This window comes from Arachis hypogaea, chromosome 12 (genome assembly GCF_003086295.3).
Source record: "Arachis hypogaea cultivar Tifrunner chromosome 12, arahy.Tifrunner.gnm2.J5K5, whole genome shotgun sequence".
Classification (NCBI taxonomy): Eukaryota; Viridiplantae; Streptophyta; class Magnoliopsida; order Fabales; family Fabaceae; genus Arachis; species Arachis hypogaea.
Genome location: NC_092047.1, coordinates 7225029 through 7369207, shown reverse-complemented (window position 1 = coordinate 7369207; position 144179 = coordinate 7225029). Strand labels below are relative to the sequence as shown.

Genomic DNA, 144179 nt, shown 5'->3' with positions numbered 1-144179 from the left:
TGAGGCAATAATCCTAAATGGGCATCCAAGGGGGAGTGTTGTGATAAGAACGAACAACGTGGATGTCCATTCCCATGCAAAACTCACTTTTTCAAAGAAGGAATGTCATTAAATGCATGTTGAAATTAAGCTCCCAATATGTGTATAAATAGAGGCCTTTGCCTCCGAGAGAAAAGTAAGCAAATAATAATAAAATCACTTCTCTCTTTATGTTACAATCAAATACTCTTTTCTTTATATTTCTTCTACAATTCTTTCTCTTCTTTTATTTTATAAGTATTTTAAATTCTATTTTCTATTACTCTTTACATATAATATTAATAGCAATATTAATCATCTTTATTATATTGAGATTGTAACAATAAACAAATGCGATTCTCTCTCTCTTTATTTTTAATACTTCTTTCTATCTTTGTATATATATATACATTACAACATATAATATTATTATATATATATATAAATTATTATTGAGCTAATTATTTTAATACTAGAGTCTTCTATTTATACATCTCTATTATATATATCTTTTATTTCACAACAATTGTTTCGTATCATAACCTTGTTATTCACTCATTTCTATAATCAACGGTGGTTAAACTTGAATTAGCTGTAAATTCTTGTGGAAAATTTTTTTTATAAGAAATTAGTTAAATGGGAAGGGGACGGAATGCCGTGTGAGCTATGGCTCATTGGCCACACACACACACACACATATATATATATATATATATATATATATATATATATATATATATATATATATATTTCAAAAAACTATAATAAATATTTCTCTTTAAATGTTTTTCACACACACACACATATTTGTTCATACCCTTATCCAAATTATAAAGTCAGGCTCAATAAAAACAAAAGGTCCACCCTAAAGATGACTTCTATCGGATATCCGATCTTTTTGAGAGGTCGGACACAACGAAAGAGATCGGCTGGTAGTTATCTAAATAAGTAACTGTTATCCCAAATCTCTCATACTATTTCTATCTCATTTAGAAGATAATCCCAATAACTTTCTAAGATAAAGGAAACGATTATCTACTAATAAAGGTGGAACTACTCCAAAAGGTGATTATCCATTTTACTATAAATACATTGACTTTCTTCAGGTATATTCACGTTCTAATTTACTAAGAACCTGATTAAAGCCCTTGCTAACTTAAGCATCTCATACCAAGGAATCTGAACCTCACGTTCAGACCCAAATCAACGTTTCAAGTAACTCTAAGAACAATTTCCCTTAGTGCCATTTTTATTTTTATATTGAATTTAACATTTGAATATGAACTATTTATTTAGCTCTAAGTTTTTTTTACTCATTTTTTTATTTATCTTTAATTCTATACAATTAAAGCATGGCCAAAACCACCCAACCCCAAAATTTCTTTGTTCAATAATATAGTTTTTGGAGTAAGTAATAATTTATTATTTATTTTATATAAATTTAACAACAACAAAAAACTTAGGGAGATCGACTAATCAAACAACACCTTTGCATTTTATTTTAAATTTATTGATTAAAACATAATTTAAATGCAATATTAAAATATTTTATTATATCAGAATTAATTATTTATTATATATTTAACTATTTTATTAAGACAAATTTAATGACTTTAATAATTAATTATTTAATTAAAAATATATAAATTTTTTCATCAATAACATCTTTTTGTGCTTGTTTAGGGTTTTAGACATCATTATTTTAATAAAAAAATCTGATAAGAAAAATAAATTGGGATTTAAGGGTTTAATACATTCAAAGTAATAAAACCCTAATGAAAGGAGGACAAGAAAAGAATGACGTCAAAAAGAGGAATTTATTGGCATAAGTAGACACAGCGAAAACATAAAAGATAAATAAAAGTTTTTCCTACTAGACCTCTAAGATACCTGTTCTTAGCAACCTAGGTCACCGGAAAGGATTCCCTATTAGACCTTCAAAGAACTTGTCCTTGACAATCTAGATCAGAGGGACGAAAACTGAAAGAAACCACCAGGCAGATCACCTTAGTGTTGGATCCTTCAATCTTCCTCATGGAACAAGCAAAGCAAATCACTCACCTCACTTCTCACACAATAAACATGCTTAAAAGCAACCGACATTTATTCATTAAAGTTGTGTAAATTGTCAATAGACTCCTAACAAACTAGCTAAAAGATAAGATAAGATAAGATAATTAACTTAAATCAAATTTGATCTTATTGAATTAGATAAGATTTGATTTAAATTTTAAAATCCTAAAGATATGATAACTAATTCAAATCAGATTTGATCTTATTATATTAGATATTTAGATCAGATTTGATTTAAATTTAAAATATCTAAAAATACTACTAAACAAATTAAAAGTAAATCAAATCTTCCAACAAACTCTAACAACAAAACAAACTTAAAATAAATGCCTAAAAATTCGAAAATAAATAATAAAATAGGCCTCTCATTGAATTTGAAAAGCTTTATTGGGCTTCTTGTTATCTTGTCTTAGCCCAATGGGCTTTATGAATTGTTGCACTTTCAACACCATTGTTTTTGAGACAGACTCTTGGTCTTCTAGATGTCCAAGACTGGCATGGCACCATTCTTCTAGAATTCAGATCCTTGAAAAGGATAAGATTATCATTCCGTCCCTTAGCTCTAAGATGACGAAAATGCCCTCCTGACTAGGGCTGACAATTCATACCCTACCCGGGGTACCAAACCCGTTCGGGTAGGGTAGGGTATGCCTGCGGGTAGGGTAGGGTACGGGTTTAGGGTGTACCCTACCCTACCCTACCCACACCTCAAATATAATACATATTTTTTAAAAATTAGGTATATAGTGAAGGAAGTGAGAGTTAAACCCATAACCTCTCTTATGTAATGACTTACAATAAGTGAACAAACACTAAACTAGTTAGTTAATTTAGTAATTTAGAGCATTAATTTGTTATTTTTTATGTTATTAATATGTATAAAATTTGAAATGATTGAATTTTATTATTACTTTAAAAAAATTTGATATTTCTGCGGGTAGGGTAGGGTAGGGTTTAGAACTTTAGGGTGTGGGTAGGGTTAGGGTTGAGACATTCTCAACCCGCGGGTAGGATAGGTAGAGTTTTAATAGAATTTTCAACCCGCGGGTAGGGTTAGGGTATGGTTCAAACCTTACCTTACCCTACCCATTGCCAGCCCTACTCCTAACCATGTATCAAGGTCTTTTTTCAATAATTTTTTTTAGCGTGTTTGACAAATTTTTAGTAATAAAAATAAAAATACTAAAAAAATAAAAAAAACATCTTTTCTTTAAAAACTGTAATTTATATTTTTTTTAAAAGATCTTTTTTAAATAAAATATTTTTTATATAATAAATAAATAAAAAATATTTTTATATTGTTATACTTAAATATAATTAATAAATAAAAAATTTTTTTTATAAATATTTAAATATAAAATTATTTTTATTTTTTTATAATATTTTTTAAAAAAATAACTCAATTTTTTTTTTTAAGTTCACCCAAACAACTCTTTTATATAGAATTGCACGCAGAAGTAGTGTGTAGAAGCAGTTTGTTTATAAGGCATAAATAAAAAGCCCAGCTGGTTCAGTCACAACTTCAATTCCAAATCCCTTCTTAGGTTTCGCTTCTCTCTCAAGCAAGTTCCCAACTTTACCCTCTTCATCACAGTCCGAAGAAGAAGAAGAAGAAGAAGAAGAAGAAGAGCTTCCTCATACAGCGTCCAATCGAAATGGCAATTGAACACGAAGACGAACTCAAGGACGAGAAGAACCCTAGACCCCTTGACGAAGATGACATCGCCCTCCTCAAAACCTATGTATGTAACCTCCTTTTCCTTTTTCTTCCTCTCTCCAAAACCCTAATTCCCAATTATGCCCCTTTTCTATAGCAGATCTTAACATCTACATAACTTGTGTTTGACGTACTATATTAATCCCAATTTAATCGAGGTCTTACTTGTTTTCATTTCAGCTGCTACTCGTATTTAAACTATTAGTGGTTGTGGGGAAAAAATGAATATGTTTATCTGATTTCAATTGATTATGATTTTCGATGGTGGTGGTTAGTTAAAGTCTGTAACTTTGAACTCAGTGTATTTAGTTTTGAACTGTATAAAGTTGAGGACTTCCTATTACTGTCTCTATTTCTGATTATGAGCCTTTTGGATGCCAAGGGTTTTTAGGTTGCTGATTGGGATTTGTGTGATTGTTGTTTTTTTGGAATGGTTATGTAAATTTGAGATTTTAGTTGTATCTAGCTTGAGAAGATATTGAGGGTGCTCAATCAGAGAATATAGTTATCAATTAAGGTATATGGTAGCTCAATGGCTTAAGGAACCATGATAATTTATATCAAAATTGTTTTTTAAGAAAAAGGTCTAGATTTTTATGGTTTAACTATATATATGGTTTACAATAGGGTACTAGAGCATTTTCTGATTCATGCAGCTGAATCTTCCTATTGAGAAAAGCTTGAATGCTATTGTTTAAAAGAAGCATTGTTTGATTTGTCAATTTATGTGTAGGTTGTTGAATGTCTTTCTTCCATAGTTTAAAGGAAAATAAGTAATACTTAGATACATAGATGGTTTCCTCATTTGTTGAATCTTCACTTTCTCTTGGCTTCTCTATATTGTTGTTCACCAAAAATGCTTTCCCTTGGTCATTGGTTTTCTCATCGTTGGTGTGTTTCAAACAGACTTTCATAATATATTTATGTATGCAGGGTTTGGGACCATACTCCACAAGTATCAAAAAAGTTGAGAAGGAAATCAAAGATATGGCAAAGAAAGTGAATGACCTATGTGGTATGTGCAAAATATTTAGCTTGTTACTGCACATCTTAGTTTCCTGGTAGATCTTTCTGTTGTTAAATTAAAGTAAGTTGCATTTTGTCTGGTATCAAGATGTAGCTGTTGCTGATTACCTTTGTTTCCCGTTTTGATGACTATAAATGGTTGTTAATTTAGTATCCTTCTCCTATCCCGAAATTTATCACGTCTTCCACATAGGTGGTGTCATTAGTTTGTGGCCATTCATCAAAGTAAACTGGTCTCAAGAAATGAACATATGCTATTTTCATAGCCTTCATACTGTTTATTTTTTCACAGTGTCTTAGATGTTAGCTTCCTCTTGTGGTAATAGGTATCAAGGAATCTGATACTGGTTTAGCCGCACCAAGCCAGTGGGATCTTGTGTCTGATAAGCAGATGATGCAGGAGGAGCAGCCTCTTCAGGTCCATTTTTTTTGGCAGTTGGGGGGCGGGTGGGGTTGATTTTCTTCGTATATTTTAAATTTCATACAATTTTTAACTATTGCTATTTGTTTAACAGGTGGCAAGGTGCACAAAGATTATAAATCCAAACTCCGAAGATGCTAAATATGTTATCAATGTGAAACAGATTGCTAAGGTGCCTATACTGTTACCTATCTTCAGATAATTAATTTTTTTCAAGATGTTCAGCTTCACTTGATGAACATAACTTGCATCTCAATGATTTGCAAGCATTATGAAATCCAAATGCGATGCCAAAGTTCTTCATTTTGTTCATTTCTTGAAATTGGGTCTAATATTCCTTTTGCTTTATTGATGACAGTTTGTTGTTGGCCTTGGTGACAAAGTTTCCCCCACCGACATAGAGGAAGGGATGCGTGTTGGGTATGTTTTTTATCAGTAAATTTAATAAAATATAACCATGTAAAAAAGAGGAACTTTACTGTCATGTGTGCTTTTTGTTTGACCTTCATATTATAATTGCAGGGTTGATAGAAACAAATATCAGATTCAAATTCCTTTGCCACCAAAGATTGATCCAAGTGTTACCATGATGACGGTTGAAGAGAAGCCTGATGTGACATATAATGATGTTGGTGGTTGTAAAGAGCAGATTGAAAAGATGCGAGAAGTAAATACTACAAAATTCTCCATTTTCTAAATTATAATAAAGGAAATAAATTATATTACGTGGCACTAAATTATTAATTTCCCTTCTAGGTAGTTGAACTTCCTATGCTTCATCCGGAGAAATTTGTCAAGCTTGGAATTGACCCTCCAAAGGGAGTTCTTTGTTATGGTCCCCCGGGAACTGGCAAAACACTTCTAGCAAGGGCTGTGGCTAATAGGACTGATGCTTGTTTTATAAGGGTCATTGGAAGTGAACTGGTTCAGAAATACGTTGGTGAGGGAGCTCGGATGGTTCGGGAACTATTTCAGGTAAATATTTGCCTAGGACCTGTGTTTAGCTTTTGATCATTGTTTGATATATCATTCAACTAAAATTGTTATCTCCTGCAGATGGCTCGTTCAAAGAAGGCTTGCATTGTCTTTTTTGATGAAGTTGATGCAATTGGTGGTGCAAGGTTTGATGATGGTGTTGGTGGTGACAATGAGGTTCAGCGCACAATGCTTGAAATTGTGAATCAGCTCGATGGGTTTGATGCTCGTGGAAACATCAAAGTTCTCATGGCAACAAACAGGTTGGTTGATTTGCCCATCAAATTATTTCCCCCTTTATTTCAATGTTAATATAGATTTTTTGATGAGAATGATCAAGTATGCACTTAAATTTGTTATTTTCAAACCCTTTAAGGCGCTAGATGTCTGATCATTTATGGCTTTTTTGTTAGACCTGACACACTAGATCCGGCACTACTACGGCCTGGACGATTGGATCGTAAAGTGGAATTCGGTCTTCCTGATTTAGAGAGTAGGACGCAGATATTCAAGATTCACACAAGAACCATGAACTGCGAAAGGGACATCCGTTTTGAACTTCTAGCTCGGCTTTGCCCGAATTCCACTGGTGAGGATTCCTCTAAGACTTGGCAATTCTTAATTTAGTCCCATACTTTTTAACCACACTAACACTGTTAAGTATCTCAGCATTGTGGATAGTATTCTTAACTTTGGCCCATACTGTTAATGCATTCTATTTTGGCATTACCTATATTTCATGTTCCGGTTTCTGTTCTTTTTCAAGCCCTCCAGCCACACTGAGAAATACTTGCATGTCTGTTGAGCGAATTTGATAAATGTGTGGTTCCATTGTGCTCGATTCTTGGTTGCTTGTAGACATTAATTTTCTTGTTTATCTCCAGGAGCTGATATAAGGAGTGTGTGCACCGAAGCCGGTATGTACGCAATCCGGGCCAGAAGGAAGACTGTAACAGAGAAGGACTTCCTTGATGCAGTAAACAAAGTGATCAAGGGGTACCAGAAGTTCAGTGCAACCCCAAAGTATATGGTCTACAACTGAGAGTATTCTTTTGTTGCCTATTTCCTAGGAGAGACCATTTTAGCACAAAAATGTTCCAAGGGGCATATGCTTATTATTTTCATTAGTAGTTTGTGAAACTTGCATGTTGGAATGCATACTTTTAAGGTTTACTCTCTTAAATCCATGTACCAAACTTTTTTCCCTTGTTATAAAACGTTCAAATTGTTTTGAGTGTTGTTGCTAGTTCTTTGTTATATTTGTGCACAATAACAACACACTCTAAAGTATGCAAGTGATGGAAACTAGTTTGCGATGTTTATTATTATTATTATTATTATTGGAAAATTGGAACAACAGAGGTATCAAAGGAGTAATTGAATAATTTCTGTGTACAATAATTGCACATATTTACATGATGGCAGAGAGCATAGAAACTTGACATTCAAATTACAAAGTTATGACTGACTAATTTTAGTGCATCATTCATCCCGTCAATGTCACATTAATATTTTTCATCAGATTTTAATAACTAATTTATTTTAGAATTTAATTTTGATGCATTTTAGTATAAAATTATTTTACACATACATCTATCATGATTATATGATCATTTAAGAGAATAATTATGATTATATTACTGTATAAAATATTTTACATATTAATGTATTAAAATTAAACTTTTTATTTTAATGTATCATATACTAAGTTAGACTTCATATATTTAAATTATCCCCTTCAAATTATTTTCGTCAATTGATAATATTTATTAAAACTCGACATTTTTCTAAATTTTTGTATTTTAATATAAATTTAATTTTGATATATTATCAATGTAAAATAATTTTATACGTGTATCTAATTAGGTGATAACTCGTATTTAAATTTGAATAATTTGACTAAATTTTTATTAAGCAGCTTCACTTCACGTAAAATTAATAACCGAGAACTATTAAATAAAAATTTAATCAAATTATTTAAATCATTTAACGAAAACTATCAACTTTACATATGAGTTTTCACCTAAAATTAATCCCTTTAAATATTTGTATATTAAGGAATCAAAAAATGAGCATCAACGCTGTGGTGCAACACACAGAAGTCAAAAGTCAAAACCATAAACCCTTTCCATCGCGCTGTTACCGTTCTCACGATCCTCTTCATAAATGGCTTCAGCGTGCAGCAGAATCGCGCAAAGAGCTTCTTCATTTTCTTCCATAAAATCAACCATCAAATCCAGTCTTCGCTCTTCATCCTTCTCCAACACCGCCACCACTACTTCTCCTCTTCACCGATCCATTTTAACCAGGTTTTTTTTTCCACTGTGATGTTATTTCCAAGTTCCCAAGCTCGAAACTTTTATTCCTCAAGTGTTGTTCTCGTTGTGATTGTTGTTGTAGGGTTGCCCCGGAACTGAGATGCGCGCAGTCGATGCTGCCACTGCATAGTGCGGTTGCGACGGCGAGGATGACGTCATTCCTGAGAACAACATCTCGGAGCTACCGAGCGCTATCACAGGGTACTCTCTGCTGCACCTCTCCCGGCCTCTAATACTTACTTTTTCCTCCATAAAAATTCTTCAACTGTGAGTTGCTAGTTTCCTTGCTTCATAGATTGAAGTTTCTCTGTGAATTGTACTGAGTAACATGTTTAGATATTGGATTAGCTTTGATGGAAGATGCATTTTTTTTTGGATGAACCAACAGTAGTTACATCGAAAGGGTTAGATAGATTGCTCGGATGAAATCGAGATTTTGTACTCTGAGTTGATAGAAAGTTGCATTGGGTTTTTGGACTTTGTTGAACCACTGGATCCTCTTATTGGTTTGTAGCACAATCTTGACATGTAGTGTGTCTCTGCTCAATACTATCTAGAACATTTAAATGTTTTGGAAGGTGGAACAGCCTCGCGCATGGTCTATTTTGACTCTAATTTATAGTGGGGGCATTGTTAGCTGGGTAGGTTGGTTTTGTGTATAAAACAGTTTGAAGGCCAAAAAGTACAAAGTGAATGTGATGTTATCAACTAACTGTAAAATTTGGTTCCTGCAGGCACATAGTTAACTGGGAGCTTGCGGGACCAGTCACTTTTGACCTACTGCCTCATTACCAAGTATGAAAAGATTAAGTGTTCTTTTAACATTTAATAATAATCTCTTAGCAATCTTATAATACAGCCGTATCTGTTTCATAAAAATATTCTGATTTTTCACCAATGTATGTTAGGATAAGAATGGATTTCATGTGCAGTAATGCCCTCCTCTTTTCTTTTGTTTTGGAATTGAAAAGTGGAATTCAGATGTTTGACGAATGAAAATTGTGAAGTCGATTTTAGCATCATTTCTAGAGTAATTGACAACATTCATTCCTTTTTCTTCACTCAATGTTTTCTTGCTAAGGCCTTGAGGTTGAGTATCTTGCACTTGTAATCAATTGCTCTTTGAAAGAGGTCTGATGATTTCCTTTAGAAAACCCCAAATGACTAGTTCTTTGCTATTTTTCATGTGCTTAAATGTAGCAAATGTGATGAACAATTAAAACATTAGATGGGGGCATTTTTGGCAATCTATTTCAGTTTGATGTGTTAAGGAGGCCTATAGAAGTCCTTGTAAGGAGGAAGGAGAGTGGATAAGATGAATGTTAGTCTAATGGAGGAGGTGGAGGGAGACTTGGAAACCATGGAAGAAACTATTAAAGCAATTTAGAACTTAGTAATCTAAATATGAACAGGATTTCATGCGTCATCTAATCATTGTTTGTTGCCAATCTCACCAATTGGGTCAAGAGTCAAGACTTAGTAATTGTGGTAGTTGTTGTATTTTGGTTTGATGTTCCATTGGATTAGTCGCAATGTTTTTTCCATCCATTAATTAGTATGATGATTCTGGTGTGGTGGATACAATTAGATTCCAAAATTTTCATTGAGGTCAATTTATTACCATACTTCCACTGTTCCTTAACCTTAACAAATAACATATATGTAATTCTTCAAATTAATAAAAAAGTAATGCTAGGTAGATAAAAAAAACAGTCAGAACTTGCCTTATTTAGCATTAATTAATTGTCGCAACAATTAATGAATGCTAAATAAGGCAAATTATGGCTGTTTTTGACTGATTTTCTTTGGTTACCAAACATTTCTGTTAATAAAATAACCATGCTACGAGATGGTTTCCCCACATCTTTCTTGTGTTACTGATTTGTTGTATAAATCTCCTCCGTAATTAGGAGATGGTTACCCCGCATCTTCTTTGTGATTAGCTCACTAGTCTGTTTAAATAAGTGTTGGGGTTTAAAAAATAATACAATTTAATTGATTATATGTGTTAAATTTTAATTTTTAAAAAACATCTTTAAAAAAAGACGTTTTTGACATCTTTATCTAAGTGGTTTCCATTCATTAAGAGCCGAGTATAACTTCTTTTCTGAGAGAAGATGAATTAGGGACAAAAACAATACTAACATTAAATAATCTATTAAATAAAAAAATTCACAAAGTATTTATATTTAATAAAAAATGTCGTATGTAGTAAACAAATAACTTAATGTCTATAAGAAAAAATGAACTAAAATATTTTAAAGTAAATTTTATATGTATTTACTAAATATTGTCAAATTAATAATAATAATAATATTGATTTAAGTGTAAAAAATAATAATATATTATTAAAAGATATTAAAATATAATTCTATAACTATTTAGATAAATTTAATAGACAAAAATAAGAAATATATCTTATTCAAAATATTGTATAAAAAAATAATCAAGAATTATTTAAAAGATATATATAATATTCATAGAAATATAAAAAATTAATGTAATTATTAAAAATATATGATATAAAATATTATAATTATTGATAAATATCATCATAATTAATTATTAAATATTAACAAGTCTAATTATTTAATACATAATATTTTTTAAAAATAGCATTAACATATAGACTGGCACTGGAATGCGTCACTTAAGCGTATTTGGTTCTAAAGCTTACACTCATAAATAGTAAACTAAAACAAGTATAATAACTCGTGCAATACATGTGATAAGATTAAAATTATAATTTTAAACTGTTTTGTTAAGATTAATTTGAATTATAATAATTTAATTAATAAAAATGTAACATGTTATGTATTGTTTGTTTTTTCTTAATCTAGTATTAAGTGTATTAACTCTAAAATAGTTATTAATTAATTTTAGTAATTTAGTTTCTTCAATAAATCAGAAATATATACTTAATATGACCATAAATAACCTAGCAATACTTAGACCTACCAATAAATTTTTATGCGTTGTTTTACTGTCAAGTAAGACCATATCAAAATCAGTTCAAAATAAATAACAAAGTATTAGAGAATTCTAATCTACAAGAGAGTTAAATCTCAATTTGACCCCTAAAATTTGGCATGATGCTCAGAATGACCCCCACAATTTCGTTGGCCCCAATTAGAACCCTCAAATTTACAATTGTGGCTCCAGCTTGCCCCTGCGATCATCTCCGTCACCGAAATGCTGATCTAGCGCAATTGCATGACATGATGGACACTACTTAAACGACGGCGCATTGGTTTCGCGCGCAAACCCTTTGGAAACCACGTAGTGTAAAGGTTTTCTTGATGTTTGGCAACTTATGATCGTCGTAGTGGAAAGAAAGAGAGTTTTAACCCACAAAAAACTGAAATGACGTGGTTTCCAAAGGGTTTGGGCGCGAAACCAATTGCGCCGTCGTTTAAGTAGTGTCCACCGTGTCATGCAATTGCATCAAATCAGCATTCTGGTGATAGAGATGATTGCAGAGACAAGTTGGAGCCACAATTGCAAATTTGGGGGGTTCTAATTGAGGCCAACGAAATTGTGGGAGTCATTCTGAGCATCGGGCTAAATTTCAGGGGCCAAATTGAGATTTAACTCCACAAAGTTCTCTAATAAAAAATAAATAATTTAAACCCACTAAAAAATAACTCAACACTTTTCTTTGATGCCTGCAAAACATATACTTAAAACAATATTATATCAATGTTAGTATATAGTTTTACGATCATCGACCGTATTTTATTATACGTGACTTCTTCTTAAAAGTTATTCTATACACGTATGCAGTCGGAAGATAAATTCTGCTTGATTCCTCAATCAGAAAGATTGAGAAGACATAGACATTCCCTTCGATCAGTTCATTCTCAAACATCTTTGCCAAATAATTCTTAATTGAACAATGAATTTTATCACACTGTAAAACAAATTAAATATAAAAGCTATTACCACTTATAAAGCTATCAAATCGCCCTGTCTTTGATTCGTGCAAGGGTTTACTTATCAAATAAACTTAAAATACAAACAAAAAATATTTATAAACTGGACCTAGTATCACTTGAAAGAATAATAAAAATTAATCAACTAACATTATCATCCATGAGAACTATTTCTATGTAAGTCGTCTTGCTCTTGTCAAATTTAGATGGAACTTTCCATAACTTTATAATTCTTGCCTTTATTTTCCAAACATTTTCATCACATAATCTACCATAAGTAATACTATTGATAGAATCATAACTAATAGCCATTAGGTATGAAGAATAAAAAATAGAAAAAAAAACTATGTCTAAATTCTGAATTTTCTAAATGAATTTTAATGGTAATAATTAGCTAATATTTTTAAAGAAAATACTTGTTATAATTAAGTGAAAATTATGCTATTATATTTTATTAACCTTTTTGATTAATTAAAGAAAAATACTTGCTCAGTATATATATTATTTACATTAATTATATGTCAATATTTTTAAAAAAAAGCTAAAAAAAAGATATATAAATATATATAATATTATTGTTATATAAAAAATAAATATAAAAAATATGTTAATGTAATAAAATTATACTATAAGCAATTATATTTATAAACTAATTTTATTGATATACTATATCTATAGTATTATCATATGTTTTTGTAAAGAATAACTATTAATTAATACTCTTTATATATATATGTTTTCATAAAAATTACATAAAATTATTTTCTCAAATGTTAACACATAAAAGTGGAAATCGAGTTATTATTATTGTATACTACAAATATGTAATTTTACAAAAAAAAAAGACTCATTTAATAATTTTTTATTTTTTATTATTAATGTTATGTATGTGTAATCTTAATAAATTACAGTAATTTTTTTATTTAAATATATGTATACATTAATTTTATTAAATAATTCTAAATATTTTTTTATTTATGCTTACATATATTAGTTATAATTAAAAACATTTAAATCACATGTATTAATTATTTTTTTTTGTTATGATTATTTTCTTTTATATATATATATATTTGTATTCTACAATTGTATAATAATTTTTTATTTTTTATATCCATGTATATTTTTCAATCTCCGTTCACACGTATGATTAACAATTTTTTTTAAATAGTGATGTTTTAATTTTTCTTTTCTTTCACGTATCTTCATATGTTAGCAAGAAAAACAAAATCACGTATTGTGACTCTTTTTCTTTTATCATACCTTAATTTTAATTAATCAATCTTGTGTCCACACAATATAATTAAATTTTTAATTACTCTAATTTATTGAAGAATTACACTTCTCTTAATAATTATATTACTAATCTGAAATAAAAAAAATGGGATACATATATCCAAGAAAGAAAATAAACTTAAAAGTCGAAAAAAAAATTATATTAAAAAATTTAAAAATAACATATCCAAGAAAAATAGCCGTAATATATAAATTGAGGCAACAATTTAAATTTCTCTCAAACTAATTTAATCAAATACCAATAAAACTAAATTACTTAAACAATATTTAATATATTCTAGTCCTTAGACACATAGATTAGAGTCATTCTCGTAACAACAACCAATTGAAACAACATCATAAGTTCTAACATTTCAAATTTGTACAAATTCAGACTATCCCCTTATTAAATAAGTTTCATCATCGCCATCCACACAGAGCCTTACGCTTAAGTCGTAAAGCAGAGGTGGCAAGGTATTACGACCTCTAAAGAAAAGGATATGTACATAGATATAGTTGGATGAAATCATATCTAGGAGCCTTGAAGGATAAGCTAATCAAAAACGATAAACAGGAAATCGTGTCACACTCGTATGGATATTTGTAAAACGGACAGAAAAAATAAAAAAGGAGCTAAAAACATATATACATATCAGGGTTCCAAAACTTAGATAGCAAGCTCCAGACTCGACCTGCGAAGCTAAGGCCGGCCAGAGTATATATATATATATATATACAACCCAAAATAAAAGTCAAACCACAAAGTAAACCCCTGTATCTCCAAGTCGACCTCTAGGAGGGACAAAACACAAAATGTACATGTAGAGATTCTATAAACATGTATACATAGCCCAAAATCAAAATATGACAGTCAAAAAGGTAGTTCTTCGCTTGTAAGGAGGATACCCAGACGCTCAACGAGGTGTCTCTCGACCTGCATCTGAAAAACAACAACATAGTATGGGATGAGAATCGGAGGTTCTCAGTATGGTAAAGGTACCTGCATAGTTAATGTAAAAGGTCCCGGAAAAGCCAGAGGCATTCTTAGAACTCCGACCCTCAGAATCATTCTTAAGGAAAATAAACTAAACCAAAAGTTAGGTAAGTTATCTAAGGTATTCTAGTTCTGAATCTAACTTTAACTTAATACTTCACTTTCTGACTCCTCCAGTTCTCCGAATCTCTGGTGGAACAACCCTCGTCATTCCTCCGCTAGACAAGGGGCCTCTTAGTTGCATAGACCAACATTACAGACAAGAAAAACACAAATAGAGAAGCATTTACAACAAGTAGAACAAGTAGCAGATAAGCAGAATTTAACAGTTAAGCGAGCTAAGACAATGCACACTCAAACAAAGCAAATAAATGCATATGATGTATGCCTGTCCTATGGCTGATGAGTCTCATCTGTCGGTTATACAGCCAACCCGACATGTCCTGGTAGTTAACCATTGGACAATCCCTCTGTGCGCGCATCTCCAAGCTCAATAATATTCCATGGAGTCAGTCTCCAAGCTCAAATATAATATTCCATGGAGTCACACTCCAAGCTCAATAATATAGTATTCCATGGAGTCGAACTCCAAGCTCAACAAATATAGTATTCCATAGAGTCGAACTCCAAACTCAAATATAATATTCAATATTCATATATATGCATGCCCATGGGGGAATCCGGAGAGTTAAAGTGCCCAGTCACATCTTGCGACAGAGGGTCAACAAATAGTCTCAAATACACAAGCCACATAATAACCTCTTTCTTTTTTAAATACCACCTCAAATCAAAACTTCAATTCTTATAGAAGTTTTGGCAGTATCTCCTCTAAAGCTCGAATTTCTGCCCCCCTTCAAGGGTCCCAACTATCAAATCCAACACCTCTCAGTCCTTCAAATCATTTCCGGTAACAAATTATTTCAAAATCAAACAAATACCAATATTAAATCTTTTCCAAAACCAACCAACTTCAATAGCAAATTATTAACAATAGCTAAACCACATAATTTATTCTATATACACAATCCATCAATGATACGTTCAATTCATTCCTATCTTAAGGTCTTCTAGCTTAAGTTTTCACGTGACACTAAACATTAACTACAAGAAACCAAAACCATACTTTCGTACAGAATCAAAATATTCGAAATTCCGGAGAAACTTTCTGACTGAGCTATCGAAGAAGAAAATGTCCAGAATCGTCTATACCTCCTAAAATTTCCGTTGGCCAAACCCAAAAAAAAGATGAGCTATGTCACTGTCAACTTCCACTCATCAAAAATAGTGCCAACGTATAGAAGAAGAGGTTACAAATACTCTTACTGAATTAGATCTTTTATTAGAGTTACGTATTGTAAGAAATCGAAACCAGAAGTTCGAAGAGATTTACGATCTTTCTTTTTTTCTCTTCGTTACGCTATTTTCTCTCTTCTTTTCTTACGGTGTATATATATATATATACACGCCTTAGGCTTTATTATATATATATACATAAGGATAATGATAAACTTTAGTGGATATATATATATATATATATATATATATATATATATATATATAAATAATGATTGAAGTATTAAGTTAAATAGTGAATAATAATAATAATAATACAGGAACGAACTTTAGCGAATAATAATAATAATATATATATATATATATATATATATATATATATATATATATATATATATATATATATATATATAATAACGATAATAATAATAATTTATATATAAAGTTAATAATATATGAGTTACTAATTTAAATGACATTAGTAACTTAAAAGTGAAAGGTATTTGGTGAAACATTAGTAAAGTTAAGCTCAGCAAAGAGTACTGATATTTACTTATATCGGCGGATATTGAATTCGATAATAATATTATTAACTAACCTCTATTTTTTTAAATTAAAATATCAATTACTCAAATTAAAATATACATATAAGTTTCATTACTTATAAGTTAATAGGATTATAGTTTTAATTATGTAAAATATTTCATCATAAAATATATATATATATATATATATATATATATATATATAAGAATATGTACTTGATTGAATTCAAATAGTTATAAAATTAGTTCAATTACTGATAATAAAATAATTTCTAAAAATAGAGAACTCCAATTTATGAGATAAATTATAACTTATTTATATTTATATTTTTAAAACTGAGGGTCGCTACACTTGTAAGTTAGGTTGGGGGAAGTTAGGTTTTGACAAAAAAATTGTAAAAATACCCCCTCACTAAAAAAACATAAAGCTCGGCGGGGAAGCCCGCCCCGTCCCGCCAAAGCCCGCGGTGCGGGTTAGGCGGGCTTTTGCTATTTGGCGGTCCTAATTTTTCAGTCCGACCCGCATTTTTTGGCGGGTTACGCGGGGCGGCCTGACAGGTTTAGGCCCGTTTGCCACCCCTAGTCGCGGATTCGAGTTTCTCTATCTTCGGTTAAAAAAAATATTAGAATTATTAACAAATTTTAACATAATTAATTATTAAATATTAATTTGCGTATAATTGATTACATAATACTTTTTTAAAAATAGTTGAGAAGAGAGAGATATCCAAATTGACACTAAAATGTGTTATAAAAGCATGCTTGGCTTCGGAATATAATCTATTATAAAATTATTGATTATTGATTATTGACTCACAAAAATATAAAAAAAAAAAGAAAGAATCATAATAATAATAATTAAAAAGATATAAAATAGAATATTAGAATTATTCATAAATCTCGACATAAATAATTATTAAATATTAATTTGTGTATAATTGATTACATAATATTTTTAAAAAAATAATTGAAAAAAAAAATACAAATTGTCACTAGAATACATCACATCAGAATACTTTGCATCTTAATGCAATCCATTGTAGACTAATATAATAATGAGTTTATCTCAAAAAAAATTTTATTTGGATATACTAACTAGTTATATAAAATATGTTATACAGAGTTATCCAATTATATTTATTTTTTGGATAATCATTTATAATTAATATAAAAAATAATTATTTTTTATTGATATATTATTACGTAATTAAATGTATATATAAAATTATTTTATTTATACTAAAAATATATTAAAATTAAATTTAATATAAATTTAAAATGTTTGTTATATCTACTAATTCCAATTATTATTTATTAAATAAATTTAATTTTAATATATTATAAATATAAAAATTTTATATAATTATTTAATTAAATTTATATATTTAAATTGTTTTTTAGATAATAGATTTAAAAAATAGTTACTTTCATTAATGTGATAATGAACCATTCAATGACGGCGTAAAAATAATTTATCATGAAAATTAAATTATTATTCATTTACTTTTGGAGTTTTAAACTTTTACAGGGTGTATATTGATTTAAGTAATAAGTTTTTTTTGACAGAAAGTAATACATTATTTTTAAACTATCCATGGTTTGTTATTACTTATTACCTGATCATCAGTGATCACCTAAAGTTGTTACAAAAAGGTTTAAACTTTAAAAATATGGTCCTATATCTAATTGTTGCTAGGGGTGGTAACATGTACTCTATTCGCGGGTACCCAACTTGACTCTATTTGATCGGGTAGGGTTGCCAACCCGATCCGCAACGGGTAGGGTAGGGTGTAGATAGGGTTCTCGTGCGGATCGGATAGGGTGCGGATTGAGTCTCAACCCTCCCCAACCAACCCGCACTCTATATATGTTTATGTTATATACTTATATAAAAATATGTTTTAAGTGGATGTTTAATCAAAGACCTCTCAGTAAATGCAAAAGATCTTTAACCACTAAAAGAAAATTATTAATTGATAATTTAATATTTTTTTTTACATAAAAATCAATTCTATTTTAAATTATCATCAAGTTCTATAATAATGTTGTATATTTTTTGTAACCCGCAGGTAGAGTCGGGTACCCGCGGGTTAAGAGCGGGTAGGATTAGGATTGAGATATTCTCAACCCGCGGATAAGATAGGGTTGAGTTTATATAAAAATCTCAACCCGCAGGTAGGATTAGAGTTGAATCCAAACCCTACCCTACCCTATCCATTGCTACCCTTAATTGTTGCAACGACGACGTACAAATATTTCAGTTCTTGATTACTTGCTTTAAAACAAAGTATTCTAATAGTTTAATTGCTTTATAACTTATTAGACATATCCTAAAACAAAGTTACAATACAGTCCCAAGAAACAAACAAAAGGTTAGAGTATAGATTTGGAGAATCCAATAGCGTATTCATGAAGAATATTGCCTAGGCCATCTAGCATAGAATCATCATTTAAACTATCACTTAAATTCGATTTGGAATCTACTTTGATATCAAATTTCTGTGTGCAATTGCACATATTTACATGATGGAAGGAGCTTAGAAACTTAACATTGAAATTATAACGTTATGATTAATTTTAGTGCATAATTCACGTTAAGATCAAATTAATATTTTCCATCAGATTTCAGTAACTAATTTATTTTAATGTATCATGTACTGAGTTAGACTTCATAGATTTAAGTTATCCCCTTTAAATTATTTTCTACACTGCATACTATTTATTAAAACTTGACATGTTTCTAAATTTTGTATTTAAATATTTATAAAATTAAAAATAAAAAATTGAGCATCGTAGCAGCTAGAAATATTTTAAAAGAAGGGCTTGTATTGTATGAAAGTCGAAATAGAATTGACGTACAACTTACAATGATCAAATAAGTTAGGTTTAAATACGATTTTAGTCTTTATGAAATTAATTATTCTTCACATATAAGCATTTTTTTATATAAGTCATATAAGTTATTTATATTCACGCGCCGACGACGTTCTTAGAATTTTTTCTCCTCTTTTATTTTTCTTCTTTCTCCTCCATCATCAGTTATCTTGTTGTTGAAGATAATGAATAATTCAAGTTCAGATTGTTAATTGAACTAGAACGAAATTGATTATTATTTTGAATCCAATTAAATCGCTGAGGTGTTGTTCGATTCTAGTTAATTTTTCGTTAGTAGTTTATAATTCTGTAGGTGAATAATATTTCATCGTTGATGGTTTGAATTGAATGTAATGTAAAAGTTCTGCATTAAAGAAAATATTTTTCTATATTTGTAGCAAATTTGGGTGTAACACGAAAATATTTGGGTGTAACACGAAGATATTTGAATGTATTGTTTAAGAATTTTCGTTATATGTGTGCTGATAAATTCTGCGTAATTCAAAATTATTCTTTTTCCTCCTCCTCATCTTCTTCTTCTTCTTCTTCTTCTTCATCATCATCATCATCTTTTTTTTTCTTATTCATCTTTCTTTTCTTGTTTTATCTTCTCAAGTTTCTTCTTGTTTTACTCTTTTAAAAAGAATAAAAACAAAAAAAATCAAACAAAAAGAAGAAGAAACACATAATGGTACAAAATTACTTGGAAGAGAATGAACTTACATTCATTCAACTAAAAGAAAGAAAAAAATAAGGAAAAAAAGAAGAAAAAATGCAGCATTAGAGGAAACATTTTTCTGTATTTGCAACAAATTTGGGTGTAACACGAAGATATTTAGGTGTATTTTTTAAGAATTTTGGTGTATGTGTGCTGATAAGTTCTGCATAATTCAAAACTCTTCCTCTTCCTCATTTTCATCTTCTGCTGCTTCTTTTTTTTTTCATCATCACCATCTTTTTTTTTCTTTTTTTCTTATTCATATTTTTTTTTGTTTTTTTTTTTCTTGTTTTACTCTCTTAACAAGAATAAAAACAAAGAAACCAAACAAAGAAGATGAAAAAACACATAATGCTGCAAAATTACTTGGAAGAGGATGAACTTATATTCATTCAACTAAAAGAAAGAAAGAAATAAGAAAAAAAAAAGAAAAAAATGTAGCATTAAAGGAAATATTTTTTTGTATTTGTAGCAAATTTAGGTGTAACACAAAAATATTTGGGTGTATTGTTTAAGAATTTTTTGTGTATGTGTGCTGATAAGTTTTGTATAAATCAAAACTCTTCCTCTTTTTTCTCCTTATCTTCTGCTGCTTCTTCTTCTTCTTCTTCTTATTTCATATTCTCATAATTCTTCTTGAGAAAAAAAAATAAACAAAGAAAAAAAATATATAATATTGCAAAAAAAAAATAGAAAGAGAAGAAGGAAAAAAATGCAGCAACGATAACAATAATAAAAAAACGATGAAAAAGATGAAACACACGAAAAAAATAGGACAAACACAAAGAAAAAAGAAAAGAAGAAGGAAGAGAAGGAGGAGGAAGAACGCAGGATACAAAGAAAAACAACGTAATTTACGCGCATTATGTAAGTAACTTGTATAACTTGTTTGTCAAAAAGACTTGTATGTGCAGCAGTACTTTTATGAAATATGTTTTTGTTTTGATTTCTATAAATTTTATTTTTTGTTTTGATCCAGTAAATTTTTAAGGATTTTCATTTTAATCTTGTTCTTAATTTGCTTCTTAAGTAATAATGTGATAAAATAAATACTAATATAACACATCTTGTCATATTAGCATTTCAATTTACCACATCATTAATTAACTTATAATTTTAAGTATTTAATTTAATAAGCCAACGATAGAGACTCTTTAATTTTCACTGGACTAGAACAATTTGTTTTATAAAAATCAAAATAAAAAAAATGAATATTGTATAAGAACCAAAAGCTTATTTAAGCTAACAATTTACTGTCTTTTGAAAATAGGGATTTTATGCAATAGGGCTGAGACTATGTAGCAAAATTGTCTAGAAACTTAAGAATGAATTGGATAGTGGATACACACATTCTAAAATAATGTTGATCAATGTAATTGACCGTTCCTTAGTTTAATCAAATTCCTAATGCTTGTGGCCTGTTTGACTTTGTCGAAGGAATTATTGAGATGGGATTTTCTCTTAAAAAGAATTTGATGGTAAAAATTATTTACACGTACATCTAATTATGTAATAGTATATCAGTAAAAATAATTATTTTTTATCTTGATTGTTGAATGATTATCTAAAATAATGAATATAATTATATGACTATGTAAAATATTTTACACTATCAATATATCAAAATTAGCTTAATATTTTAAATAATCAATATTACACTTCTTAGATGCATACATATGTTTTTTTTTTCTTTTTCTTATTTATTTCGCCAACTAAAAAATGCCGAGTAATAAATTTTAAAGTAAAGCACTATTTTAATCGTCAATATTTGAACCAAATTTTAATTTGATCCTTCAGATTTTAAATATCTTATTTAATTTTAAAAAGTTTTAAACGGATTTAATATTGTCCTACGATTAAATTTTACACGAATAATTAGCATATTAAAGAGTTAGTAATATTCAATTTCAATAAATAAAATCGACCCACCAATGTAAATGCTTTTCCTTTATTTTGGAAAGTTGATAATTGATTATTAGGGTTTAGGTTTTGTTCGAGAAAGAGAACAAAAAAAAAAGTAAGAAAGTGTTTTAAGAAGATTTTGATTATATTTTTCTGATACGCGAAAATAAAAAAATATAACTTAACTAATAATATTGCTAATATTCACTTCACTCATTTTATTAAATATTCATGTTAAATTTAACTGAGACAATATTATACCCGTTTAAAACTTTTTAAAACTAAATTAGGACGTTTAAAAGATTACGGATTAAAATAAAATTTGATCCAAATTTTAGAACTAAAATAATATTTTATCCTAAATTTTACATTAGTCAAGAATGAATTAAGATAAAAAAATATAAAATATAAAGATTAATAATTTTTGTCTTAAAAAGTGATTTTTTTTATAGACAAAGTGAATGTTTGTCAATTTACGTACAAAAATGTTATGTATATACTAAAATTAGTTGTTATATATATTTATATAAATACATGTGTTGATTAATTTATTTTTAATATTTATTTTATATTTTATTAATTTTAATATTTTTTTATATAAAAATGATCTAATTACAAAATTAAAAATAATATAAAAATTCAATTAAAAAAATATAATAATTTAATTAAAAATTTCATAAAATTATAAAAAATAATAGAATAATTAAACCGTCTAAAGACTATAAATCCAAAATGACATATTTTAAAATATAAAATATTTTATGATAATGTTATTTTTTATGATAACTAGGAAAGGATTCAAAATAGATCAACAAAAGAAGTTGAAGAAGAAAACAAATGTCGGAAAGATGTGAATTATTTTACAACATCGAATATAGCACTTTCACTAAAATCATTGCATGAATCAGAATATTCCCGCTAGATATGATATACCATTCAAGTTATATAGCATGGTCATTAGTCCTGTTAAACCTCTTTTTATCCCGCATATTGGTATTGCAAAATACACATATGTAAATAGGATCACCAACATTTCAATATTCTATACTAACATAAAATAGAAATTTCACAATAAAAAATACAAATTAATACTAAAAAAATGTAAAAGGTGCCACGCATAACTGTTAACAAATTCTAAAGGTTAATATTCATACCTTCCTCGTGAATGACAACAACATCCTATTTAAAATGTTGGTAAAAGTGGTTTGAGAAATAAATAGTTAGATGGATTAAACTATATAAAAAAAAAATTAAATTGAAATATATAATACAATAATAAATGCCACTAATGAGACCAACCATTACTTACCATTGACATCCATCTCTTCTGATTCTGTGGCGAAATCCTCATCTAAGGCAATATCATTATAATCATCAATTACTGCATTATATAAAAAAAGAATTTTCACTAATATTTAAAATATCTAAAAAGAAGTATCATATAAGTAAATAAAGAAATTAAATAAAACAATATATATGACCTTCGTATTCTTCACCGCTAGAATATTATTAAATAGAAGCAATATCCACCGAATTAGATGATGAATGATAAATGTTTAACTGATATTCATTAAACATGTTGCATGTATTATGTGCAAGAAAGTTTAAAGTTTCTAGGGGTGAACGCGGATAGGATCGGATCGGATCGAATCCCATATCTGCAGTTTTTAGGTTTGGATCCGATCGGATCGGATCGGATCGGATATCGGATATATCCGCAAAACATAAAAATATTTTAAAAAGCTTATTTTTATTAAAAAACATATCAATAAAATTTATTATTTATATTCTTTTAAATATGTTTACTCTTAAAATGATATTAAACATACATTTCTTAAATAATAAATTAAAATAATAAAACATATATGATAATTATTAGTTGAAATAAAATATAAAAAAATATTTATTTATTTATTTCTTTATTTTTGCGGATACGCGGATATGCGGATTGGATATGCGAATATCTACACAAAATCCGCAATTTGATCCAATAGCCTTGCGGATCGGATCTATATCAGCAATTTTCGAATCGGATTCGGATAAATACCGCGGATATGCAGATCGGATCCGATCCATGAGCACCCCTAAAAGTTTCTGTCAAGGGATTCAAAGGACGCTTGTTCCTAATAAATTAAAGCAAACATGAATCATAAATGAATAGCGTTGTGAATCAAATGTGACAAAAAAAAATACAAATTTAAAAAAGAATATGGCAATAAAAGCATAAAAGAACTAAGAAAAAAACAAAACAGATTTATCAAAATACCTATCACATGGTTCTACATTGGTTCAGGAAGATTTAAAATAACATATCTCTGAAACTGGACCACTGCTAGATAGATCTGAAATAAGCTTTCTCTTTTCTCTATCATTGGAAACAACAATCTGGTCCAACATAGCTAAAATAAAATGAGACCTTAATTAAAACCACTTAAATGGAAAGTTAAAGAAGCTTACCATTAAATATATCAAAATAGTGGTGCTCTATAGTACTGATCAGAAATTGTAAGATCATAAGATGTTGCATTCTGAAAATTTGAACTTGATGCATTGGCACATACATTACTCATTTGTAGAATGTTTTCATTTTAGGACATCATAGATCCATTTCTATTGACAGAAGGTCTCTTAAATGGTAAAATACCTCTATTTGGAACTTTTATACATTAAAAACATAGCATTCATGAATATATTATTTGGACAATACATAAAATATAAAAATTATTATGCAGTCTCCTTCTGTCATTCGTAATGAAACCGAATGCAGATTTATGCATGAAGAAATAAATTAACACAGATAACTCTTATGAGTTATAAATTGAACTGGTTTCAACATTATATCTCAATATAGCTGGGAAAAGTTAAGGAGAAGATAACTAAATGTGATAAATTGAAAATCTTAATAAATAGGGTTAAGTACTGAAATCGTCCCTAAGGTTTGGGGTGAAAATCAAAATCGTCCCCGACCTTTTTTTGTTATTAAAATCATCATCAACGTTACAAAACGTTATAAAATCGTCCTTTTCTATTTTCTTGGACCAAATTACCCTTAACTATTAATAAAAATAATATTAAAAAAAAAAATAAAACCCCATCCCCACCCACCCAGATCTCTTCGTCTCTCCCTCCACCCCAAACCCCCTCCCTCACTCCCTCACCCCCTCACCCCAAACCTCCCTCACTCCCTCACTCTCTTCATCAGATCCCACTCCCTCACTCTTTCACCTCCTCACCCCTCACTCCACTACCGCCGCCCTTGTGTCCAACCAGCCGCCGCCGCCCCTGCGTCCAACCCCCGCCGCCGCTGCCCCTGCGTCCAACCCGCGCCGCCGCTGCGTCCAACCTGCTGCCGCCGGCCCTGCGTCCAACCCGCGCCGCCCCTGCGTCCAACCCGCCGCTACCGCCCCTGCGTCCAACCCGCGCCGCCCTTGCGTCCAACCCGCCGCCGCCGCCCCTGCGTTCTTCCTATTTTTGTTTTTTGTTTTTTTAATTTTTGAAGAACATATACATGATTGATGATTATTGAACTTCTGCTTCTTCCTCTCTTCTGCTTGAACTTCTGCTTCTGAAATTATAACTTGATGATTATTGAATTATTGTTTATTATTGATGTGATTATTGAAATTGTTATGCTTCTTCTGCTTCTGATTTGCTGTTAATTTGTTTTGTGGGGTGATTGAGTGTATGGGGTGATGGGTGATAGGTGAGGGATGAGGGATGAGGGATGAGGGATGGGGGGTGAGGGATGAGGGATGAGGGATGGGGGTAGTGAGGGGGTGGGCTGAAGGGTTACGGGAGGGGTGAGGGTTGAGGGGTGGACTGAAGGGTTACGGGAGGGTGAGGGAGGGGGGAGGGTTGAGGGGGGGTGGGCTGAAGGGTTACGGGAGGGTGAGGGAGGGGGGAGGGTTGAGGGGGGTGGGCTGAAGGGGGAGGCGGGAGGGGTGAGGGTTGAGGGTAGGGGGTGAGGGAGTGGGCTGAGGGGGTTACTGGAGGGTGAGGGAGGGGGGAGGCGGGAGGGAGGGAGGGAGTGAGGGAGGGGGGGTTTATTTTAATTTTTTAATATTATTTTTAATTATTTTTATTAATAATGAAGGGTAATATGGTAAAAAAAATAAAATTGAAGTGGAAAAGGACGATTTTATAACGTTTTGTAACATTGAGGATGATTTTAATAACAAAAAAAGGTCGGGGACGATTTTGATTTTCACCCCAGACCTTAGGGACGATTTCAGTACTTAACCCTAATAAATAAAATCAACGACAATCATAAGAAACGTGAAGAAAAGAAAAATACACATAGAACAATAACAGAGTACACCCAAAAAGACTATGAATCATTTTCACAAAATACACCAAAAAACAAACTGATACAAAAAATTACATAAACTAAAATAATAAATAAAAGACAGTTACATCAGCATATCTAAAGAAACTATTGATACAACAGATAACTATCTGGCATGACATTAAGACCTTGACCACAAACAATCACTGAGTTAAAGTCTCAAAATTATCTAATCACTACTCACCTACCTCTTGCCAGCAAACTTCATGTCTATTTCCATTATACATTCAAACAATGATCTCATAGAAAAGGATAATAATAATAATAATAATAATAATAATAATAATAATAATAATAATAATGCATGAGACCCACTTCAATAATTTTATATCCTAAGGAATGATAATACTTTCGATAAAATGTGTTTGATTCGGACCAAAAAATTCCATAGATTTTTAGAGAGTCCATAGCATCTCATCGTGGGTTTGTCATTCTCAAGTAGCAGTTTACAAATTATAATACCATTGAATTTACTATGAGTAAGCAAAGTTGAATAATGCTAGTATAGAAAAAGTTTTTCCAAAATAAAAGGAAGTAACTAAAATAAAAACCATACTAAGCTTAATTTAAGTCTTTAACTTTATCATCATTAACACTTTATAAATTGATATTCAATGCTTGGTTAACATGTAAGTTGAGTACATGTATGGTGCATCCTATATCTGTCCCTAAACTCTACGAAAACATAAAATTTGAATACAAATCTATGTAAATATAAACTGTTATTTTTCAAAATAAATAAAATTTAATAAGATGGTAAATAAAGACTACTTGTTCCAATGGTAGAGCAACATCGTCATCTGAAGAAGAAGAGTAATCGACCAGCGACATTTTGCAGTGACCTCTTTTAGTCTCTGCTGCTGCCAACGTTGAAAGCTCAGTGGCAATGTACATCTCCTGAACATCAAATTTGTTCTTGCCGCCGGTTAGATATCATCGTTGTGTTCTTGTGCCGCTGTTGTGTTCTCTGCTTGCCTAGTTTTGCTGCATGTGTTTTCTGCGGTCGCCGATCAGTTTTTTCTACCGATTTGCTTCGCTTCATCAATCAATCCACACAAATGATAGGGAGAGCAAGAGTAAGGAGAAGAAATAATTGGGTAAAGGTGAGAGAATAACTTATGACATAATGGTAATAACGTATGGAAAAATGATGCTGAATAAATTTAAATTTTGAGGGACAAATTTAAAAAACAGATCAGATGATTGGATGGAATGGAAAAGAGCAAGAGTGAGAAGTGTTAGAATATAATTAATGTACAGATATACTATATAAATATAGACGATACTAATTGATCTAAATGGATTCTAATGATTCTCTAACATCCCCCCTCAAACTCAAGTGGGAGCTAAGGATACCAACTTGAGTTTGGATAACAAAGTCCGGAAACGAGTCGGGTGATGAGCTTTCGTGAAGATATCAGCAGTCTGATCTAGTGTTCCAACAACAACGAGACGAATAGCATCAATGAGGATACGTTGCCGAACAAAGTGACAATCAATCTCAATGTGTTTGGTGCGTTCATGAAACACATCATTATGGGCAATCTGAATAGCACTGCGGTTATCACAAAAAACATCAGTAGGGGACGACTGAGGAGCACCCAAATCTTCGAGAAGCCAACGAACCGAGACAACTTCAGCAATGGTGTCAGCGAGGGCATGGTACTCAGCTTCTGTGCTTGAGCGAGCAGTGAACGTTTGCTTCTTAGCACGCCAAGAAATGAGAGCGTCGCCAAGAAACAAACAGTAACCAGTAGTAGAACGACGATCAGTGGGATCACCAGCCCAATCAACATCGGAGTAAGCCTGAAGAGACGAAGAGGAATGGGCAGAAAAATAAAGGCCATGAAATAGAGTGCCTTTGATGTAGCGAAGAATGCGTAGAACTGCCGCATAGTGAGTAGTACGAGGAGCTGACAAGAACTGGCTAAGTACATGAACCGGATAGGCGATGTCTGGTCGGGTGACAGTCAAGTAGACGAGACCGCCAACTAACTGTCGATAGAGAGTCGGATTATCCAAAACAGTGCCATCCATAGGGGTAAATCGAACATTAGGCTCAAGAGGAGTAGACTCAGTGCGACTATCTGTAATCCCAGCGCGAGCAAGAAGATCTGAAGCATACTTAGCCTGAGAGAGATAGATGCCATCATCGGTGGAGATGACCTCGAGACCAAGAAAATAGCTGAGAGAACTAAGATCTTTCATCTCAAAGGTACGGTGAAGTGAGGCCTTGATATCAGAGATACCATCAACATCATCCCCAGTAATGATCATGTCATCAACATACAAAAGTAGAAGAACAACTCCACGTTCGCTTTTACGAATGAAGAGCGCATTCTCATGAGGGCTAGAAGTAAAACCAAGACTGCATATGATAGTGCTGAACTTGTCAAACCATTTGCTTAAGTCCATAAAGTGCCTTGCGAAGGAGACAAACCTTATTAGAAGGACAAGGATATCCCGAAGGTGGTTTCATATAGACTTTCTTCTTCAAATCCCCATTAAGAAATGCATTCTTCACATCCATCTGATTGAGAGACCATTTTTTAACCGCAGCAATGGCAAGAAGAGCTCTAACAGATGTAAGACGAGCGACAGGGGCAAAAGTCTCTTCATAATCAATACCATACTCTTGCGTACAACCTTGAGCAACCAAGCGGGCCTTATAATGATCAATGGAGCCATCAGAGCGAGTCTTGATCTTGTATACCCATCTACTGCCCACAACTTCCTGATCAGAAGGAGGATCAACCAGATCCCAAGTGTGTGCTTTTTCAAGTGCCTGTAATTCTTCTTGCATTGCTTGTTGCCAATTTGGGTTTAAGGAGGCTTCTCTGAATGTCTTAGGTTCATGTTGATGAAGAATAGTAGAAAAGCAATGGTAATAAAGAAGATGAGGAGGTGGATTCCTTACCCTAAAAGAACGAGCGGGAAGAGGAGGCATGACGGTAGGAGCAGGATCATCATCCGGTCTGGAATCATCGGGAGATGGAGAAGGCGGAGGAACAGGAGGCTGTAGAGGGTCACTCGAGATAGAACCTGTAGAACATCACTAGGAAAAAGATCAACATTGGGGTTAGTAAACAAAGGTGACTGAGTAGTAGGAATCGACTCAAAGGATGAGAATCGAGAAAACATGTGGTGCTCTCAGAAGACAACATGATGAGATATACGAATACGTTTAGAGAGAGGATCCCAACAACGATAACCCTTGTGTTCAGTGCCATAACCAAGAAAACAACACATACGAGCCCAATGTTCAAGTTTACTATGTTCATGAGGCTGAAGAAGGACAAAACATACACAACCGAAAACTCGAAGAGAACTATAATCTGGGGAGGTATGATAAAGATGCTCAAAGGGAGTAACATTACCAAGAACAGAAGAAGGGAGTCTATTGATAACATGAACAGCAGTAAGAACAGCTTCACCCCAAGTACGCTCAGGACACGAAGAAGAAAGGAGCATTACACGGACGGAGTCAAGAATGTGACGGTGTTTGCGTTCAGCTCTACCATTTTGTTGAGATGTACCAGGACAAGAAAACTCAGACAAAGTACCCTGTTCTGCAAGAAAGGCTAAGAGTTTGGAATCAAGGTATTCCATAGCATTATCACGTCGGAAAACCTTAATAACCTTGGAAAACTGAGTTTTAATCATAGTAGCAAAGTTGATATAGATCTGAGGTAACTCATGGCGATTAGTCATCAAATAAACCCAAGTAAAACGGGAATAATCATCAATGAAAACGACAAAGTATCGAGCTCCGCCCATAGAGGCAGTGGGAGCGGGGCCCCAAACATCAGAGTGAATGAGATCAAAAGGAGAGCAAGCAAGAGATGAATTATTGTGAAAAGATAAAGCAAGATGTTTGGCAGTTTGACAAGAAATGCAATCAAAAGATTCATTTGGAACCTGACCTAAAACACCCTGAGAGACAAGAGGACGCAGTTTTCCTAGGGAGGTGTGGGTAAGACGCTGATGCCATAAGTGGAGGGTAGAGGGAGAAGAAGCAGCACAAAGATTTGGTACAGGAGGAATATGAAGATTCTCGAGTTCAAACAACCTTCCGACCTTATGTCCAATCCCGATGATTTGTCCCGTCCGAGGATCCTGTACACGACAACCAGAAACAGAAAAAGTGACTTCAAAATCCAGATCAACAAGTTGACCAACAGAAATAAGATTGAAGTTTAATTTGGGAATATAATAAGTATCAGGAAGATTAAGAGTCGACTGGGATATAGAACCCTTGTGTGTTGCGTGCAAGAGGGAGCCATTTACAGTATTGACAGACGGTCCATTTGTAGTGGTAGACATGGACGAGAAAATATTACGCAACGGAAACATGTGATTAAAACAACCCGAGTCAAAGTACCATTTAGAATTACCTGGAGAGGTGGAAAAAGCAGTAGGGGTATTACCAGAAACAAAGAGAAGACGCTGAAGAAGAGATGCAATATCAGAAAGAGAGACAGGAGACGAGTTGAGTGGACTAGGACGTGATGGGCGGGTAGGACAGGCAGTAATTAAGTGTCCCGAGAGCTTGCAGTAACGGCAGAACAGCTGTGAACAATGGTAGCTAAGATGACCTTTCCGGAGGCATGTGCGACATTCAACAGAAGGACAGTCGGGGAAGAGATGCCCAGAACGGTTACAGTTTCGACAGAATTTACCCTTTCTGTTGGTGGCAGCAAAAACATCTGACTTTTCCATGATAGCAGTCACAAAGATCAAAGAGAGGAGAGAAAACGGCAATTTCAGAGCAGAAAATGAGAAATCGGAGTGCAGAATCAAAAAGAGCTCACCAAAAAACCTTAGGGAGGGACCCACTTGTCTGCCACGTAAGCGCCACGTCAGCGCCACGTCAGCGATGTGACGACACGTGGCAGCACCGGATTAGCGGAAGGAGACACGCTGGCGACGGGTGGCACGCGGGTCAAAGGGCGGGTCGGGTCGGGTCGTCGCGGGTCAGGGTTGCCCAAACAGATTGCGTTGCGACACGTGGACGCACTAGGGACGTTCGATCTGCACCAAGATCCAACGGCTGCTGAAGCTTCTGGATGAGAAAAGAGTGGTGGTGGACAGCAACGTTCCGGCGGCGCGTGAGGGCGCGTCCGGTGGCCTCTGGCGGCGATCTTGGCGGCGTTGGAAAGCTGACGGAGAGAAGAACACGATGATGCCGGAGGTGACGAACCAAAGCGTCGGAAACAGATCGAAAAGTGCGAGCAAAGAGGCACGGGTGGAATCTGGAAGGAAGATCAACCTGGTCGTGGTAGGGTCTTTCGGCGGCGCGTGGAGGTGCGTCTGGCGGCGGTTCTGATTGCGTTGGAATCACGACGACAAGACGAACAAGATGGTTACGGGGGTGACGAACCAAAGCGTCGAAAAGAGAACGAAAATAGAGGCCAAAGAAGACTGCCGAAAGGAAAAAACAAAGGGGCTATGAACAAATATTCATTGAAAAAAAAAAGACCTAAGCTCTTGATACCATGATAGAAACAAGAGACTGAGAGAATAATATGAAAAGTGTATTATTGAGTTAATACAAAGGTACAATATACAAGGGGTATTTATAGGTGATAAATGAATCAAAGTAATAAAGACATAGAATCCTATAATTAATGTACAGATATACTATATAAATATAGACGATACTAATTGATCCTAATTATATTCTAACATCCCCCCTCAAACTTATTTAAAACAACGAAATAAAGAGAAAAAAATTGCATAAACCGATAAAACGAGTGCAGATGGAACTGCCGGAAGGAAGCGCAGACGGAACTGCCGCTATCTGAAGGAAGTGCAGACGGAACTGCCGGAAAGAAACACAGACAAAACTGCCACAAGGAAACACAGACGAAACGCAGACGGAACTGCCACGAGAAAATGCAGACGGAAATGCCACGAGAGAACGCAGACGGAACTGCCACAAGAGAACGCAGACGAAACTACTGAAAGAGAGCGAAAACTATATGATTTCTTCATAAGAATAGGTAAGCAGCAGATGACAATGGTGTTTGATCTTTCGACTCAGAAAAACACAAGAAAACATGCTAATCGGTGAGGTGAAAAAGTATCAATGGAGCGACAAAAAATAAGAAAAAATGACATAGAAAAAAAGTGTAAAAACTACGATGATTTCATCGCAAGGAAAACAACCTATTCTCTTCAAGGATGATACCATGGCTTTTATAATTCTGTAAGGGGTAAAAATGAATTTCTATTTTAAATTCAAATTTCAAAAATAAAAGTTAGCAGTATAAAACAATCAGGAAAAAACAACTTACTGAAGATTACAATAAGAAACGATAAAATCTGTCCATAAAAATAATAGTTAAAAAAAAAACAAATACTAAGAAGATATAATGGCAATGGCATAACCATGGTGAGCCATGAATATATGTCAATGTCATGTAAATGAACAGTGCCTCCACAATTCTACTTTATGACCCGCTGAAATTTCACTAACTTAAAACTCTCTATTAGAAAAATATATTAGATATTAGATATTAGATAGATAGATAGATATATTAGATTAGACATTAGATAATATTAGATGTTTTTTAAAATATGTTTTAAAATTTATGTTAACAAGAGTTTATATTTTAAGGAAAAGTATAGGTAATCAATATTTTTGAACAATGTGTAAACAATATGAATTAATAAGATTAAAAAATAAATTTAATTAGTAACATTAAATTATAGTGTAATGTATTTTTATTTAATTGATAATTATTCATATTGTTCAAGATAATCATTATTTACCTAGTACTCCCCATATTTTAATATATGGTCGTGCAACGTATGCTGAAGAGGTTCCTGAATCCATGCGCTTCTGCCCTGCTGCCATGGCAAGTGTTGTTAAAAATTAAATTAATAAAAACCTTATAGATAGCAAAATAAAAACAATAATATTAAAAATATTATTTATATATTAAAAATTTAAAATTAATCACAAAAAATAATTATTATATATTTATATATAATATATATTATTTAATTTATTTTTAATATATATTTTATACTAATAATTAATTTTAATTTACATATAACATAATTAATTTAATAATTGATTTAATATTTAACCTGAACTCGTGCAAAATGCGCCCTGGAACTTCAACCTTTAATCTTCTATTATAAACAGAACAATCCATAGCCAAATTCTATAGTAAAATTACCAACATTGTAACAACAACAATGGGCAAGGAGGTCCGCGAACTTCATGTTCTTTTCTTCCCGTTCTTTGCTAACGGTCACATAATCCCATGCGTTGACTTAGCCAGAGTTTCGCCGCAAGAGGAGTGAGTTTGACACTGAATATTCAAACTACGCAGATTCGGAGTCTGCTTCATTTCACATCAAAGATTGTAACTTCACCGCCAAGACTAAACATTTCTCTGGTTGGAAACTTTCTAGGGTTCTTGCCGCCAAAAGAGTCAACATGAGAGCCAAATTGGTTGTGTTCCCAATACGAGGGAGAAACTGGTGCTTCAGCAGAGCCATTGATCATTCTCTTAAGAATTCAGCTACTTCTTCCTCTCATTCTCCTCCAACGTTCAAAGAACTGTGGAAGGGCATTAATGTTGCTGATAAACCCTTTAATGCCAAAGCTGAGCTTCTTGCTGATTACTGTGGCAACAAGGTGCCTTTTTGTTGTTTCGATCATTGTATTAACTTCTGTTTCTTGGGTTGTCACATTCTTGTGTGTACTGTTTTCTTAACCAATTGCTTTATTTGGTTGTGGTTGCGGTTAATAGATGAATAAAGCTTGGATTGGTTTGGAAAAAGCACCGGATGGGTCTATCAAGAAGAAGATTCATGGGTTAGTTTGTTACATTGTTGGTTTTGAATGCTTTTTTATTCATGGGTCTATCTAGAAGAAGAAGGTGATTTTTAGTCTTTTAAAAGTGTTGATTACGCTATGCATAATATGCTCGAATGTGATTTGAGTTGTTGCAGGTGGGGGTCATGGCTTTTGTCACAGGTTAAGCCCTCAGAGATATTCTTGAAATCTATATCGAATGAAGTCACTAGCATCGAAGTCATTTACCCTTCAAGGTTGGTGCCGCAGCCTTGTTTTGATGCATACTTGCTTGGTTTTGGAATAGTTTAGTAGTTTACTACTCTTAATAGTAGATTCGCCTTCGATATATGTTTATTATGGGGTTAATATGTTTATTATTGCAGTCTGAATGCACAACTTGTTCGCCGAAGATTAAGACATATTGCTATGAGGTAATTCTCCCTCAAACACCTGTTCCAAAAAAATAAAAAGAAGCAAAAGTTGATGGTGTAGGAACAATAATTTAATCTGGAATTTGTTAGTGTAGCTTCCAATTTAATTCTGTATTTAAATCTTCATTGTCATATGAACTATTGTCTCATTTACAGGGGAACAATTATCCACCGGAAATACTTATATGCTACAGTTTCATTGATTCCATTTTCCTCTGCACTGATGGTATGTATGTGCTCGGTGGACTTGTGTTTGCACTTTAATATCTATCTTGGCTTCAATTGATGGCCATTCTTAATTGTACATTGTAGGTTTTACCTTTGCCTAATATCGCATTCTTCTGGGTTTCATTTCGGGCTTATTCTCATTGGAGAGCCCTTCAGGTTTGTACTCCTATTAGATTTGCAATGCACTTGCAGTTTATTATTCTCCCTCTACTATAATAATTTATAGTAATCTGTGTTTTGCTGCCACAATCAGAGATGTCTCTACTGCTCATGTTTGTCTTGGCTCTCTACTTTCATACGATAGTGTCATGTTTTATTGTCTTGCGGCATGCGCAATCAGTGGATTCATTTATGCCTAGTATGTTTCGGAAGGGGCATCATTTGATTTGGAAGGACTTTGAAAATTGCATGGTTCTTGATAGGTGTTCACTTTCAATTAGGCCAATGGATAGTAGATCCTTAGTATTTTTGTACAATGTTTCGAGCTGCTTCGCTTCTGACTTGATTTATCTTGAGTTGAGCATAAGTTTCTGTTATGTTTTTTGTTACCTTCTTAGGGAAGTGAGAAGCTATTCCAACTCGCCTCCGATAGCAGCAAGATGTCTAACACATCAACTCATAGGAAGGAAACTGAGCATAATGACTCAACCAATAAAACTCATAATAGTTCAGATGAACCACACATGGTAAGTGTCTCATGCAATCTGATAGATAGCATCAAGTAAGACAATTGATTTAACAATTTGCAAAATATGTTATTATATTTAGAATGCATGCTTCATAGTTTTGTAGGCTAGAACTATTTTTTAAAGCCTTTGATACATTGCATGTACAAGTGAAAGCATATTATTGTTTTGCTTAATGAACCACTTTTGAGTGAATGCTACAATTTTGATCTTTTAATCATATAATTTCATATCATATCCCCCAAAAAAATGTGTATGCTAACATTTATTTTGTACTTTGTTTTTTCTTTTAATAATCATATGACTTAGAAATTGCGGCCATTGGAAGAACTTGATGATCTTGTTGAACTTGAAGATGGGAAAGACGGCCTGAGTGAACAAGCCATCACAAAAATTTGCAAGATATATGAATTGAACACCAAAGATGTTCTAAAATACGAGAAGTCTACTTTTTGATCAGCACAGTTTTGTAATGCAACATGATATTTTCTTCACTAATTAATTCATTTACATTTTTAAGTGTAATTACATGAATTTTTGTAAGTAGGATTTTATAGAGATATTGGTTCAGAGTTTTGAGTTGAATAACTTCATCTTCGATTGTGTAATTTCAATTGTTTGCTATTATTTTTATAGTTAGTTATAACAAGTCTTGACCTCAATAAAGGAGGAGGCTAATAGGAGTAAAAAAAAAAAAACAGCAACGAAATATACATTGACACACATTTTATATTTGTTTTTTATTTTTATCTACCATATCATACACAATAAAACAACAAACACTAACTATACAATAATTTCTTTGGCATTGCTGAATTAAAATTTTATTACTATTCACTACATACAAGAACACCATTGTGGATGAAGGTGAAGTAGAAGAACCAATTTATAATGATATTATGTGGCAAGAACTAATTGTTAAAAAATAGAACTAATAAAAAAGCAAATAAAAAATCAATTTCCTAGACGATTATAATCTTAGTGATTAAGTTATGTAAAATCAACATTTAATATTGAAAAATATTTGTTATCATCGTTATTTTAATTTCCATTTTTTTGTGTAAAAAAAATTGTATTTTTTGAGTTATTTATCCAAACACTACAACTTTAAAATAAGTACTTCTATAACAAAAAATCCAAACATAAAATAACTTATTTATAAGCTGCTATAAATAAAAGTCCTTATACTTTAACCTCTTTTTCCAAAAGAACTTATTTAAGTTGTTTACACAAACTGAGCGCATTGGTCGTGTGTTCTAGTTCCAATTTCTCCCCTTACTATCTTTGGTAAATAAAATAATACATAATAACAAATGAGGGAGTTTTTTAGGAGTAATTTTTATTTTTATTATATTGGTCAAATTTAAGATAACAAAAAAAAAACTTATTTTTGGAAAAATCTCTCTCTCTCTATATATATATATATATATTTCAAAAAACTATAAAAAAATATTTCTCTTTAAATATTTTTTAGGAGTAATCTTTATTTTTATTATATTTGTCAAATTTAAGATAACAAAAAAAGCTTATTTTTTGGAAAGCTCTAAGCTTTTTTATTTGTCTAAAGATAACAAAAAAATATTTTTGTTCATACCCTGACCCAAATTATAAAGTCAGGTCCAATAAAGACAAAATGTCCGACTTAAAGATGGAGGTTGGACACAACGAAAGAGATCGACTTGTACTTATCTAAATAAGTATCTGTACTGGATGCCTCCGATACGGGTTGAGTGATGGATCGAGAACTTGCGGGTCGAGACGGATGCCGGATTACTTGACTGGAGCAATGGGGGGAGGTACCTGCAAAGACACTCCGACGCTCGAGTCAGAATGGATCTGAGGGGGTAAAAGGTGTGAGGAATGAATGAATACCTGGAGAGACTTGGGTCCTCTATTTATAGGTTATGGTAGCTATCTTATCTTATCTTGTTTGGCTAAGATAAGGGAGACATTTGAATTTGAAAGTTAGTTAGAATTTCCGATGGGCCGGTTTTGGACTTTCTGGAAGGGTGATGTGGTTCAGACCCGGGTTCATGGGTTATGCCGGATGTGGGATCCGTGGGTCCGATCCGTAACAGTTGCCCCCGCAGCGGAAGAGCGTGCGAGGTCGATCTTCGTCGCTGGAGGGTCTTTGTTGTTTTGGCCGTTGGTGGCCTCCTTCGGATTGTCGGAGGGGAGCTTCTGACCGATCCGCTTATCGCGGAGGGTCGGTGAGTCGGGTTCTTGGACGGGTTAGTCGGTGGTGTTTTGTCAGTCTCGTAGTCCGTGTTGTAGTTGGTGTGACCTTTCCGTCTTCCTGCGCCCGTTTGGTTTCCCAATGCGTGCTGTCAGTTGATTTTTAAAGAGGGAATTTATTGCGGGGGAAACGTTCGGGTTGCCTTTCCAATTTTTCCCTTCCCTGTTCGTTGGTTACTGAGGGCATTTTCGATTTTTTCGCTCTTCAATTGTTTTTGGTTTTTGCTTTATTTTCCCTCGTCTGTTTCATTTTACCAGTCTTCCTAGTTTTGCATCTTCTTCACTCTCTACTATTTTGTTCTTCTTCTGTGTGTTCCTGCCTCTCTGTCTTGCTCTTCACTTTTATCAGCGGCTTTATCAGGTTGGTACTTTTTCTCTGTATCTTTCATTTTGTTTTTCTGTGTTTGGGTTGCGTTTGGCCGTGCTCTTGCCGCTGTTTCTTTGAAAATGAGGGTTTGTGTTTTCGCTTGGGGAAGGAAGAGCACCACTTGTAGGCTTAGTTTTTGGTAGGTGGTGGAGTTTTTCTTTTCTTCCGTAGTTTTTTGCCATGTAGTTTTTGGTTGGCTGATAGTGGTGCTCCACCTATTTTAGGCATGTCCCAGCGGAGAAGGGAGGGCGTGGCCGCTTCGTGATTCCGATGGGGGGGGTCCCCCGCCTTTATTATTGGGTGACCTCTGATGTTTGGGGGGCACCGTCTCGGATTACGGAGGCAGATCTCCAGCGGCTTCGCGATCAGGGCGCTGTGTTTGGGGTGGCGATGCCGAGCGCCAGTATGAGCTCGTCGTCCCCGGGGTTGATGAGAGGGTGTGTTATTTGAACCTAGACTCGCCGACCACTCCGGACTGGATGTGGGTATACGAGTCTATGTTCACGAGGCTTGGGGTGCGGTTGCCGTTTTCTCCCTTTGTTCAGGCTCTGCTGAGTCGTTGTTCCGTCGCTCCGTCTCAGTTGCATCCCAATAGTTGGGCGGCCGTTCGCACTTTTGAGCTTGTGTGCGAGTATTTAGAGCTTCCCGTTTCGATCAACGTTTTCCTTTTCCTTTTCTTGTGCACTCTTCCTACTAAGGAGGGAAAGCATAAGAAAGGGTATATGTCTTTTAGAGCTCAGCCGCATCGTCGTATATTCGGGCTGTACGAGGATTCCTTTCACGGATTCAAGAGGGGGTTTTTTATGGTGCGCCCTGCTCAGGGGCAGCATCCTTTTTGGTTGACACTAGAGGGGGAGCACCGTTTTCCGACCTACTGGAATTTCGGTGCCGGGCCGTTGTACTTGACGAAGGTTACTTATGAGGGCTTGTCCCTGGAGGATTGGGTTATTGCTAGTGTCCTCTGGCATCTTTTTAGGAAGCGCCTTTTGCATCCTCATGATGTCATGGGGGATCCCGAGGCTTGCCGTACTTTTCTTGGTGTGTTTTTTATCTTTTGGTTATTTTGTGGCGCTTCACCGAGTTTGGGACTTATGCTTTTTCCTTTTCTTTTCTTTTTCAGTTGAGATAGCTGGTGGTCTGACGACTCTTGCTAGGTTGAAAGCTCAGTTGGTCCAGGGGACCCCTTCTGGCGGCTCTCCGTCCACTCCCACTTCCCGCCCTGCCGATGACACTAGGGTTGTTTCTGAGGAACTCATTTTGACTGAGAGTGGTGTCCAAGGGTCGGGTCAAGGCTTGGGAGCAGCGGAAGTTGATGATGAGGTGGTTGTCGTCTCGCCGGAGGGTGCTTCATGGAAGCGAAGGCGGTCGGAGGATGTCGATAGTGAGAATTTGGTAGAGGGGGATACTGTGGTCCCGTCGGTGATGGATCACCGTTTTGATGCCCCGACCTTCATAGACCAGCACCTTATGCAGGGCATGAAGGAGTTCTTCTGTGAGTGTGATGTGGGTTTTCAGGCGAAGTCCCTTTATTGCTCTCTCCTCCGTTCTGCCGTAATTGTGCGGAAGGCCGAGCCTGTGATGGCTCAGGTGGGCCTTCTAGACAAGAAGCTGCGTCAGTCGTAGGCCAAGGTGGTGAAGCAGAGGGAGCAGCTTGCTGCTGCTGAGTCGGCGAGGGAGAGGACAGTGAAGGCATCTGAGGAGTCTGGTGCCGAGATCCTTCATCTGTCTGAAGTTGAGACTTCGCTTTTATCTCAACTTGGGAAAGAGCGGAGGAAGGCTTCGGACGCCGAATCCCGAGCTGCCGTGCTTCTCTCTGAGGTAGGCATCTTGAAGACTGACCTGGCGGGTTTGACGGCCGAGGTTGAGGGGTTGAAGGGGGAGAAAGCGGTGTTATTGGCCGATGTACAAGGGACGATATCGGTGACTGAAGAGACGATGAGGGCCCAGGCTCGGGTGCTGGCTCCGGATGCCGATGTGTCTGTTATGGGGGCTTTTAAGACCGTTCAGGATGGTCGTATCGTTGATTTGTAGGGCTTTGTTCATGTATTGTGTTATGCTGACTTAAGTACTATGTAGTTTTTCTTTGATGTTTTGGCCGTGTGGCCGCAGTTTGTGACTTTGGATATTTGGTGTTTTCATATGACTGGCCGGTCAGGCAGCTTTATCGTTATTGAGCCGTGTTATTGACTCTTAGATTTTCGAGTGGTCGCTTTTGGGCCGGTCGGGCCTTTTATCTTGTAAGCCGTTTGCGTTGGCTTTGGTTAGTCGTGCCTGAGTCGTTGTAACTTAAGACGTTCGGAAGGCCGTTTAATCGTGTATTATGGATATCCGTTTTTGGGCCTCGAGGGTGATTAGTCCCCGATGTTGGCCGTTTGCTCTTTAAATTATTTTCTACGGTGCATACTATTTATTAAAACTTGACATGTTTCTAAATTTTGTATTTAAATATTTATAAAATAGGGAATTAAAAATTGAGCATCGTAGCACCAGCTAGAGATATTTTGAAAGAAGGGCTTGTATTGTATGAAAAGTCGAAATAGGGTTGACATACAACTTACAATTATCAAATAAGTTAGGTTTAAATACGATTTTAGTCTTTATGAAATTAATTATTCTTTACGTACAAGCATTTTTTCATACAAGTCATTTATATTCATGCGTCCTCGTTCTTTGTTACTGCACGTTCTTCTTCTTCTTCATTTTTCTCTCGTTATCGTCGTCTCCAACACCACCTCCTCCTCTTAATGTTGCTAATATTCACTTCACTCATTTTATTAAATATTCATGTCAAATTTTACCGTGAGACAATATTATACCATTTAAAACTTTTTAAAATTAAAATAGGACATTTAAAAGATTACATATTAAATTAAAATTTGATCCAAACTTTAGAACTAAAATAATATTTTATCCTAAATTTTACATTAGTCAAGAATGAATTAAGATAAAAATATATATATAAAATATAAAGATTAATAATTTTTGTCTTAAAAAGTGATTTTTTTTATAGACAAAGTGAATGTTTGTCAATTTACGTGCAAAAATATTATGTATATATTAAAATTAGTTTTTCGTATATATTTATATAAATATATGCGTTGATTAATTTATTTTTAATGTCTATTTTATATTTTAATATGTATTTTATATTAGTGATTAATTTTGGTTATATCTTATATGGTTGTACTAGTACGTACTTATCAATAGCATTTAACTGCTCTTCCACCTAGGGGTGGCAATATGTACCCTACTCGCGGGTATCCAACCCGACCCCACCCGATTGGGTAGGGTTGCCAACCCAATCTGCAGCAGGTAGGATAGGGTGCGGGTCGGGTAGGGTGCGGGTCGAGCCTCAACCCTACCCGACCAACCCGCACCCTATATATGTATATGTTATATACTTATATAAAAATATATTTTAAGTGAATGTTGAACTAAAGACTTCTCACTAAATACAAAAGATCCTTAGTCATTAAAAGAAGATCATTAATTGATAATTTAATAAACTTTTTTTACATAAAAGTCAGTTCTATTTTAAATTATCATCAAGTTATATAATAACGTTGCATTTTTTTGTAACCCACGGGTAGGGTCGAGTACCCGCGGGTTAAGAGCGGGTAGGGTTAGGGTTGAGATATTCTCAATCCACGGGTAGGGAAGGGTTGAGTTTATATAAAAATCTCAACCCGCGGGTAGGGTTAGGGTTGACTCCAAACCCTACCCTACCCTACCCTACCTATTGCCATCCCTACTTCCACCTTATCCCATGACAACAATAAAGAAGTCTTACGGCCCACAAATTCAGCCCAACAGAATACACAAATTCAGTTATAATTTTAGTCTTTATTATTATCTTATCTTTATTTATCCTTATCTTATCTTTATCTTTCATAAACCAATGTTCTATATATATATTTAGTTTTACCTTCATAGTTTACATTTTCAATCAATCAACAATCAATAAAATTTCTTTATCTTTTCTTTCTTTATTCTTTCACAATTTTATTATCTTTGTATATTCTTTATGTACTCTTTCTGTTTTATTATGGTATAGCTCTGTTGAGCTCCATGAATAAATCAACCAATTTAGATCTTAAAACTCCTTTAACCTCCCCCTCACTATGAAGTTATTATCTTTGCATACTCTTTATATACTCTTTCTGTTTTATTAAATAGTCACATTTTTTAGTATAAATTTAAAATAAAACATATCTATTTTGGCAAAGAAAATTTAAATGCATTTACAATTTATAGTATTTAATAGGTAGTTACTTGTGTGAAATGTGAATATAGTGACACTTGATGAGCAGTATTTTTGTGCTTGCTTTAGAAACACCAAAAATGGTTGCAAAATCCAATTGTCATTTTCTATTCCTATGTAGAAACACCAAAAAGTGGTTGCAAAATTCAATTGTCATTTTCTATTTTTGCATATTCAGTATCAATGAGATTGAGATAGATCTAAATAGGCTTATTAATTATTCTGTTAGTCTTTATATTTTCACTAAATTTTTAATTAAGTTTTTATATTTTTTTTCAATTAGATTCTTACACTACTTTAATTTTATAATAAAGTCTTTTCTAATATAAAGAATAGTAAAATTAACTAAATATTTTTACGCAAATTGAAGGTATTCATATTAAAAACTTAACTAAATCTTTGACTACATATATTTTGAGAGAAGTATTTTATTAATTTTAATATTTTTTATATAAAAATGATCTAATTATAAAATTAAAAATAATATAAGGACACAATTGAAAAAAAATATAAGAATCTAATTAAAACAAAAAGTTTCTTTTAGAAAGATGTACTCTTGTGTACTCTATCAATGGGAGATCGTGGGAGAGAGAGGGGGTGGAAAAACACAAGGTGGGATAGAGTTAGGCAACCATATCACGTAAGAGGTCAGTGGGTTTGGAATTGGGAAGAGTATCGCGATTGAAGAATGACTCTTTTACCATTTTTGTTGATAACCTACCTAATGATGCGTCGAAAAAAATTGTTTCATCTGTTTAAGTGTACAGGCTGTAAACCCTGGTTAAATTAGTAGATAATTAGTCGATAAATTAGTTTTTAATAAGGAAGATTAGAAATGTGAATATTATATCAAATTAGGGTAGAGCTCATCGAAACGAGAACTTTGACACTAATTTCGAAGAAAACGGTCCAAAATTGGACCAAAAAGATCGAACTGGTTGAACCGGGCCCAAACTGAACTGTCGGTTCAATCGGACCAGCCCATTAAAAAGAGCCACGGGCTCTTCTTTCTCTCATTTCCTCAACGACGCAGCTGAGCTCAAGGGAGAGAAAAGGAACGCCGAACCCTTACGGCAAAGTTCCAACTCGCGTAACTTCTCCGTCTCAGCTCCAATCGCCGCACCGTTTACGGCCACGCGTTCACCGCGTCGAGCTCTACATTTCTACTGGAACAATTTCACTGGTAACTTGTTTAATCACTCTCAGCCCTCTTTTCTCCCAATTTTCAAATTTTTAATGGGAAGGTTGAATTTCTTTGATTTCTGATGTTTTAGGATCCAATTAGCTTGAGAAAAATATTCACTCTTGCTTATGTGAAGCTTGGGTAAGGTGAGTATACGATAATTCTATTTTATTTTCATTGAATTTGAGCTTTAAGTATTAAATTGGATATATATGTGTTATGAATGTGTATTAGGTTGTGAATAAATAATTGGAACTTGAAATTGTGAATACTGGAACTTGGAGGAAGCGGATTAGTTAAGGTTTTGAGGGCTGTGTTCTTTTAGGAAAATTGTCTTGGAATAATACTTGGGAATCGGCTAAGGTATGGTTTAGTTTTCTTGCATTTAATATATAATGTTCTGTGAAAACTTAGGCTAGATGACCATAGGATAAGTTGGATTGCATGTGTATATTTAATGCTTAGTATCCTGTTGATGAATATGGTTGGTTTGGTGCTTGTCGATTAACTGGTGATTTGGCGAATTATTGATTTGAGGTATAATTATTGTGGAGGTTGTTGTGGTAATGAGGTATTTTGTGTTAAAAGCCTAGGATTTGTGAACTATGATTCTTAGTTAAATTTTGGTTGTTGGATTTGAATATTGTATTAGTATAATTGTTTATCTGAGGTAGATTTATTATGGTGATTGTTATGATGATGAGGAAGGGTAAGTTGAATTGAAAAGAATGCAGGTTTGGACCCAAAAAGGGTGGCAAAGTCCGAGTTTTAGAGGAGATGCTGTCGAAATTTTATAAAAAAAATTAGAGATTTTGTTTATATGATTATTTATAAAGATTTAGATTCAAAGGTTATATGGTTTGATTTTGAGTTATTAAGAAAATGAGCATGTTTTAAGTTTGATTCATTTGAAAAAGAATGAATTATGTTTTCAATTGGAATTATTGATGGACGGAATGGGATGTGTGATAATGAAGGTTAAGGATTGAATATGATTGACGTATAATGATGAATGAGATGCGATTGAGAATGATGTGGATGTTGATGAATTATAATTGAATTATTTATATGGCTTATGAATTTGGATAATCTGATATACAAGATTCCCTGGATTAAGTGTCGTGGCTTGCCACCATGTGTACCAGGTTGAAAACTCGATACTCTGTTGATCCTACGACGTAAGTGTGACCGGGCACTATATAAATTCCCGGGAATGTTACCCCCATTGAGCAATATTGATTATTTGAGAAAAAGCTATGCATAGACTCTTAGGGTTACACGTCGGGGGACAGTCTAAGTACAATTCAGACTTATCGGGTTGGCTGGATAACCGACAGATGAGCCTCATTAGTCATAGGACAGGCATGCATCATACGCATATTACTTGAATTACTTGCTTGTGTTTTAATTGGGTGTGTCTATCTGTATTTGCCATGCTAAATGTGTATTTGTTACCTGCAGTAGTTGTAACCTTCTTGTGTTTGTCTTTATTTGTCTATTTGTCTGTGAAAATGCATGATGGAGTTGGAGGTATGGAGGAATGGCAGTATAGGACTTAGATTTAAGGTTAAATTAAGTTAGGTTTAAATATTCTTAGAAAACCACCTTTTATGACTTCTGTTTAATACTTTAAGCTCTATAATCTGAGTGTCGGCGTTCTAGGATTGCCTCTGGCATTTCCAGGACCTTATATATTATGTGTGTGGCACCTTTACCATACTAAGAACCTCCGGTTCTCATTCCGTACTATGTTGTTGTTTTTCAGATGCAGGTCGAGAGGCATCTCGTTAGGTGTCTGGACTCTTGAAGCGGAGTGGTTACAGGGTTACTTTGTTATGCTATGATGTATATATATATATGTACTTGGTTTTCTCTCCGCATAACTTGTTCTTTTGATCCTCTTAGAGGTTTATGGAGAGGTAGGATTGTGTATATGTACTTTTGGGTTTTGGATATGTATGTATATATATGTAAATATTCTCCGGCCAGTCTTGACTTCGCAGGCTGAGTCAAGAGCTTGTTATTTTGTATCTTTGGCACTATATTCCTACTTCTGTCATCTTATGTCTAGTAGTTATGGTTTTCTTAGCACGCAAGTCAACTCGTTCCTTGAGCGTTGCGCTTTTGTTTTGCGATTTTTATTTCCTCTATTCTTCAAGGCTCCTAGCATATTATAATTCTTCTGCTATTATATGCACTCATTTTATTTTAGAAGTCATAATACCACATCACCTCTGTTTTACGACTTAAGCGTAAAACTTTGTGTGGTAGGGTGTTACATTATGGTATCAGAGCAGTTCGTTCCTATAGAGCCTGAAAGACGGACTGATTATACTTCTATGCATTCTCTGTATATGTGTTTATGTGCTATTAGGATATCTGATTGATTTATATGGCATAAACGTTTGTGAGCATGCATTTGGAACTTAAAGCATTAGACCTGCGATATTGAGACTAATCAACTTAATATCACTTGTTTGGTGTGTATAGGGACCAGATGTCGACTCGCGGACGCGGTCGCGAGCGATGTAGAGGTAGGACAGGCAGCGCTACTCCTGCCCCCATAGGGACTGATCCAGTAGACTTTATGGCTACCCTGGGAAATATGGCTGCAGCTATGCAGGCGACAGCCGAGGCATTGGGTAATCAGATAAACCAAGATAATCATGGGAACAATAATGATGAGGACGGTCCTATGACGCTTGCTACATTTCTGAAAGTTCACCGTCCGACCTTCAGGGGAACCTCAAATCCCACTGATGTAGGTAATTGGATTCAGGATATGGAAAGGGCGTTACAGGCACAGCAGGTTCCTGAAGAGCAATGGGTTGAGTTTGGAACTTATCAGTTGCAAGGTGAAGCTCAGTATTGGTGGCAGGAAACACGACGTATCCTGCAGTCTGATGGTGCTGCAATTCCTTGGGAGATTTTTCGGACAGAGTTCTATAAGAAGTACTTTCCTAATTCAGCCAGAAATGCCAAGGAACTTGAATTAATACAGTTAAAGCAAGGACAAATGACTGTTGCTGAGTATACTAGCAAATTTGAGGAGTTATGTCGTTTTTCTCGTATCTGTCAAGGTGCGCCTGAAGATTTTGCTGAATGGAAATGTATTAAGTATGAAGGAGGTCTTCGGAGCGATATTCTGAGCTTCGTTGCCTCAATGGAGATCACGGTGTTTTCTGAATTGGTGAATAAGAGTAGGGTGGCTGAGGATTGTGTGAGGAAGGCGGCAGCAGAGAAAGGAAGTTTGAGGGTGCCTTTTTAGAGGCCTTCTAGGAGAAACTTTGCTCTGAGAGGTAGGAATTTCAAGCATGGAGGCTTTGTTCTGCAGCAGACTCAGGGTCAAGGTAATTACAGAAGACCGAATACTAATGCTAGTCAAGGAAAAAGGTTTGGAAAGCAGCCACAGCAAGATCTGAATTGTCAGAAGTGCAGAAAGTATCATCCTGGAGTTCTGTGCAGACTAGGACTTGGAGTATGCTATTCCTGTGGACAGCCCGGGCATATAGCCAGTAATTGTCCAGAGAAGAAGTATGAGACTGGTAGGGTGCAGCAGCCGGGGAGAGTATACACCACTTCTACCATAGGTGCTGAGGGATCTAAGACACTGATTAGATGTAATTGTGAAATAGCTGGTAAAATCTTAAATGCTTTATTTGATTCAGGAGCAAGTCATTCATTTATTGCATTTGAAAAGGCCCATGAATTAGGATTGAGAATGGTAGTTTTAGATTACGATTTGAAAGTATATAATGCTACTCATGAAGCTATGGTGACTAGGATAGGATGTCCACAAGTTCCCTTTCGAGTACAACAGCGTGAATTTGTACATGATTTGATTTGTTTGCCTATGACTGGTCTTGATCTCATCTTGGGATTGGATTGGTTATCCAAGAATCATGTTTTGCTTGATTGTTTTGAGAAGTCAGTACAGTTTATGCCGGAAGGGTCAAAAGTACCGGTTGTGGTGAATAGTTACTATTTGAATTCTATGATAGTAAATTGTTCTGGAACTGAATGTCAGGGTATTATGTTATTAACTGCGGGAGTATCAGGTGATGATCAGAGTTTAGAGCAGATTCCAGTTGTATGTGAATTTCCAAATGTATTTCCAGATGATATTAATGAATTTCCACCTAACCAGGAAGTGGAATTCGCAATTGAGTTGGTGCTTGGAACCAGTCCGATTTCAATTACTCCTTATAGGATGTCACCTTTAGAAATGGCTGAACTGAAAGTTCAGCTGGAAGATCTGTTGGGTAAGCATTTTATCCGACCAAGTGTTTCTCTGTGGGGAGCGCCAGTGTTACTGGTAAAGAAGAAGGACGGGAGTATGTGGTTGTGTGTCGATTATCGGCAATTGAATAAGATCACTGTGAAAAATAAATATCCATTGCCTAGAATCGATGATCTAATAGATCAGTTACAGGGTGCCGGTGTGTTTTCTAAGATTGACCTGCGATCCGGATATCATCAAATAAGGGTTAGAGACGAGGATATTCCAAAAACTGCTTTCAGGATGCATTATGGTCATTATGAGTATACAGTGATGTCTTTTGGGTTAACTAATGCCCCAGCAGTATTTATGGATTATATGAACAGAATTTTCTGACCGTATCTGGACAAGTTTGTTATTGTCTTCATTGATGATATTCTTGTTTATTCTAAGTCTGAAGAGGAACATGCTGATCACTTGCGAACTGTGCTGCAAATTTTGAGAGACAGGAAGTTATATGCTAAGTTATCTAAATGTGAGTTCTGGAAGAGTGAAGTGAAGTTTCTCGGCCACGTAGTGAGTAAGCAGGGGATAGCTGTGGATCCTGCTAAGGTGGAAGCAGTGATGAATTAGGAGCGACCAACTTCAGTGACAGAGATTAGGAGTTTTCTAGGTTTGGTGGGGTATTATCGTAGATTTATTAAGGGATTTTCACAGCTCGCCTTACCTTTAACTAAATTGACTAGGAGGGATACGCCTTTTGTCTGGACTCCGGAATGTGAAGAGAATTTCCAAGAATTGAAGCATAGGTTGACTACTCCACCTGTATTGGTATTACCTGAACCAAGTGAACCGTTTGAAGTGTACTGTGATGCATCTCTGAAAGGGTTGGGGTGCGTTCTGATGCAGCACCAGAATGTTGTAGCATACGCCTCACGGCAATTAAGACCGCATAAAATGAACTATCCGATACATGATTTGGAACTTGCTGCTGTTGTGTTTGCTTTAAAGATTTGGAGGCACTACATCTATGGTATTAAGTTTCATGTTTTCTCAGACCATAAGAGTTTGAAGTATCTTTTTTAGCAGAAAGAGTTGAATATGCGTCAGAGAAGGTGGATGGAGCTTCTGAAAGATTATGATTTTGAATTGAATTATCATCCAGGAAAAGCGAACGTTGTGGTGGACGCTTTGAGTAGAAAGTCTTTATATGCAGCTTGGATGATGCTACGGGAGGAAGAGTTACTGAAGGCATTTCAAGGTTTGAATTTGAGAGTTAGAGAAGAATCTGGAATTTTGTCTTTGAGTCAGTTGCAGATTTCACGTGATTTTAAATCAGAACTTCTGAAGGCTCATCAAGATAATGAAGCGTTATGTAAGGTATTACCAGCAGTTGAACAGAGAAAACAGTGGAGAGTGTCAGAAGGACAGGATGGTTTGTAGAGGTTCAAGAACCGGATTATTGTGCCAGATATCGGAGACCTACGACAGAGTATTTTGAAGGAAGCTCATAAGAGTGGATTCTCAATTCACCTGGGGAGTACTAAAATGTATCAGAATTTGAAAGCGATGTTCTGGTGGCCAGGTATGAAGAATGATGTGGCATTACATGTATCTAAATGTTTAACGTGTCAGAATGTTAAGATTGAGCATCAGAGACCATCAAGGACTCTTCAGCCTTTAGAGATTCCACAATGAAAATGGGAGAGTATTGCAATGGACTTTGTGATAGGTTTGCCTAGGACCTGTTCTGGCTGTGACGCTATTTGGGTGGTTGTGGATCGACTGACAAAATCAACTCACTTTCTTCCTATCCGAATAAGTTGTACAATGAAAGAATTAGCTCGAATGTATATTAAAGAGATTGTCAGGTTGCATGGCGTGCCTTCTACCATTATATCTGACAGGGATCCTCGCTTTACATTAAGATTCTGGGGAGCTTTTCAGCGTGCATTTGGGACTCAGTTAAGCTTGAGTACTGCGTATCACCCTCAGACAGATGGTCAGTCAGAAAGAACTATTCAGACCTTGGAGGATATGCTAAGGGCTTGTGTTTTGGACCAGCCAGCAAGCTGGGATCGGTATATGCCATTAGTAGAGTTTGCTTATAATAATAGCTATCATGCAAGCATCGGAATGGCTCCATATAAGGCTCTGTATGGCAAAAAATGTCAATCTCCGTTGTGTTGGTATAAAACTGGAGAAAGGAGTTTATTAGGGCCTGAGATGATAGCTGAAACTACTGAACAGATAAAAAAGATTCTTAGTCGAATGCTTATAGCCCAGAGCCGCCAAAAAAGTTATGCTGATCAGAGGCAAAAGCCTTTAGAATTTGAGGAAGTGGAGCATTTTTTTTGAAAGTTACACCAACCACTGGAGTGGGAAGAGCTATTAAGACTAAGAAACTAAATCCCTGTTATATTGGACTGTTTGAGATCCTGAAGAGAATTGGGCCAGTGGCTTATAGAATTGCCTTATCGCCGTATCTTTCAAATTTGCACGATGTGTTTCATGTATCACAACTTCGGAAGTATACTCCTGACGCAAGTCATGTTCTAGAACCGGAACCAATTCAAGTAAGAGAAGATCTAACACTCCCAGTAATTCCGGTGAGAATTGATGACATCAGTATTAAACGATTACGTGGGAAGGAAGTATCATTGGTAAAAGTAGCTTGGAGTCAAGCTGGTATCGAGGAACATACCTGGGAGCTCGAATCAGATATGCGAAAGGACTATCCACATCTCTTTTCAGGTAACTAGATTTGAATTTTGAGGGCAAAATTCTTTATTAGGTGGGTAAGATGTAAACTCCGGTTAAATTAGTAGATAATTAGTCAATAAATTAGTTTTTAATAAGGAGGATTAGAAATGCGAATATTATATCAAATTAGGGTAGAGCTCATCGAAACGAGAATTTTGACACTAATTTCGAAGAAAACGGTCTAAAATTGGACCGAAAGGACCGAACCGGTTGAACTGGGCCCAGACCGAGCTGTCAGTTCAACCAGACCAGCACATTAAAAAGAGACACGGGCTCTTCTTTCTCTCATTTCCTCAATGACGCAGCTGAGCTCCAGGGAGAGAAAAGGAACGCGGAACCCTTACGACAAAGTTCCAACTCCCATAACTTCTCCGTCTGAGCTCCAATCGCCGAACCGTTTGCGGCCACGCGTTCACTGCATCGAGCTCTACATTTCTACAGGAACAATTTCACTGGTAACTTTTTTAATCACTCTCAGCCCTATTTTCCCCCAATTTTCGAATTTTTAATGGGAAGGTTGAATTTCTTTGATTTCTGATGTTTTAGGATCCAATTAGCTTGAGAAAAACGTTCACTCTTGCTTATGTAAAGTTTGGGTAAGGTGAGCATACGATAATTCTATTTTATTTTCATTGAATTTGAGCTTTAAGTATTAAATTGGATATATATGTGTTATGAATGTGTATTAGGTTGTGAATAAATAATTGGAGCTTGAAATTGTGAATACTGGAACTTGGAGGAAGCGAATTAGTTGAGGTTTTGAGGGCTGTGTTCTTTTAGGAAAATTGTCTTGGAATAATACTTGGGAATCGGCTAAGGTATGGTTTAGGTTTCTTGCATTTAATATATAATGTTCTGTGAAAACTTAGGCTAGATGACCATAGGATAAGTTGGATTGCATGTGTATATTTAATGCTTAGTATCCTGTTGATGAACATGGTCGGTTTGGTGCTTGTTGATTAACTGGTGATTTGGCGAATTATTGATTTGAGGTATAACTATTGTGGAGGTTGTTGTGATAATGAGGTATTTTGTGTTAAAAGCCTAGGATTTGTGAACTATGATTCTTAGTTGAATTTTGGTTGTTGGATTTGAATATTGTATTAGTATAATTGTTTATCTGAGGTAGATTTATTGTGGTGATTGTTATGATGATGAGGAAGGGTAAGTTGAATTGAAAAGAATGCAGGTTTGGACCCGAAAAGGGTGACAAAGTTCGAGTTTTAGAGGAGATGCTGCCGAAATTTTATAAAAAAAATTAGAGATTTTGTTTATATGATTATTTATAAAGATTTAGATTCAAAGGTTATATGGTTTGATTTTGAGTTATTAAGAAAATGAGTATTTTTAAGTTTGATTCATTTGGAAAGAATGAATTATGTTTTGAATTGGAATTATTGATGGACGGAATGGGAGTGTGATAATGAAGGTTAAGAATTGAATATGATTGACGTATAATGATGAATGAGATGCGATTGAGAATGATGTGGATGTTGATGAATTCTAATTGAATTATTTATATGGCTTATGAATTTGAATAATCTGAGATACAAGATTCTCTGGATTAAGTGTCGTGGCTTGCCACCACGTGTACCAGGTTGAAAACTCGATACGCTGTTGACCCTACGACGTAAGTGTGACCGGGCACTATATAAATTCCCGGGAATGTTACCCCCATTGAGCAATATTGATTATTTGAGAAAAAGCTATGCATAGACTCTTGAGGATGTACGTCGAGGGACAGTCTAAGGACAATTCAAACTTGTCGGGTTGGCTGGATAACCGACAGATGAGCCTCATCAGCCATAGGACAGGCATGCATCATACACATATTACTTGAATTACTTGCTTGTGTTTTAATTGGGTGTGCCTATCTATATTTGCCATGCTAAATGTGTATTTGTTACCTGCAGTAGTTGTAACCTTCTTGTGTTTGCCTTTATCTGTCTATTTGTCTGTGAAAATGCATGATGGAGTTGGAGGTATGGAGGAATGGCAGTATAGGACTTAGATTTAAGGTTAAGTTAGGTTTAAATATTCTTAGAAAACCACCTTTTTATGCCTTCTGTTTAATAGTTTGAATATGTTAGGTTTTATCTCTTTAAACTAAATTAATAATTCTATTTGATATCTTTATACTAAAATACACTATGAGTAGATTACTAATACTGAATGAAATAAAACATAATAAAATTATTAATTTAGTTTAAAGAGATAAAAAATTAAATTTGTTACTAATAAAAAAAATTTTACTATATATCAAATAATATGTTCATTAGTTATAATACTAATAGTATATCATAGGATTATTATTATTAATGTATTAACTGAATTTTAATGTTTATTATTTATATATTTAAAAATTATATTTAAAAATTATTTATTTGGTTTCATAATAAATGATATTTTTAAATTTGAATAATTTATTAATTAGTTTGTACTTCTTTATTAAAAAAGAATATTAATATAATGAATAAAAATATAATTAAAAATATTGTTTAAAGAATAATAAAGACAAATAAACTCCTAACCAATTTAAATTTAGAGACAACTAGGTTCCTGTCCATTTTTTAACCTGACACGTCAGCAATTTTCGTCGAGTTTTTGCCGAAAAACTGACAGAATAACCGGGTTGGCAGACAGAATACAAGGTCAGGGATCGTAATGGAACGTATTTTTGGTTAAGGATCGTCTTGTCATTTTGAAAAATGAACAAAGACCAAAGTGATACTTTACTCTATTTTTTATGATAATGTTTTTTAAAATATATTTTAAAATTCATGTTAATAAGAATTTATATTTTAATATATGCTCGTGCAACGCATGCCGAAGAGGTTCCTGAATCAATGCGCTTCTGCCCGGCTGCTATGCCAAGTGTTGTTAAAAATTAAATTAATAAAAATCTTATAGATAGCAAAATAAAAACAACAATATTAAAGATTAAATATTAAAAATATTATTTATATATTAAAATCAATCAAAAAAAATAATTATTAGCCAATGAGTAATAACTCAAATGGCATAGTCTCCCCATACTCAATTAAGAGGTTGCGGGTTCGAGTTTCTTATCTTTGGTAAAAAAAAAAAAGCCAATGAGTAATAGCTCGAATGACATAGTCTCCCCATACTCAATTAAGAGATTGTGGGTATCTTTGGTAAAAAAATAATAATAATAATAATTATTATTATATATTTATATATTATATATTATTTAATTTATTTTTAATATATATTTTATATTTTAATATATATTTTAGACTAATAATTAATTTTAATAATTAATTTCAATGTACACATAACATAATTGATTTAAGACAAAGTATATGAAATCAACTTTAAATTAGTCAAAAATGGAACAACTTAATTAATTATAAATATAGTAATTAATTTTATTTATTTATAATTTAAAATATTAGTTATTAAATGTTTCATCACATTCAAATTAGGAGAAGATACATTCAATATCATTACAACGTAAATCACGGAAACTAATTCAATTAGCTTCCGTCTATTCACCCTCTTTCCCTCCCCAAATGTCTAAAACATGATAAATCAAAAAATAGATTCAGAAGAAACACTATAATGTCTAGCATAAACACCATTCGGCTAGAGATTTTAGATTTATACACCATTCGGCTAGAGATTTTAGATTCGGCCAAGAGTAATTTGACTGGTTTTTGGCTTATAACTCTTGTTCCTAACATTGTTGTTTATTTAATATTTAACCTGAACTCGTGCAAAACGCGCCCTGCAACTTCAATCTTTAATCTTCTACTATATATGAACAGAACAAACCACAGCCAAATTCTATAGTAAAATTACCAACATTACAACAACAATGGGCAAGGAGAACCGCCAACTTCATGTTCTTTTCTTCCCGTTCTTTGCTAACGGTCACATAATCCCATGCGTTGACTTAGCCAGAGTCTTCGCCGCAAGAGGAGTGACATCCACCATAGTCACCACCACACACAACGCACCCTTCATCTCAAGAACGATAGGAAAATCCCAAATTACCCTCAGAACCATCAAGTTCCCGCCACCAGAGGAAACTGGCTTGCCTGAAGGCTGCGAGAATTCAGAGTCGGCATTCGCACCGGATAAGCTCATCAAGTTCATGAAAGCCACCGTGCTCCTTCAACACCCATTCGAGCAAGTGCTGCAAGAACTGCATCCGAATTGTGTTGTTGCAGATATGTTCTTCCCTTGGGCCACAGACTCCGCCGCCAAATTCGGGATTCCAAGGATCGTGTTCCATGGGTTGGGCTTCTTCCCCTTGTGCGTTTCCGCTTGCATCAGAACTTACAAGCCACAAGACAAGGTTTCATCCTACACAGAACCTTTCTTGGTTCCCAACCTTCCCGGCGACATAACTCTGACCAAGATGCAGTTGCCACAAATCCCTCGAGATGACGAGGTCTCTTATTATGCATCGAATACTGTTATTTTCACGGTGGAGACTCCAGTTATTTTGATATGAAGTTGATTGATCAAAGCCATTAAATAATTCAACGTATTAGAATCTTGATATGAAAATAACTCCACATAGTTTCTACCAATCTTCACCTTCTTAAATTAACAAGTTGTTTAATATATTGTATTTAGTATTCAGTACTCAGTAGTAGTATTTGTGCAACATAGGTATTCTGCAAGTTGCTTGATGATTCCAACGAATCGGAGTTGAAGAGCTTTGGTGTGATCGCCAACAGCTTCTACGAACTGGAACCAGTTTACGCCGATCATTACACCAAGGAGCTTGGCAGAAGAGCATGGTCGTTGGGTCCAGTTTCTCTATGCAAGAGGGAGACGGAGGAAAAAGCAAGCAGAGGAAGCCAAGCAGGGATCGACAAGCAGGAATGCTTGACGTGGCTTGAGACAAAGAAACCAAACTCCGTTATTTATGTGTGCTTTGGAAGCATGACAACGTTCCCAGACGCTCAGCTTAAACAGATCGCGATGGGTCTAGAAGCTTCGAATCATCCATTCATCTGGGTAGTGAACAAAGGATCAAAAAAGAACGAAGAACAAGATGAGAAGAAGTTAGAGTGGCTTCCAGAAGGGTTTGAAGATAGAATGGAAGGGAAGGGGCTGATCATAAGAGGTTGGGCGCCGCAAGTGATGATTCTTGAGCACGAAGCAGTTGGCGGGTTTGTTACGCATTGCGGTTGGAATTCGACGTTGGAAGGTGTTTGTGCCGGGGTGCCGATGGTGACGTGGCCGATGTATGCAGAGCAGTTTTATAATGCGATGTTTGTGAGGGACATAGTGAGGATTGGGGTTGGTGTTGGGGTTCAAACGTGGGTGGGGATGATGGGAGGTGAGCCGGTGAAGAAGGAGGTGATAGAGAAGGCGGTGAAGAGGGTGATGGAAGGTGAGGAAGCAGAGGAGTTGAGGAGAAGAGCGAAGGAGCTTGGGAAGAAGGCTAAAGAAGCTGTGGAGGAAGGTGGATCGTCTTATTCGCAATTCAACTCTTTGATTGAGGATTTAAGATCGCGTGCTCGATGAGCTAGTCAAGTATCTGCACTGAGGAGTACTAGGGCAAGTAATTTTTGTGATTTGTAGCCATCAAATAGTCATTAATAATGATTTTAATGGTATAAAATTAGTGTGAGATTTCATCAAATAATTCACTTTTCTTTACTAGTTACTTTGCTAGTTACATGTTGGTTAGAATTTGATAAAATTGCTAGTCCTAGACTTTTCCTTCAATTATGGCATGAAGTCATTTGAGAGATGCAATTTGGAATATCTATTTGACCTTAAGTCCATACATGCTTGTATTGTATTGTATTCACCATTTTGAAATAATAATAATAATAATAGTTCTAAAATAATTACCGTGGAGAAATAAATCCAATCGATTCAAATTATAATTCTTATGAATTATTTAATTATTAAATTATATTTATTTGGTGTATTGAATTTTTGACTCATTTAAAAAATTTCAAAAGCTATTTTGTTAGACTCTTGACTTATAAAAAGTCATATTAATGTTGTTTGATAAAATTTTTTTAAATATATTTTTAATTTCTCAAAAAATTGTTTAAGAGATTTTGAAAAAATAAAAAAATTTAATTTTTTTCGTCTTAAAAACTATTTTATCACTCATTTATTAAAACAACTTTAAGACAAGTACTTTTAGAATAAAAATTTAAATATAAAATAATTTATTTATAAATTACTTTTAATATAAGTTCTTATATTTTAAATTTTTTTCAAAAAATTTAATTAAATTATTTATCCAAATTTATTATATATAAAAAATAATAAATAGAAATAACTAGGCCATACAACATTTTGTCTTTAGAATTCGGTCAAACTTAATTTTCATTTAGCTCGCAGCTTAATAGTTTAGTTTCCTTATTTAAATTTAAAGTCATCTTCCATTCAATTTTCATCTTCTATTTAAATTTGTGTTTGTTAATTTTTATTTTAAAGAAAAACTTATGTTCCATACTTCCATATATTTGCCAATCAAAAATAGCCAATCAAAGAAGGTAACAGCTTCGATTAGCTGTACTGAGGATAATGGAGAGGCGAATTCTAGGGGATTTTGTGCGAATGAAGAGGTGGGGTCTGAAAGAACTGTTACTCAAGAATATGATACCGGTGGGGGAGATACAGGGGTGTAATCGATTCGGTTTGGTTTGATTTTAGACTGAAAACTAACCGAACTAATTTGATCGATTCTACAATGATACTAACTGATTTGTCCGTGTACTGGATTGGTTGAGTTTTAGCAATTTCGAGCAGGCTGCTGACGAAGAGAAAGAGCTATACATTGGTCAGGACTGAACACCGCGGCTGGAATACCTGTAAAAGATACTCCGACGCTCAAGTCAATAATAATAATCTCTAGTGAGTGTATCAAGTAAATATGAAGATTGAGAATAGAACCTGATATTTAGTCGAGAATATCAATTCGGCTTTATAGACGTTGTTTTACCCGTTTGCTGTGGATAAGTCCGAGTTTGTAGGTTGGTTATCGTATTCTGTTTTGGTGATCAGATTTGTTGAGCACGTTTCTTTATTTTCAAATAAGTTGGCCCGATCTTATCTGTTTACGTTCCGAGCTTTTTGGGCGGCCAAGGTATGTGGTGACGTATCATAGGCCCCAAGCTTGCCTTGGTTTGGACAGAACAAAGGTGAGCTTTTTCCTCGGTAATGTCATATACCTCAGCCAAGGATTTTTTGCATCTGTGCCCTTCAGCCCCCAAGCTCGGCTTATTTCTATGGGTGAATTTGAAACGTTTGCAGCATTTAATGCTTGCTTTGTTCTTCGCGCTTTAATGAGTGATTGATTTTATTTGTGTTGCGAATTTCAAGGTGCCCCTGACCGTGTGATTGGTTGAGTTTTGATCGTGGGTTTTTTGATGGCTTGGATTGGAAGGTAACGGTTCATATGTAATTGCTCTTTTTACTGTGTAATAAACGTGCTTGCACCTTTTGGTTTTTTGTATTTGGGGATTCTACATTTTGGAGAAAATGAGCAAAAAAGGTGAGTGTTGATTCACGTCTCTGTTCCTTCTTTCTTTCTCATTTTGGTTTTCTTTAGCTTGTTGTATGGAAGAGGAAAAGGCTGGTGTAGGTGAGGGTGATCTTTATAGCTGGGTTGATGCTAAGGTTAAGGGTTATGTTTCTCAATTTAGTGATATGGAGTCGGTTGATGTGCTATAGGTTCTAACGTATGGGTTAGGAGTGGTAATGGTATTAGGATAGAGGTACTTCCCTGTGATGTTGGTGATCGTGTTTTCCATCGTCGCGATGACTGGGCCTTTTTCTATATGTACAGCTGCTTGTTTACTGAGTTAGGAGTTAGGCTTCCCTTCACTGATTTTGAATGTGGTGTTCTTTACTGGTTGAACTGTGCTCCTAGTCAGCTTCATCCTAACTCGTGGAAGTTTGTGAGGGCTTTCGAGATTTTGATGGAATTCCTTAATTGTCCTCCGTCTCTTAGGCTCTTCTTCTCGTTATTCCAGGCTAAAGGGGTTGGTCGTGGGCTCTGGGTTAACCTGAGTAGTTATCCTCGCCGTGCTATCTTTGGTCTTTATAAGTCCTCTTTTTAAGATTTTAAGACCATGTTCGTTAAGGTTAGGAGCGTGCCTGAGGAGTTTCCCTTGTACCTAAACGAGTACCTTGTGGAGAAATTCCCTCTGTCATGGTGTCCTGAGCCTATGCAAGTTCTGGATGTGGATGATAGGTCGGTTGATGACCAGATTTTAATAGAGTTTTTGTTTGAGATGTTGGGTCCAAAAGGTCTGTTGTCCGTATCTGAGTTGTTGAAATGGGATACCGATAGGCAAGCTGTTCTAGATTACCTAGGTAATTTAGTTTTTGTTGTTTTGCTATTGCATTTCGTTTGGTTTGTTTTCATGTTGCCAATTTTCGTGTAGGTGACAAGGCTCCTACTATCACTACTGCCAGACTGAAGTCATTCTTCAATCAGTAGAAAAAAGGGGAGAAGGAAGGTTCGACTACAAATGCTGAGAAAGGTCCTGCCTTTCAACCTGATCCGACCTATAAGTCGAAGCGAAAAAGGGGTCATGTGAAAGATAAGATTGCTGAGACTTTTTTGGAGAGAGGGGATTCGTCTATGGAGCTCCAGAGGGTGGAATCGGCTTACGAGTCTCAAAAAAGGTTGCACGGTTATCTGAAGGACGTGCATGCTCGGTCTCTGTGGGGTAAATTTTATCCCTTTTCTGTTATGGCTGATGAGCTTTGCTGCTTTCCTGATGATATGAAGATGATTGATGAGGTCGGACATGTTGGGACAAGCCATTTCCTGCAGGTGAGGAATTAAATTTGCTTTGTTTGTTTGTACTTTATGCCGTTTTGACTCCTCTGTCTTTGTTGCAGGTGATTGGTGCGTGTATTGTGGCTGTCGAAAGGGCCCAAGAACTTGCTTTGGAGAGGGAGCGCAAGGTTTCCTTGGATATTGCTGAGTTATGCTCGGCCGTTCAAGAGAAAGAAAAAACCATTGCTGAGTTGTCCTATTCTCTGAGTTTGAAGGAGGCCGAGTTTGTTGAGGAGAGAAGTCTTCAACTTGCTTCTGCTGAACAAGTTAAGACTGTTAAAGGTGAGAATAATCATTTAGAGTCAAGGATTAAAGAGCTGGAGCATGAGGTTTACGAGGCCTTTGCACAAGGCTTCGATCGAGCCGTGTCTCAGGTGAAGGTGTTATTCCCTGAGTCCGATGTTACAAAGCTGGATGCAACTAAGGTGGTCGTCAATGACCAGCTTATGGATGATGAGGCTGCTGATGGAGATGATAGCAAGGAGTCCAGCATTGGTGACAAGGCAGATTAGGCCTTTTTTATTTATGTTTCGTTTTGTAAACTTATGTATGGCTCTTTGGCCTTGGACATGTGTTTAGCTTTGTGTTGCCTTTTGGATATTTCCGAGTATTATTCTCGGCTTATGTTTGTTGGTTTCCGAGTATGAAGCTCGGTTTGACTGTTAGCACTTTGATTATAAGATATGTTAGTTATCAGGATTATGATAACACTAATGGTTTGTTTGCAATAGTAATGACGTTTGTACAATGATTTGTGGCGTCCGGCCTCGTTAAAACCCTCTTCGAGTAAAACCCATGTGGTTTGGGAAAAAACCTTCGAAGGGGAAAAAGAGTACCCTCATCCGCGGATTTACAATATGTATTATGATTGATATTCCCTTAGTGAGGAGACATTCCATGTTCCTGGAAGTTGATCTCCTCTTAGGGTTTCTAGCTTATAAGCCCCCTTGCCGAGGTTCTTAAATACTCGGAGCGGTCCCTCCCAATTTGTTGCTAATTTTCCATGTGATGGGGGCTTCCGTGCTTCTTCTGTCCTTCTAAGTACGAGATCTCCCTCATTGAAGGATCTGTGTGCCACTCTTTTGCTGTGTCTTCGCTCTATGAACTTTTTCATAGCTCGTTGCCTTATGGCTGAAATGTCTCTTTCTTCTTCCACGAGGTCTAGCTTGGTTGTTCGGGCCTGCAAGTTGTTTTGTTGATTGTAAAACTCGGTCCTTATCGTTGGAATGCTGACCTCCACTGGGATTAGTGCCTCTGCACCATATACCAGCTTGAAGGGAGTTTCTCCTATAGCAGATTGTACTGTAGTATTGTAACTCCACAAGATTTTTGGAATGAGGTCGGCCCACTCGCCCTTGGCCTCACCGAGCTTTTTCTTTAAACCCTGCAAGATAATTCTATTAGCTGATTCAACTTGCCCGTTGGTTTGTGGGTGCTCAACTGAGCTGAAATGATGTGTAATTTTGAAATTTGTTAGGAAAGAAGCGAGTTTATGGTCTATTAATTGTCTCCCATTATCCGAGATTATCTCTCTCAGGATGCCATACCTACATATGATATTTTTCCATAGGAAAGAGCTCACCTTTTCTGCCGTTATGTGTGCTAGTGGTTGTGCTTCTACCCACTTGGAGAAATAGTCTATTGATACTAAAAGGAACTTTATCTGGCCTGGCGCTTTCGGGAAAGGTTCGAGGATGTCCAGTCCCCACCTATCGAAAGGCCAGCTTACCTCTATGGTGTGTAGCTTTTTGGCTGGGATTCCTGAAACGGTGGCGTGCTTTTGACAATTGTCGCATGCCTTGACTTTTGAGATACAGTCTCTTTTGATCGTTGGCCAGTAGTACCCTGTTCGTAATATTTTGGCGGCCAGTGCTCGGCCCCCGATGTGGTTTCCGCAGACCCCTTCGTGTGTTTCTGCCATAACTTCTTCGGCCTCATCCTTGCTGATGCATTTGAGGAGTGGTTGGGAGTGTCCTCGTCTGTACAGGGTGTTTCCTACCACTGTGTAGAAGCTTGCTCTTCTTCGGAAGAGCAGCAAGTTTGGTTCCTCGTTTAGTATGGCACCTGTGTTGATGTAATCGAGAAAAGGTGTTCTCCAATCTTGTACCTGCATGATGCTTAAAATTGTATCCTGCTCGAAACTCGACTTATCGAGTGTTAGTTGAGACAGCGCCGGTGTGTTTTCCGTTTGCCTTATTGTGGCTAATTTGGATAACACATCGGCTCTGGTGTTTTATTCTCGGCTTACATGAATAATATCAAATTTACTGAATTTTGAGATGAGATCCTTTGTTATGGGCCAATATTTCTCTAACAAAGGATCTTTTACCTGGTACTCGCCTTTAATTTGATGCACTACTAGTGAAGAGTCACAGTAAACCGTTATCCGAGGTATCTTTAGTTGCTGGGTGAGTTTCAGTCCTGCTAGCGGAGCCTCATATTCTGCCTGGTTGTTACTTGCGTTGAAGCGGAACTGTAGTGATTGCTCGGCTATCACTTTGTCTCCTTCCTTTAGCAGTATCCCTGCTCCGCTGCCTTCTCTGTTTGAAGCTCCATCTACATGTATACTCCAACTGGCTTCTGTAGGTTGTGTTTCATTAGTCATCTCTGATACAAAGTCGGCAAGTACTTGTGATTTCAGAGTTTTCCTTGATTCGTACTGAATGTCGAACTCAGAGAGTTCGACGGACCATTTGATTAATCGTCCCGCGAGCTCGGGTCTGGTTAATATCTGCCTTAGGGGTTGGTCTGTTCGTACTATTATTGTGTGACTCTGGAAGTACTGTCGTAATCTCCTTGCCGTGGTGATCAGTGCCAACGCCAGCTGTTCTATTTTCGGGTACCTTGTTTCTGTTGGTTGTAATACCCTACTAATGAAGTATACTGGGTTTGGCTTTTTCCTATTTAAATCACTAGGACCAAGCTTATAGCATGGTTAGATACTGATAAATATAAATACAATGGTTTACCTGTTTCTGGTCTCTGGAGTATTGGGGGTGATGTTAAGAGCTGTTTGAGCTCCATAAAAGAATTTTCGCATTCCTCTGTCCAGGTGAATTTCTTACTCTTAGAGAATGTTTGAAAGAAATGATAAGATCGGTTTGCCACCGCAGGTAGGAAGCGTGACAGGGCAGCTACTCTCCCTGCTAGTTGTTGGACTTCTTTAATTGTCTTCAGGCTTGCCATGTTCAGTATTGCATTACATTTTTCTGGGTTTGCTTCTATCCCTCGTGAGGTTAGCATGAAGCCGAGGAATTTTCCCCCTTGAACTCCAAAGGCACATTTGTCCGGGTTAAGCCTCATGTTGTATGCTCGGACTTGGTTGAAGACTTCTAACAGGTCGTCACAATGTGAACCTTGTGCAGGCATTTTTGCTACCATATTATCTACATAAATTTTCATATTCCGACCTATTTGCTGTCGAAATACTTTGTCCATTAGTCTTTGATATGTCGCCCCTGCATTTTTTAAACCGAAAGGCATTACCTTGTAACAAAAATTTCCATGTTCTGTTATAAAAGCTGTTTTGCTTTGGTCCTCTGGGTGCATTAGAATCTGGTTGTAACCAGAGTATGCATCCATAAAACTTAAGCTTTTGAAACCGGAAGCATTATCAACTAATTTATCAATGCAAGGTAATGGGTAAGCGTCTTTAGGGCAAGCTTTATTTAAATTTGTAAAGTCGACGCACATGCGCCATTTACCTGAGTTTTTCCTTACCATTACCACATTTGAGAGCCATGTGGTGAAGCGGATCTCTCTGATGAAACCTGCGTTGAGGAGTTTCTTGGTTTCTTCTAGTGCTGCTTGTTTTTTCTCTTTTCCGAGGTTTCTTTTCTTTTGTGTCACTAGTCGGACTGCTTTGTCAATTGCTGACTTGTGGCAAATGACTTCTAGACTTATTCCAGGCATGTCGTCTGGCGTCCATGCAAATAGATCAGCGTTCTGACATAGTATTTCTATGAGTTTTGTTCGTTCTTCCCCCTCTAGTGCTTCTCCGATGTGTGTGTACTGCTTTTCATCCGCTGTTAGTGTTACTCGGTGGAGGTTGTCCATTGGCTAGGGTCTTTCGCTGAGATCCTCTCTTGGGTCGAGCTTGGCTAACGTTAGGATCTTGGCAGTATTGTGTATTGCTTTGACTTGTTGCCGAGCTGTCTGTTTTGTTTGGTTTTGCTTTAGACTGGCATTGTAGCACTGCCGAGCTTCTTGGTGATCGGCGTATACTGTTGCTATCCTGTTTTCCTGCACCAAAAACTTGACACACAGGTGTAAAGTGGACACTACTGCCCTGAATATATTCAAGACGGGTCTTTCGATGATAATATTATAAGGGCTATAACAGTCTACTATTAAATATTGGATATCAATGGATTTTGACATAGGGACCTCTCCCATCGTTGTCTTCAGCCATATGTATCCCATGATGGGGACCCTTTCTCCAGAGAACCCAATCAGCTCTCCAGAGGAAGGGTGCATTATTTTTTCTGATAACTTCATCTTTTTAAAAGTAGAATAAAATAAAACATCAGCGCTACTACCTGGATCCAGTAGTGTTTTTCTTACCAACAGTTATCCAACTTGGATGGAGATTACTACTGGGTCATCGAGGTTAGGGCTTGCCGACTTACAGTCTGATTGATTGAATGATATCGTGACGTCTGGGTGCTCTTCTTTCTTCGAATGCAGTGTTCCTTCGATTACTAACATTGCTCTGTAGCTTCATTTTCTGGCCGAGATTGTTCGACCTCCACCTGCATAGCCTCCTGATATGTGGTTGATGATTCCTCTTGGTGGGTTGGGTGTTGTCTGTTTCCTTTTGTCCTTATTCGTTGGCGTTCGTTGGTGTTTATCCGTATCCGAGCTGGTTGCTCTGGCTTTACGTCCTTCAACATATTTGGGTTTATCACACACGAATCGGATTGGATCAGATATAGGCTAAAATTCTATCCGATCCGCACTACTCCCATGGGATCGGATCATATATGGTATCCGTGATTTTTTTAGGTCGGATCAGATCGGATATCGGGTATATTTGCATAATTCAAAAATTTGTTTACAATTGAATAAACCATTATAATTTCCAAACAAGTAAACCATATAAACCCTCAGTGCCATATATGTTTACAATTGAATAAACCATTCAAATTTACAGAGTTTATTACACAATAATAGTATAACACAATGATTCAAGTACTTTAATCTATAAGCATTTGTATACAAATAATATTTAATCATAAAATTAAAATTAAATTACCTATAATACCAGATGAGTTGAAGAGCAAAGACGATGGAGTCGAAGAAGGCCTGGTCTGACAGATTGATGAAGCCGCTTGGAGAGACAACCACCGCCGATGGAAGAGAAGACTAAGCCGCCAGAGGAGATGACCTCACCGCTAGAGGAGGTGACCGCACCACTGGAGGAGACCACTGACCGCGAGTGCTGCACCAATGAAGAACGCGACCTATGGAGAACGCGTATGGAGAACGCGACCGCCGTCCACCGCGTTGATGGAGGAGGCGACGACCGTGCAATTGGAGCTTGGAGGAAATGACGAACTTAGGAGATGGTGATGGACAGTGAACGCCGATGATGGATAGCGAACGCCGGTGACGGAGCAAAGTAGAGCCGGTCAGAGAGGAGAGGGAGAGCCAGAGTCTGGGAGGAGAGTCCAGAGACAGAGAACGAGAGAGGAGCGCCGTAACATTAGGGATTTAGAGTTAGGTCACATTACATTAGGGCTTATTTGAAACTGGGCTATTTATACGATGTGCGAATATGCTGATCTGCGAATCGGATCCGCAAGTATCACTGCCAAATCCGCTATCCGATCCTACCATAGTACGGATCGGATAATATCCGCAAAATTCGGATCGGATGCGGATAATTACCACGGATATGCGGATATTTTCCGATCTATGTGCAGCCCTAGGTTTACATTGAGCAAAGCTTTAGGTTGCAGCACATTATATGTAGCACATGTATGACAAACAAGTGAGGGGGGAAGGGAGTGCATCTGACCAATATTACTTGGATAAATTGAATATATTTTTTATATGGATGTAGAACATTATTGCTTAAAATATTGTCAGGTTCGAGTTTTCATGTTCTAATTTGAGAAGTTTCTTATTGCTAAACAGTTTTGGATTTTGAAATCTGAAGACGAAACCGTTTTAAAATGAGAATAAAAAAAAGTAATACTCTGATTTGAGAAATTTCTAATTGTTAAACGATTTTAGATTTTAAATTTGAATATGAAGATGAAACAGTTTTGGAATGAGAGCTGAAGAAAGTATTTCAGAATGAGAGCGGAAAAACATTGAAAACGTGCGTAATTTGAATTAGTATCGGTAGTGTGTGTTATCACGGTAAACTTCTTACCTTATCATGACTTATTAATTGTTGTATATTATAAATAGAATCCCGTTAAAAAGCCAATGGAGTATTTGTACAATGTATACAATGAACTATTTATTTTATTTATTTGGTCCAATATGAGTTAAAAAATAAACATTCAAGATAAAATACTACTAATTTCTCAAACACAATACACCCATACTATCCAGAATAACCATCCGGGTACTAGGGATAATAAACATCTGCTATCCTACTGAATCGAACATTTCTAAATTCCCATTGTACATATTGTACAGATACTCCATTGACTCCCTATACTTCGTCTTATAAATAAATTTACAAAAAAAATAATAATAAAAAAAGAAAATAATAAAAGATAAAACAAAGCTTGAATTGTGCAAAATAATATAATTATTTATATTACCAACAAATTGAAAGGACTACCGCTGTATATTACATGAAAAAAATTGTTCAACCTCAAACAATACTAGAAGGTACATTCAAAGAAAGAGAGAATAATATTATTTTGTTTTTCCTTTCCATTTTTAAGACATTTTATTAAACACAATGATCTTATTATTTGCAATAAAATTTACATGTCTGGTGTATCAGGCTCATCACCCGCTCTTGGTGTTCCTCCTTGCTCAGTCCCAAATGTCCTTTTGCTCATGTTTGCTCTCTGCACTAACCGAACTAATGCTTGAACCACTTCCGACATCGGTGGTCGGAATTCCGGCTCCGGCTGCCAAAACAATCATTACATTATATTACAACAATCATGTAGTTACTTTTCCTGACATGATAAATACATTAAAAGCACATATAAATCCTCCCTTTGACATGAGTTTTGGCATTTGGATCACCCTAACATTTAGGCTGTTTTTTCTTTTTAAGGCATCTACTCCAATATGTCAAAAACATCCTTCCACTAAGATATTTGTTTAGTTACACTTTAAAAGCGTGACTTATAAGAAAAAGTAACGATTTAAAGGAAATATCAACGCTTTTAGATAAAGGCAACGCTCTTATAACATGCTAAAATCAAAACCCTACAATCCATCACCCGATTGTCAAAAGGAAGCATCTTCATATAAAGACAATTATAGTCTTCATTGGAGTACCCACCTCTTTTTAAAGTGCGTCGTAGCCAAACCAGTAACTTAGGCTGTGTTTGTTTACTCTCTCAAAACAACAAGGCACAGACACAAAGACACACATACACATAGACGCACATGAATATATGTAGTTTATTTGGTCGTTAAGACAACAAAAAGGAGACATATATGTGTGACATTACCTGAACACAAAGTGCAATAACATCGGCAAAACGGGACAGCGACTTAACCGGGTATAGCCCTTCCAGCGCAGGATCAACCATTTTAGCCAATGCATCGATATCATGGAGTTGTGGTGTCGCCCACCGTACCAAAGACTGCTCGTATCTTGGCCTTGAGCTGCCGAGGGAGTTTTTTAAACAACAAAATACAAATAATATCAAAAGAAATTGGTGCATCTACCTACCCTAACTACTTTGAAGGGTTTTATATTATAGATTAAACTATATATGTTACTAAATGCGCTGTTGATTTTGGAGAGCATGCGAATGTTAAAACTAGTCACATGAAGATGTCTTCATGTGAAAATAATAGTTGAAAACTGTTAGATAGTTTGACATTTTTTACTAAACTACTTGACATAACACGTGTTTACATCTCAGCTATCATCTTCCCATGAAGACATTTTCACGAGTAACCACCTAAAAGATGCATCAATTACCTGTCAAACGGTTTCCTTCCACTAAGAAGTTCCAACATGACAACTCCAAAGCTGTAGACATCACTCTTAAGCGTATACTGACCGGACATACCAACTTCCGGTGCTTCGTATCCCGATCCAGCATTATTGTTCAATACCTGAACATGAGACGATATTTAGAACTAATAATTTTCATATGTAAGCCGTGTGACACAAGATAAAAGGAAAAAATGCATTCATTAAGAGTGCATCCATTTGAAACTGAAATTCACAGCATATTTGTTCCAAAAATTAAAATCACCTGGTCTGCATTTGGAATATAGCTTGCCAATCCACAATCTGAAAGATGAGGGTTAAGATCTGAATCAAGCAATATGTTGGTTGACTTAATATCCTTATGAACAACCGAAGGCGAACAAACTTCATGTAGGTACCTTAAAGAAAGAGAAAGAAGAGGTTGGTTATTGACTTTTGGGGAAAGAAATAAGAGGTCATTATTCTATTTACACTTGCAAACAACTAACTCACTCTAAGGCGCGAGCTGTCCCTAGAGCGATCTTGACACGAGAGTTCCATATCAATGGTTTGCTGTACTCATCAGGTAGGTGAAGGAAGTCATGCAGCGACCCGTTTTTATGGAACTCGTAGACCAAGAGGTGTTGTCCATGCTCCGAACAATAACCAACAAGCTCTGTCACATTTTGATGATGCAAATGGGAGATGTTTGAGACTACTTCCACAAAATCGTTGGATGAATCATGGGGAATGATAGATGAATCTATCTTCTTTACTGCAAGAACCTACAACAATTCATGACAAAGTCAAAACCATCAATAAGCCTCTGCATGGATTCAGAAGATATGTTAACAGTTTTTGACATATATCATCAAGTGTATTAGCATGCTTATATATATTGAGAAAGACTCAGGTGAGTCACTTTTAAGACATTTCCTAAGAGCATGGCATTATTTTTGGATTTTCCATATCTTTGCCCGCAGAATAAGACATAGAATTGGACTTGTAAAGTAAAAATGCGGTAAGGAGTACCTTTCCATCATCGAATTGTGCACGGTATACACGTCCGAAAGACCCCTCACCAAGGAGTTGATCCACACTGAAGCTTGAAGTAGCAATCTGCAGGTCAGCTATAGAATATGCTTTCACATTTGCGGGAGCGGCGACAGTCTTCTTGACAGCAGTTGGCTTCTTTGGAATTTCTTCCTCGTCGAATGATTTGAGAGGTGGGGGTTTAATAGGGGGTTTAACATTTATTGGTTCCACAGGAGTGTCAAATGTTTTCAAGTCAATCACAGAGGAACTCTGCATAGAATTCAATCCTGCATTATGAAATGTTGTAATATGTTACTTCAGATAACTAACTTATCACAATCCACAAGTAAAATTAAGCATATAAAGTAAGGTCTATATCAAACACATTTCAAGAAGAGAATGAAATGTGAAACTATTTAAAATGAGAAATAAGTAGCATAAAGTTAATCATAAAGGAAAAAGGTAAGAAAGGATTTTCAATAGTATGCGAGAACCAAGATACAAACCGTGCACTTCATTTGAAGCTAGAGGAGCCAACGGCTGATTGTCAAGCTTTTCCGTGTCTAATGACGACAACTTCTTGGATCTTCTCTTCACCAGGAAGAATGCTACTATTGCCCCAACAACCAATATGGAGATCACTATTCCAGCAACGCCACCGGCTCCAATACCAGATTTTTTACCCCCATCACTAGAGCTACCACCTGATGAGCTGCCGTGCCCACCGGATTTGTGGTGACGGCTGGTTGTTGCTGGAGGTGTCCCAGGAGGCGGAGGGGGCGCAGGCCCCGAGCTCCATGAATTACCACCCTTTCTGTCATTTTAAACCTTGGCTTATCATTCAAGATTTATATAATGAAATAAACAAATAAATATTCTTAGTTTGAAAAATTGCAGATAATGGTAATACTCACTGTAGGGTTATGCCATTCAGCTGTTCCGGTATCCAGCCTGTAAAATGATTGTTTTCAACATTCCTGAGAGAAATATTCAGAAAATAATTAGAACTTGAAAGGTTATTATATAAATATAGGAAAGAAGTTTTCCATGGCAGCAAATGACATAAAAGAGGCTCACAAAGTGTCGAGTGGCAGGTTAGCAAGAACATCGATGGTGCCCGTGAACTGGTTGTTTTGCAGATACCTAAACAAAGACAAATAAGTCCACTTAGAATGCAACCAATACCATGCAAACATGAAGAAAAAAGAAAGAAAGAATACAAAACTCGATGCTTACAAGGTTGACAAGCTCGAAAGTGAGCTCATTGTCTGAGGGAGGTCCCCTGTCAGCGAATTGGACGAAAGATCCCTACAACAGTTTACAGATATTATAGTTGATGGATCAGTAACTCAAAAGTTTTAGATTACAAGAATCATATGCATGTAAATATCACAAAATAGCCAATGTATATGAAGCCTTTTCGCAGAAACAAATAAAGAATATGAATTAGCATGGAATCAGAAGTAATATTAAATTTTTAAGTACAAAATTTTAATGAATCCACAACGAAAAACAAAGAAGTCATAACATCAATGTTGCTGAAAGGTATATGGAATTGAGGGAATCTTACAGTGTAGAGAGGGAAGTAAGCTTTGAAAAGTCAACAGTCAATCCTTGTTGGAACTGGTTGTGACCAAGATTCCTACAGAATCAATGTTAATTTTGCAGATTACTACAGTGGCTTAGCAAGGAGGTTTATAGGTATACAATGAAAGACATATAAGAATTCAAGAATATAGTTACACACAGGTATTTAAGCGAAGTAATTTGAGAGATCGAATATGGGATCGGCCCATTGAAATTATTATTAGCGAGATTTCTGCATACAAAGAAGTATTAAGTATGTTAGAATTCGACTACCGAAAGTCCGAGAAACAAAAATAAACAGAAGTGTAAGACATACAGGTGCTGCAAATTTGGAGGGAGTTGGTACCAGCTGCCACCAAGATTGTTGTTACTCAAGTCACTGCAAAGATTTTCGATTTACGACGACAGTAACAATACATACAAAACTGGATATACAATGAACAAGATCATTAAGGCTGCATTTGCATATTGTCACAGGACACAGTACAAGACAGATTTTCTCCGTGTCTCTGTATTTTATGTCCTGAAACAGTTACCGAACGAGGCTTAACTTACAAGTAAGTCACAGATGTCAAGCTTTCGAGCTGGTAACCCAAAGTTCCACTAAGTTGAAGACCAGGTAACTTGCTGATAAGAAGTAAATGATCGGAAAAAACCAAACAACAACACACATATCAGACATTGGAGCCGAAAAGAGTAATAATCGAAACATGTATAAAGTGATTAGGATTTAGGAGATTAAGGCTTCACATCTCGGTGACGCGATTGTCCTTGCAACTAATGCCTTTCCAAGACTGTCCACAAGGATCATTGCCATTTTGAGGCCAATTTAGTTGAGATGGTGAGTTCATATTCTGATACAAGCTCCTTAGAGCATTAGCTGCATCAAACATTCAGGATAACAAAGTTTTGATAACACAGAAACAAACATTGAAGTCAAAAGTAAAGGAATGAAATTGGAAGATGAAGATTCCCATTCATATAAGAGGAAATCATGAGAAAAACATGCCAATCATGCTATTATTACATCAGAAAGTACTTGATTTTGGATCACTTGTTAGCAACCTTGTTCCTACTGAAGAGAGCAAGAATTGTATATCAACTACCTACTATTACCACTCATAACAGATTGAACATGGCTTAAACACAATAATTAAAAATAAAAGTAAAAACATTAACTAAAAAAAAAAGAAGAAAATTAAACACCCACATTTATTCATGGTAATAGAATTTACATTAATTCAGATGAAAAGAAACTCATAAATTAATTTTAAAAAAAATTACAAACTTTGTTCCAAAATCCAAATCTAACTAATCTACTGGAAAATCAGCAGAACTATAAAGATAAATTTCAAATAATTAAAAAAATAAAAAAGCAAAAACAGAAAATTGGAACATAAGACAATTATAGCAAGAAGTACTCTTCACTAAAACACTGTATACAACTAACACATCCAAGTACAAAAGAAACACACACATTGAAAAAATAAAGTTTGAAGGAAAAAAGAAAAAATGAACATGATTGAATTATTAATGAACAGCATCACTAACCATCATTTGGATCTGTGTCACCATTAATGCCAATGACCAAGAAACAGAGAATGCAGGTGCTGATCAGAACCAGCACCAGCCTTCGATCCTCCATCATCTGAATCAACCAATTGTTGTTCTTTTTTGGTGAAATTCTTCCAACCCAGAATCCAATTTGGCTGTGAAATCAACCCTTTTTTGTCAAAAATGGATTTTTATTATTAAATATTAGATGGGGTGTTCATGTGAATGAGATGCTTATATATGTTTGTTGTTGCTGCCGAGTAAAAGCAAAGCTGGCAAGCACGAATCGCCAGAAGAATCCAAAGCCACCACTTAACTTTAGTTTATCACTCTTACTTGTTAAGTGTGAATTTAATTACTAGATTTATGAAATCAACTTTTATAATTTGAATTAGTAAGAGAAAAATAATTAATCATTTAAATTAGTCACTAATATAAAATATATATTAAAAATAAATTAAATAATATATATTAATATATAAATACATAATAACTAATTTTAATTACTGACTTTCGTATACAAATAATATTTTTATTAATCATATTAATTATTGAAAAATATATGACATCACATAGTATATATGGTATTGGAAAGAGAATTAGAATTAACATTTTTTATAATTATTAGTTAACATTTTTGTAATTTATTTTTTTTCTATAATAACAATTTAAAATTTTTCTTTCGTCTACTATTTTATTATTATATTTTATTTAAAAAAAAAAACATCCTTTGTACTGATATAAATAAGATAAAAGATTTGAAATTAACTTTTTTTCGTCTAACCATTAGTTAATTTTTTACTTTTAATTTACTTTTTAATATATTAACAATTTAGCTTTCTGACTTTTATTTAGCTACTATTTTGTTAGTTGATTTTTTTTTTGTTAAATAATAAATTCTCTAATAACAAAATTGATTTTTAGTATAAGCTTTTTTTGTTAATTAATAACAATAAAAATTAAATAGTTTAATGACGTAATTTTATATAAGTATTTGGTGACAAAAATATAAATTGAAACAAAAGTTGTATTATCTTAAACGGTGTAATTTCATTATTTATTATAAAATAGTAAAGTTGGTAACATTTGAGTAAAAGATTTTATTCTGATTATCATCGCTTAAAAAATTATCTATATATAAATAAATATCTAATTTTGTATTGATATAAATGAGAAACTAATTAATTCTTGTAATAATAAAATTATTATTATTATTATTATTATTATTATTATTATTATTATTATTATTATTATTATTATGTCATTCTGATCTCTAATTGTACAGTTGATGAAGTTTATCAATTACTTACTAATAAAGTGACCGTTAGTTTACATGGTTATGTTACGTGTATATTAAAATTAGCTATTAAAATTAGTTATCAATATAAAATATATGTTAGAGTATAAATATACATTAAAAATAAATTAAATTATATATGTATTTATACAAAAATATATTGGTGGCTAATTTTAGGAATTTGGATCTTCTAAAGTTTGAATTTCACTTTATTCACTTTAGAGAGTAAAGTGTAATCTTTCTACTTTTGAATAATTTCTCTTTCATATTTATTATTGGTCCCACCTATGAAATCAATGGTAAAAGATCACATTTTACTCTTTAAAGTGAAATTCAAACTTTAGAAAATTCAAATCTTAATTTTAGTAGCTGATTTTAATGTACAAAAATAGTATTTATCTAATATACAAAATCGTCATTAAGCATACCAAGCTATAATTTTAGAACTGTAAACTGTTATAAGTGGCTTTTCAATTTCATGCCAACGGTTACGTCAAAAAAGTCAAAGAAACGTCAATTACTCAAAATTACCATTACTCGTTTACTAATTAGATTTATGCATTTAATTAGATAATTTTTTAAATAATAAATTTAAAAATTAATTAATTTTGCAGATAATAATATACGATTTACTACCGTTGAGCAGTTTGAATTTCAAACGCCGAGGATGGGAACTGAGTTAGTGTGTTGTACCGAGAATCATGGAGAAGCGATTTCTCAGGGATTTGGTGGATGTGAAGCAGGGGAGTCTGACAAAACGGTTATAGAGGTTTATGATTCTGGTGGAGGAAGGGTTCAGGATGGAAATGGATTTGATGGGAATATAATTTTAAGGGAGCATGATCATTTGGGCCAGAGAAGGGTTACCAATTTGGGGGATGTAACTTGGGGCTTGGTTCAACGAAGCCCAAGCCACATTCAGACTGATGTTGGGCCACGGGACTTAGCTAAACCGTGCAGGGGGAGGGCTAGAAAGAGTGGGCCGCATATGGGTAGGAAGGTGGGTAACAAGGTATCTGGTGGCCCAAAGCTTGTTGAAACGGGTCGAGCAGCGGGCGGGCGGGTTATGACTTATTCTCATGCCTGTTTGCCTGAAGCGCAGGACTGTGATGAGGGCGAGGCGGCGGCAACCCTAGAGGGCGTTGGCAGAATCGAAAGCATAGGGCTGATGGTGGAGAACCCGTCGATGGCGGCTGATATTGTGGCGCAGGATGATTTGCGGGGATCTGCGATGGATTCGGCGGGGACGGGTGAACATGCAGGGCTTGATGAGGGGAGGCAGGACGGGGGGCGCGTAATCGACGAGGGTTTGACTCCGGTGCAGGTGGACTCGGTAGGGGTTCTGTTGAAGGCTGCTGGTACCGTGGCGCCGGAGGGCTTGCTGGGAGATGCGATGGAACCGGCAGGACTCGGTGTCGGGGAGGGGATACAGGAAGGAATGAGCGCGAATGATGAGGGCCTGGTGCCGGTGCATGTGGACTGGGTAGGGGTCTTGGACGATGGTCGAGTTCGGGGACGCCTACCGGGACTGTTGAACCAAGGGAGAGGGAAGGAAGCGGCCGTGGAGGTTAACCAAACAGCAATGGTATGTGACCAGGGTTGGGCGGAAGGGGGAGAATCACTGGTGGAGGGGGTTAATCCAGGAATAGGCATAGGGAGGCTCAACAAGCAAAATCAGGAAGAGGTGGACAGGAATTCACGAGAGGATCTGATGCATGAACATGAAGTGACTTGGGCTCTGGCGATTGAATCTGGGGCTGTGCTGTATGATGACGATGTGGATATCCTGAGTATTTTGAAGGCTCAAAATGACGGAATAGTAGCAAAGAGACGATTGACAAAACAAAAAGAAATGGCGAGAAGGAGCCGTCCAAAGAACAAACATAAGGTGAACAGTACTTTGTGTAAATGATTATGAGTTGTTGGAATATTAGGGGGTTGAGGGGAGATGGGAAAATAAGCATGGTGAAATCATTAAAGAAAAAATATAATCTGAATATGTTGGGTTTGATTGAAACGAAAAGGGAAGTGATTTCAAAATATGATGTTGCAAGAATTTGGGGTGATAATACGGTAGGATGGGAGTTTGTGGAATCGGATGGGGCGGCTGGAGGACTCTTATTGATGTGGGATGCCATGATGTTTCAGACTAGTAATTGTTATAAAGGAGAGAGGTGGTTGTGCATTGAAGGAGTGTTAACAAAGAATAATTTCCATTGTGTTTTCTGTTTGGTGTATGGGGCGCATGGGAGGGAAGAAAAGCGGGTGGTTTGGGAAGAATTGAGCTATATTGCGGGACTGTGCCAAGTCCCTCTATTCTTGCTAGGGGATTTCAATGAGATTCTGCAAGTGGAGGATAGAAGAGGGGGGACGAGTCTGCCAGCATCAGCGGAAGAGTTTAAGAGTTGGGTTCAGGACATGCAGTTGGTGGATTTACCTCTGTCTGATGGGAAATTCACATGGTTTAGGGGTCAATCATGTAGTCGAATTGATAGGGTGCTGGTGTCTGTTGAGTGGGTTGAGGAGTTTCCTGATCTTCGGGTAAAAGGTGGTCCGAGGGGCCTGTCGGATCATTGCCCGTTAATTGTGGAGGATACTAGGATCCGAGGGGGCCCACGACCTTTCCGGAGTTTAGATTCCTGGTTTACCCATGAGGGCTTCCTGAGGATGGTGAGAGATGAATGGAGGAACCTGGGGGATGCTCCCTTCATTGGTAAACTGAAGTCATTGACGGTGCCTTTGCGACAATGGCACAAAGATAACTTCTGTGATATGGACAGTAGACTGCTGAGATTTGAGGATGCAATAAAGAAGCTTGACAACCAGGTCAGTGATGGGATCTATGATGGTACGACGGAGGCTAGAAGAAAGGCTTTGGTGAGTTTTTGTGAAAAGTGGTACATCAGGAAGGAAATTCACTGGAAGCAGATGTCTCGATCCAAACATGCGCGGGACATGGACAGGAATACGAGATATTTTCATAACATTGCATCGGCCAGAAGGCGGCATAACAGGATTGATGCTCTAGTGATCCAGGGAAGGTTGGTGCGGAACCCAGTCAGAATAAAGTATGCCATCAGGGGGTTCTATCAGGAGCTATATCGTCAGGAGTTTGCTCCGAGGATTGGTGTTCGTGATGGGCTACTGAAACAGATTGATAGGACTGAGGCTGAGGCCTTGGAGGTTCTGCCATCGGCGGAAGAAATCAGGGAAGCAGTTTGGGATTGTGAATCTTCTAAAGCCCCAGGGAGTGATGGGTACAATATGAATTTCATCAAGAAATGTTGGGAAGAGGTTGGGCAGGAGTTCACTAGAGCAGTAATGGATTTCTTCCAAACGGCAGAGCTACCATCTGATGCGAACGTCACATGGGTGAAACTGGCCCCAAAATTTGTGGGGGCTAAGGAAATCAAGGACTTCAGGCCGATTAGTATGGTGGGATGTGTCTACAAGGTAATTTCGAAGGTTTTGGTAAGAAGGATGCGATTAGTTATGCCAGGATTAGTGGGAGAGACCCAAACTGCATTTGTAAAGGGTAGAAAAATTCATGATGGTGCGCTCATCGCCTGTGAGACGGTCCATTGGCTTAAGACGCGAAAGAAGAAGGCGGCAATTATCAAACTTGATTTTCAAAAAGCGTATGATAGAGTCCGATGGAGCTTTGTGGATATTGTGCTTCAGAAAATGGGATTCGGCCAGCGATGGAGAGGTTGGGTAAAAGAGTGTGTGAGTACGGCATCTATGTCAGTCCTAGTGAACGGGTCTCCAACCAAGCCTTTTAACATGGAAAGGGGCCTCAGACAAGGGGATCCCCTGTCCCCCCTTCTATTTGTGCTTGTGGTCGAAGTGTTGCATCGGATGGTGGGGGAAGCAGTCAGGAACGGTCGCATTGAACCATTACTGGTCGGAGGTGAGCATGTAGAATTATCGCACCTTCAATTTGCGGATGATACCATATTATTTTGTCCCCCTAACACTGAGACACTGGTGAATTATAAGAGACTGTTACGGTGTTTTGAGTTAATGTCGGGGTTGAGCATCAATTATGAGAAGTCAAATCTGATATCAGTAAACTGTGAGCAGGAGTGGGTTGATCAGGCGTGCGGTCTTCTGGGGTGCAAGCAAGCTGTGTTACCGGTTAGATACCTTGGAATCTCTCTAGGTGCAAATCCGAGGCTAGTGAAGACTTGGAAACCAGTCATAGATAAGGTGGAAGAAAAGCTCAGCCTGTGGAAAGCGAAGGTGCTGAATAAAGCAGGCAAGCTTATCCTCATTAAGTCGGTGCTGAATAGCCTGCCGATATATTACTTAAGCCTGTACAAGATGCCGAAGGCGGTTGCGGACAAGCTGGTTGCGTTGCAAAGGAGGTTTATGTGGGGAAAGGGGGATGGAAAGGATGGTATCCCGTTAGTTAAGTGGGAGTTGGTTCAGGCTCCAAAGAAGGCTGGAGGATTGGGGGTTGGGGATGCAGTGCTTCGGAACACAGCACTCTTGTTTAAGTGGTGGTGGCGGTTTTCAAAGGAGGATTGCCCCTTATGGAAGAAAATTGTCTGTTCTTGTAACAACTTGAGCCCTGATGTCATGCTGGTAAATCAGAAGATACCAGCGAAAGGCGGGCCTTGGAAGGACATATGCCAGTTAAACATACAGGAGCAGCGGTTAAGGGATAAATTGGTTACTGGACTGGCTATGGAAGTAGGGAATGGAAGGAGTACCATGTTTTGGGAGGATAATTGGGTGCAAGGTGGGCCGCTGAAAGTGGCGTTTCCAAGACTCTTCTCTGTGTCCAACCAACAAGGAGTTGTCGTAGGGGATTGTGGATTTTGGGATGGATTGGAGTGGATCTGGAATTTTCAATGGAGAAGAGAGCTGTTCCAATGGGAGCTGGAACTTGTCCATCAGTTGCATGAAAGGTTACGGCCAGTAAAGCTGTCACAGGGTATGGAGGATAATGTGGTCTAGAAGTTTGATAGTAAGGGTGTGTTTTCTACTAATTCCTTTATGCGGGTACTTCAATCGGAGAATCTGCCGGCAGCGATCACAAGCTATAGTTTCACAAGTACATTGTGGAAAGGAGTGGTGCCTCCGAGGATTGAGCTTTTTGGCTGGTTTGTACTTGTTGGTAGAGTTAACACCAAAGACAGGTTGAGTAGGCTAGGTGTTATTCATCACAGTGATAATGTTTGTGCGCTATGTAATAAGGAGATAGAATCTGTCCAGCATCTATTTCTTATGTGTGATATAGCATGGAAAGTGTGGTGCTGTTGGTTGCAGTCAGTTGGTAGGAAGTGGGCTATTCCGGGTACCATAAGAGGGCTGTTTGAGAGTTGGACTGGCTTGCACACGAGTAAACAAGAGCAGAAGCGGGGGTTGATTGGGTTCTTTGCAGTGATTTGGAACATCTGGTTGGAACGTAATGACAGGATTTTCAACAATAAGGTAGCAGGTGTTGACCTCATCCAACAGAGAACGCTTTTGAGTTATAAAGAATGGGCTGACAGTAATCCTAGTGGTTGTTGATAACAGTGCAGGTGATGCCAGGCTTTATGTTCTTGTCTTCGTTATTTCTTTATGTAACTCCTGACTTTTTGCTCCACTGTTTTGTGTTGAGCTTTCGTTTGTTTCAAAAAAAAAAAATTTTATTTAAGAATTTGCTTCTCATAAATGAATTACTATATACACAAAGTGAAATCTCACTCAAATGGATTGATAAACTATTCACTAGAAGTAGAACAATTTTAAATTTTTTTTTACACCAGTAGTATTTAAAATTAAATTCTAAAAATTAATGTAACAATTTCTTAATTCAGTAAGCTAAGGTAATAAGCTTAATTAAAATTTAATTGTTGTAGTGTCATAGGTAAAGAGTCTTGAGTAACTAATGTCGCTTTTCTAATTTGATTGGATTCTGTCCCTTTTACAACAACTATGAAATGTCAATAAATCATTTGTGACTTGAATTGAAATGATAATAATGGAGACCATGATATGAGCATGTATATAGTTTAGTTTACATATGATATCCAATCTATTCTAATTTAATTCTAATAATAATAATCATAATAACGTGTATGCAATGCAAAGTTGTTAATAGTGGAAACAAAAGTCAGCATTATGTTACGCGTAATGAACTGGATTTCATGCAATCAACATCAATTGCCACACTGTGATTCAAGATTGGTTTCAATGTCAATTTTTCATATATTTTATTATTATTATTATTATTATTATTAAACAGTAGCTTTAATTTGCTCTTTTTTTGTCCTTTATATCAACCACAAATACTATTTCCTTTTTTAATGTTTTCACTTTTCAGGATAAGGTTATGACGATGACATGGTATATTTGCTCATGTTATAAAGGAAATCTTGTTCTTTTCCAAATATATAAATTCACTACTACTAAATTGATTCTTGTTTGAAGCTGTCGGTTGTTAATTTACCATGTTTAATTAAGTTTTTTTAATTAACCTTACTCAACTCAATTTTTAGAGAAAACGATAAATAATTTTTTAATCTTTTAATTTGATGATAAATAAAATCTTTAATAAATTAAAAATACAAAAATTTCTCTCATTTTCTAAAATATGAAATACTTAAATTGCTCCGTTCAAATAAAATATATGAAGACAAATATATGAAAGGCGGTTTCATATTTTCAACTAGTCAAAGATTTATTTATTTTTTATTTTAAATATAATATTAGAGTAAAATTTATATATATATTATTGATCACACTTACTTTATATACAAGTTCAAGTCTATACTCTAAATCTTTGTCCATGCCAGAATATGAGGAAATATATCAAGTTTCACATTATCTAAACCTAAAAATATGCTAGCATTTGTAACTTAAGTACAAAATGACTTTTACTTTTAAACTAAATTTTGGATGAATTAGACTCACTTGATGATTAATTTCTAACACTATCAATTCATCATAAATTTGGTCATATATATATGTTAAGAAATCCTACCTAACTCTCTCATAGCTAGAGCTTTAGAACTATGAATCATTATATTGATAGATGAACAATGTCATTATGGATATCTTTTACCAAAATAAAAAAGGATAAAATTGTATTCCAAGATCCGTTGGTTTTACTTTATTGACAACATTTTTTTTAATATAAAGACAAATCAACTTAAGTCAGATCAATGAATTTGTTTGCTGCTAATTAGTCTGATTTGATTCATTTACTTGTAAGATGTAGTAAACTTACATTATATAACCGTAGCTTGCATTTATTATCTTTTTGGTAATTAAAGTATATTTTAGTGCCTAGTGTTTTGGCTAAGTTCTATTTTATCTCTCGAAAATGTTTGATAACCCAAAATAAATTAGTAAAAAACAGTAAGAATTTATCTTTTTTTATATTAATTAATTATTATAAAATTTAATGAATATTAAATAAGATAAATTCTGGTAATTTTTTGTCTCTATAGTATTACCGATTGTCTATAATATTTCAGAATTGTTTTTATTTTAAATATTTTATTATTTTTATTTTTGTCTTTCGATCAAAATTATTTTTTTTTCAAAAATATCTTTTTACCTGTATTATTATCTTTTTATTTATTTTATTCTATTGCTATTTTTATTTTCAAATTACTAGAATCACCATTATGACTATTACAATTATAAATTTGGCCATTACCTAAAGGAAAATTATAATAAAAAATATTTAAAAAAATAATTTTAACAAAAAGACTAAAATAGAAAAAATATACAACACTACAAATAAAACTAGGACTTATTAATTCAAATATTAAGAATTAAAACAATATTTTTTATCCATCTTTAAATTTAAACTTCATGCGTACGCACACATATATATAAATTTAAGGGAAGAATCTAAAAGTAATTTATTACTTTTAATTTGTTTAGTTTTTTTTTCTCTTATTTTAACTTAACTTAAATATATAAACAATAAAAATCGAAAACCAATTTTTTGTCAATAATCAACCAATATTTATTTATTTATTTAAAAATTTATTTCTCTCTTAACCTATGTTCATCACTATTTTGATTATGGGTAGGAGGAGGAGAATTCAAGAAAATCGGAGGGAGAGAGAGAAAGATACAAATAGACAATTGATTCGAGAAAAATGATACTTATATTACTATATTAGTGTTTTATTTTTTTGACAGAAAAAATAATTCATTCGTAAAAATAAAAGAATTTAAAGACACTTATAAGATTAAACAAAATATTAAGTATACATAGACAGATGAAAATAAAATATTTACTATGCTGAACTATGTGCTAAGAATAAATATAAAATTCGATTATAGAAAATTTTAACTGGTAAAAATAAAGACAATTTTGTGCCTCTTTAATTCCTATATCCTCATAAATTCTAACTTAAATTATAATATTTATTTAAGTATAACTTTAGTGATATATATATATATATATATATATATATATATATATATATATATATATATATATATATATATATATTTACCAAAGATAGAATTGAGATTCGAATCTGCAATCTTTAGATGAGTATGAGGAGATTATGCCATTTGAGTTATAGATCATTGACAATTTTAGTGATATATTGTTCTTTATTTTTTTTTACTATTACATATTATTTACATATTTTTTTAATATTTTTTCAACTTTTTTAATTTTATCTTCAATCGAATACTTGATTATCTAAACCAATTAAAATTTAATTAGTTCAATTCTCATTCTTTTCAAATTTAAACCAACTCAATTTGTAAATATCTTTAGGAAAAGTATAGGTAGACAATGAAAATACTAAACAATGTGAACAATGAATATATCAGATGTTCATTTTACTAGGTGTACGAATAGTTATTCTAATATATTAAGATTTAGGTGAGTAATTTAGAGGTGTCATGTGTTTTGATTTGATTGATGATTGTTCATATTGTTCAAAAAAATTATTGATTACCTAACCTAAGGAACCTTAACCTTATTCTCTGCCTTATAAATTGATCGCAGTAGTGACGATAACATTCATTCACAATTTTTTTATCTTCAGACGAGAGAGAGAGAGAGAGGACATCAACACTGCTTTATACAGAGAAAAAAGAGAAAAAGCAAATATATTACTTCATGCTTATGTTGTTAATTTGTCATTGTAGAGAGAAAAACAGAAATTATTTTTACAAAATTATTGGTTGATTATTAGTAAAAAAAAAATTGTTCTCAAATATTTATTATAGTCTCTTTTTTTTTCATTTTGGAATTTATTTGTACATATTTTAATTAACACCTCCTCGTTTAAAAAACAAAGAACATGCATGAAACATGAATAGTTTTTATTTTATTATTTTATTCTAAACAAAATGATCAAAATGTAAACTGGCTTCGAATAGTTATAGTGAAGGAACTTTCGATTCGTTGCTTTAAGTCAAAGAAAGGCAAATGAGAAATATTCTTCATACGCGGGTCATTTGAAAACATTTATAACAACGATTTTACACCAACTTAAAAAGGGACATTAGCACATAATAATAATTGCCAAATAAATTCTGAAATCATCACTTAAAGCAATTCTCTTTCTGGAAACACATCATCATGATTTGCAAATTAAAATCTCTTCTTTAATTTGTTGATAGAGTAAAGTAAAACAAATGATATTCAAAACGATGTTTATATATGCATGATTGGCATATTAACAATGACAATTTTAAGTCATTTGTTACCTACGAAAAATAAAATCCTCATGGAACAAAATGTTGGAGGATTTAAAATGATTTTTTTTTTGTTACATTTTTATGTTATTATATTATACTTTCATAAAATTACTTATTTCAAAAATTTAAACTAATAAAAGAAGGTATAAATGGTTATATTTTTAACAAGTTCTCTTACGTAAGAGTAGTCTCTTTTAAGTTTGCGTAAAATTTAGGTTAAATTACACAGTTGGTCCCTACACTTTTAATAAAATTATAAATTGGTTCCTACACTTTAAAAATTTATAATTGGGTCCCTAAAGAGATTTAAAATTTGCAATTTAGTCCCCGCCATTCAAAAGTGTTGATTTAACAAGATATGCTGAGAATATTCTGTTAAAATAGAAAATATGTTGAGAATATTCTGTTAAATCAAACACTTTTTGAACGACGAAGACTAAATTACAAATTTTAATTTTCTTTAGAAATCCAATTACAAATTTTTAAAGTATAGAGAACAATTTGTAATTTCACTGAAAGTGTAAAAACTAACTGTATAATTTAACCTAAAATTTACATAGACTTTTTTTTTTATTTGTCTTATATTAATTTTTTTTTCTTTTAAAGTCAACAAAGATCGAATTTTAGATTTTAGATCGGCTAGGTTTGGATACTATATTAGAATTGAGATTAAGTGAAACTAATTTAACTCTAAAAGTTACTTTATAAAATAAGAGATACCTCTCATTTATTAACTCTTTAAAAATTTTATTTTTGATAGATATAAAATTTGTAATATGTATAGTAATATTACTGTGTATATAAATTTTAAATAAAATTTTAAAATTATATTCATAAAAACTATTAAAGTCATGTTCTGAACATTTTAAATAATAATACGATCTTATAAGTTAAGATAATTCAACTTTATAATATTTAACTCGCGATTTTGCTTGTGTTGGAGTAAGGGGTAAGAGTAAACTTTATTCTAGAGAGAATTTTATCTACTAAACATAAATTTAATATATCATTTAGTTTTTAAATATATCTATAATAGAAGTTGAGAAAATTAAATTGGGTTGGTCTAGTGGTTAGTTTACTAGCTCGTTTAAGTAAATACTGGGAGATCAAATTCTGTTTTGTGCATGCAACAATTTATTGGTTAGCGACAAACCCTTAAATAAAGTTCAATACTGCAGCGGATTAATTTTTGCCCTGTCGAGTTAGAAAATACTACAAACTCCTCATAGTAACACCATACACATGCAGTATGCGCAAATAACTCACTAACTATCAAATATGTCAACTCCCCCCAAAGCTTAGATATATGAAGATCATACGGTCAAAACTTAAAAATACAGCTCTTGAATGGACCAAGAGAAAGGAGTTTCGTAAACACATCGACAATCTATTCATCGATTCTGATAAGAAGTAATTTGACTAAACCATTTTGAGGCTTCTCACGCACAATGTGACAATCAACCTCTATATGCTTTGTGCGCTCGTGGAACACGAAATTGGCCACTATGTGAAATGCAGAGCTGCTGTCAAAATAAAGAGGAATAAATTTTGTAAGAGGCATATGAAATTCTTTCATCATTAATGTCATTCATTGAGCTTTATGGGCGGCAAATACAAGAGCTTGATACTCAGCTTCCGATGAAGAATAAGACACAATCACTGCACCTACTTTTTGTTTTTTCGTAAAACTAATGTCATCCACAGAGAGAAGCATGTTTTAGTCACAGATTTTTATGTATTGGGACAACCGGCCCAATTGGAGTCAGAATATGTAGCTGAAACCCAAATTAAAAGATCTTGGAAAGAAAAGACCTTGAATTGGAGCAAACTTTAGGTACTTGAAAACTCTAAGTACTGTTTAATGATGAGTAATTGTGGAACAGTCAAGTAGGCATTGACTTATCTTACCAATAGCAAAGCTAATATGAAGTCTTGTATTAGCTAGTAATAAGATACAAGAGATGCCTAACTAGTTTTCTGTACAGAAAAACATCTAAGAAAGGGACAGCATAATTCTTGGATAGTTTAGTAGAGTAGTCCATGAGAGTAGAGATAGATTTTACATTAATCATATCAAACTCAAAGAACAGGTCAAGCACGTATTTCCTCTTACATAAAGTAATTTCAAAACTATTTCGAGCTATTTCCATACCAATAAAGTGTTTCAATTTTTTAAGATCCTTTATCTTGAAGGCATCATCCAACAACATCTTTATGCGTTTAATTTCTCTCAAGTTATTCTCAGCTAATACAATGTTATCTACATAGACTAAAATTATGGTGAAGTCTTTGTCAATAGATCTAAAAAAAAGAGTTACCATAATCATGCTTGTTCTGCGTTTATCTATAATCAGAATTTTGAAGATAATTTTTCATGTGCTATTGTCGACTCGCTTGCTTTAACTTATACAGAGATTTTTTTAAATTGCACATAAAATTAGACTGCAAAATAGACAGATACAATGAGATCTTCATATAAATTTTATTAGTTTTATCAAAAATATATTTATTATTTATCCAATTTATTAATTTTTATTTAAATAATTGAGTATATATGTCTAAAAAAATTTGTTCAAGGTAATTACTCTCCTGCTGCTATCTTTTAAAAGTTAGAAGTTTTTATTATCCTCTCTCATATATTATTGTTTAATAACTCTAATTCTATGCATGCATATCTAAAAATTATGATGTTTAAATTAAACTTTAGATAATTAATAATGTTAACTATTTCTATTCTCGTATGACTATATACTTGAGAAACATATTTAATTTTAGAATATCATGTAATTTAATACGTGTTTTATTAAAGGTTTATAATTACTCTAATTTTAATTATATTCTAAATTAATTAAATATATAATTATCTTATATGTTAAAAGTGATTAAAAATAATAATACGGAAATAAAATCTTTTATTCTCTAATTTTTAAAGAATATCGAAATAATTTTCTTTTTATTAAATTTATGTCTATAAAAAATATAAATTATATATATGTTGGGTATATCAAGAGACAAGTGGTGAGAAGGCATAATGCCGCCAACCACCGTCCCCTCATAAATTAAAAATCATATCATATTATATATCATGTGTATTATTCTTTTTACCAGCTGTGCATGTGACTCATCTCATGCTTCACATTATCCTTTTTTATAAAAAAGGAAAAAAAAGACAATTATTCCAAAATTATCATACTACCTATCACATTGAACAAAATTACCATTATATAAAGAGAGATATATGTTGCATTTGAAGTATTTTTAAGTTTGGTTTTTATTATTAATTGTGGAGAAAACAAATTAAAATTAGTGATCACCGAACTAACTATCAACTCCTTAATTATATTAACCACCATAGTATATCTAATAAAAATAATGTAGCTAATGTAAATTTATATATTTTATAATGGGAGACGGCAGACAGAGGTTGTTTCTTGATTTATTTTCAATTTTATAGATATTAATATTTAATTTTGTTAGGTGTATGTGAATTAGGGTTTCTGGTTGAGGTTGGTAGAATTGGGTCCTTTATGTTTGCTTAGGCATTCATAAGAGTGGATTGGGTCTTTTTTTTTTTTTTTTTTTATAACAAGCTTGCAGTTTCAGATATCAGAGAGAAGTGTTGTTAGTTGTTGGGATCTCTTTTGGATTTAAATACTTTAAAATGAAGAAAAAATAATGATAGTATATTAGTAAAATTTTAGAAGTACATAGTCAAGTAAATTGCTGTAGCAAATGAGCTATAATTTAAATAGTATGGTCTTTCTTTCTTTATATAAAGGTCTTGAATTTGAGTTTTACTAGTTACAACAAAGCAATAAACAATATGATAAATCTGTAGTACTTAAAATTGTGAGTTATTCGAAAATTATTCAATCTATCTGACAAAAAATATAATAAATTGTTACAAATTGTTTTATTTTATTGTATTTTTCAGTAAATTTCACATTTGAATAATGTGCAATAAATTTCTTTTTATTTTGAAGGTAAAATTAGAATTATTTTTTATAATAGTAAAACATAAATTTATTAGATCGAGACATAAGATTTTAGTATATTTTTTGTTCTAAGTTAACATCTCTATTAGAATAAGAATATACTTATAAAAAATTCTGACATTCAAATTAGTAATAGTCTAAAAGATATTAGAATTAAAAAATAATAAACATTAGACATGTATTAAGCCTTTTATTATTTATAGTGTTCGAAGAATAAACTTAGAGAAAATTCTCTAATTATTTTTTATAATAGTAAAACATAAATTTATTGAATCGAGACATGAGATTTTAGTAGATTTTTCTATTCTAAATTAACATCTTTACTAGAATAATAAAAGTATATTTATAAAAGATTCTGATATTTAAATCAGTAACAGTCTAAAAATTATTAAAATTAAAAATAGTAAACACTAGACATGTATTAAGCCTTTTATTATTTATAGTGTTCGGAGAATAAATTTAGAAAAAATTCTCTATATATTCTTACCATCTAAAATAACAAATTTTACCACAAGTTTGTATCTCAATTCTATAAATATATTCCAATATTATATATAAAGAGATCAGTCTGATTTTACCTCCAAAATACCATTTTATATATATAATTAGCCCTAAAAAATTACATCAAGAGTTTATTAATCTTTGACTTAAATGTGCATTATAAAGTTAATTAATTATGTATTTATATTCTCAACTCTCATCCCATGTAATAATAATAATAATAATAATAATAATAATAATAATAATAATAATAATAATAATAATAATAATCCATAAATCTATACACTTATTTAGGATTTAATTCTTTTTTTCATATTCATCTATCAAAAGATATTTATAAGAGAAATGTATCTATATTTTTATAAAGTATGTTCTATTTCTCTCTCACATTGTTCAATCTAAAGCCTACTTTTAATCTAGATTCTAATCTAAATTATTATAATTCTTTGATCTTTCTACAATTGATGCCAACCAAAATATTTTTCAAGGGAAAATTAATGTTGCACAAGGAATTAAACTCTTCTTAGCAAGTCTTTAAGGATAATCACAAATCTACATGTATGTACTACATGCAAATATAGGAGGCCACTCAGATAAACACGCCTAAAACGTCTTTTTTTAAAGATGTCTTTATGTTGTGTTTTAATTGGTTTTGGTATAATTTATTCGGTGTTCCTTATCACATATTATTAAATTCCTCAAAAGATTTTCTTTCCAAAAACAATAAAAAATATTTAATTTGGACTAAAACAAAAAAAGTAATAGATTAATTATTAGATTTTTTTTAAAGATTATTTACATAAAAAAATATATCACATTCATCAATAAATATATATATAAATAAATAAATAAATATATATATATATATATATATATAAACAAGCTCAAGCGTTTAAAAATTTTTATAAATAAAAAAAATAATTAATTTATATTTGTACAATATATAAAATAATTACTATATTATTATTATATTATAGATTAAGATTCACTAATTTAATTTTTTTTATTTTTAATATAAGTATTAGAAATAAATAAAATTTTTATAATTAAATGTAGTGTAACAAAATATATATAATATTAATTAGTTTTTAAAAATTTAAAAAAAATAGTTTCTCATTTTAGTAAAATAACTATTTATTAAAGTAGACAAATTAATTATTTTCTTCTCATATACGGTTTTTTTAAGACATAAAAGCAATTAATTAGGACATTGGTTAAGATAATTAAAGTCACTATTTCATTAAATTTTTAATTTAAAGAAAAATCCTAGTTAATTTTGATATAGAAATTTCGAATTTAAAAACATTGATAAAAATTATGTTGAATTTTGATTTATTTGATTTTCATTTAAATTAATCACTACATAAGTTAAAGTTCTGTTTTGAAGTTATATTCGAGCTTTAATCTGATTTTTAAAATTTCAATTTACTTAGTTTGATTTTTTAACTTAGGTATCCGTAACTCATATTAGGGTTTTAAGTGTTTAGTTGAAAATAAAAAATAAGGTAAAAAAATTTCAATTGTCACATCAAATAGTCGCTAGAATGTATAATGTAGCAGTCGTTAGTCCATTTCAGCATGTCGTTAACGATTTTGTGAGACAGTGACAAAAATAAGATTAGGAACCAATGTGAGTCATAACTATTAAGTTGGGAGACATAATTGTTAGAACTGATTAGGAACCAATTGGGAGACATAATTTGTTGTTGCTTGATTAGGAACCAATTGTGAGTCATAACTATTAAATTGAGTAAATCGAAATTTTTGAAATTAGATTGAAATATAATTGTTAGAACTGAACCAGTGATCGAACCGATCAAGCTACTGGTTCACTGATTTATTGGTTCAACTGATAAATCACTGGTTGAACCGATAAAACTGGTCTCACATAAATATAAAATATAAAATAGTTAAAAACTTAAAATTAAAATTTGAAATGCATATCTTCACTAACATTTTTTGAAGAATCAAGTCTCAACTTCTAAAAATAACTAATATAAAAAAACCATAAAATTTTAATACTACAATAGTATCTTATTTTGACACAATAAAAAAATAATTAATTCACAAAGCCTATCATCTAACTATAATATCAGTAGATTTTAACATTAACATCAAAACAAATAACCTTAATCACAATACTAGCAATAAAATAGATCAAGTAAATTAATAAATTTTTAGTGAAATTTATATTTATATTAATAATGGTATATAATTAAAATATAATTAATTTTAAAAATAGAAAAAATAAAAATTAAATTAAATTAGATATTTATGTATACTATATAATTAGTATTTGTCAAATATAGTACTTAGAAGTGTAATGGCTAAGTGGCAAGTAGATGTTACTTTTGTTTTAATGGTAATTAAAATCTAATAATAGTTTATAATAAAAGAAACATTCTTTTGCAACAATGAACCTATAGTAATAGTTAGGGGTGTTCATAGATTAGATCATATCCATATAAATCCACAGTATTTATCCGTATCTGATCTGTAATTTGAGAATATGATCTGATCTGTAAGATGATCGGATTGGATCGAATCGGATCCACACTCTAATCATATAGAAGTAAATATGTTTAAAAAAGTAAACAAAAAAATTATTGATTTTTTTTTATAAAAATAAAAATTTTTTATATTTTTTATTTTATGGATATATTTGATATCTGATCCAAACATAAAAAGTGCGAATATCGAATTTGATCTAATGAGTTTAGTGCGGATTGGATAGAAATTTCAGCCATATCCCATCTGTAAACACCCCTAGCAATAATAACTAAAAAATTATAATGATTATATTTTTAACTAAGAGGAAGTGCAAAAAAAAAGTACTAAATACAAGAACATTTAATCAAATATTAAAAAAAAATTTACTTTAAAACATACAGTTGGACTTTTTTTGCTCATATATATATATATATATATATATATATATATATATATATAATAATAATAATAATAATAATAATAATAATAATAATAATAATATGATAATTGCTTTGTATATCACACAAATATAAACGTTTTTTTTTTCTATGATCTTAAGAAAGGTTTTGTAAGTCTCTAACTTTGTTGTCGATTTTTGTAGTGTTAGCTCTCATATTATCAATTTGATTCATATATAATTCGGATGATAAATTATTTGATGACGTGCTTTCTTTTTTACTGTGATATACTTGTTTATTATTATTATTATTATTATTATTATTATTATTATTATTATTATTATTATTATTATGTACATTAAAAAATAACAAGCCAAATTATTGCCATAACATAATAGAAGTATGGAAGTTTATCATTCTTCTCTAATGGAGGAAACAAAATTCTTTTCAATAATTTATTTAATGTTTAGTAGAATAAAAATAAATTTTATTAGAATAAATTTTAGTATGAGTTTAATATTTTTATTCATCATAAAATATTTATAGAATTACTCGTAGATAAATTTTTGAAAAAAGAAAAAAAACCATGATTTTTAATTTTATTTTTAAATAAACTTTATTTTTTATTTTAAAATAAATTTTATTTTTATTTTTTAATAATATTAATTTTTTACCGTATATAATTATTTAATTATTTTTTAATCATATATAAATAAATTACTCTTAATAAGACTTTTTTGTGTTATTCAATTATCTTTTTTTAAAAAATAATTAATTATTAAAATAATTAAATTTTTCACAACAAAAATAATAAAAAATTATGAATGAAAAAAATTAACCATCCTGATACTTTTTTGTATTTTTATTCATATTTTAATTATAAACATAAATATAATTTAATTATATTATTTATGAAATGTGACTATAGATGTAGGTAAAATTTAGTTATATTACTTATATATAGTTTTATTGTATTGTATTGCTTATAAAGTTAGATTATAATTATGACAATAGAATTGTTCTTGTATTTTTATATGTGTGACTAATTGGTGGTGTTAAAACATTACTCTTAATTATAAATAAGGTTTATAATTTAAAAAATCAAAGACTCAATTAAAAAGATACGAAAAAAATGATGTTAAAATATTCTAACTCTTTAAAATAAAAATATTCAAAATTTAATTAAAAATTATTTAAAATTTAAACTCAATAAAAATTTATATTCAATGTGTTTTGTATTAAATATATTTAATAACCTATTATATCATATTATATCATATTGGTTGAAATTAGTTTTTATAATGTTAATTTTTTAATAACACTTTATTAGAAAAAACCATCTTTTCAGAATTTTTTAAAAACTAATTAATATTATATATATTTTATTACAATATATCTTGTTATAAAAAAATTATTTATTTCTAATGCTTATATTAAAAATAAAAACAAAATTTAAATTAGTAAATTTTAATCTATAATATAATAATAATATAGTAATTATTTTATATATTATACGAATAAAATTAATTATTTTTTTATTTATAAATTTTTTTAAGAGCTTTTATATATATATATATTGATGAATGTGATATATTTTTTTATGTAAATAATCTTTAAAAAAATCTAATAGTTAATCTATTACCTTTTTTGTTTTAGTCCAAATTAAATGTTTTTTATTGTTTTTGGAAAGAAAATCTTTTGAGGAATTTAATAATATGTGATGAGGAACACCGAATAAATTATACCAAAACCAATTAAAACACAACATAAAGACATCTTTAAAAAAAGACGTTTTAGACGTGTTTATCTGAGTGGCCTCCGCAAATATATGGCACCTATGCTTAAAAATTAAACTAGAACAAATAAAGTGTGTTGGAAAAAGAAGATAAAGATTTTTTTCATGATATCTCTCAATCTTGCAGGTCACAAAACTTGTGGATTTGAATTTAATTTTAAAAATTTGTCGCTGACCAATAAGTTATTGCATATATAAGACACAAGATTTGAATCTTCAACACTTAGCTTATTTAAACGGATGGATAAGCTAATTATTTGACTAACTTAAATTGGTTCTGAAAGCAAGATCCAATCTTTCCTTTTTGTCGAAAGACTTGAATAGCCCTCTAGACATTACAACATCACGAATACATGCACATTCATACTCACACACACAACATTTTTAAGGGTTTTCTATCTACTATTTAGTTTTAACTAAATTTTAAACTTGGGTGCAATTGCTTACAAGGCAAATGAATTGCCATTGCCCCAAAGTTTTCACCCTCGAGTAGGGACAGAAACAGGCCAGGCCAGACTAGGTCAGACTTTGTTTTTAACAGACCTGACTTGTTATGTAGTTAATTGGCTTGAGTCTGGCCTGCAGCCTACTATAAGCTTTTCTTAAAGTACTAAGCCTGGCTGGCCTGAAGCCTGTTAAAAGGCCTGATACTTTTTTTTTTACAAAAATAAAAATATTATTTTAAAAAAATAATTTTTTAATAAAAATATTTATATGTAATATATGATATTTAATATTTATAAGAATTTTTTAAATTTTAAAGTATTTAAATTATATAAAAGTATTTATAATAAAATATAATAAATTTAAATTGTCTCATAATTTTATTAATAATAAAAAAATTATTGATATATTTAATTATATGTTAACAAGCTCAGGCAGGCTTGACAGGCCAATAAGGCTAATTAGTGAGTTTGGACCTGGCCTATTAACATGTTAAACCTTTTACAAGAGTTTGAGTCTGTGCCTATTTTATAACAAGTTAAGCTATGCTAGGCTAAACACAGGCCAGATTGCAGGCCCCTAACAGGCCGCCTGACCTTTTTCCACCCCTATCCTCGAGCAAGATCCAGCCTAGAAGATAGTTGGCGCTTTTTTTTATCTTGATATATAGTTGGAGCAATTTGTTTGAAGCTAATTCCCCATTTGTTTTCTTTTTGGTTAGCTCATATAAAAAACAAGTGTAGTCTGAAAAAAAATTGGGGCATACATATTTTGTTTTTGGTGAGTGGGCACTATAGTTTAACCCAACCTAGATATGCCTCAAATTTGATTATATTCAGGCCCATTAAGTTGGCCAATCAGATCAAAATTTCAATATGTCAGTTTTGTTGAATCAAACAAAACTACAAGAACTTGTATGTCTTTTTTAAGACAATTTTGTTCTGACCAAAAAAAAAAAAAAAAAAAAAAAGAAAAAGACTATTTTAATTTCTTTCAAAAAAAAAATGATCTTAAGTTCAAAAATATATAAATAAATAAATTTTGATCTATTCTACTACATATTAATTATTTTAATTTTTTATTATGTAAAAAACATAGGTCTTGACCTGTTCATTTTCCTCCTCATAAGAGTATAAGAATCTCAAAATAACTTATTTTTCTTAAACCGTAGCACTAGTGTAGTGGTATATATATATATATATATATATATATAATTATATATATATATATATATATATATACATAAAACCGATAACCTTTTAAGATTTTTTTTTCTTATGATGTTCTATTAACGAGTTTCCTTATAGCACTGATCTTTATTTTAAAACAAATTGAGTGTGCCTCAAAGATTTGATGACTCCAGAGTTTCACATGGTGGACCACAAAAGAAAGATTCTTAGGACAAATTAACTCGATTAATTGTTCACATTTCATAATTATTACACTCTTCTCATGGACTCATTCACAACCTGGATTTAGTACTCTCTCTTTGTCAATATGCATGCTCATAATGTCTGGTCTTTCATCTCATCATATATATATACTGAGTGGAAAAGAAGTCAAGGAAAAAAGAAAAATTATTAATTCAACTCTTTTTGCCCTTCTATTTCTGCTGAATGTTTAGTATATATTTTTTTTATCCGTAAAATTATTGGTAATTTAAATTATCACCTTGAAAAAGTATCACATTTTAAATTATTAGAATGTTATAGTGTAGTGGTACTTGAAATCTTTTCACTTAGATGACATTAGAAAGGGATATAAAGTGGTTTTGATGTTAATTTTAGGGTGTTTAGTTTGTGTTTTTATTTTCAGTATTTTTTATTTTTTGTTTTGTAAAAAAAAAAGGTGAAAACAGGATATGAAAATAGAAATCAGAATTTTATTGTTTTCACTTTTTCCTTCACAAAATCCAAAAAATAGAAAACATTAAAAATAAAAATGCAAACTAAACATGCCCTTAGTTTCTTAGATTGCCCTTTCCAAAATACTCATTTTCACTAAATAGTGATTCTAATTTTTTTAACAAAAAAAAAAAGAAAAACTTAATTATTTTGTTTGACTTTATAATTTGTCAAAATTTTAATTAAGTCTTTATAAGTTAAAAATTTGTAATTGAGTTTTTATATCAAATAAAAATTTTTAATTAGATTATTTCTAACTATTTATGTGTTAAAATGTATTTTTTTTTAATTTGATATTGGATGAATTATAAAATATTTTAAAAGCAAATACTCTATATTTATTTTTTTTCTATTAATTTTAACGTTTTCGACACAAAAAAAACTAATTATAAAATTAAAAGCATGTAGAGATCTAATTAAAGAAAAAAAAAGTATAAAGATTTAATTACAAATTTAATAAAACTATAGTCTATAGAGACCAACGAGTAATTAAATCTGTAATTAATTAAAAATTTAGTAAAATTATAAATACTAACAAAATAATTAAACTATTTTTAAACTATAAAAACTTAATTATAAATTTAATAAAATTATAGAAACTAATAGAATAATTAAATTTTAATAAAATAATAATGTTATATATGAGTACAAATAATAATTTAATTCAATATTATCAATAATTTGCAAACATTATCCCATAGCAATGTCCACTAAAGATAAGATAAACTAAACAACATCCTTTTGATGAGGCAGGGGGTAATCAAACATATATAGAATAATCACAACTATAAATAATTCTTCTATCTAGCTAGTGAAAAAAATTCATTTCAATTCATCAATGTAATTTGTTGACAACATACATGCTGATGATGAGAGGTTAGAGTAGAAATTAAAGAGAATGAAAGAATCTCATATCAATGATCAAACACCCTAATAATTAATTAATAAGATTAACAATTATTTTTAATGAAACAATATAAAAATTAAATAATAATAATAATAATAAAGAAAAGGTTTTTGAGCCACAATAATACAGATCAGATAATAATAATGTTGCTCTGTGTGGGAGTGGCCACCAACCATGCATGATGCATCTTCCTTTGCTGTGTCTCTGTTCTTCAAATCTTTGGACAGCTAATCTTCTCAGACAACTGCTTTAAAGCAATCAACACTTCCAACTGTACCTATTATTATTCAACACCAATTTGTGTTTCTCTTTTTAATATACAAACTTTTAATTTCATTCTTTCATTAAAAAAAATTAAATTAAAATAAGATAAACCCAGACCAATAATCTTAACTTCAAAGCAATGCTCTAGTTAATTGCATTGCATGCAAGCTTTTATATGTAGTAATTGACACTTTAGAATTATATAAATTAAATATAAATGTCACATACACAGCTATAATCATCATAAACTAGATTGATGATATCTTGACATATATTATGTCATACTTTTATCCACTGAAAAATCTGTTTAAAATTAATTATTTTATTAACCTTTTAATACATTATTTTCATAATTTTCAATTATAAACTAATTAAAACATTAGGAATTGGGTTTTTTTTTTCATTATTATTATTATTATTATTATTATTATTATTATTATTATTATTATTATTATTATTATTATTATTATTATTATCCAAAATACAAGCTGGATGAGTTATCAAATAGAATTTCTTATTGTAAATATACTCTATTGCCTTATTCATAACTATATATATTATTGCAAACTAACATTTATTAAACTTAACTTTGATAGTAAATACTAAATTTATAATTATGTGTATTAATAATAAGCACATTATCTACCATTTTATTTATTAAATATGTAAATAACGCTAACTGTGAAATTAGTCCAAATGATAAATATCTTACATTCAAACTAAAAAGTCTTTTGTTTTAAATATTCAAAATAATATGTATATGATAAAGAGCATTTTAAGAAAGAGACATTCTACTATATAGATTGATTGTATAAAGAGAGGATATAAATTTTTTTTAATTATTTTTTATTATATTATTATTGTTTAAAATGTGAATCCTAATTTTCTTAAATACTATTATCCTATAAAAAAAAATTATAAACTTATATTTTTACCATATAATAATTTACCTTTAAAAAAATATGTACTTCAAATAACTCTTAATCTATATTATATATTAATATATAGATGATAAATAATTGATAAATGTGTTTGGTAAAGTAATAAAATTTCCGTTAACTCATGTTTAACCTTTTTTTTTTTTTTGGGTAAAAAAAATTGTTATAGGACTTTCCTCTTTCCCTAGGGATCAGTTGGCCACGTGCATGACACACTGTTAATTTTGTGTTTTTTGACCAAAAGCAGAGATGATTGACTGAGGTGAACGTGTTACCATGTGACGCACCTGTATGAGGAGTCATGGATGCGGGCTTGGATACGATGCCAGCTGGCAGTGCAGCAGCGTAGTGTCCAGTAGTCACTGTTGGATGGTAGTAGTGAGCAGGGACGCCCATTGTCTCCGTTGGATGGTGATAGTGATACAGAGGGTACATTGGCATCAGTGTGTTCGCACCCACCATAGCATGCCTCGGGTACACATGAGACAAGTGGGCACCACTCATGTAGGCCCCACCGTAGCCCATTTTCTGTGCACCGCACAAAAATATTAATTTATTACCATTAATTTTGAAAAATTAAAGTGTTTTTTTTTTCATAATAACTGTCTATTTACCAAATTAACTTAATACTAAGTTGGAAATAAATTAATAAAATAAATTTTAGACTTATGATTATTTATGTGTATGTATTTGACAATTTAATTAAGGAAAAGTATATGGAACCAAAATGTGACCAGCCAAAAAGTAAACAAAATCGTTTAATTAAAATTACTTTTTGAATAATATGTTTGAAAACTGCTCCTGAGATCACGGAACACAAACCAAAATTCGATTTTTCATGGAACCCAAACACATTTTAGCTGATTTTTGGCTGATATGCTTTTGGTTCCCTAGTTGTTCTCATTAATTAAACTTTTAGAAACGATGATACCATGACCGTATTAATTAAAGAGATTAAGTATTGCTAATATGTTTTAATTTTTTTTAACACCTTAAAACTGATTCTCTTTCCATGTGGAGTTCTAATGTGCAAAGCTATGAATGGTCCTAACCCATGTTAGAGGGGTACACAACATGCTAATAATAATAAACAAATTTAATTTGTATTGCCACATTCGCCAAGCAATCCTTTCTTATAATGTATCTATAATTATATTTACAATTAATATAAGATGTCACCCAATAAATAAACCGAACCAGATTAATTAATGTCTTACCTGATTGTAATTGTAATTCATCATGTCAGTTGCAATGTAGGTAGGAGTAGTAGGGTACCTGAAAAAAAAATATTAAAAAAAAAAACTTAGATAATATCGAAACCATATGAAGAAAAATTAAGGAAGAGGAACTATTAGGAAACATTAATATTACCCATAAAAAGGAACGGTCGGATGATGATGATGGTGGTGGTATGGCGATGGAGGTGCACCCACAGGATAATACCACTGCACGTGATTACCTGATGGAGTGCTTGATCCGTTGTTCCTTCCTCCTCCACCGTTGGATCCTTCTGCACCTTAATTGCGATCATCATTACAATGATCATAAATTACACCTCCCCATACATAATCTTATTTTGATAACAAAAAATCTTGTCATAGCACAAATAATTAAACAGTAATATTAAAGAGATAATAATTTAAAATTATTTTATTTAATTTAATATCTGTAATTTTATACCTTTAATATTTATAATTACAATTTTATTATATTTTAAATTATTCAATTATTCTAATAATAATTAAAAATACAAAATAAAATAAATTTAGAATATTTTACATTGTAGTAACATGATTTTCAACCTAATTAATGTCAAATGAAAATGTGACGGTGCATGCAATGTATATATGTATACATTAATAAATTTATAATTCTTAGTAAATTGCATATATTAAATTAGACGATCTTATTTGAGAATACTTGTACATTTAAATTTTATAAAATATAACACTATTTCTTTTTTTTAAAATCCAAAAAAGACAAAGTTAATAAACATGTAGAATAAATTAAAAATGGTTAGATTATGGTATTGGAAGAGTTTCAAGTGTATCGAGAACACCAGTGTTCTAATTGTTTTAACCGTTGATTTGAATTATAAAAAATATATAATATATATTAATTAATATCAATGGTTAAAATAACTGAAACACCAGTATTCTCGGTACACTTGAAATTTTTCCCATAATATTTACCTTTTGGTTGTGGGGGTGGTGAAGAATTATTAGACCTAGGGCGACGAGCTCCAAGGGAAGCAAGATTACAGTTAGCTTTGCGTCCATTGATAACCAAACTTGCTTGCTCCTCGCATGCCTTCTTTGCGGCCTCTGCCTCCTTGAATGTCACCTTCATTTCATTTCAAATTAGACACAATGGTTACTATCTTTATTCATAGATAATTAGAAACTATTAGATAATAATTTAATTAGATATAAATTTTACATAAAGACAACTACATTCGAATTTTTAATTAACTAATGCGGCTGCATATTATGTTAAACAGTTTAGTCAATTTTATTGAAACATAGATACGTGGATATGCTTACAAAGCCATAGCCTTTGGATCTGCCGGTGAGCTTGTCGGAGATGATGACGGCTTCGAGGATTTCGCCGTACTTCTCAAAGTGTTGTCTAAGTGCCTCTTTAGGAGTCTCCCATGCCAAACCTCCAACAAACACCTTGGTGAGAGTGGTGTCCCCAAATTGCCCTCCTCCTCTTTCACCAATGTTGTTGTTGCTAATGATGTTGTTGTTACTCATCATAAGTATACTATTCTATTCTATTATTCTCTTGTTGTATCTTGCAACAATGATGATGAAGAAGAACAATAACCCTAAAATGTGGTTATGGAACACTCTTGTAGAAGCTAAGGTATCACTTAGTTTTTCTTTTTTTCTAGTTTATTGAGATGTGATGGTGTTGTGTGCACGATACGTTTAAAGAGAAGAAGTTGGAGGCAGGTGAAGAGTTAATTTTTATAGCCACTTACATGAAAAAAGCTCCATCACACTCATGAGCTGGCCATACTATAGTTTTTCGGAAAAAGAAAAAATAAAATAAAAGGAATTACTTAATAACAATACGAACATTGAACTATCAAATATATAAGCCATAAGGTAAATTACAGAGAAACTCTTCAATGTAAAGTCACATTAATTATATATATATCCTGTCGTATTATGTGATAATTTAAGTCTCATTTTTATATACAGATATATGTTTATATTTTATATAATATAAAAGCACAAAATTAATCATATTTTAGTAGTTAAGTGTTATGTATAAGGAACCTAAAAGTACCAGATTCGATTTTTTACTATACTCATTTATTCGCTCTCAATCATATCAAAAATAATTATGTTAAATATATATTATAATTATTCATTAATATAAAATATATATTAAAAATAAATTATATATTTAATTTATTTATAAATACATATATTTATACATAAAATATTTTTTTTTATTTAAAAATTATGGTCATTACAAAATCTATTATAAAGAATGTTAGGAGCCAGCAATTTTTGGAATTTATAACCATCAAATAGCCATCAATGAGATTTTTAATAGTGTGAGATTTCATCCAATGGTTCACTCTTCTTTGTTGGTTACATGCTGGCCACAATTTGATAAGATTGCTGGCCCCTAGACTTTTCCATCTATTATTGTACTTATACTTTTTTTTATATCCTTAAAAAGAAAAACTTAGAAAGCTAATAATTAATTAATATTTTTCAATTTCTTTATAATTTCTTTTTTTTTTCTTTCTACAAAAACAAATCAAATCCTTAACCTTTGTTTATCCATAATTTTGTTAACTAACAAAATCAATTCTCTAAAAAAAGCCGTTTATAAAATTAAATAGAATAAAATAAAATGTATAACATCATCATTTAAGCGGAAAATTTTAAGGTATGTGTTTCTAAATTAAAAAATGTTACATTTTTGACATTATCTAATTTCAAGAAATATTTATTTATAATTTTGTGATATTCCAATCGAGTTTGATCAACTTAGTTAGTTAAATTTTTTATATTAATTTTTACATGTAAATATGTAATTAAAAAAAATAAAAAGAAGAAATCAAATCATAGCTGACAGAAAATAGTCAAAGGAATAAAGATGATGGAAAGGGTGGAGAGTATGTACAATGGACAGAAAAGAAGACAGATGGATTATGAATGATGAAGCTTAGGGCGTCATCACTCATATCAACGTGCTCACTTCTCTCCTTAATCCAGCTTGATTAATTAGAGATTTCTTTGATTTAATTACTCTATTAGTTATTATGGTTCATTAATTTTATAATTAAATTTTTATATTTTTTAATTAAATTTTTTATATTAAAAATGTTAAAATTAACATAATATTCCACTCAAAAAATTTATGATCAAAGATCTAATTATATTTTTGTTGATACCTTTAATTTGCGAATAAATATTCCGTTAACTCTAATATTTTTTATAATAACAAAGACCTAATTAAAAAATTAAAAACAGTGTAAATATCCAATTAAAAAAAAATTGAGTAAACTACTATTTCTATTTTCTACCCACAAAAATTGAAAACGCCGATATATCTATTCATAGAAGATGGAAATTACTATTTATACCAATAAAAATGGGTTTTTGCCGACAAAAGTATCTAAACCCTAAAAAACTAAATAAAATTTTTAAACTACCATTCTCTCCACCACTACTACTACTACCATAATCTCTCCTCTCTCTCTCTCTATAAATATTCTCAGCAACTCCAATCCCAAATTCTACCACCACCCTTTTCCCCAACTACCATCATCACTGTCTCTATTACCATCACCACCACTGCCATTGCCACCCTTCCTCCTCCCTCCACCCCCACTACAAAAAAAGGGGTTTAAAATGGCATTGATATTAAGGCGGTTTTAAAGAACCGCCGTAATATCTAGACATTATGGCATGTTTTGTTGCTGTCGTAATTGGCTTTGTATATGGCGGCGGTTCTGGTGATTATGGCGGTTTTGAACCGCCATTTTCACACATATATAAAATAAAAAAATTGCAATCCCTAACTCATTGAACGAAACACATATACGACGCTCTCGATCTCCCTTCTATCTCTCCTTCGTCTCCTCCGTGTAAAAAAGCTCTCCGACAACGCCGTTCTTTCCTCTAGGGCTTCTCCTCTCTCCTCCGGTTACGATATCTCCAGGTACCTCTCCCTCTTAAGTTAAACTAAAACAGTTACTCTGTTAGAGAAGCCAAAACCGAAATCGAAATTCTGTTTTATTTTGTTTTTTGTTAGTGCTGTGGAGACGAAGATTCCGGCGAGAGGCAAGGCTCTGGTGGCTACTGACCTCAGCATTTCGATTCCAGAAGGCACCTATGCCTACATTGGTGATTAAATTACCGATTTTTTCGTTTTTGTTCGGGTTACGGTTTCAAAATTGTTTTTGGTGCTGATTTTTGGGGGTTTTTGTTTCTCTGCTGTTCGGCGATCAGGTCTTGCATTGAAGCATTCAATTGACGTTGGTGCGCGGGTGATTAACACCGATTACAGAGGACCGGTTGGGGTGATACTGTTCAACCGGTTAACGATCTCAGATCTTCTTTCGAATCTTGGATCTTCCTTCCTCGCATCTGTCATCGACACTGCTTGCAAAGCCGGCGAGGTTATTTTCGTAACTTTACCCCCTCCTCCCCTCTCTCTCTCTCTCTCTCTCTCTCTCTCTCTCTCTCTCTCTCTCTCTCTCTCTCTCTCTGATCTCAGATCTTCTATTGCTTACTTTTATTAAGTTGTTTCTATATTATTTGAAAAGAATTCTATCAGTATCATTCACAGTAACGAAAAATGCAACACAGTTATTCGAAAAGAATTTAAACATTTGGCGTTATTAGATCTAGAGGAGGTGCCTGAGGTGTTTCCTGGGCTTGAGTGTGTCTCTGCTCATCCTGGCTCTCCTGAACGATGCAATACCTCCAAAATGCAGCACAATTTAAAGTCAATTTCAAGTTAATAGAGTCACCTTAAGTTGAGGTTAGTTCCACTACTATAGTCAGAGTATAATTTTTGTGAGTGCTTTATTTGCATGTCTCTGCTTTATTGCCACTATATCTGAATTAAAATTCATCAAACTGATGGGGATTCATCAATAGTCTTAAGTCAGAAACTTTCTGAAGGACTAGGAATTAAAATGCTTTTAGTTGGATTTTTTATTTGATGGACCATTTCTATGATATTTGTGGTAAATTATATTAAATCTGGTTTACTTTGCTTGCCATTGATGTATCAATTATTTTTAGATACATATATAAAGATTACATTGACAGACTATTTTTAATCCTTCAGGTTGCTAGAGGGTGAAGTTACAGGAACAACTTTGAGGCAGATATAAACCATCCACTTGTGAGAAAATTTTGGTTGTAAATTATAATTTGTAAGGGTTCATTTCATGACTAGTTTCTAGCCAAAGTAGGCATTTACTTCACTAGTTATCTACAAAAATAATGAAAAGATTAACTAGTAATCTTAGTAAAGATATTATTTCTAAGAAATTAAGAAAAAAAAAAAAAGATTTTGTTTAGAGGCTGCTACCAAATTTATCATTCACAGTATCATTTGTACATAGCACATTTTTTGCATCCTCTTATATTGGATTACAGTTTCTCACTTTCTTGGTTATAGAAGAATTAATCATATAAAATTTTGTTAAGTCCTCATTTATTTGTAGATGGTCTTCTGGAGAGTGAGATTTCATCACCAAAAGAGTTAGGAAGTAGGTCTTTTGGAGCGAGCAACACGGAAGCATGACCTTGCATGATAAAGATTTTATGTATTAAACATTATATGTTAAGACGTATTATTGAAAAATATTACTTTGATACTTTGTTTTTTGGATTATGACTTTTGGATCATGTATGAACTAAAAATTATCTTATGATGTTTGATTTATGGCTATGCCTTTTGGTTATTACGAGATTTTAAAGTTTGAGTTCCGAAAATATCACTTCACATAGGTTGTTTCAATCTTATTTTAAAAAGCATAAAATTGTCATCATAATTAGGTACAAACGGCGGTTAGAAACCCCCATTTTAAATGAAAACGATGCAATTATATCCTGGTAAAAATGGCGGTTAGAAACTGCCATTTTAAATGAAAACGATGCCATTATATCCTGGTAAAAATGGCGGTTAAAAATCGCCATTTTAAACAGAAAATATGCAATTATATCTCGGTAAAAACGGCAGTTAGAAACTGCCATTTTAAACAAAAATGATGCCACTATATCCTGATAAAAACGGCGGTTATAACCGCCATTTTAAAAAACTTAAAAACTGTCATTTTATGTGGAAATAATGGCAGTCAGAAATTGCCATTTTAACCGTCAAATAACTGTCATATTATTCACAGGTAATTGTAGCGATTTTTTGAAAACCGCCGTAATAACCAGAATGGCGGCCAGAATACCGGCGTTTCTTGGGAGCGCCGTTTTTGGTAAAAATGGCGGTTGCAACCACCGTAATTTAAAAAAAAAACCACCATTTTAACCTTTTTTTATAGTGCTCTTCGACCCCGATCTCAACCACAGGCTCTGCTTCCCCTCGCCTTCCTCCCCTTTCGAAACTACAACCCTGTCGCCGCCTCCTCTATTGTTTCATTCTTCAAATTCAGCAACAAAATTCTTTCAAAATCTTTAAGTCGTTGTCAGCACAAAACCACATCTTGTCACCATTATCCATGGCAGAAACAACCCATACCTGCGTTGAGTAGCCTGAAATGCGGTTCTCTGAACCCGATCCGAATCGCCCAATGGTGTAAGCAAAGATGTATAATGCAGAAGTCTCTTCATGCGCTCCATGGGTTCCGTTAGGGTATTGAATTCCGAGACCAGACGGTTAAGCTTGATGGTGATGGAAGATGGCAAGGATGATGAGATTAACGGTAGTGATGGTTTACTCATCCCAACAGATCGCTCACACTACTCGCATCATCCTTAGATCTAGGGTTTCTTTTCGGCATAGACAGAGGTTGAGCTTGTGTTAGATGATTATGCTGGTGATGGTGGTGCTGGTGTTGTTAAGTCGCGACCAACACCAACGAGGGAGTGTTTGGCGAAGGGGTTAGGGTGACAGCTGAGGAGGAAGGCAAGGCGGTGGTACTGAGCGGCGATGTGGTCGATGTTGGGATTGGGGTCGCTAAAAACATTGAGAGAGAGAGAGGGGGGAGAGACGATGGTAGTAGTAGTGGAGAGAATGGTAGTTTGGAAAATTTATTTAATTTTTAGGGTTTGGATAATTTTACCTGTAAAAGTCCATTTTTTATGGATACAAATGATAATTTCTGTTTTCTATGAGTAGATATATCAGCGTTTTTAACTTTCGTAGGTAAAAATGTTAGTTTACTCAAAAAAATATAATGACCTAATTGTAAATCTAATAAAATTTTAGAGACCAATAGATTATTACACCTATTTCTTTTGCATTTAACATTTAATTTAATTTATGTGATATGTGTTATGAGTTTTATGAGACTAATATTTTAAAATTAATTGTACAATAGAGTTAATGCTTTAAAAAGAGCGTCATAAAACCACTTATAATAAAAGTTTTTATCAGTAAAAACTTTTAATTGGCAAAAAATCGAATAAAATGCTGCAGAATTATGTCATAATATTTGCATGATATCAATACTTAAAAGAGTAAATACCCTATTCGCCCCTTGATCTTTTTTTCGTGAGACATAGTGCACCTTAATCATTCTTAAACTTCAACCAGATTCCCACCCATTAAGGAAAATGGACAAATCGGCCCCTGCTATTAAATGACAAATGGTTGCCCACTGACGTGTTAGGTAACAGTGCCAGTGTCACCTCCAAAAGATTGCCGGGACTAAAAATTCCTTCTCTATCTCTTTTTCTTTTTCTTCTTCCTTCTTCCTTCTTCCTTCCTTCATCAATGGCGGATTCTACTGCCACTGTAAACTCCACGTAATTAGTGAATAATTAGCTAATAAATTAATTAATTAAAAAATGAGAAAATTAAATTTTATAGTTTAATGTGGTAGAATTAAGTAAAATATGAATTTTGACACTAATTTTAAAGATTTTGACCCAAAATTGGGTCGGACGAGCCGAACTGGTCGAAGCGGGCCCAACCAATCCACTTATGCATATGAGCTTTAGCTCATTTGCCTTCCTCTTCATATGAGAAACGCTGAAACGCTCAGCAAAAGGGGGAAGAACACTCCCAAGTTACAAACCCTTGAATTAAATTCAAATCCATATAACTCTCAACTCCGAGTTCCGATCACCGCACCGTCTGTGGCCACGTATTCACCGCATCGAGCTCTACAAAGCCTGGTAACTAATTTCGGTAAAGAACCTTGTTTTCATCTTAGTTTCTCATCCCCCTAATTTTCGAAAATTTGAGAGTTTGGTTATTGAAATTTGATGTCTTGGTGTTTAGGCTCAAATTAAGCTTTTGAAGGATTAGCGGGTTTTGTTCAATTGAGGCTTGGGTAAGGTAAGAATTCTCAAACCCTAGTAAATTCCTTGATTATTTGTGGTTGAGTATTTAAATTTTATATATGGATATAATAATATGTATTAGGAAGCGTATATGTGATTTTGGAACACAATTGTGGAGGTTGAAAGCTTGGTTTAACCTTGAGTGCTGAAATCTTGGAGGTTGGGAACTTTGGAGGCTGAGTTTTAGTTCCAATTTGAGGTGTCTCTGTTTTAGAGAAAAATTGGCCAAAGTATGATTTTGGTTTCTCGTATGTAATATATAATGTTTTGTGAAAATTTAGGTTAGACAACTTAGGATAGGTTGAATTGTGTGTTTGGTGCATATTTAGTGATTTTAGTAAATGTAATATGTGTTAATTTGATGTGGATATTCGATAGGTTGGTGAATGATATGAATGTGGTGGATGGTTGATAAAATGGTGATTTTAATGAACAAGAATGATATATTGATGATTGAGTATAAGGTTGTATTGAATGTGAATTATTGAGGTTAAACTTGTTGAAGTTATATATTGGGGTGCTATGAAATGAATGTCAGTATTGGGATGTGGTTTGGTATATTTTAATGCTGTTTAAAAGCTTGGAGTGTTGGTTTTGAGCTATGAAATTGGTAAAAATAGAGGTTTGAGATTTGTTGAGAAAAACTTATTTTTGACCAAATTTCGGCAAGCCATAACTCGGCCTACGAATCCCCAAAAATGAAAATTGGGTCCGTGAAGTTTACGCCGTTTGAAGAACGGACTAAAAATGATTTCTAATGGAAAAGTTATGCGCGTCGAAAGTTTGGCGTGTAAAGGTAGATTCTGTGGCACTTAACAATTTTTAGCCATTCTGCAGAACTCACGTACGCGAGTACACACTCGACACGGGCATTTTATTCTGTTTTGATGTCCCGCGTATGCGAGAGGGTGTATGCATACGTGAGAATGTAAATGTAAGGGGTTGCGTATGCGGACACTCGCACGCGACGCGGGTACTTTATTCTGTTTTAATGTCCCGCGTGCGCACGAGTTACATGCATACGCAGGACCATGTTTTTCAGCAACATTATTCTAAACCTCTATTTTTACTCTCCAAGACCCTAAAAGGCTAAAACTTAGTTGTAATGATAGTGAAGGGGGCTGAACTATGAAATGGTGGTAACTTGGAAGTGAAGAAAATTTGAGATATGATGAATTATGATTGAGAAGTGCGAAAAATGTTATATAATTGATGAATATTGACTACAATGATATTGAATGAATGAGTATGAATGATATATTGACTTGTGCACTTCTTATTATCTGAGATACGAGTTTTCCTAGGTAGATACAGTGGCTTGCCACCACTTGCTCCAGGTCGAGACTCGATACTCTGTTGACCCTACGTCGCAAGAAGTGGTCGGGCACTTTAACTCCTCGAAAATTCCCCCAATGAGCTGAATTTGATTATGATTGAGAAAAAGTTATGCATGGACTCTTGGGGATGAGCGCACGAGGGACTGTCCAGGGTTAGCTACTGGACATGTTGGGTTGGCTTTATAACCAATAGATGAGACTTATCAGCCATAAGACAGCCATATATCATATGCATATGTGTGTTTTGTTTGATTATGCATTAATTGGGCTTGCCTATGTAATTATTATGCTTACTGCTATATTTGCTACCTACCATATATGTATCCTACTTGTGTTTGCTTTGTCTGTATTGTTTGTCTGTGTACCGAAGTTTTGGAGGATTGGAGGAAGGCGAGAAGCTGAGGAAATAAGTAGAATTGAGTTAGACTTAGGAACCTTAGATAGCTCACCTTGTATTAAGATTTTAAACTTTAACTCTAAGCTTTATATCTGAGAGTCAGAGTTCTAGGATCACCTCTGGCTTTCTCGGGACCTTATATATTATGTATGCTGTGTTGGGTATATTAGTGTGAGAAGATGACAAAATCTTATATTTGTGTAGTGGTTTCAAGGCACGATTAGATCGCTTTCTTTAGATATATATTTGTCCCCATACTTAGTTGCTATAGGGTTGATGACAATACTCTCCTAGGATACAATGAAACCTAAGAATTTCTTAATTAGCAATAGTAAGAAATTCTCAACTCTCTTGAACAAAAAAATCTCTTAATAGTTGATTAAAATGTACACTTAGTACTTGTGTTTCTGAAATAGTGAACAAGGACTTATTTATACATATTGCACGTAACAATTATGATTAGTTACGTATACAAATGGTTGTGTCTTTTCTATTGCTAATAGATACAATGTTTTGAACATACACAATTTTTAAAGAGTTGTGTCCCTTTAGCCAATAGACACAATGTTTTGAACATACACAATCCTTAAAAGGTTGTGTCCCTTCAACCAAATGGTACTAAACGGTTAGTAACCGTTTATTAATATTAATAATAATATTAATAATAATATCAATAATATTAATAATATTAATTAATCAAATTTGTAAATACCATTCAATCCCCCACTATTTACAAAATTTAAATGGCATACAAGTATATGCATAAAGAATGTGTCACTAAGATTAAACACTCTTTTGGTGTAAATTTTAAAGTTCTAACGAAGTAATATGTGTCTAATCGATTAAACCTATACTCCATATGCTAGTACCAAAAATTACACACATTACTTATACCCTCCAAGTTCAAGAGTTTACAATTTTAAGCACTTATATGGCCTTGTGCTCATCATTGTTTCATGAATATTTACGAGAATAAAACTCTAAAATTCTTGATTAGAGCGGCACCACTCTTATATTCATATAGGTAGAATCTTTTGATAGATAATATTATCAGTCCATTAAGAGTTTAAACTCACCCTCCTAATTTATTGTAAATAGTACTAAATCCTATATCTTAGTGCTCCAATTGCTAAATAACTTGTTATTACCCATTAAACCTTGAAACTAGTGGTCTACTAGAATAAGGTTGGGTTCCCATCATTTAGCAATAATAGGTTTTAATCCCATTTTAGCAGTATTCTCTTTAATTTTATCCCTTGACAAACCTTTAGTCAAAGGGTCTGCTAAATTTCCTTGAGATCTTACATAAGTGATGGTAATTACACCATCATCTATTAGTTGCCTCACAAACTTATGTCTCAAACTTATATGTCTAGACTTTCATTATAAACCTTATTATATGCTCGAGACATGGTTGATTCACTATCATAGAAGATTGAAATGGTTGTCGCCTGCTGTGGCCACAGCTTTATATCATATAACAAATTTCTTAACCATTCCGCTTCTTTCCCTGCGGCTGATAAAGCTACAAACTCAGCCTCCATAGTAGAATGTGTAATACATGTTTGTTTCTTTGAGGTCCAACTTATTGCTCCACCACCTATGGTGAAAATCCATCCTGAAGTGGATTTGTTGTCACTAAAATTTGTAATCTAACTTGCGTCGGAATAACCTTCTAAAACTACGGGATAATCACTATAATGTAATGCCAAGTTTATGGTTTTCTTGAGATAACCAAAAACTCTTGTTATAACTTTCCAATGTTGATTGCTAGGCTTTCTGTAAACCTTGATAATTTTCACACACCAAATGTTATATCAGGTCTAGTACAATGCATTGCATACATTAAACTTCCTATAGCACTAGCATATTCTAATTGTGCTATAGGTCTTCCCATGTTTCCTTCTAATTTAAGATTAGGATCATACGGCGTATTGGATTCTTTAATTGTGAGATGATCAAACTTTTTCAATACCTTTTTGATATAATGAGATTGACTTAAAGTAAAGCCAACTTCATTCTTATACACCTTTATGCCTAATATTGTATCAACTTCATTCAAATCCTTCATCTTGAATTAGAAGTTAGATACTTCTTCGTTATACGAATTCCTTCTAAATTTGTTCCGATGATTAACATATCATCAACATATAAACAAATAATTACTCCATAATCTTTAGTAAATTTTGAGTAAATACATTTATCCGCACTATTATGTGAGAAGCCATTTGATAACACCACTGAATCAAACTTCTCATGCCATTGTTTAGGCGCTTGTTTTAACCCATACAAAGACTTAATTAATTTACAAACTTTCTTTTCATTTTCGAGTAGCACATAGCCTTCTGGTTGCTCCATATAAATTTCTTCATTAAGATCTCCATTTAGAAAAGCTGTTTTAACATCCATTTGATGTATATGAAGCTTATGTATGGATGCTAATGCTATAAGAGTCTAATAGAAGTCATTCTTTCTACAGGTGTGTAGGTATCAAAATAGTCTAGACCTTCTTGTTGTCTAAACCCCTTGGCCGGTTCAACCGGAATAACCGGGAACCGGTGGCCTATCCGGTCCGGGTGACATAGAAAACCGCCTGGCAAAAAATCAATGAAAAAACCGGTCGAACCGGCGGTTAACCGGCGAACCGGAAGAACCGTCCGATTTTTTGGCGGTTTAGTGGTTTGCAGCTTCAGGCCAAAACGACGTCGTTTCGGCTTTAAAAAAAAAAAAAAAAGAAAAGGCAAACGCATAGCGCCGAAACAAACCTAACCCACTACCACTAACCCTAATCTCAATCTGAGCTCAGCTCCCCTTTCCCCTAACCTAATCTGCGCCAGCCTCCATTCACCCAGCAAGGCTACCATTCGCCACCGACAACCATCGACAGCAGCCGCGCGACCACCACCGGCCGAGCCCGCCTCCTCGTCGCCGAACGTCACTTAGGCCGCCCCTCATTCGCCATCCACAACCATCGACAGCAGCCGCGACCACCACCGGCCGAGCCCGCCTCCTCGTCGCCGAACGTCACCTAGCCCGACCCTCATTCGCCACCCACAACCATCCACAGCAGCCGCGACCACCACCGGCCGAGCCCGCGTCCTTCTGAATTCGGTAAGACTCTGTTCTTTACTCCTTCTTGATTTTGGATTTTGATTTTCTGAGGTTCTGTGAGCTCGCCTGTTCTATGCTGCCTTCTTGATTTATGATTTTGATTTTCATCATTGCTGTTGTTGATTTTGAATAATGAATATGTTTGCTGCCTTCTCGATGCATGGCACTTGTTTTAGACTTCTGGGTTCTCAAACCTGCTTTACCTTCATTTGGTATTTGGCCTTGTTGCCCAGCTTGCCTCTTAAAAGCTACAAGAGATAAGAATAGGGGCTTTCCTTACAGTCCTCTATTCACATCACATTGCTTTTGTCATTGCAATTTGCAAAGGATGCTATAGTATGTCATATCACTTCCCTGTAATCGAAGGGATTCATTCTCTCTAAATTTTTTTTGGTGGGTGGGGGAAGGGGGGATGGGATTTAAGTTTGATCAAATTCGATATGATTGTTGCAGAACATTTTGGCAGTGATTTTCATTGTACAACTTCTATTGGTCTTTATCCATAGCACTGTCTCAATTTATTGACTTCCCAATTTATCGTGCATAAACTGAGATTTGAAAAACATGTGTTGGATTTTGCCTTTTGACCCACTTTTGTGTTTACTTATTCCACTCACTATATGAAATGTGTGATTTTTTTTTTGTGGCTATTCCTGATGAATGAAGAAATCCACCATTAATGAGCTGCCGATTACTTCCATTATTTTCCCTGTCTATTGTTTTTGAAATATATTGCAATTTGTTTAATTTTGCAGATCTATTATATGCTTATGAATGGCGTGGCTGGAGCTTGGAAAGAAGGTAAGTTATCTTTTAATTTTATAGTATATTATTTTCATTAAAAAAAGAAAAGGTTACACAGCTTGCAGGAGATCAGGCTGTTCCTATAAATAATGCTATGCCATATAATTTAAAGACATAATTTTATTTACTGACAATGTACTGTTTAATACCTGAGTGCAGAGAATTTATATGAATATTTCTAGAGCTTTGAATACATCTTCATTTAGGCTTGTGGCAGGGTCAAGCAGTGGACCTATTTAACTTTTATGTGCATAACATCCTTGACCAGCAGCCATTCATAGCCCCGAAAGCAATGACATTGTTTTGGAAATTTTTTCGTTTAGGTTGGTTTATGTTTCTAACATTCTTTGGTACATTTCCACATGTAATTCATGGTTAAACCTAATGCTTAGTTGCAAAACCTCATTATTTGTGCTAAATTGTGGTCTGAGGGACGAGGTGGAATGTTGAATGTGTTCCATTATTAACAATCTATTATAACGAGTCACCTTCATTGTACTCTTAGTTGGAACACTTAATGATAATTATGATTTTTGATGAGTTGCACCTTTGATTAGTTGAAAACTTGCTAGTAATTGTTTCTTTTGAATGTAGAACATTATGGATTTGTCATTATGTGCTTTTTTTATTTGTTTAGTTATAAATTTTGATGTTTGAAGTTGTTTGTGAACCTCTAATATTAAGTAATGGATAATTTATTATGTGAAATTTTAAATTTTATTAAGTTAGAAATTATTGAATTTATATATTTAAAATTATTTTTAGATTTTTTAATAATTTTATTTAATATTTAATTAAATCGGTTGAACCCCGGTTGAACCCCGGTCGAACCAATGAACCATTGAACCAGTGACCTCACCGATTTTTTGACCGGTCCGGTTCTCGCAACCTTGACAAGAACCAACTCTTCTCTAAAATTAAAGCATAACCATAATTAATACTAATATTGTCTAATAACACCAAATATTTAAATCAATATAAATAACACAATATTATGCATTAGTCTAAAATCTTATGCATTTTAAACATAAAACATTAACTTATAGTCTTATAATAACTAATAACACAAAATATTAAGGTTTACAATATTTAAATTCCATATAAGAATAACCATCATCCATCACTAATAACACAAAATATTAATTGTGTATGATGACCGGGCCACCGGGCCGACTTCGGGTAACCCGAACCATGGTCGGACCCGACCCGAAATAATGACCGGGTTTATTTTTGAGACCCTTACCGACCCTAGACCCGGTGAAATCACACCAAAATAGCTCCTAAAGTGTTTGGGGCCAGGCCGAGTCTTCGAGCCGGGTCGGGCCATGCACACCCCTAGAAGCCATAGCCTCTTTGAATGTTTGAGGATCACCATCTATGTTCATAACAATAGGAATCTTGTTTGTTACAGAATTCCTAGTTCCTTCTACCAAAAAGGTGATAGCCTGAGAAGAAATAAAATCTGGACCCAAGTCCTTTTCTTTTCTTACTCTCAAGCTCTTCCTTGGTTCAATCAACTCTTTGTTGCTTAGACATTTATTATTTTGATTATTTATTTCTTGTGAAATATTAGTATCATTTTAGGGATACTCTGAATTAGAAGTTGACTCATTGATACATTTATTTTCAATAAATTCTACTTCTCTTGATTCAACAACTACATTAGACAATAAGTCTAATATTCTATATGCTTTAGAATTTTGAGCATATCCTATAAAAGTGTCTTTTATGGCTCTTGTCCCCAATTTGGTTCTCTTTTGATCAGGAACTCGATAAAAGGCTAAACACCCCCCACACTTTAAGATAATTTAAATTAAGTTTCCTTCCTTTCCAAATTTTATAAGAAGAAACATTTCTATGTCTTGATGGTATTCTATTATGAATATAACATGATGTCAATAATACTTCACTCCACAAATTGTAAGGCAATTTTGCATTTAATAACATTGAATTAACCATATCCATTAAGGTACGGTTTTTTCTTTCCGCCAAACTATTTTGTTGCAGAGTATATGGAGCGGAAAATTCATGCACAATACCATGTAATTCACAAAAGTTATCAAATTTATTAAAAAATTACTCTTCACCTTATAATGATTCAAGGATCACCACTTGTAGATCACGAAGTCAACTTACAAGGATTTGTAATTCATGAATTTGATCTATAACAGACATAGTATCATTCATAATAAATTCAAAATATTTCATCATAATAAACTTATATATTCCTTGTCGTTCAGTATTGTACTTTTCTTCCAAAGATTTTCAAATCTCCAATGGTGATTGAATTGACATATAGAGATCATAGAGTCGGTCGGATAGAGTGTTGAGAATATGACCTTGACATGCAAAAGTATCTTCATCACGTTTCTTCTTCAATTGAACAATCTTTTCTTTCTCTTCTAGTGTGACATTTTCAGCAGCATCGGTAATTGATGTAGCCTTTGGGTCAATCATATATGCAAGATTGAGAATCGAAAGAAGAAACATAATCTTGTCCTTTCAATGGTTGAAGTTTGTTCCATCAAAGTGATCTAATTTGACAAACTCTTGATTCATGACCTTGAATGTAGTGTTTTGATCTTGTGCCATCTTCAAGAAATATCTCTCTAAAATTGTTGGGTATATTAGTGTGAGAAGATGACAAAATCTTATATTTGTGTAATGGTTTCAAGGCACGATTAGATCGCTTTCTTTAGAGAGATATTTGTCCCCACACTTAGTTGTTATAGGGTTGATGACAATACTCTCCAAGGATACAATGAAACCTAAGAATTTCTTAATTAGCAATAGTAAAAAATTCTCAACTCTCTTGAACAAAAGAAATCTCTTAATAGTTGATTAAAATGTACATTTAGTACTTGTGTTTCTGAAATAGTGGACAAGGACTTATTTATACATATTGCACGTAGCAATTATGATTAGTTACGTATACAAATGGTTGTGTCTTTTCTATTGCCAATAAATATAATGTTTTGAACATACACAATTCTTAAAGAGTTGTCCCTTTAGCCAATAGACACAATGTTTTGAACATACACAATCCTTAAAAGGTTGTGTCCCTTCAACCAAATGGTACTAAACGGTTAGTAACCGTCTATTAATATTAATAATAATATTAATAATAATATCAATAATATTAATAATATTAATTAATCAAATTTGTAAATACTCTTCATGCTGGCACCATTACCATGCGGAGAACTCCCGGTTCTCATCCCATACATGTGTTATCTTTTTAGATGCAGGTCAAGAACCACCTCACTAGGCATCTGGACTTACTCTGCAGCGAAGTGGGATTTTTGGATGTTGTATCTTGCTATGTTTAGATGTATCTATATGTATAGAATTCTCCTTGTATATATGCTTTACTTTTGTGCCTCATAGAGGCTTGATGGAGACATAGGGTATGTTTTGAGTATTTTGCATATTGGGATTGTGTGTGTGTATGTGTGTTCTCCGGCCAGCCGTAGCTTTGCAGGTTGAGCCCCGAGCTTGATTATTTTGTATCCTTAACACTCCGATCCTATTATATATGTATGTATCTATACTTTCTTTATACGCAAGTAATCGTTGTCTTGAGCATTGTGCTTTTATTTTTCACAATTTGCTTAAACCAACCTTCAAGACTCCTCAAATATTATATTCGTTCACTTATACTATGTATGTACAATTTATTTTAGAGGTCGTAATACCACACTACCTCTGTTTTATGGCTTAAGCGTAAAGCTTTGTGTGGTAGGGTGTTACAGCCACCCCTTACACAACCACTAAACCACATTCTCCATTCAGCTTAAGGATCCACCATCCAAAATCCTTTCAACCTCTTACACACACCCCCTCTCTACCTCTTCTTCTTCTTCAATGTGCTTTCTTTTAACACACAGAGAAATAGTTTCAAGCTACGATTTTTTCTCTTCTTTTTCTTGTCCTGTGAAGTGCTTCACCACTATTTGATGCCACCGCTCTCTGCCGCATTTGCCACCATTTCTTTCTTCCTCCATTGCCGATAGCTCTATGCTCTCTGCTATCTACAGAGCTCTGCCACCACTTGAAGCTTTTCACGTTCTGCCGTCTGCACCCTCTCGCTCGCCACCTCTTTCTCCTTGTTCTTTGTCGCCAACAGAACCCTAACACTATCGAGGTCAGGTGCGTCATCATCCTAATTGTTTTAATCTTCCACAAATTTCTCTTATTTTCTCTTTAGTTTTATTCAATTGGTTGATGTTATGGTTTGGCTCACAAAGTCAGGAGCTTGCGAAGAGAAGAGTAGGGGATCAACGTGAAACAGTGATTGTGTAAGAGATTGGAAAGGTTTTGGATGGTGAGGATTGGAAGGATTTTGGATGGTGAATCCTTGAGGTGAATGAGGAATGAGGTTTAGTGGTTGTGTAAGGGGTGCAGTAGAATTCGCCATTGATGAAGAAAAGAAGAAGTAGAAAAAGAGATAGAAAGGGGGTTTTTAGTCTCTGTAACTTTTTGGAGGTGACACTTGGCACTGTTACCTGACACGTCAGCAAGCAACTGTTTGTCATCCGATAACAGAGGTCGATTTATCTATTTTTCTTAATGGATAAGAGCCTGATTGAGATTTTAAAATAATTAAGATGCATTATGTTTCACATAAAAAAAATCAAAAAGTGAACAAGGATGTTTACTCAATTTTTTTTTATATATAGAATTTTAAACTTGTCATAATAGTTAGCTTTTATGGAGATAGTTTTTTGAAAATCTTACAATTCATTGCTATATGCAATTATCCAAAAGTGTTAATAAAATCGATTAGAATAAGATAATAATATAAATGAAGTTACTAGAAAAGTACCATTATTTCTCCATCACTTATAAAATAGCTGTAATTTATGCCGCCAGTTTTGGCCCTTAAATCATGCAAACATACATAACAAAAAAGAGTAGTAATATTATATTATTTGGACACAAATTAATAATGCATATATTAAATTACAACAACATTAGTCTTATAATTATGAATAATATATTACTAATTAATTATATAAAAAAATGCATCTAAATCTGAATAGTTATGCAATGCAATGACAAGCTAATAAGGGCCATGAAGGGATGCAGATGTGAGACAACACAGTACAGTACTGATTTATTTATTTATTTATTTGTTAATAATATATAAAATAAGCTTCTGATCTGATGAATGTAATGTTCCACAACCTGAATTATGTCAACAAATTGATATAAATGTTTGTATAAAAATGTGCCATCTATGATTCCTAAGAATAAATCAGCAGCAGATGCGAAAACGTGACACACCGTGGCCAGCTAGCTACTTCCATGAGAAATTGTTCCCTTTTTCTTTATTAATTACATACTTTTATATTATTTTGCCTTTCAAAATTCCCATATGCATGTATTATAAGATGGGAATGACAATACTATCCCAATATACAGTATCGTTCTTGTTCCTGCTTTTAATTAGGTCAGGCGAATAATAATTACCTGACCGAAATTTAAAAGGATTTTTTTTAATGATATTTTAATAATTTTAAATATGTAATATTATATAATATATTTTATTAGTATAAATAATAAAATTATATTTGAGTGAGGTGAGTAAAAACGGAACGGATATTCATCAGATAATTAGAATAAAAAAATACTAAAAAATTATCAAAATTTATTTTTTATTATTAATTAATAATTAATATTTAAAAATATGAAATAAAATATATTATTAAATTATTAAATTTAAAAAATTAGAATAAAAAAAATAAATTAATAATTAAATAATAATAAAAAATAATAAATTCTCATAATTATTTAATAAATATCAATCAAGAGTAAATAATTAAAGTTGATGCCCTTTTGTCAGCGGTTATATATAGTTTCATTGAGTGATCAACCATCTAACGGTTAAAATTTTTAGATATGGATAATTTTAATGTAAAATATAATAATATTTGTTCATTTTAGTATTTTATACTGCTATGATAATAGTATAAAATATTACTGACGTTTTATAAAAAAAAATATTTTTTTATCATTTTTAAAAACTTCACCACTCATAATCCAATATACAAAAATAAAAGTTCATCATCTAACTACCATTGCCATTGAATTTATGCTCGTATTAGAATTCACCTTTTAAATATTTGTTAGACCAGAACACAAGTTTAAGTAGAATTGAGTAGGACAGGGCAAAAGTGTAAAGTGTCAAACCCATCCTTACTTGTCTTATTGTCATCCTTAATGATAAGTGATAACATTACAAAGCATTGCCAGATTGAAGAAAGGAGTAACAATTATTACTTTATTAGTTTTAGAAAAAAACTAATTAATTTGCTGTTAATTATTAGTTGCTTTAATTTTTCCTTTCAATTTTAATTATTATCCAGAGGCCAGGAGTAATAAGGCATTTTTAATTTTGATTAGAAATTGATTATTAAAAACACTTACATAATATAAAAATTTTATACAACCAAATTTATTTTTAACGAAATTTAATCAAATCAAATTTACATACATATTTTTTACATTTTTTTTTATTTTTTTTTTCTTCTCCTCCTCTTTTTCTTTTATATTTATTATCATCATTACGATGATTATCATCTTTTTTTCATCTTTTTCTTTTTTTTCTTCTTTTATTATTATCATCAATTCATCATCATCATCATCCTCTTCCTCCTTCTTTTTCTTTTTAATTCAATATTACACAATTAATTTAATAATAGCAAAAATAACACAAATTTTTGGTTAATAACACAAAAATTTGTTAAAAATATTACATAAATTTTTTATAAATAATACAAAAATATTTTAAAAAATTATTAGTCTAAAAATTTTAATTCACTTAATTAACAAAATATATTTAAATATATTTTAAAACTAAAAATATATTAATTTATTACAAATGATACAAAAATATGACTAAACTTCTTATATATAATTTTAACACTATTCATTAGTTCAATAAAAAAAATACATCATTTAATTAAAAATAACATAAAAATTTTTAATGAATGATCCAAAAAATTTTAAAAGGACTACAAATTAAAAAATTTTCTAATAATTTCTAATTGGTTAACAAATTTTCCCGGTCACAGTTAACAAAATTTCAGTAACACCAAAATTAAGAAACTTCTATAGTAGGGTTAACAAATTTTGATGCTATTTTTTTAATAAATTTTATACAATTCAAAATTTTTTTTTTCTTTTTATTTTTTGTTTCACTCTCTTAACAATAATTTATTATAGTTAAAAAATTTTGGTATCAAAATGAATAAACTTTCTATGTTACGTTTAAAAAGTTTTGGTGCTATTTTTCTAATAAATTTTGTATAATTTAAAAATATTCTTTCTCTTCCTTCTCTTTTTCTTCATCATCATCATCTTTTTTTTTTTTTCATCCTCTCATAATTTTTCTTATGATAGTGAAAAAAATTAACAAAGAAAAAATATACAATAACCACTAGAAAACAGGAGGAGGTAAAATAAAAATTATAGCAACAATAACACTAATAAAAGAACGACAGTCACGAATTAGTCCTCGACCCTTCACTGAAGTTCAGATTCGCGACGGATTAGTCATTAACATGTCGGATTGGAGGATACCGTGGAAAACAAAAAAAAAATAACTACGGCAAAAAAGAAAATGTAAAAAAGAAGAAATGCGTGCGCATACATCGCGTGAGTGATTTTTGTTGAGTTTTGACCAATTTAATTAAATTTTGTTGACAAAAATACTTAAATGTATAATAAAATTGTACATATATAATACTACTTTTACACTGTAAATCAAATTTAATGAAATAATACATAATTAAAGCCCTACATAAAGCTGATAACTTCACTTTTGTTTTTTCTCATTATAAAAATAATTAAACTAAACCAAATTATATTAGTTTAATAGTTAATTTATTAGTTTACTTAAATAAATATTGAGAATTTAAATCTTATTTTGTGCATGTGAATAAATTTTTAGATAAAATTTTGATCCGTAACAAATTAATAGCCTAGTACAGAAAGTCTAACCTGTTAATTAGTTAGTACATAAAATGATGATGAATACTATATGAAATAATATAAAAAGATCTCTTTAGTTTAATCACTTAAACCGCAAGTTCTATTAGTAGAGTATCTTATCAATTTCACAAGCCTCTTGTGCTTCGGCACTTGCAGTTAACTCCATTATTTGTGAAGTAAAAGACTCCTTAGGGCGACCTCTTACATAAATTGTTCTGTTTAGTAGTTTTTGATTTTGCAGGGTGCATTTTTGTTATTAGGACCGTGTGACATAGAATGAAAGTGTGGATGGTTTGTTTTGCTGAGTCTTGTTATATCTTTCTTAGGAATGTCTGGATATGAGGTAGAACCCAATGAGAATACGCAGAGAGCACATGTGACGCCAAGAGTTACTAAGTAATGACATTGTAACTCAAGATCCTTGACTAATAAATATCCAATTAAAACTAACGTAACACCTCTTTTGCTTTACATTATTATCAGTTATTAAATTATCAATTGCATTTTTTATAGTGAAAAAATTTATCTACAATTTTCTTGAAATCAAATGTCTCAATAATAGATATACATTCAACTAAAATGTAGAAAAATATCTTATAAAATTGACTGCGATTATATTATTCATATATTCTTAAAGTACATTATTTTGTTAATATTTCTGTTACAGTTTACTATTTAGCAAATTATAATATTATCAACTAAAATAACTTGCTAAAAAGATATAAAAAGTATATCTGCAATCTGCTATAAATTGATATAACTTTAATCAATTAAGAAATTCCTAGTATACCTTTTTTTTTATTGTTGTTGTTCTACAACTTTGTAGTGGAAATATACGAAGAAACCAAAGAGAAGAGAATGGAAAGAAAGTTAAAAACAAAAATTTCCATCTCAACAAAAATTGATGAATTCTTGAAGGCAATATATATATATATATATATAAAGGAGGAGAACAACAACCACTACCTTTAAAGGGACGTGGCAATGACATTAAGAATCTAAAAATAGCGGAATTGTTACTTTTTTTTTTAATTATAAAAGATTATATTATGCATATTTGATATTATTTTTTAAAAATATTTTTTATTTTTTTTTTTAATTTATTCAGAATTTAAAAACAAAAAAAAAATATGACAAATTTTTAAAAAAATTATTTTATTACTCTTATTAAAAAAAATTGACTTAAAAAGAAGAGATAATTGTCGAAACACTACTGTTTTTACACAATATTTTATTTGAATCACGTTCTGCATATGTCTTTTTAGGTATTTTTTTTAATTATTCTATGACTCTATTTTTATTATTAAATTTATATTTAACATTGTGTGTGATATGAAATTTCAGTTTCAATTTTATTTTTTTATGTGATTTTGTTTTTATATAGCTTGTTTTTTTATAATTGTTACAGCAAGTTCTTAACTCCAACAAAGACGGAGAGAATTTTAGTAGGAGTAGTAAAAATAAAAAATAACAACAAAATATTCATGACACACATTTTATATTTGTTTTCTATTTTACCTACTATATCATTCACAATAAAATACCAAATACTAACTACATAATAATTTTTTTAGCATTGCCATCAATATTACACTTTTTGTTTTGTATATTGGATTGATGATATTTGATAATGGTGTTTTTCTTTATTATGGATTATTGGGTTATTAATCTCAAATGTGGTGCCGTGTAATTTAGGATATAAAAATTGGACCCTTACAAAAATCGGATCATCAAATTTTGTAGAGTATAAAAATAGGAACCTCTAATTTCTACTTCAAAAAGTTTAAAAAATTTAAGCTACAAGGCTCAGTGATTTCTGTACTTTTCACCATTTAAAAAATCTCAAAATTATAATGATCGAATGAAATTACCTATCTCACCTCCAAAGGCATATCGTAGAAAAAAATTAAACACTATCATGCACATTTGATGCCAGAACGTCGTTTGTCTCACCAATCTTAATGAGATTTGTAATCCCATTATGGTAAAAATAGTTATGAACCCACCTTGATTGATCGAGCATACACCTCTTACTTTCAAAAAGTTTAGAAAAAAATAAATACAAAATTTATATCATATTTAAATCAACTTCAACTTCATTTCATAAACAAATGGTATGAGTTATTTATACTAATAAAAAAAAATATTCATAACTTGAATAATGTGACACTAATACATAACACAAAATTTACTATTCTAAACAATATAAAACTTATATTCCTTTATTATAATTAACTAATATAATTAATTTACTAACTCTATTTACTCTCGCGTCAACGTTATCAATAAAAAAAATCAAAATATGCAATCAAACACATAAATTGTGTAAGAAATAGGTGCGGTGGGAAGCAACTTTCCGTTTTTCTTTTTTACTGAAGTTGGGCTTCTACACTATTTCTCAAGATTAGGGCTTCCCATTCATTTCTCGTGTGGAAGACGTTTCATAATATTTATTATTAACCCAATTCCTTGAGTTTTTGGTAAACTGATATTTAAGTCTTTGATTTAAAGGCCAAAAAAAAAGTATTTGATTTCATAGACCCATCCCAATGAACACAAGATAAACACCCCCAACAGTTCTGTTCCAAAAAAAACACCAAAAAAAAAAAAAAAAAAACAACCTTGTGAACCGAGGACATAAATTGGGAAAAGAAAATTTTTTTCTTTATGCCTGCTAAAGATCACAAAAAATTGACAAAATTCATAAATAAAACAATTCTTCTTGTTGTACTGGCTATATATTATGTATTTCTAGGTGATTATATATAAATATATTTAATATTTAATTTATTTTTAATGTGTATTTTATATTTTAATATATATTTTATTCGAATAAGTGATTTAATGATTAATTTTTTATATTTTTATTTATGTATCTATATTGTCCAGTTAATTGTGATTGTAAAAATGGAATCAAATATTGTGATGAATCAATATCATATTTTCCATATATATATATATATATATATATATGTGTGTGCAATAATCGACTAAGTTCAAAGTGATAATTATAGATATCGCCATGTCGGCATCCAAATATTCATGGTAAAATTTTGCCTCTTTTAAAAAGATCTCACAAAGATTATATTATATGCTTAGAATCCAAACTTTTGGGATAACATTGAAAGCTGGAAGACAGCCACATATTCATCTAACATCTACTAAAAAATCTGAATAAGAATCTAATTTAATTTGACTAGTTATCAAATCATCTACTCATTCTGATTTGCATATCTTTCCCAGCAAATGAAGCTAAGGATGATATATAGTCAAACAAACTACTTTGAATTAAATGAGATACAAAAAAAAAAATACTAAATTATGAAATAAATTTTCTATCTATTATTTACTTCTTTTAAAGATTTTATTTTTGAATTAATAAATATAAAAAATTAACTTTTAAATTAGTCAATATTAAGCAATTATTCTTTTGTTATTGTAAAATTATTTTTTTACTCTTATTTTTTTGAAGATTTAGAATTATAATTTAGGATTTAGAATTTATTATTTAAAATTTATAATAAAAATAATTTTAAAAAATTATATGAAAAAATTAGTTATTTAGTTGAACTCTTTTGAATTAAAGAAAAAATTGTTTACAATTAATGATATAATATTTAATTTTCATATTATTATTCAATTAATGAATATAAAAATAATTATTTTTATTAATATATCATTATATAATTAAATATCTTAAAATAACTATTTACATTGACAATAGATACACATTAATTTCTTTTAAAAAAAATTGTTCCATTAAATACTCAACACAGAACACTTCAACAATTGCATAAAATATGTAAATAAAAAGTCTAGGGTTAGCAACTTTTGTGTTTTCTGGCCAGCACTTAACTATCAAAAGAAAAATGAGTGATTTCTCACTATTAAATATAATCTCACACCATTAAAAACACTATTGATGGCCAATTGATGATTACAAAATACTAAAGTTACTGCCCCAAACATTGCTGATATGTAATTACAAAATAAAATAGCAGTGTATATATATATATATATATATATATAAGGGATCATTAATCCATGCCACGAGGGAACAGGATTAGACCAACTATAAAAATAATAGCATAATCAATTTTCTTTGACTAAAGAACAATTGGTTCAACAAAAAGAATTAGATAATAATAATATCTCTGGTGGGAAGACTAATTAATAGTAATAATTACTAGCAGAGTAGTGTATATATGTGTAGTTGCTAGCTAGTATAGATTAAGGTCTGATTTGTCCAGTAATACCAAAGTGTTGTTGATGATTATAATAATAGAGAAAACCTCATCAGCAAATTAAACAGCTGGACCAATTTGTGCTAATGATTAATTAGAAGTGAAGAATAAAATAAATAAAATAAGAAGAATAGTAAGAATGCAACTTTTTAGTATGAACAAATTAGAATTTGTGTCCAATATTTGTGATAAATTTCAAAATTTGTCACTTATTCATCATTCTATTTATGTTCTTAATATTTTAGTTATATATATATTTTTTTAATTCAGTGTAAGACTTATAGTTATATATAGAAAGATAATAAAACGGGAGAGACATCAATAAAATAATCCCAACATTATATTAAGGATAAATTTAAAATTTAATATCCCAAATGATAAAGACTAAAAAATCATACTTCTTTTTATTATTACTGTCAAAAAGAACTACTAATTCATCAAATGCTATTACTATTTCTAAAATTATTATGCCTATATATATATATACAAAAGGTCAATCAATAACTTAATTATTATATATATATATATATATATATATATATATATATATATATATATATATATATATATATATATATATATATATATATATATATTGATTCATAAATTTTTTATTTAAATTATTAGTTATTAAAATAATTAAATTTATAATAAATAAATAATCAAACTTATTTACGTGAGTATAATAGTTAGTATTTTTATATACAATAATTAATTGATAGTTGATTTTTTGTATGTAGCTATCCTTAATCGAATTCATTTGTAGAGATTCGAAAAGGCCAGGTCATTAGGGTCAAAGTAATTGTATTTTTCAAACCGTATTGGGATTGCATCCATTACTATCAGTATCAACAATAATGTTGGTGGGGTTAATTAAATTATAAGAAATGTTAAAAAATTATTATAATTTATTATTTTTTATTATTATTTAATTATTAATTTATTTTTTTTAGTCTAATAAATAATAATTTTTATTCTATATTTTTAAATTTAATATCTAATTAATAATAAAAAGTAATAAAATTTAATAATTTTTTAATATTTTTCATAAATAATAAAAAAAATTTTAAATATATTAATACACTGATATTTTAATAATTTTTAATTATAAAAAATATATATAATACATATAATTAAAATCAACCGTTAAAATTGATTGTATATCGATATACTTAAAATTTTTTTTAAATTATAATATATATGATCTTAGGGAGAATCCAACAGAAGTGCCAATCCACCTAAGAGTTGAGGTAAGGTTGCCGGGTGGATGTTCCCATGGCTTAAGCTTAACACTTCACTCCATGAGTGCCTTTGTCTCTTCTTTCTCTCCTATGTCCCCTCTTTTTTATATGCTCTCTACTTTCCCACTTTTTTAAGTAGGTTAATTTTATAGTGTCTATTTAATTTTTTATAATAAGTTCTAATTTTTTAAAAATTATTCTTTAACTTTCTTAGTAAATCATTTACCTTCTAATTAATCCCTTCTTCCCTTTTCTCTCACTACACACGTTTTTGTGTTACATTGGAACTTGCTAACACAGGGGAGAGCCATTATTTTATGAAAGGGGAAAGGAAAAATCAATAAACTAAAGCATTATTTTTTGGGAGTCACTTAAATAAAATTACTTAAAATTTTTTTTAAAATATTTTTTAGTAATTAAAATTTAATATATATAATTAATTAAACTGTGTTATTTTTATTAAAATTAAATTAGACAAATTGATTTTAACCAAAAAATCGGTGAATTATATTTTAAATCGATCTAAATTAATATTTTTTTATAAAAAATAATTACAACATTTCTATTATAAAAAATGACCAAAATATTATAATTTTTGAGAACAGAAAATCCTAATCTTTTTTTTATCTATGTGTTATCATAGAATTAGGATTTAGAATTCTCAAAAAAAATTTTTTGAAACAAAGAAAGCTCAACACACAACAGTGGAGCGCAAGTTTAGGTGCTACATCAACAGAACGAAAGTAAACAACACCATAAGCTCTGTCACCGCCAGCACTGCTAACAACCACCACTATGATTACTGTCCGTCCATTCGTTGTAACTCAACAGCGTTCTCTGATGTATGAGGTCCACACTTGCTACCTTATTGCTGAAAATCCTATCATTACGTTCCAACCAGATGTTCCAAATCACTGCAAAAAACCCAGTCAACCACCGCTTCTGCTCTTGTTTACTAGTGTGCAAGCCAGTCCAACTCTCAAACAGTACTCTTATGGTACCCGGGATAGCCCACTCCCTACCAACTGCCCTCAACCAACAGCACCATACTTGCCATGCTATATCACATAGAAGAAATAGATGCTGGACAGATTCTATCTCCTTATTACAGAGCACACAGATATTATCACTGTGATGAATAACACCTAGCCTACTCAACCTGTCCTTGGTGTTAACTCTACCAACAAGTACAAACCAGCCAAAAAGCTCAATCCTCGGAGGCACCACTCCTTTCCACAATGAGCTTGTGAAACTATAGCTTGTGATCGCTGTTGGCAAATTTTCCGCTTGAAGTACTTGCATAAAAGATTTAGTAGAAAACACACCCTTACTATCAAACTTCCAGACCACATTATCCTCCATATTCTGCGACAGCTTTACTGGCCGTAACCTCTCATGCAGCTGGTGGACAAGTTCCAACTCCCATTGGAAAAGCTCTCTTCTCCATTGGAAATTCCATATCCACTCTAATCCATCCCAAAACCCACAATCTCCTACCACCGCTCCTTGTTGGTTGGAAACAGAGAAGAGCCTTGGAAACGCTACTTTCAGTGGCCCACCTTGCACCCAGTTATCTTCCCAAAGCAGGGTACTCCTTCCATTCCCTACTTCCATAGCCAGGCCAGTAACCAACTTGTCCCTTATCCGCTGCTCCCTTATGTTTAACTGGCATATGTCCTTCCAAGGCCCGCCTCTCTCTGGTATCTTCTGATTTCCCAACATGACATCAGGGCTCAACTTGTTGCAGGAGCATACAATTTTCTTCCATAAGGGGCACTCCTCCTTTGAAAACCGCCACCACCACTTAAACAAGAGGGCTGTGTTTCGAAGCATTGCATCCCCAACCCCCAAACCCCCAGCCTTCTTCGGAGCCTGAACCAATTCCCATTTAACTAATGGGATACCATCCTTTCCATCCCCCTTACCCCACATAAACCTCCTTTGCAACGCAACCAGCTTGTTCGCAACCGCCTTTGGCATCTTGTACAGGCTTAAGTAATATATCGGTAGGCTATTCAGCACCGACTTAATAAGGATAAGCTTGCCTGCTTTATTCAACACCTTCGCTTTCCATAGGCTGAGTTTTTCTTCCACTTTATCTATGACTGGTTTCCAAGTCTTCACTAGCCTCGGATTTGCACCTAGAGAGATTCCAAGGTACCTAACCGGTAACACAGCTTGCTTGCATCCCAGAAGGCCGCACGCCTGATCAACCCACTCCTGCTCACAGTTTACTGGTATCAGATTTGACTTATCATAATTGATGCTCAACCCCGACATCAACTCAAAACACCGTAGCAATCTCTTATAATTCACCACTGTCTCTGTGTTTGGGGGACAAAACAATATCGTATCATCTGCAAATTGAAGGTGCGATAATTCTACATGCTCACCTCCGACCAGTAGTGGTTCAATGCGTCCGTTCCTGACTGCTTCCCCCACCATCCGATGCAACACATCAACCACAAGCACAAACAGAAGGGGGGACAGGGAATCCCCTTGTCTTAGGCCCCTTTCCATGTTGAATGTCTTGGTTGGAGACCCGTTCACCAGGACTGACATAGATGCCGTGCTCACACACTCTTTTACCCAATCCCTCCATCTCTGGCCGAACCCCATTTTCTGAAGCACAATATCCACAAAGCTCCATCGGACTCTATCATAAGCTTTTTGGAAATCAAGTTTGATAATTACCGCCTTCTTCTTTCTCGTCTTTAGCCAATGGACCGTCTCACAGGCGATGAGTGCACCGTCATGGATTTTTCTACCCTTTACAAATGCAGTCTGGGTCTCTCCCACCAATCCCGGCATAACTGAGCGCATTCTTCTTACCAACACTTTCGAAATTACCTTGTATACACAGCCCACCATACTAATCGGCCGGTAGTCCTTGATTTCCTTAGCCCCCACAAATTTTGGGGCCAGTGTCACCCATGTGATGTTTGCATCAGATGGTAACTCTGCCGTTAGGAAGAAATCCATTACTGCTCCAGTGAACTCCTGTCCAACCTCTTCCCAGCATTTCTTGATAAAATTCATATTAAACCCATCACTCCCTGGGGCCTTAGAAGATTCACAATCCCAGACTGCTTCCCTGATTTCCTCCGCCGACGGCAGAACCTCCAAGGCCGCAGCCTCCTCCCTATCAATCTGTTTCAGTAACCCATCACGAACACCAATCCTCGGAGCATACTTCTGGCTATATAGCTCCTTATAGAACCTCCTAATTGCATACTTAATTCTTACCGGGTTCCGCACCAACCTACCTTGGATCACTAGAGCATCAATCCTGTTATGCCGCCTTCTGGCCGATGCGATATTATGAAAATATCTCGTATTCCTATCCATGTCCCTCGCATGCTTGGATCGAGACATCTGCTTCCAGTGAACTTCCTTCCTGATGTACCACTTTTCACAGAAACTCACCAAAGCCTTTCTTCTAGCCTCCGTCGTACCATCATAGATCCCATCACTAACCTGGATGTCAAGCTTCTTTATTTCATCCTCAAACCTCATCAGCCTACTGTCCATATCACAGAAGTTATCTTTGTGCCATTGCCGCAAAGGCACCGTCAATGACTGCAGTTTACCAATGAAGGGAGCATCTCCCAGGTTCCTCCACTCATCTCTCACCATCCTCAGGAAACTTTCATGGGTAAACCAGGAGTCTAAACTCCGGAACGGTCGTGGGCCCCCTCGTACCCTAGTATCCTCCACAATTAACGGGCAGTGATCTGATAGGCCCCTCGGACCACCCTTCACCCGAATGTCAGGAAACTCCTCAACCCACTCAACAGAAACCAGGACCCTATCAATTCGACTACAGGATTGACCCCTAAACCAAGTGAACTTCCCATCAGAAAGAGGTAGATCCACCAACTGCATGTCTTGAACCCAGCTCTTAAACTCTTCCGCTGATGCCGGCAGACTCGTCCCCCCTTTTCTATCCTCCACGTGCATTATCTCATTGAAATCCCCTAACAAGCAGAGAGGTACTTGGCACAGTCCCGCAATATAGCTCAATTCTTCCCAAACCACCCGCTTTTCTTCCCTTCCATGCGCCCCATACACCAAACATAAAGCACAATGAAAATTATTCTTTGTTAACACTCCTTCAATGCACAACCATCTCTCTCCTTTATAGCAATTCCTAGTCTGAAACATCATGTCATCCCACATCAACAATAGCCCCCCAGCCGCACCATCAGATTCCACAAACTCCCACCTTACCGTATTATCTCCCCAGATTCTTGCAACATCATACTTCGAAATCACCTCCCTTTTCGTTTCAATCAACCCCAACATATTCAGATTAAATTTTTTCTTCAATGATCTCAACATGCTTATTTTCCCATCCCCCCTCAACCCCCTAATATTCCAACAACTCACAATCATTTAAACAAAGTACTGTTCACCTTATGTTTGTTCTTCGGACGACTCCTTCTTGCCTTTTCTTTATGTTTTGTCAATCTTGTCCTTGCTGTTATTTCTTCATTTTGAGCTTTCAAAATACTCATGATATCCACGTCGTCATCATACAGTACAGCACCAGATTCAACCGCCAGCGCCCAAGTCACCTCATTTTCATGCATCTGATCCTCTTGTGTATTCCTATCCACAGCTTCCTGATTGTCCTTGTTATGCCACCCTAAGCCTATTTCTGGGCTAACCCCCTTCGCAGGTGCTCCTCCATCTTCCGCCCAATCCTGTTCACTTACCATTGCTGTTCGGTTCACCTCCATGGCCGCTTCCTTCCTTCGCCCTTGGTCCAACAGCCCCGGGAGGCTTCCTACAACTCGACCATCGTCCATAACTTCTACCCAGTCCACATGCACCGGCACCAGCCCCTCATCCATCGCGCGCAATCCCTCCTGTACCCCATCCCCGACACCGCGCCAAGCAGGGACTCCCGTCCCCGTCGATTCCTGCGCACTTCCCTGCAACCCATCCAGCGCCACAGTACCAGCAGCCTTCGACGGGACCCTCGCCCAGTCCACCGGCACCGGCACCAATCCCTCGTCCATTGCGCGCACCCCTTCCGTCATCCCCTTCCCGACACCGCGCCCTGCATGCACAACCTTCCCCGCCGATTCCTCCGTCTCTCCCTACAAGTCAACCGGCGTCGCCGTACCATCAACCCTCACCGAGTTCTCCTCCATTGGCCTTATGATTTCAGGTCTGCCACCACCCACTAGGGTTGCCGCCGCCTCGCCCCCTTCACAGCCCTGCGCTGCAGTCCCGCAAGCAAGAGGATATGTGGCAACCCGCCCACCCGCTGCCCGACCCGTGGCAATAATCTTTGGGGCAACAGTTACCCTAGTGGCCACCTTCTCACCCACTTGAGGCCCACTCTTCCTAGCCCTCCCCATGCGTATTTCGTCTAAACCCCTTGGCCCAGCATTAATCTTCATGGGAATTGGGCTTCTTGGAGGCAAGCCCAAGCTTACACCCCCCACCCCATTATCCCCTAGCTGGTCCAATTGATCCGGTTCCCTTAAACTTAAATTCCCATCAAATCCACTTCCATCAGGATCCCTTCCTCCATCAGTACTATAAACCTGCATAACCGTTTCGTCAGACACCCCTTCGTCACCCCCACCAAATCCCTGAGAGACCGCTTCGCCTTGATTCTCGGTACAACACACTAATTCAGTTACCAGCCTAGACGTTTGAAAATTCAAATGCTCAACGGTAGTATCATTCAACAACACTTCCGTATTTACCATTCTGTCCTCTCCCATGATCACCTGGTGGACCTCACCGGTAATTAACGCCGCTGCCGGATCCGACTGGACCGCCACCTGCTTCAGCCGATTGTCCTCGTGGCCCGCACCTCCATTCTCCGCATAGACCACGTGGCTCTCCTTTGCGCTTGACGTCCCACCATCCTCCACACCCATCTCGTTCACATGGATTGTAAACTCAGCATCCCCAACCGCAAGTTGAACCCTCTCCCTTATGACGTCAAATTCCTCAGTATCAACTTGAACCCTTCCAACCCGGAAAGATGCCCCTTCTCCTATCGGGACACCACATTGTATCACATCTCCCCATTGGCCTCCAATCGCTTTAAAGGTTTTCGGGGTCCAGACATGAAGAGGTACACCATAGCACTCCAACCACACCCTACGAGAGACCCATCGCTCTGATGCTTCCCATTTCCGAATCCTATGAAAGAATTGGAGCAGAGTATCCAGTTTGAACGTGAAAGCTTCATCCGCATGCTCCATCGTATCAAAAGTAATCAATACTTTAGCCACTCCGAGTTCCCTTATATCTACCACCTGACGCAGATTTGTGGGTATAGTTCTTCTCAGCGAATTGACATCCACAGGTTTCAACGCAGTCCCTACTAGACTCCTCTCCAACCAAGCCATATTCTCTGCCCCTAACGCTACTTCAACCCTTTTCATACCCTTATGGCCCTGCTGTTTTGGTGGTGGTACTCCTCCCGGCACCTCAGGCACCACCAGGGTATCCATCACCTCTGCACTGTTAAGAACTCCTCCTTCGGGGCTCCTATCCACCTGTGTACTAGCAACTCCATGCATCCCTATGTTCCCCGAGTGAGATGATCTTCTGAACTTAGCTTCCCCCACGGACACCACTTTTCCCCGCAGTCGGAATTGGTTCATTTCTGCTATAGCCTTCAGAGCACCACCTTTCGTTGTGTAACGAACAAATGCGAATAGGTAAACCATTACGTTTTTCCTTTTCCGACACAGATAAATATCATTAATCCATCCCGTCCACCCAAACAGCTGATACAGTTCCTTCCTGGAAATATCCTCCGGCAAGTTTTCCACGAACACTGTAAATGACTCCTTTTCCAAGCGATGATATGCTTCCCGATTCCAGACCCGAGGATCTTTTCCTTGGTTCCGGTAACTCCTGTGTCCACTCCCACTAGCGTTTCCCCTCCCTCTCGTTGCCATCTCAAAATTAATATTTATATATATTAATTTGGTCTATTCAAAGCTTGGTTTATCGATTCTTTGGTTAAATTAATTTGTCTGATATAATTTTGACAAAAATAATACGGTTTAATCAATTATATATATTGAATTTTAATTATTAAAAATTATCTTTAAAAAAAATATTTTAAACATCTTAATTTAAATGACACTCTTATTTTTTTTTCATTGTTAAAATTAGGATAAAACTAGGTACACTATGCCCTCGAGAAAAAAAAAAAAGGGAAGAATTGTAGTTATAATACTCTAACTTTTAATAATTATATATAGTAATTGACTATTATGAAAGTGTTATAATTTGATATGAAAGTATTGGAATACAAATTAAAATTTTCAAAGGCTATGGCAAAATATTTAGGGAATGGATCCTCTCAATTGTTAAAAAAAATTAAAAGTATAAAATATGATCTTTAATTTTTTATTATTTTTTTTCTCATATTTATTCTTTGTCCCACTTATAAAATCAATTATAGAAGATTACACTTTACTCTCTCAATTATAAAAAAAATTAAGAGAATTCATTCCCAAATATATGTGATGTTATCATTTATTAAGGATCAAATCTTTTACAACCCATAATTAAAGTGTAGGGATTTGATATTATAAAAACTCAAGTGATATATATTTATTACTGAGATATAATTATATAAGTCAGTCGTACAAACCTATGGTGTATTTTAGTGCCTCTCAAAATATTTTAAAAAAAATATTTTTATTAGAATTATATAAAAATTAGTATTTAATTAATAACTAAAATTTTACTAATTATCAATTATTTTAATAAATATAAATAATATTTTTTCTTACATTATGTAATAGAAATAATAATCATTTAATTATAAGATTAATTAAATTTTACACATTTAATAATTAATAAAAATGATAAACATTATTACATTACTCGAATTTCTATGACTCAATTTTAATAAAAATAAACAAATAATTTTTTCAATAACTAAGATTTGTTCATTTAGTATTAATAGATATACCCACATAACTAATAAGATTTATGTGAATAGTATTTTAGGAAAGTATTTAAAGGAATTTTTTTAAATAAATAAAATAAATATTTTATTTATTAAAATAAATAATTTGTAGCATTTTTATTAAAATATAGCTTATCTTTTATCTCGTTTACCATGTAAACGAAATAAGAGTGCACGTATCTCATTTATACTATAAACGAAATGAGACATGAAATAACATAGTCGTACAACGTTTTGTATACGTAATATGTAACGGCCTTATCTCTTTACAGTATAAACAAAATACGTATATTTTTATTTTGTTTACACTGTAAATAAAATAAGAGTGGAGGAGGTCTATATATATATTTCGTCCATATTGCCTCCTTATTACATCAATTTCTTTAACTTTTCTTTTATTTCTACTATTTTCTAATCAAATTTTTGAATTACTATGAGATTATGGTGCACACTGATGTACATGATGCAGACATTTTTTGGATAAATAACAGAAAAATATATAAAACTTAATTTAAAATTAAATCTGTCGATGAACATTTTTTCATAAACAAATTTAGGATATAAATAAAAAAATTTCCGTACATCACCCAAATATATACACTAATTTAATCTAATGCCAATGTGGCAATGAAATGTTATCCTAGTTATTAGCTTAATTAGTTTTTTATAATATCTACCATTATGGTTGGATTTTTCGACCATAGAAACTAATTTATAATTATCGTTTGTCCTTTTGAAAATCAAATTAGTCATTGAGTTGGTAAAATTAGAGGTTCAAATATTCAAAGATTCAATTCGAGTTGACTTAATTAGAATAAAATAATATATTTATATATAATATATATTATTTTAGAAAAAATTAATTACTAAAAGCTAATAGTTAAATCGATTCGTTGCCAACCAATTTTTAATTTGAATCAGATCAATTTGGTGACCGATTTTCGGTTAATCACTTAATCCAGTTAAATCGACTAATTCGATCTGATTTCTAAAACACTAAATTTTATGATCTGCTATATATTGTGTTAGAAAACTAGACGACAATTATCAATAAAAATTAGTAAATATTGTCTTATATTTTTATCAGATAATTAGAAGATAAATTTTGTAACAGCATTGATAAATCTAATAATAATTCGATAGTAAATTTAAGGGCAAATCAATGTATTAAATCAAGGGGAGAAAGAAATTACAGAAATATGTTAAACTAAAAATTGGTTCATGAATCAATTAAGAGCTATTTATATATAGTTCGAATCAGCTTAATTCGAACTCTAATTACATATAATTTGAATCACACTGATTCGAATTACTCACACACACCCACTCATTCGAATCAACCTGATTTGAATTACACCCACAGTAATTCGAATCAGGGTGATTCGAATTACACTCACACACGCTGTACATAGTAATTTGAATTGGCCAGATTCGAATTACTCATGATTTAATTCTGCCTATTCTTTTATTAAAAAATTAATAATTGATTAAAAAAATTAATAATTTAAAAATTAAAAAATATATCTTTTATTTTATGCATTAAAAAAAGCTAACAAAATATTTAATTACGAGACTTCTTTAAAATATTAATGAGTTATCAATTCGAATTTCATACAATACTCTTTTGTCCATTTTTAATAGCTTATGAATATTTTTTAATAAATTTTTTAATAAATTTATTTAAATTATACCACAAAAAAATATTTTATTCTATACAAAATAATTTAAAAAAATGACTTAAAAGATGTTAGGAGTACTATAAAAATTTATAATGTTCTAATGACTTAGGATATTAAAGAAATACTCTACATAGTCAATAATAATTAGAAATTAAAAAAATATAGTTATAACTAGTATTTACCTAAATTACTAGAATATTACAAATTTTTATAGTACTCCTAACATTTTTTAAGTCATTTTTTTAAAATTATTTTGCATAAAATGGCTTAAAATGCCCTTTATTCTATGTGATAATAAATACATAATATTTAATAATAAATATATAATATTTTTAAAATTATATATTATTGTAAATTTTATTATTTTTATGTCGAAATTATTCATAATAGATATTATTATTTAAATTTATTATTCAATGTGACAGTAAATATGTAATATTTTTAAGTTACTGAAAATTTATTTTGTTTATTAAAATATGATTTAAAATAGATATTATTATTTTAGCTTATTTTAACTTATAACTCTACGTAATACTAACATTTAAATTTGTAATATTGATTTAGATATAATATTGATTTTGACAGAATATATGATTTACTTGTAAATAATATAATTGATGTGATTTATGTTGATTATAAACTAATTAGATTGTCAATAATTAGGATAAATTTGCATTTAATATAGATTTAGCGTAAATTGATATATAATAACAACTCTCTCTTATCATTGTTATGTATTTTTGTTTTCAAACACATAACACTACAAGCTAATTATAATGGTAAAAACGCGAATAAATAATTAAGCTACTTCTGTTGAGGCAAGTTCTATTCCTAGGCAAGTTCTATTCCTAACATGAAGATATGTGAAGAACCAACTGAAATTCTGAATAAGTACGTACTATTTATACGTACTTGTTCAGAATTTCAGTTGGTTCTTGACAGATCTTCATGTTAGGAATAGAACTTGCCTCAACAGAAGTAGTTTGATTATTTCTTCGCGTTTTTACCATTGTAATTAGCTTGTAGTGTTATGTACGTTTATTTCTTCGCATTTTTACCATTGTAATTAGCTTGTAGTGTTATGTGCGTTTTTTTTGTTTCTTATATTATAAATAATACGTACTTGTAGTGTTATGTGCGTTTTTTTTGTTTCTTATATTATAAATAATACGTACTGGTTCAGAATTTCAGTTGGTTCTTGACAGATCTTCATGTTAGAAATAGAACTTACTTCAACAGAAGTAGTTTGATTATTTCTTCGCGTTTTTACCATTGTAATTAGCTTGGCAAAAATACATAACAATGATAAAAGAGTTTTTTTTTTTTTTTTTTTTTTTTTTTTTTTTTTTTTTTTTTACCAAAGATAGGAGATTCGAATCCGCAACCTCTTAATTGAGTATGGGGAGATTATACCATTTGAGCTATTACTCATTGGCAAAAGAGAGTTGTTATTATATATCATTTACGCTAAATCTATATTAAATGCAAATTCATTCTAATTAGTTTATAATTAACATAAATCACATCAATTATATTATTTATAAATAAATCATATATTCCGTCAAAATCAATATTATATCTAAATCAATATTACAAATTTAAATGCTAGTATTACGTAGAGTTATAAGTTAAAATAAGCTAAAATAATAATATCTATTTTAAATCATATTTTAATAAACAAAATAAATTTGCAGTAACTTAAAAATATTACATATTTATTGTCACGTTGAATAATAAATTTAAATAATAATATCTATTATGAATAATTTCGACATAAAAATAATAAATTTACAATAATATATAATTTTGAAAATATTATATATTTATTATTAAATATTATATATTTATTATCACATAGAATAAAGGGCATTTTAAGTCATTTTTATGCAAAATAATTTTTAAAAAAATGACCTAAAAAATGTTAGAAGTACTATAAAAATTTGTAATATTTTAGTAATTTAGGTAAATACTGGTTATAACTATATATTTTTTTTTATTTTTAAATTATTATTGACTATGTAGAGTATTTTTTTAATGTCCTAAGTCATTAGGAGATTACAAATTTTTATAGTACTCCTAACATCTTTTAAGCTATTTTTTAAAATTATTTTGTATAGAATAAAATATTTTTTGGTGGTATAATTTAAATAAATTTATTAAAAAATTTTATTAAAAAATATTCATGAACTATTAAAAATGGACAAAAGAGTATTGTATGAAATTCGAATTGATAGCTCATTAATATTTTAAAGAAATCTCGTAATTAAATATTTTGTTAGTTTTTTTTTAATGCATGAAATAAAATATATATTTTTTAATTTTTAAATTATTAATTTTTTTAATCAATTATTAATTTTTTAATAAAAAAATGGGCAAAATTAAATCATGAGTAATTTGAATCTGGCCAATTCGAATTACTATGTACAGCATGTGTGAGTGTAATTCAAATCACCCTAATTCGAATTACTGTGGGTGTAATTCGAATCAGGTTGATTCGAATTAGTGTGTACGTGCGTGTGTGAGTAGTTCGAATCAGTGTGATTCGAATTACATGTAATTAGAGTTTAAATTAGGCTGATTCAAACTATATATAAATGACTCTTGGTTGATTCATGAACCAATTTTTAATTTGGCAGATGTTTGTAATTTTTTGCTGCCCTTAACTTATTTATGTTATTTGCCCTAAATTTAACGAAAATTCCAACAGTAAAAAATACTTTTCTTGTAATAGTAACCACTAGTTATTCGATATAGATATTTTTTAATTATGATTTATGTGACTAAATTGATATCTAATTTTGATCTAATTGAATTCTATAAACTAACTTTATACACCATATTAAACACAATTAAAAAATGTCTACATCATAGAATCATTATATAATACTAAGATAACGTTTAACTATCTAAACAATATTAGAATAATAATAAAAAAAAATCTCAATTCTTTATAATAGTATGATCTCTTGATGTGTAAATAAAGTGTAGTATATAATAAGATCACATATGACAACAAATATATGATAAGTCCTCCATATTTTATTGCCATAATCAAGAAAAGATGTTGGAAACCACATTGAATACTTCCCTCACTTCATTGAAAGTTTAAACCTCCAAAGCCTGCAAATCCCTCACTTTCAAGCTTCCCCCACGTTCCTTCTTCACTTCTTCCACTCATCAATATATATATATAGACACCTAGCTACCTTCTTAGTAGCTTGCATGTGTAGCAAATAATAATAAAGCTTGTTTTTTGAGGGAGTTAAGTTAAGTTAACCCCTTTGGAAAACAAGACAAGCTCTTATTATTGTTGCTATGGCTAAGTACAACAAGGAGAGAAGCATTAAGGTCCATGATGGTGATGAAAAGGGAAAGCAAGGAAGTAAAAACAATAATAATGGTGGAATTAGTAGAAAGTGTGCATTGTTGGTGAAGGAGCAACGTGCTCGTCTTTACATACTTCGTCGTTGTGCAACTATGCTTCTATGTTGGTACATTCATGGAGATGATTGATCAAAAACACTACTTTCAACTCATCAAACTCAATCATCATGTATCCTCTTCTTTTTCTTCCTCTAACTACTTCATCTCAGTTGCCAAAATGATTTTTTTTTTTTTAGTTTTCCAGGACAAGTCAAGGACTAATTCGCCACAGTACGTTCTATTTAAGAGTTTGTCGCTCGCCAATAGATTATTGCATGCACAAAGCAGGATTCGAACTTTGACACTTGCACTAGTGAGCTAACTACTAGACCAAGTCAATTTGGTTAGTTTCCAAAATGAATATGATGGTCATTTTCTTGTGCATGGGCTTTAAGGTAGCTTAGTTGGGTTTTATGGGCTTCACTTGGGCTTTTGTCTCTTCTTTTTTATCCATTTGGGGAAAGGCCCAATTGGATTTTGTATGTGACAAAGAGACTTTTGTGGAAACTCTCTTGAAGCCAAGGTGCTGCATTCGATGGCACATTAGCATGTTTCTTAGTATCCTGCATCTGAGTTTTAACTTTGATAATGCTAAATAGTGAATAAGAATCTTTAAGAATATTGATATGATTTAGTTTTTAACCTGTTAAGTTTAAAAATATTACGAGAAAAAAAAATTAAATTAATAGTCTTTCAGAGAGACACTATCCTTTTCTTGTATTGTTCCATTATGTATATTATTCATATTGTTATACTATTGAAAATATTATGATAGAGTGTTTATTTTATTATATATGAAAGTTCTATTTTTTTTCAAAAAGAAATCTCTTAAACCATTAGAATTTAGTTTAACAATTAATTATTATAATTTGAGTTGGTTAAGTCTATTATGTAAGGAAAAACGCTATTTAACATCATTTTTTTTTATTTAAGATATCTATCACTAATTAAATAAGATGACTAATTTTTTTCTTTACAAATTATCTACTTAAAATAAATGACTAACAACAAAATATTTTCATACTCAAGATAAAATTCAAACTCCTGAATTTATAGTTAAAAGATAAGACGATAAGCTAAGTTATAACCACGAAGTTATTAATTTCGGGTAATGTTAGGTAGACAAAAAAAATAGCCAGAACTTACCTTATTTAGCATTAATTAATTATCGCAACAATTAATGAATGATAAATAAAGTAAGTTATGACTGTTTTTGGCTTATTTTCTTTGGTTACTAAACATTTCCGTTAATTTCTTCTTCTAATCTTTGGAGATTCCAACTTGACACCTTGTTGAATAGGGGCCAAGTCTTGAATTGTTTTAAGCAAATTAAATTAGGAAGTATGTTTAAACTTAAACTTAAAAAGAAAAAAATTACTTTCACAAAGACTTTTAAGCTCAAACAAGATAGGCATCAGATAAGCACTCAACTATAGGTTAAATCTTAATTGCACAAACTTAATTACATATTTGATGGGGTTTCACAAGCCTCTAGTATAGTAGTAAATTAATATTAGAAGCTAATAAGTTCTTAATAAAATGAGATTTGTTCCAATAAATAAACATGATTAGATTGTGAGTGAAGGCACCATTGACTTGACAACATTAAGTGTAAGGATCATGGAATGTTTGACTAAGGGATTTGATTGGACAACACAAATGTAAGTTCAATTCAATTCAAGTCACCATTAATATTGCTAGCTTGGCTTAAAAATGGCAAGCATATATCTTGGTCCATATGTTCTTTGTCATCACAAGATCTTCCATTTCTCAGACAGCTTAATCAAAAGCATGACTTAGTGTCAATGCCTGAGGCATGCTTTCACAATAAGTCTTCTCTTGTCATTTTTATCATATGCCACTATACCAGAATCAAATCATATCCTGCCAGATTCAGCTAGAATCTGTTAAAGATTCTCTCCCAGACCAATCAGGGCATATTGTAAATATTAAGTGAAAAGTCCAGACTAACTTTATCGTCGAAGTGCCTTGCAAATAGCAATCCCCATCTAACTCGAGATAATGTTGTTATCGAAAAACATCCACCCAAAGGTGTGCTATGTAATTCTAATCTCTATACCGCTTGAACCCAAACTAATTGTAGAGTCCCTTACAGGTATCATCCCTGTTCAGCTCGTGAACCATGGCAGATTGAAAGTCTATGTCTACATCTAAAAGAACACCCTAAAAAGGGACTGCTGAATAGAAAGTATACCAAAACATATGACTATTAATTAACCATAAATTTTAAAGATATTAACAATAATATAAAAACAAAATTCGCAATCTGAGTCTGTGCACCAGTGGAATAAAATACAGACATCAAGCATATGGTTTTTGAGGCTATTTTTATTTTCTTTTTCATAATACAGAGGTGATTTGTGCAAAATAGTAATGTAGTAACTTTCTAGTTTAATTATTGGCATATTTTGTTTTCTAAGGATTTGCACAATAACGCAATATAGAAATTCCAAAATTCAATCCCCTTTATAAGGCACATTCTAGTTAGATATAGAACAAATGATACTCAACAACCAGATTGAAAATCAAGCTTTTTTCTTTTAGCAAATATGTTGAACTTTTAAGGTACTCTGCAAATGACATGAACAATAGTTAGATTTACAAACCCATCTACCATAGACTTTTGGCATTTACACACTTAAACTATCTCACTGGATCTACAAAATTCTACCCTCTTCAATGAGAATTTTTCATCTTTTGTTTATCAATCCCAATCCTTGAATAGGAGCATCATGTAAAGAGGAACATTCACTACTGCAATGACAGTCATTGCTCGAATCGTGCGCAACAATCTTTGGAATACGAACTTCATCCTCGATTTGCCAGTTCTGGAGGGATGTATTCTTGTTAGAGGATCAACAGCAGTGCCTGAAATCATACCCACATTCACAGATAGATCTGCTTCCTGAGCTGCATTCTTTCTAGCAGTTGGTCTCATTACAGCATTGCCCCTGATAGCGAAAAAATAATGCATAAGGAAAATGCTAAGATTAATGGTAAGGTAACACCGTTGTCGATTTGTAGGAGAAATGTTTCAGGTACTCATTTTGTATTGTACACTAAATCTACGCCCCTACTAGATGAGGTGTAAGTTAGCCTGATGAACAATACAAAATGAGTATACTTATCATTACTTGGACTCTTAAGGTTTCATTGATTTGAAAATTGATTTTCTGTTATCATTACTTCTCAATTTTAATTACAAAATACCATGTTTTTGTTCTGTTTTCAGTGTTTCTTTCAGAAACAAGAACAAACATGAAAATAATAAAATGTGGCCTTTTCATAAAATAATATCAAAAACAAGAAACGAAAACAGTCAACATTTTCTAAAACTAAGCATGCATTCATCCATTCAATCACAGATCATATCATATTTTCCATGTATACAGAGCAACAGCAAGAATGTGGAACCGAAAATTTACCATTCCCCTACGCTTTGCTCGCTTGAATTCACAATAGGTGTGTTCCGTGGTTTCTTTACAAGATGCATCGTTCCTCCAACATCCCATATCATCTCATATTCATAGTTAGCATCCTCATCTTTCTCTTTCGCATCGGTTCTAGATAGTATGCCAGATAGTATTTCTTTACAATTACTTGCTATGCTACGACATTGATGCCAAAGACTTGTGCTATTTGTCGGCCAAAGTAGGAGGGCGAGAATGGTCAGAACATACAGCACAGCATACCTGATAATAAAAGCAAAATTTAATTCAGCAAAAATTGCAAACTCAAAAAATCTCAGCTGAAAATTATATTAACATGATTATCAGAATTTGGGAGTTACCATATGTAAATGTGTGTTTGCCATGGAAGGTAACACAGTTGACTCAACAAAGACTCTTCGGTAGTGTTTGAATGAGTTTCGTTGATAACAGACAACAGCATGAAAGAAGGGTACAAGTTTCCTTGTTGCCAGCTTATAGTGCCTAGAGTTTGCTGCACACAACTGTTAGTTCAAGCTGCCGAAATCTCGACGAGACCATCCAGATGAGAAGGTTAGGTTCTTACCTCTTTCACCGGCCCAAATTTGGATTGATGAGTGAGGCTGCATTGATCATGATCATGACCTGACAAAATAAGTTTCTGTAAAAACCAGAAGAACCGTTAATTCAAAAAGTTGTTTCCCTCGTTACTTCATTATCTTCAAATTTTTCAGTCTTCTTAGTAGAGAAAAATATAAATGTGCGATAAGTCCATTCCACAGGATCCTTCAATCATGAATGAATATAGAATAATCCATTACTAACTAAATTTTTCTTGTTTTGATTTTTTCGACATTTATGTCATGGTGGAATGGAATAACCATGAAAATGAGACCAAGGAAAAGATAGATGACTCACCGGTTTAATAGTATCTAGTAAGTACTCTGTCGAATCCTCAGTGACATAATTCTGATACCTGTATGAACCGAAAGTCACATCAAACGTTGGAATCTATGAACTGCTTTTACACAGTTCATGCAATATTCACTTTCCAGATGGTTTCAAATATAAAATAACTTACGATATGTAACCAGTGCTACCAGACACAGTGTGATGTATCCTCTGAAAATATAGAAAGATAGATTCACTAATAGTTTCCAGAAAGGCACACAAGAAAACATGCACATAATCCACATAACGTGTTTAAGAAGCCACAAACTTTACCTGATTGATGGGCGGGGAACTCCGATCAGGACCACAGGAAGTGTTATCTTCTCGGTATAAAGGAATGTGCGTTACTAAGACTCTTGGATGAACTCCATCATCTAGTAAAGCGAAAAAGAAACAGAGATTATAATGGGACAGATAATCAAAACATTAAATTATATGTATGGGATAGTTTATACCGACAGACATATTCTTCAAAAACTCCCAAGTTTGAGAAGTCAGATGCCTTTGTCGATTTCCTGTACGAAACATAATGTGTTCGGTGATTCAGCTTTTTGAAAATTCCTTAAGCAGCACTTGTATATGATTGAGATTGCAATATTTAAGTTATGTAAATTATGTTATTAAATATTCAAAACATGAATGATTGATTAAGAAAGAATTATATGACATAGTAGGAATAAGTTCCATGAGGAACATAGTGAATGGAATGATGCAGCAAGTGAAACAACTTGATACTACACAAATTAAGATTACAATCAATCACCATAGTTATACATATGAAACATTGACAGCTCAAATTATAAGGCGAAATCCATTTACCATCCAGAGTTTGCGAATCAACGACAATAAAATCCACTTTTCCAACTGTAAATCTGTAGTTCCTGACCCCGAATTTTTCTTCATAGCGTTGGATAACCTATGTTCATGTAATGATGAAATTTAAAGCAAATGAGAAATCAAAGGGAAATACACAATCAATGACTCAATGTGATTAATCTTGTAGTTCTTGCACTTTAGGCATCAAAATGTAGATAAATAAGTATTTAAAAGACCTGTGGTTTTGTAGAATGATGACTTTCATAGCCAATATCATGATTTCCAGGAATGTAGAAAACTTTCATGTCATTGTATTGTCCTTGTTCATTCAAACCAAAGATATTTCTAAAGCGACGATAAGAGTCCTGCCATCTATCCATCCAAAAGTTGTTAGAGAATTTTATTGAACATGTTGAAGATACAGCAATCAGCATAGAATTTCAGGATGTAGAAAGCCAAATTTTGAGACTTACTCTTCATCTGATAAATAAGGACCTCCATCGAAGTAATCACCCAAAAACAATATGGCATCGGGTTTGAAAGGCATGACAGATGCAAAGAACGATCTACGCATGTTTAAATCAGTGTAGAATTCCGCAATCTCCAAGGGACGTGATTTCGGAGGAAGATGAAGAGAAGTTCTATCCATCAGCTGTTATATTTTTCAAAAGAAAAAAACAAAAATAAAACCTCAGAAGATTAGAGAGATGCACATTCACATAAACATACATTAACAAGCATATGCAATGCAATTATAATTCTTGCTTTTGAATGAGCAAATCCAAACCTGTGGATCCGCAATAACAGCAACTTTTACATAATCAGATTGTTTACTCCCACTATCTGTTTGAACCTGCAAGTATTCAAAGATTTATGTTATTTAATTATGCACTTTACTGTGTTTACAACCATTGAAGCTTCAGTCTCCAGATATTTTTAAACACCATGAAT

At 33.0% G+C, this 144179-nt stretch overlaps 9 protein-coding genes and 1 long non-coding RNA gene across 13 annotated transcripts in view; 7 read left to right on the top strand and 3 right to left on the bottom strand.

Annotated features, from left to right (window-relative positions):
* The first annotated feature begins 3511 nt into the window (after positions 1-3511).
* LOC112726641 (26S proteasome regulatory subunit 7) lies at positions 3512-7464 on the top strand. The gene is made up of 10 exons (XM_025776118.2): positions 3512-3833; positions 4742-4823; positions 5161-5252; positions 5350-5427; positions 5614-5675; positions 5778-5922; positions 6012-6230; positions 6312-6493; positions 6644-6819; positions 7115-7464. The coding sequence occupies exons 1-10, from the start codon at positions 3747-3749 to the stop codon at positions 7270-7272; spliced, it is 1281 nt and encodes a 426-aa protein (XP_025631903.1). The 5' UTR covers positions 3512-3746; the 3' UTR covers positions 7273-7464.
* A 26081-nt stretch (positions 7465-33545) lies between these two features.
* On the top strand, positions 33546-36192 carry LOC112726639 (uncharacterized). Its single transcript, XM_025776115.3, has 9 exons — positions 33546-33736; positions 33852-34077; positions 34193-34257; positions 34395-34493; positions 34623-34670; positions 34827-34896; positions 34983-35054; positions 35456-35584; positions 35894-36192. Exons 1-9 carry the CDS (start codon positions 33633-33635, stop codon positions 36038-36040), a joined length of 960 nt encoding a protein of 319 aa, XP_025631900.1. The 5' UTR covers positions 33546-33632; the 3' UTR covers positions 36041-36192.
* Positions 36193-54005: 17813 nt separating this feature from the next.
* LOC140172977 (probable UDP-glucosyl transferase 73B6) lies at positions 54006-56446 on the top strand. The gene is made up of 2 exons (XM_072208626.1): positions 54006-55029; positions 55254-56446. Exons 1-2 carry the CDS (start codon positions 54451-54453, stop codon positions 56115-56117), a joined length of 1443 nt encoding a protein of 480 aa, XP_072064727.1. The 5' UTR covers positions 54006-54450; the 3' UTR covers positions 56118-56446.
* A 2559-nt stretch (positions 56447-59005) lies between these two features.
* On the top strand, positions 59006-60120 carry LOC140176950 (uncharacterized). Its single transcript, XM_072208627.1, has 2 exons — positions 59006-59400; positions 59469-60120. Exons 1-2 carry the CDS (start codon positions 59206-59208, stop codon positions 59916-59918), a joined length of 645 nt encoding a protein of 214 aa, XP_072064728.1. The 5' UTR covers positions 59006-59205; the 3' UTR covers positions 59919-60120.
* Positions 60121-66154: 6034 nt separating this feature from the next.
* Positions 66155-72064, bottom strand: LOC112726637 (protein STRUBBELIG-RECEPTOR FAMILY 6). The gene is made up of 16 exons (XM_025776113.3): positions 71705-72064; positions 70904-71033; positions 70709-70780; positions 70470-70532; positions 70314-70385; positions 70137-70208; positions 69803-69874; positions 69644-69709; positions 69481-69543; positions 69073-69380; positions 68564-68853; positions 68045-68316; positions 67818-67950; positions 67538-67674; positions 67059-67215; positions 66155-66503 (listed from the first exon to the last, which is right to left on the bottom strand). Exons 1-16 carry the CDS (start codon positions 71799-71801, stop codon positions 66354-66356), a joined length of 2154 nt encoding a protein of 717 aa, XP_025631898.1. The 5' UTR covers positions 71802-72064; the 3' UTR covers positions 66155-66353.
* A 5941-nt stretch (positions 72065-78005) lies between these two features.
* Positions 78006-78524, top strand: LOC140176598 (uncharacterized). Its single transcript, XM_072208120.1, has one exon. It carries the CDS (start codon positions 78006-78008, stop codon positions 78522-78524), a length of 519 nt encoding a protein of 172 aa, XP_072064221.1.
* Positions 78525-95120: 16596 nt separating this feature from the next.
* Positions 95121-99309, bottom strand: LOC112726636 (probable RNA-binding protein ARP1). 4 transcript variants are annotated; one of them, XM_025776110.3, is made up of 6 exons: positions 98859-99309; positions 98508-98658; positions 97687-97831; positions 97533-97590; positions 96603-96843; positions 95121-95390 (listed from the first exon to the last, which is right to left on the bottom strand). In XM_025776110.3, exons 1-6 carry the CDS (start codon positions 99072-99074, stop codon positions 95350-95352), a joined length of 852 nt encoding a protein of 283 aa, XP_025631895.1. In that variant the 5' UTR covers positions 99075-99309; the 3' UTR covers positions 95121-95349. The 4 variants fall into 4 exon arrangements, with proteins under 4 accessions (XP_025631895.1, XP_072066255.1, XP_025631896.1 ...); XM_072210154.1 differs by having other exon boundaries at positions 95121-95384; positions 97687-97825; positions 98859-99222; XM_025776111.3 differs by having other exon boundaries at positions 95121-95384; positions 98859-99221.
* A 10992-nt stretch (positions 99310-110301) lies between these two features.
* Positions 110302-112010, top strand: LOC112726635 (uncharacterized). Its single transcript, XR_003165335.3, has 3 exons — positions 110302-110666; positions 111422-111467; positions 111630-112010. It is a non-coding gene; the product is annotated as an uncharacterized lncRNA (long non-coding RNA).
* A 25617-nt stretch (positions 112011-137627) lies between these two features.
* Positions 137628-138639, top strand: LOC112729122 (small polypeptide DEVIL 22-like). The gene has a single exon (XM_025779480.3). The coding sequence runs from the start codon at positions 137905-137907 to the stop codon at positions 138100-138102; it is 198 nt and encodes a 65-aa protein (XP_025635265.1). The 5' UTR covers positions 137628-137904; the 3' UTR covers positions 138103-138639.
* A 1912-nt stretch (positions 138640-140551) lies between these two features.
* The window catches only part of LOC112726634 (uncharacterized protein C630.12), a 4607-nt gene continuing 979 nt past the window's right edge, over positions 140552-144179 (bottom strand). Inside the window, exons 2-13 of the mRNA XM_025776109.3 lie at positions 144016-144081; positions 143702-143880; positions 143465-143600; positions 143232-143328; positions 142868-142927; positions 142686-142786; positions 142543-142583; positions 142380-142437; positions 142048-142122; positions 141824-141975; positions 141459-141725; positions 140552-140984 (exon numbers count right to left, since the gene is read on the bottom strand). Of these exons, the coding sequence (XP_025631894.1) occupies positions 140738-140984; positions 141459-141725; positions 141824-141975; positions 142048-142122; positions 142380-142437; positions 142543-142583; positions 142686-142786; positions 142868-142927; positions 143232-143328; positions 143465-143600; positions 143702-143880; positions 144016-144081 (1479 nt within the window). The 3' untranslated portion in view covers positions 140552-140737. The remainder of the gene's footprint in view (positions 140985-141458; positions 141726-141823; positions 141976-142047; positions 142123-142379; positions 142438-142542; positions 142584-142685; positions 142787-142867; positions 142928-143231; positions 143329-143464; positions 143601-143701; positions 143881-144015; positions 144082-144179) is intronic.

Excerpts from the sequence above, each read along its gene's own strand:
- LOC112726641 (XM_025776118.2), top strand. The coding sequence starts at position 3,747 with ATGGCAATTGAACACGAAGACGAACTCAAGGACGAGAAGAACCCTAGA. Across the intron at positions 3,834-4,741 it reads TCGCCCTCCTCAAAACCTAT|GGTTTGGGACCATACTCCAC; the intron begins GTATGTAACCTC and ends TTATGTATGCAG. Across the intron at positions 6,231-6,311 it reads TGGTTCGGGAACTATTTCAG|ATGGCTCGTTCAAAGAAGGC; the intron begins GTAAATATTTGC and ends TATCTCCTGCAG.
- LOC112726639 (XM_025776115.3), top strand. The coding sequence starts at position 33,633 with ATGGGCAAGGAGGTCCGCGAACTTCATGTTCTTTTCTTCCCGTTCTTT. Across the intron at positions 34,078-34,192 it reads CTGATTACTGTGGCAACAAG|ATGAATAAAGCTTGGATTGG; the intron begins GTGCCTTTTTGT and ends TGCGGTTAATAG. Across the intron at positions 34,258-34,394 it reads ATCAAGAAGAAGATTCATGG|GTGGGGGTCATGGCTTTTGT; the intron begins GTTAGTTTGTTA and ends GAGTTGTTGCAG.
- LOC140172977 (XM_072208626.1), top strand. The coding sequence starts at position 54,451 with ATGGGCAAGGAGAACCGCCAACTTCATGTTCTTTTCTTCCCGTTCTTT. Across the intron at positions 55,030-55,253 it reads AAATCCCTCGAGATGACGAG|GTATTCTGCAAGTTGCTTGA; the intron begins GTCTCTTATTAT and ends TGTGCAACATAG.
- LOC140176950 (XM_072208627.1), top strand. The coding sequence starts at position 59,206 with ATGGAGCTCCAGAGGGTGGAATCGGCTTACGAGTCTCAAAAAAGGTTG. Across the intron at positions 59,401-59,468 it reads GGACAAGCCATTTCCTGCAG|GTGATTGGTGCGTGTATTGT; the intron begins GTGAGGAATTAA and ends TCTTTGTTGCAG.
- LOC112726637 (XM_025776113.3), bottom strand. The coding sequence starts at position 71,801 with ATGATGGAGGATCGAAGGCTGGTGCTGGTTCTGATCAGCACCTGCATT. Across the intron at positions 69,875-70,136 it reads CTTACTTCCCTCTCTACACT|GGATCTTTCGTCCAATTCGC; the intron begins GTAAGATTCCCT and ends AAACTGTTGTAG. Across the intron at positions 68,317-68,563 it reads CACAATTCGATGATGGAAAG|GTTCTTGCAGTAAAGAAGAT; the intron begins GTACTCCTTACC and ends GAATTGTTGTAG.
- LOC140176598 (XM_072208120.1), top strand. The coding sequence starts at position 78,006 with ATGCGGGTACTTCAATCGGAGAATCTGCCGGCAGCGATCACAAGCTAT.
- LOC112726636 (XM_025776110.3), bottom strand. The coding sequence starts at position 99,074 with ATGATGAGTAACAACAACATCATTAGCAACAACAACATTGGTGAAAGA. Across the intron at positions 97,591-97,686 it reads CCGACCGTTCCTTTTTATGG|GTACCCTACTACTCCTACCT; the intron begins GTAATATTAATG and ends TTTTTTTTTCAG. Across the intron at positions 95,391-96,602 it reads ATCCATGACTCCTCATACAG|GTACAGTTGGAAGTGTTGAT; the intron begins GTGCGTCACATG and ends GAATAATAATAG.
- LOC112729122 (XM_025779480.3), top strand. The coding sequence starts at position 137,905 with ATGGCTAAGTACAACAAGGAGAGAAGCATTAAGGTCCATGATGGTGAT.